Here is a 136792-nt window from a genome sequence, read left to right on the forward strand (position 1 = left end):
GCCTTAGTCACGCTAGGAAAAACAGCTCAGGATCCTGGGTCACCTTGAAAGCCAACAAGTCTTAAAAAGCACTGTGCTTTTTGTGCCTTGTTGCTCCGTAGAGGAGTGCAAATGTGTAAATTGCTTTTCCTGGCGAAAGATTTAACGCCGCGTACGTTGGAAGTGTCCGAGAGTGGTTAAAACCTTTCCAGATTTCTTTCTGAAATTGGAGAGGTTTCTATCCCAGATCTTGTGGGAGTGATGAGGCTTAGTTAGGACAAAACCTGCTGAGATTTGACTGGAACAAAATGACCTTTTTTTGTCAGAGTTGCAGATAGCCAGGAGGAAAGAGCTGAATGATTTTTTAAAATCCACAAACCAGACTGTCAATCAGGTCTCCCATCATCAGTTGGCAGTTAGAAGCCAAGAACATTATCTTAATGTTCTTGAATGGCATCGCTTTATTCCTTAACATCTAGATCCAAAATTCTGGCCAAGACAGGTAAGACAAACAGCCAAAAAGGCCAGGAAGCCACATCATGCCTTCTGTCAAAGCAGTGACAATGACACCTAAATTAATAACACAACTGGGCTTGGCACCTGCCTTGTGGTTTGCAGGTTTATTTTGAGATCCTGTTGGCAAACAAGCCGGGCCCTGAATCACTTCTGCATTTTGTCCTGCATCTGGCATGTCACACCGCCAATTTACACTTGCCCCCATCACGTGAGTTTCTAAAACGGCAGGAGGCAACCAACCGCAACCAGCTTTCTTCTCAACTTGGCAAGAAATGAAATCGCTTTTGGTCCCAAGGTTGGATGTTGTCAGGAGTTGTGAATCCCCTTCTGTCTTGGTTGGGAATTTCTTCTCAGCCTTTTATTTTCCGGGAGAAAAATATGAGAAATACAGATTTCTGCAAGCGAAACTGAACAGAACTCTTTTGTCCTTCCGCTTCTCGGAACTTGAGATGGTTAGATTAATCTGATTCGAAATCTGGGCAATGGAGGGCGGGAGGGGGGGGGGAATTCCAGCCATTTCTGGGTTTTCCTAAATAAAAACCTGCATTCCAAACAAGAGAAAGTTTTGGTGTTTATTTAGTGCCCTGAAGAAGGTGATTGATTGAGATTGGCGCATGGGCTGGAAGGGGAAAGGGTATTTTCAGATCGGCCTTGAAGCATTTTGCAGAGCATGCAAACGTACGTTCAAAAGCACAGCAAAGCTTTAGGAGAGAAATGAAAGTAAACTTCCAATTTGGGCAAGAATTGGCTCGCTTTCTCCGCTCCCCCTTCCTTACTCCAGGCTAACTCAGAAATTGTTCCTAAAATCAGGATTTGTTCGCTTGGGCTGGGCGCATAAAGCAGCTGAGCCACAGAAGCTGTGAGTGAGACCTGATTTCAAAAATCCTGCCCCTTTGCCAGATGATCTTGCAAACTTGGGGAAAGGATTTTTTTTAATGCCTTCATTCTTTTGTTTGAATCTTCTTTCCATGTTTTTTGTAACGGCCACGGGCTCCCACAACCTGTTTTGTAACGGGGAAGAAGCCTCCGGCCAACTCTCCAAGGAGAAGGGAGGTTAGCTGGTTCCTCTCTGCACATCAAAATCCCCTGGTGTGATTTTTAGCCAGGGGATCATGTGAGGCAGCTGAGCCCTCCTCCCCAAAAAACCCTCTCCCCCCCCCCCTGCCCCTTCCCGGTTTCTGCACAGGATGTCTGCCTCACTCACCGCCTTGCTCACCCGGCCGATTGGAGCATAAGATCAGTGCTGCAGATTTTCCATTGTTGGCTAGACTCTTCCTCACCCCCCTCCCCAGCTGTATCACCATAAAAACAAATCGGGGAACTGAGATTCTTCCTATTCCGAGTGGCTGCCCCAGGGAGATCCTCTCTGTTCCAGAGCTGGCCTTTGACTCTCATTTCTGCTGAGGAAACAGCGATTTCTGGGACAGTAAGCCGAAAAGAGCATGGATTCCAGGTATGGGGGTTTTCTGGAGGGTGGGGGAGTGAGCCCTTCCAATGCAAGCAAGATCCTCCACAAGGGAGCTGGGAAGAGGGATCCAGTGTTCTCGCTCTCAGCCTGATGGGGATCCTTGCTGGATCCTCTGGGGACACATGGGTTCAGGCACAAAGTCATCTGCTTTTCCTCCAAGCCAGCCTTCGGTGTGGCTGTCCAGCTGCCAAAGTTGCAAAACTTTTAAACGATCGGAAAATGAGGCGTAGAGTCCAAAGAGTTCAATCCTTTGTGGGATGCCCCTGAACAAGAGTTTCTCCATTCTTAATTTATCTCTTTTGAGCTCCGTTCTGTTTTGCCAATGTTTTCATGCTTTTAGGGGGAAGGGGGAAAAAAACTTTCACGTGACACTGGAAAACAATTTTCCAACTTCAAAGGAAGGGTGAGGCGGGAGGAGCTATTTAATTCTTAAGTCAGGAAACAAGTCGCCTTGTCCTCTGTTTGTCCACCAGATAAATTAGGAGGAAACGGCTTCATTTTTACTTCTAATTTGAGGTTCTAAGTTTCTCTTTGGCTGCCTAGGCAGACGGACGTCTGTTTTGCTGAAAATGGCGCAGTGTCTCCCTAACAGGGACCGGCTGTGGCTTTCCTTTTGGAAGAAAGGAGGGGGAGAGACGATTGGGGAGAGATTTCAAATGGGAACCGTATCCTTGGGGCTTCTCCATTAAACCCTCTTTGGCACAATCTTTGAACTTTCCCATGGTGTGTGTGTGTGTGTCTCCTGTTTGATCCTCCCAGAATGCGGCCACTCGTCCTTCTGTTAGCCACCCTGCTGCCCCTGGCAAACGTGGTGGCCATGGAGTCTTCTCTGGACACGATGCTGGACTCTCAGTGGGAGCTTTGGAAGAAAATTCACCGGAAAGATTATAATGGCAAGGTAAGGGCCCGGAAGCTGCCAGGCTCTCGGCTGGGCATGAAATCCCATTGCTGTGCCAACGGCTTCTTTGTGCCACCTAAAAGAGCCAGCTGAGGGCAGCCTTCAGAGACGAGCTTAAACAGCCCAGTAGGCAGGCTTAAATTTATAATCCGGGTCTAATGTCTTTTAATTCAAGATGATGAGGACTAGACTCTTAATTCCCTTTTAGTCCAAAGGCTATAATGCAGCGGTGTACCTGCACTGCGGGCCAAAACATCCAGGCAAAACTTTTCACGTCCTCTTGCTGGGCTGGGGAAGATCCTGTTTGAAATCTCAGGGGATCCCATGTGAGTAAGATATCTGATTTATTTACCTGTCAGGTGAAGGAAGACAGAACTCTTCGGCAAAGCCTTGCCCAATTCTCCCTCCAGGGGTACCCATAGATCAAACCTGTTCCCGGGCTTGTATTTCTGCCTCCAAAAAGCGTTGCACGCATTCTGGAGCAAGAGAAATAAAATATAGGGATTTCATCATCCTCATTTGTAAACAAGTGACCAGCACTTTGGGGCATAGAAATGCTCCCAGTCTTAACATTTAGGAATCCAGATTTTTTTAAAAAAACCATTTTGCCATGTGGATGTTGGCTGCGCCTTTGAATCTAACTTTTGCCTGGGCATCTTAACAGACGGAAGAAGTTCCCCGAAGGGCCATCTGGGAGAAAAACCTGAAATACATCAACACCCATAATTTGGAATTCTCCCTGGGAAGACACACGTTTGAGCTGGCCATGAACCACCTGGGGGACATGGTAAGTTTAATAATTGAAAAATGGGATGATTGCTGAATGATAATGATGCTGTGGATTTAAAATTGCGCCCTTGTGTTAGCTGAAAAAAAAACTAATTTTCATTGCAGTTTTCTCTCCGCGCTAAAGAAACCAGGTTGACAGATGTACCAAAATGTCTCTGGGCAAATTACCTCTCGGCTCAAACCCGAAGTGAGAATGGCTGTGTAAATTCAGTACAATTCGTTGATGTGAAAAATCCACAGAATTTCCCTATTTACTGGTTGCGATTTTAATTTTAAAGCAAATGCCTTACCTTTTTTTTTCAACATGCACTTGTTCTAATTTGGCATGGATTGCTCAAGCTGTGACTCAACATAACACATTAAAACTATATTTTCCATTCGGCCTTGGAGCATGTAATTATACTCACTTATAGGTTTTGGCCTCTTCATTTGCATGTTCTCTTTCTCTCTCAGAAAATGTGCTCCTTGGTACATCCCCCTAATCTTTCAACCATAGAAAACGCATCAAGATTGTTGAAAGGGATCTTGGAGGTCTTCTAGTCCAACCCCTAGTCCATTAAAGGGACGACCACAATTCTAGACCTTTGCATCGTTTTAGGAATTCAGATGTGGGTGCTCTTCTCTGGTGGCCTTCCAGTGGGCTGGGGATGATGGGATCTATGGAGGCTTAGGGAACAATTTGGAGAAGGTCGTTTTGTGGTCTCGGTGTAAACGCCATCATGAACTGGACTCCAACTTTTTCAGGAGAGATCAGCATCCCATATTCTGCTTAGCCATCTTCCCCTTACTCTCCCTTTCTCTTTTTCCTGTCTGCAGACCAGCGAGGAAGTCGTTCAGAAGATGATGGGGCTTAAAGTCCCTCCGTCCTCTACCCAAAATAACGAGACTCTTTACATTCCTGACTGGGAGAAAAAAGTCCCAGATTCTGTCGATTACCGGAAAAAGGGCTACGTAACCCCAGTCAAAAACCAGGTAAAGCCCCACTGGTCCTTTTCATGGGCTGATGCTTGTTTGATGGAGCTCCAGTTGCATCTCTTGTCGGGCTGTTCCCTTTTGTGTCTCATCCTTTTGGGTTGGACCATTGATACAGCTCCCATCTCTGCTCTCGCCAAAGTTGGCTTTCTAAGGAGTTAAAATCGGAATCTGATTCTCTTTTGGCGACCAAGAGATCTATTAGACTTTCCCCTGTTCCTCACAGGCGATGAGGAATGATGGGGAGGAAAAGGATCCAATGGCAGACAGAATCTCAGCATGAAATATGCCGAGTAGAACTGAAGTTAAATAAAAATAAACTTCTAAATAGAGTGAGCAGCTTAGACAGGGAAAGTGAAAGGGGGGCCAGGGGTTCGATGAGGGATGGAGAGCCAATTCTGAGATATTTAAAATTATTTATTCCTAGAGGTTGAAAGAATAATATTTCACCGGCTTCTCAAAGAGGTTCTGTGCTTTTTGCTTGACTGCAGACCAGTAATCCAGGGGTGCTGGTGGAAAAAAATAAATAAACCTGATACACACAGACACAGCTGTGTAAAGATGCAGGGTTTGGCAGCTGTTCTTCTCCCTTGGCAGGGCCAGTGTGGGTCTTGCTGGGCATTCAGCTCAGTGGGCGCTTTGGAGGGGCAGCTGAAGAAGAAGACGGGCAAAGTGCTTAATCTGAGCCCCCAAAATCTCGTGGACTGCGTCACCAGCAACAGCGGCTGTGGTGGGGGCTACATGACCAACGCCTTTGAGTACGTGAAGGAGAACCGGGGAATCGATTCGGACGTCTCTTATCCCTACATCGGCCAGGTAGGGGCCTGCCTCCCGTTTCAACCAGCATTGCCTTTCGGATGGCCTCTGGATAGGGGAGACTCCCCAAGATGTCTCGCAACCACAGATAAAATATCCTAAATAATTTTGTGCCACCAGAATGGAGAAAATACAGAGCCATTAAAATGCCGGTGGCAACTTGGTTTCCATCGTGGCAAATTGGAAAAACAATGGGGGGCCGTCCACATGCCAACGGTCATCTCAATTTAATTAAATGGTGGGGGATTTGAGGAACTGGACAGAGTTTGGAGGGTGAGGAGAGGGTTTTGCTGGGAGAGGGAACCTGCCGATGGCAGGAGGCCTGAAGCAATGGACTCAGCCTTGAAAGGATTTGACTGTGAAGGAAAGAAGATCTGACATGGAAATCTGCCCTTTTCCCTTCTCCGTAGGATGAAAATTGCATGTATAATCCCACTGGTAAGGCTGCCAAGTGCCGTGGTTTCAGAGAGATCCCGGAAGGCAACGAGCGGGCTCTGAAAAGGGCTGTAGCCCGGATCGGCCCAGTTTCGGTGGGCATCGATGCCAGCTTGTCTTCCTTCCAGTTCTACAGCCGAGGTGAGTCAAGAAAGAAGTCGGTTGTCGGTGACACAGGGAAGCCATCCTGCCCACCTGGAACACGGGAAGTCACCTTGGGGTCTCCTCTTGCATCAGCGGAGTTATTTCCATAGATTGCACCCCAAAACTTTCCCCATCCTTCTGTGGACTTTAATTCATTGCTGTTTAATTCATTACTTTAATTCATTTTCACTCATCCTGAGACATAAAGAGAATACGCTCAGGATCTGGCTGTAAAAAGGAGGTTGGTTTTCCCAGAATTGAAGGCTTCTCTTTCTAATTTTCTCAGGGGTGTATTACGATGAAAACTGCAATGCCGGTAACATCAATCACGCCGTCCTGGCTGTGGGTTATGGGAGCCAAAAGGGCACCAAGCACTGGATTGTGAAAAACAGGTATTGCTCAATTCACCTCCCATTTTATCTGATGAATATCTTCTGGGGCACCAAACCCTGAATTTTGGTGTAGGTAACCACAGAAAAAAACATAATGAAACTTATGCCATATGTTTAAAAAATAATAACAATAATAGTAATAATAATAATAATAATAACAACAACGACAACAACAATAACAACCTCCCTCAAATTAAGGAAGAAAAACTAGCTCTGGTCACAAATAAACACTTTGTAATCCAAATGTTACCTACCACCACGAAGCTGGATGAGCAAACGGAGGAGCTGTTGGAGATGTTGAATTCTTACCTTTATTTTCCTTTCCATCCACAGTTGGGGGGAAGAGTGGGGTGACAAAGGCTACGTCCTCATGGCCAGGAATATGGACAACGCCTGCGGAATTGCCAACTTAGCCAGCTTCCCAAAGATGTGAGCAACGGTGGCCAAACCTGGTGGGAGATCCTGGTCCTTCCTTGGCCGACGGCTGGATTCCAGAGCCGATGAGAGGGACGCTGATACATAAGGGACCCATTTGGCTTCATAAGCAGCGCTGAGAGTGTATTAAAAAGATTTAACCTTCCGGGTTTTTTTTTTAAAAAAATTGTTGCTGCATTTTTTTTTCTTTGCAAAAGCTGGAGAGCTGTCTTCCTCGGAAGGCATAACTTTTCAAATAGAAAAACCCAGATGGAAAACCTTGGTCTTGGAAGTGTTTTCTTGGCTTCTGAAGTAAGAACTGCTTTAAAAAAAATAAAAAGTAAAAATAAGCAATCATTTTTGTAAGCCACCCAGAGTCACTGAGAGTGAGTGAGGCCTATGAATTTTCTAAATAAATAAATACATAAAGAAATAAAACCCGAGAGGCTGATGTGAGAGGGAGGGAGACCTTTCAGTGTATTGCTGACTCTTTTCGTCAAGAATTTGAAGAGGGATTGACAGGAGAATCCTTAGGGCTGTTCCAGTCTTGGCAACTTTAAGACTTGTGGACTTCAACTCCAGCCAGATGGGGAATTCTGGGAGTTGGAGTCTACAAGTTTTAAAAGTCGATACGGTTGGACAGCCCTGCCTTAAGCCAAGGTTATGTTCTTTCAGTTCACCATTGGGCGGAAATTTACTGCTGCAAGTTGGATTGACTGTGCAGAGATAGCCTCTTAGCACAACTGGAATGTGTGTGTGTGTGTGCGTGCTTTGGAAGTTGTGACACGGAGAAAGAAAAGTTGGTGCCTAAGAAACAAGGGCTTTTACACCCCCGCTTCCAATTGTGCAAACCAGGAAGCTTTTCTCTGACTAAGTGCATTGTTCTTGCAAGCATCCAAATGAGGAAATGGATAAACGAATTCCTCCTCCCCCCCCCCACCAAACCAGTAAAAATGAAAAACTACCCAGGTGTTTTAAAAAAAAAGAGCATTTGTGTGTGTGATAGGTCACTAAAATAAGATATTTTTGGTTAAGCTTTCTTTCCCCCCTACACGACTAATAAAAACTCCTGGTCCAAGGAGGATATTCTTAAATGGAGCATTTGTGCATCCTGACAAGCTGTTCTCTGGAGGAAAGCATGGTCCCCCCCCCTTGGTTTGGGGTTTTGCAGCTGGAGGGAAGGTCTGGTTGCAAATTCTCTTCCTCCTTTCTGTTCCTTTTGGTAGTTACCAGCTGCATCTCTGTGAGAAAAGGGAAGTTTGTGCATTTTCACTGACACACACACACACCCTTGTGCACAAAGGCCTGGAGTAAATTGTGCTCTAGGGGCCTGGGGTGTCCTTGCCTGAGTTAGCCATGAGTTTCTTTGACCCAAGAGCACGCCGGAGGTTGTAGCTTTGTAGCTCCTGCTTCAATTGTGCTGAAAGCAAGGTGTACTCGACAAACTGTTCTCCTGACCTCACAACAGCAGTTGGCTTCAAGCCTCTGGGGTCGAAGTGGGCTGCACTGCCACACGCCGGCAACTAAGGCTCAATTGCACATGGGCTCAGGTTGTGCATGAACTCTTCAGGGGACTGGACCCAATAAATTGTGAATGGTTAGGTTCACCACCACACACACACACGCACACAGAGGTAAGCTATGACTTAGAAACATGGGATCCGAGTCCTTCCTGTCCTCTACCGTCCTCTGGAGTCCATTTAAGCTCAGTCCGGCTGCTTCGGTGACTCCATCCAGCCACCTCCTTCTCTGCCGTCCCCTCCTTCTTCTTTCACCCTCCATCGTCCCCAGCATGAGGCTCTTCTCCAGGGAGTCCTTCCTTCTCCTTAGGTGGGCAAAGTATTTGAGTTTCCTCTTCAGGATCCGGCCTTCTAAAGAGCAGCCAGGGTGGATCTCCTCTAGGACTGACCAGTTGGATGGCCTTGCAGTCCAAGGGACTCAATGCAGGAGTCTTCTTCTCCAGCACCAGAGGTCAAAGGCCTCCATTCCTTGGCGCTCAGCCTTCCTTAGGGTCCAACCTTCACAACCATCCATTGCAACGGGGAAAGCTGTCGCCTTGGAAGCAAGCTAGAAGTGATCAATTATTCTCACTGCCAGGAAAATTCTCCTTAGTTCTAAGTTGTTTCTCTCCTTGATAAATTTCCATCTGTTGCTTCTTTTTCTGCCTTCAGATGCTTTGGAGAATAGATTGACTCCCTCTTCTTTGGGGCAGCCCCTCAGATGTTGGATCAGTGATATCATGTCACCTTTAGTCCTTCCTTCCATTGAACTAGACATACCCAATTCCTGCAACCGTTCTTCCTGCATTTTAACCTCCAGTCCCCTAGCTTTGGGGCTAGCTGGGATGGGTGTCTTCTAAGTTAAAGTCCACACATCATACCAAAGTCACACTCCGCACGCAATGAGGAGACCCAAAGAAGGGAACATTTGTGTGTGTTCATGTTCACCCACGGGCAGCCAGACTTTTCAACAAGTGCAAGCTGATCATCCTGGTCTTTGTGGGCAAAATCTCAAGCTCACCTGGCGTTCTTCCAAACTTCATCCCCTTAAAGGATGAGCAAAAAACCTGGTAAAACCCAGCAAGCAAAAACAGGGAAGACTGAAAGTGAAAATCACAGTCCATTTCCTTGTTTGGGGCAGGCAGGCTCATGTGACAAGGGTAATAAATTGATCGTCTCCTGTTGGCACTGGCATTGGGCGTCTGCTGCTTGGGAGAGTGGCTGTGTTCGGCTACGGAGTTAGCAAAAATATATATAAATAAATCTGAGGTGGGGTGGTGGTCAGACATTGGATGAGTACGATTTGGAAAAGTCTGCCAGCTGAAAGATGTTCAGGTAGGTAGAAGACCATCATCTTCCTTGCAAACACTTTATTTGAGCAGGGCGAGAAAGTTTGTTTTCCCGTCAAAGGAGATCGGCAAGAATGTTGACTTTTAGGTTTTAATCTCTGGATAACGCTGGGTGTATTTTCATCGGGGTTCATATCTAGCAAGGAAGGAAACAAGGAATTTGCTACAAGACCTGGATCTGACAGGAACTTACAGCCAAGATTGATTTAATTACTTCCTTCCTGATTTGAGTGTATTTGTTTTAGCAAAAATTAAATATGAGCTGGGTCTTAATTCTCAAAGGTGTGTCAGGTTTAAGAAACTGGAGAGGCAAAGGTGATCTATCTCCTTGATTCTTTTCATGTTTTCCAAGCAGCCTAAATCAAAGTCAATATCCTCCAATTTCACATCAGACTTGATAGAAATGTGGTGGATAAGAAACTTTTCGCATCATTAAAATATTTGTTTAATGTCTCCAACTTCCAGTGAGCGTTCAACTTATTGCTTGCTTTAATTTTGGAAGCTGCCTGGAGTCACCATGAGTTGGAATTGGGAGGCCGTACAAATTTTCTTAACAAATAAATAAAATAGTGCTTTATCTTCCTTGTGAGCAAACTCAGTGGTGTGATTAAAAGTGTGGCAATATTTTGCCTGCTGGATTTCAGTATTTCTTTGTAAGAAGTAAAGCGGATTCCTTTGAGGGTACCCTGCGTTTGTTAAAGTGTATTTAGGAGTAGATTTATCCAAGTGGTGTTGGGAGATTGCACTCCCAACGGACATTAGGTGTTGTGGCTTCAAGATTGTACAGACTTTTGACTGAACGCCACTGTCGCATTGTGCAAAGAAATGATCTTACAAGCATAAATAATCAGCACTTCAACTTCAGCTTCCTTCTTGACTTGCTGGTAATTGAGCAAAGAGAGTTAAACAATACTTTATCTGCCATGCTCTGACTTAAAAAAATCAGAATGATCACAGATAGTTTGAATGGTTCTCTTAGTTTATAATCCTACATCTCAACAGGATGGAGATACACGTTTGGCTGATGGCCTTTTGTGTCATTGTGGCGTCTGCACCCCAGTGGCGCAGGGACCCCAAGCTGAACAAATACTGGGAATTATGGAAGAAGAAATATGGCAAAGAATACCAAAATACGGTAAGAGTGCTCAGCAGTAGCTCCTGCAGTTAAAAATAAAAGAAGTACACAAATCTTTTTATAAGCAAGGTCTTCTTGTCAGCTAATTGTGACTTCTGCTTTAATTCTCAGAATCAGGAAGAGCTGCGCCGAATGACATGGGAAAAGAACATACAATTTATCACACTGCACAATCTCGAATATTCACTGGGCCTGCATTCTTATGAACTTGGCATGAATAACTTAGGAGATATGGTTAGCTCTGTTGATTTATTTAAGGGATATTTAAATGGGCTTGGTAACTACACATATAAGATACCGGGCAAGACTAAATGCCCCGCTTTGGGAAAAAAAATTGGTGAAAATTAAAGAGTATAGCGGGTTGATTTTTTTTTAGGGAGCAAGGGGTTGGACTAGGAGACCTCCAAGCTTCCTTCCAACACTTTTAGTCTGCTTTTCTACTATTCTGCCATTCTCTTATTCTGCTATTCTGTTATTCCTTCTTTTGGCTAAATGTATTTCTGATCTTTCCACAGACCAGCGAGGAAGTGACATTGCTCCTGACCGGCTTGAAAATCCCATCCTGGTGGAACCGAAATTCCACGTTGCACAAATCCATCGCAGGCATCTACGTTCCTAAGTCCATAGACTGGAGGGACAAAGGATATGTCACGAATGTTAAAGACCAGGTGAGAAGGACTTTTAAACATCCATCGGTCTGTTCGGGACGTTTTGGTGCAACTGATTCTGACCATCTCTGTCTTTCAGTATTCGTGTGGTGCTTGCTGGGCCTTCAGTGCGGTTGGTGCCCTGGAAGCTCAATTAAAACGCAAGACTGGGAAACTGGTGTCGCTTAGCTCGCAGAATCTTGTCGATTGCTCCAATTTCTACGGGAATCATGGCTGTAACGGAGGTTACATGCCTGCTGCTTTCCAGTATATCATAGATAATAAAGGAATCAACTCCGAGGCTTCCTATCCATATAAGGCCAAGGTTTGTATGGCTATTGTTGCAGAAAATTGCTCGCAAACATGCTCTAAATTGAGGTGTCCAATCTTGGCCAATTTTAAGATCTGTGGACTTCAATTCCTAGAATTCCCCAGCCAGCCATGCTGGGAATTCAGGGAGTTGAAGTCCACAGATCTTAAAGTTACCAAGGTTGGACAATTCTGGTCTAAACTCTGTCTCTCTTTGGTCCTCTTCCTTGATGGTTTGCAAATCCTGGCAGATGTTGTAATTAAAGCTGGCACATTTAATCATTTCCCTGACTTCCTCGGCGGAGGTTGCAATCCCACGCACAGCAACATAAATAAGCCCTTGGTACTTGCTCCAAACTTAATTTATAGGCTTGTGCCCTAAGATCCATTTGGGCTTCTGTGTAACCATCCAACTTTAAGAAAAAGAAAAGGAATAATTCACAGTGGCTGCTCCATTTTAAAAGAGATTTTTTTTTGTCTCTTTCACATCATATTTTCTCAATCCTGATCACCGCTATAAAAATAGCATGCTTTTCAAAAACTGTTTATCCCTCACCAGGCTTTTGCTGACCAAACTGAGGTGGAGAAATGCTTATCGCGATTGCAGACCCATTTATTTTACTTTAATTAAAATCTTGTTTTTTGCAAGACACCCAATGCAATCTGCATTTATGTTTTACAGTCACTGAGGTTGGGTTTGGTCCCAAGCTATAAATTTTAGCACCTCCCAAAAGGTGTTGGCCTCACCTACAACCTGAAGGAGGCTGGGGTTTTAAAAGCCAACAAAGTGATAGTTATTTAAGAAATAAGCCAGAGGGAAACACACTGGGGTTGAGCAGGTACAAATACGTGGGTTTACTCATGAGGAAAACAAGTTTGAACTTTTACCTGCTTCCTGCAGGATGGGCTATGTCGCTATAACCCCGCTGCACGGGCTGCTACCTGTTCTAAATACATCTTGCTTCCATCTGGAAATGAGACTTCCCTGCAGGATGCTGTAGCCAACATTGGACCAGTGTCGGTGGCCATCAATGCAAACCAGCCAACGTTCTTTCTCTATAAGCAAGGTGAGGTCTTAACATTCACACACAGACAAACACGGAGAGGAAATGTGTCCACATTTACGTTGATCTGTTAAATGAATAAGATTTGGGAGTTTAGGATCATGGGTTGCCAATAAACATTTACAAGTGAGTCCAACTTTTTTTTTCCAAATAGGAGTTTATAATGATGCCAAATGCACCAATCAGCATTTGAATCATGCCGTCCTCGTGGTTGGATATGGAAAGGAGAACGGCATGGATTACTGGCTTGTGAAGAACAGGTATGCCAGCCCTTGGCCAGTTTCAGGGGCTAAACCAGGATTAAGGACCGTGCATAGTTATTTTAAGATGTTTTGGTCTTAAATACAAATGCAGCATTCTTTTCTACAAACAAGCATCCCGCCTAGGACTTAATTTAGGAACAGTTGAAGATTTAGTAGTTTCTGTCGTTTTGCAAAGGAGGAGGAGGGAGATTATGCATGATGTCTGATCCATTTTTGTACAAGGAAAAATGGATTGTAAATGGACTGAAGTGGTGGATAATTTTGCAAATATCTTGATTTATAAGCCATATTAAGAGCTTCTCAAGCAGAAAAAGAGACCCAAATTATTAAATATAATCCTCTCTTAGTATGCTGTGAGGATGCAGCTTGCAAGCGGCCACCACACCTTTGTAGATTGCACTTGCATCTTGATTATTTTAGCCCCTTGTCAATCAAAGCATCTAACTTTTCAGACACCAAATAAATCCTATATAATTTAAAGAATATCAGTGGCATTCCCAACCCACCACACTGCATCCTCATTTAGACTCCTTACTTAAGAGAGCTCATTCTTAAAGCATATGTTCATTGTTTTCCTCTTCTTTTTCCAACAGTTGGGGAATCAATTTTGGCAATGAAGGCTATATTAAAATTGCCAGAAATCAAGGGAATCGCTGCGGCATCGCCAGTTACTGCTCGTATCCAATCATTTAGATGGCATCTAAATTTTGCAGTGGATATTTTCTTCACTTGAGAAGCCCTCTTAGGCAGCTAATCTTAGCCTTTATATATATAACTGTTGCATTTGGAAAAGAACGATTGATTGCCAAAGCCCAGATCTTCCATTTGGCTCCACCTGGTAGATCTAAGACAAGCAGCCCAAATGAGGGTTTATCTGGGTTTAGTTTGGAATTTTCTAACGATCCCTGGGGCGCTGCCAAGCTTAATCAGTTAATCAGGTAATGTCTACCAATCTGCTTTGAACAAGCAAAGAGCGCAGGGTAATTGACAGGGATTTCCATTTCGGGCCACCTGAAAATGGGATGGAGTAAAAACAGCGTCCAGAATCTGCATTCAGGAATGTAAAGCAAAATCTTCTTTAAAAGTTCGGCCATTTGCAAGACGGTTTCTCATCTGGAAAGAGTCAAATGCATACAAGTTGAACTTGGGACTCACTTAACACAAGGAAGAAAAGAACATTTTCACTGCTTGGAGCCACTGCAAGGAATACAACAGTAGGAACATGGAATCTTAGGATTGGAAGGGACCTTGGAGATCATTTAGTCTAACCCTCTGCCCAAGGCAGGAGACCTTATATTATCCCGGACCAATCTTTTTTTTGAAAACCTCCAGCAACCGAGTTTTTCTTCTCGTTCTTGCAATGTATGCTGGATCATTTCTGAACCTGGCTGAAATATAACTCGAAATGTATTTAACCTTGGCCTCTATTAAAGATTATTAAAGGCAATGCATGTTCAAGAAATCGTGGCTTAGTGTGATGTGATAACCCAGTTGTTGTGCTTTTTCAATTGCATGGTGGTTTAATGTTGGTGTGTTGTCCCAAAGAAAAGAAGAAAAACAGATAAGAGAATACAGGGGCAGAAAAAAACATCATTCTACCCTAGCCCTGAAAAATGATGGCGCATTAACTATTATCCACCATCATGAATAATGGGTATTGTAGTCGCAGCATTATTCTCCCCCCCCTCCCTCCCTTGACCTGGGAAAAGGGTTCAACAACCCATCCTTCTCTGTCCATTGAACATGCTGATTTGGGATGGAGATGGGCTTTGCAGTCCCAACCCATCCAGGAGGGAACAGCTGGCCAAAGTTGCCTTCTGGTTTTTAAGGAGGCTTTTAAAATCGCCCTTAAACAATTATATTAAAAAGTCACGTATATGACCCAGGAAACTATATGAGTTTAACTAATAAAGACAGACATGTATTAAATATAAATGCTGGCAATGGGTGGCCAAAAAAACCCCAATCTTTAAATAATAAAGTCACCACCAGATTCTCTATTTCTGTCTCTATCTCTAATCTGTATATAATATTTATATAAAAGTGAGGAGATTCCAACTTAGAAGAAAATCCTCAGTGGGGATACATGATATCACAGACACGTGATGTCATTCTGCGTGACGTCATTGGGCAGGGATCCAATCAGCAGCCAAGCCTGCTTTGAAAAAAGGCGGGAAAAGCCAGGGGGAGGGGGAGGGGGCAACCGTTGGGCTGCCTGAGGGAAAAAAGGCGGGAAAGGTGAAAAGGCGCCTCATGTTTGAGGGAGGGAGCAGCCCCAGGCGGCCATTTTCCCCCCTCATGGTGGGCCTTCTCTCCCCTTTCCCAATGTCCTTTTTTTAAAAAGAAAACACACAATAATAGGTGTTAATGTATTGCTCCTCACAGCAGTGTTTCTAGATTGTGCCATGGGGGCTCCAGATTCCTCCAACCAGGCAATCCAATTTCTTCTCTCCTGCACTGGCCATGGTTGCTGGCTGTGAGGAGAATGGCTGGTTCTGGCCCCTTTTGCATCCACTGGCTCTTGATTGCCATCTTGAACCTTTGTGGTGAACAAGATGGCGAAGGCTAACCTTGGTTCCCCCTCAGGGGCCAAGCTTTCTCTTTCTCTTAGGAATGGAAGGGCAGCAAAAATGGAGGATAGCCAGGAGGGTCTGGGAGATGCACTCAGCATCACCCTCCAGCTGGCTTTTCCCAATATGGCAGCTACTTTGAGGTCCTGAGGGGTGGGGGAAGATGGAGGACTGTGCAATTCTCCATACTTTGGGAAACTGTGGCATCTTCACAACAATAAATCCTGAAACTTCTATTCCAGGAAGACATAATTGCTCCCTTCAAAACTGGTTCTTCTTGAAGGTCACCTTCCTCAACCTGTTTAGCCATCCTGGTTTGGCAACTAGAATGATGGCTTAGGGTAGATGGCAATTTTCAGACCTGGGGACTTCAAGTCCCAGAATTCCCATGCTGGCTGGGGAATTCTGGGAGCTGAAGTCCACAAGCCTTAAAGTTACCAAGATTGGACTTCCCTGGCTTAGGGCATTGTGGGAAGGCAGCCATTTCCCCTTATTCTTCCCCTTAACAGCCCAGGACTAACCAATCCTTTCATTTATTTTTATTAACAGAGGATTGCAATATCCCGTTAGAAAAGGACATGGCAACTTTGCAGAAACAAAGGAATCCTCTGGTATGCTTGAGGCGCCTGAAGACAGATCCCACCCAGGATTGAAATCTAGGATCCTTTAGCCCGGAAAATCAAGGATTTCTTTTTTTTTTCTAGACTGCGGCCATATTCCCCACCAAAATTGCCACCGAACAGCAATCCCTCATGTTGGTGAAGCGGCTGCTGGCCATCTCTGTCTCCTGTATCACCTATCTCAGGGGCATTTTGCCCGAATCTGCCTATGGGACGAGATATTTAGATGGTAATGCCCTTTCCATGGATTTGGGGCAAAAAGAAGGGGAAATTATGCTGGAAAACGGTTTTGGAAGGATGTGGAGAAGCTTAGAGGCTCCAAGAGAGAAGATGGACCTTTGAGAAGAAGTCTGTCTACACCATCGATGATCCCACCTGCTCCTTGGAGAGTCCTTTCTCAGAAAAAAAAAAAGCATTTAAATGCAATAAAGAAAATATATAAAGTATTCCAAGCTTGGAAACCTTAAGACCTGGGGACTTCAATTCCCAGAATTCTCCAGCCAGCCATGCATGTGGACTTCAACTCCCAGAATCCCCTAACCCTGGCATGGCTGGCTAGGGAATTCTGGGAGTCAACAGGTCTTAAAGTTGCCAAACCTGGACACACCCCTGATATACGTAAATGGATAGGTTGGTTTGCAAAGGAATCAGTCATGCTCAAGTAATGACACTGAGTTGTTTAAATATATATATATATATATATATTGTATATGAAAGGGAAAAAGTTACTTTAAAATTCCCTAAACCAATGTGAACTTTTAGCTAGGCTGGCGAGCAGCAGGAAGTTAAAATAACCGAAACTTTTCTGGGGGGAAGGAAGGGAGGTTTCATTTCTTATAGAGCAGCTTTTTTAAAAAAATAGTTCCATTTTCAAGACTATGGGGTGTAGGGCTACTACTGGCATATTTTGCATGGAAAGTTTTGGATCTTTGAATCTCCTAATCAGGGAGATTTTGCAGATGCATGATGATGTCCTATGGATTGTGTAATTTCCCTGCATGATGGCATCATGAGGGCGATGTCAATGGCCTCCACCCTGGCAGCCATCAAACAAGGCAAGAGGGTCTACAAGTCAGATTTCAGAGAAGCAAAGTATTTTAGATCAGTCAGTCAAAAGTTTAATTGTAATTAATGCTGGTGGTTTGTTTGTGTCTTTCAAGATCTCTGCGTGAAGATCCTAAAAGAGGATAAAAAATGCCCCGGGTCCAGCCAGCTCGTGAAATGGTACATCTTCTATCATTTGCAGGTTCCAGCAGCTTTGTGTCCTTTGGCAGGGGTGGCCAGCGGAAAACAAATGACACTTTTGCAAATTTACATGTTTCCCATGTATATAATGGGGGCATATAATAAGTCTTGGGAATGAGGTATTACAAAAGAAACATGTTTTCAATTAGATTAATGTTATGCTTCATGCAAAATTATATAAATTGGCTTTCTTAACCAAACCTACTGGTAAACGGTCACGAATACTATATGGAAAAAGTTGCATAGTCTGGCACCACTGCGTATTTTTTGTTTCAATTAGTATACTTCAAGTGTATTTTCAGTTCATGCATGAAAAAGCTAAGCTTAAAGCCTCAATCTTATTTAACTTTTTTGCAGGATGCTAGGATGTTACGATGCCCTGCAGAAAAAATATGTAAGTTGGCCTTTTGTCTTTAATGGGCCACAGTTTTACAAATATGAAAACCCTTCTAATAACAATTTCTTTCTTGCTTGTCTTTTAAACAGCTCAGATTAATCGTCTTAGCAGTAAGTTTGGCAAACATATATTCCACATATGGAAATAAAGCTTCCCTTTCTCTTTGCTTGATTTTCATTTTGTTGTTTATCACTGAATACAGGTCTATACCAACCAGGAGGATCCCCAGGTATGTCTTCCATGTCATTTCTTATAAACTTTGTGATTGGGCGCTTTGATTTGCATCAAAACATCTATTAAAATTTTTATAAAGAGATTTATTACAAGGAACAATTTGATAAAAGTGGATACTTAAAGCTTTTCATGTACTCTAACATCAAGGTAATATGAACCATCATCCCTGGAGCTAGAAAGAGATGAGTTATCTCTTTTGTTCTTGGGGAACAATTTTCTTTTTCCTTATAAAAAATACTTTCCTTGACACAGAAAATAACAAAGCCACAAACCACTAGGTGTCACTCTACCTCTGTATTATATTATTGTAAGCATACTGAAGACTCGTACCCCCCCCCCCCACTTTATAGTTTTAGTTGGACCATTAAGAAACCACCTACTGTTTGAGTTTTTGTGTGTGCAAAATGATGTTCCCCGAATCTATCTTATGCACAAGGCTTTGAAATTTGTTTCTTGGCGTTGCAAAATAGATTTGATCCTGCCATTTCGCTCACAGTTCTCCCTGAGTGCTAGATAAATAACTGCTGCATTTTGTATTAGACGGTTACAGAATGTTACCAGTTTAAGTTCAAATACACAGACAAAGGACCTTCAATGGATTTCAGAAGGTATGCTTTTATTTTTCCCTCTTCATCAAAGAACTAAAGTAAAATATTTTTCTAGCTGTTTGTCCCAGTAAAATGTGGAGAAATATATGCTTTGATTTTGGAACCTGAACCACTAACCTGGGTGTGTTTGTTGACAAGGAAAATGTACATTTGTTTCATAACAATTCCTCACTAAGAATGGGCTTGTTACAAAGTCTAAATAGGGTCGTTGCAACAAATATTATCAAAAACATCTTTGACCACCTCCGAAATACCGCAGAAATACAAAAATTGCAAACATAGGCTTGCCTTCTAGAATTAAGAAGACCCCTAACTCACCATGCAAGCCCAGGATTTTATTTCCAGAAGCTGTCGGAAAGGCAGCCTCGCCCCCTCATCCTACTCCCCACAATTGGTATTCATGCTCAAATGCCCTTTGACCTGTCCCATCCAGCCTTCCTGGTTTGTCCTCCCTGATAGATTTATCTTCCGTGATGAATCTGACTAATTCCCTTCTAAAACTACTTAAGTGAGTGGAAAGAACAACACCACATCCTATGGAGTAATAGTCATAAATTAGATCGTGGCATTCTGTGAAAACATCCTGCCTTTCGTGTCCACTGCTGAATCAGGTTGTGTTGCAGTTGCACCACACCACATTCAAGAGAGGCACACAATTTTATGTACCGTCTCCACACCTTGCACACTTTGTACTCCTGTTTGTGTCTAATTTCCCTAACCCTCCTCGTCAAGAACTGTTTTGCTGCTCTTGCTCTGCTCTCTTTGGGATAAGACCTGTCTGCAAACACAGCTAGGTGCGAGGGAACGCCTTGGATAGAGCTGTGTTTACAGAAGCTAAAACTTCTTGATCCTCCTTTTTAGGGGAGGTGATGAGCCTATTTGGCCTCGTAACACAACTCCGGCTACTTTGTGCTTTTAGTCAGCAGAGTCAATCGAGCATCACATGCGCTGATACTAAGAAAGCAAGTATCCTGCTCATCCGGAAGATTTATATCCTGATGCAAAACCTGGGCCCGCTGCCTGATAATGTCTGCCTGACAATGAAGCTGTTCTATTATGATGAAGGTATCTTTAAACTCTTAATATCATCTAATAAGGGAGATAGGTCAAACTAATCAACATATCTCATGGCAGAGCATGGATTATTTTCTTTCCAGTTACGCCGCCTGACTACCAGCCCCCTGGATTCAAAGAGGGCGACTGCGAAGGGATGGCCTTTGAGGGGGAGCCGATGTACCTCAATGTTGGGGAGGTTCCCACCCCATTTCATATGCTGAAAGTGAAAGTGACCACCGAGAAGGACCGCATGGAGCGTGTGGACAAAGCCATCCTAAAGGAGGACGCCAGCCTTGCTTCCGTGCAGGGCTGGCACCTTCAGGAAGACCAGCATCAAAAAATGGATGTAAGAGTGTTGGGGTTTACTTGTATGCTTGAAGAAATACGTTTTATGTTATGCTGTGGGTCACAATAATGCCACTTGCATTGCCCGTCTTCAAAATCATCAAAACACTTCCGCTGGAAGACATTCCTTGTTTTGTGTACTTTACACAGGAAGATTTTGTGCCAGAAAATAAAACAGGAGGACAGAAGAATGCAAGCAGGAAGCTGCACCCAGAAGGTACACATGGCATAGGATTTTCTTCTGTATCAAAAAAATTGGGCATTCATCTCAGTTGCCTTGCTTTTTCTGGGCATCAGATGAAGTTGTGAACTCAATGCTTTTAATGTGAATCGTGTATGTTTGAAAAATAAGCACGAGATTTAAAAAGAAGACAGCAAAACAAATACTCAAATGCCTATTTTCACCTCCAGAAAGATGATGCAAATGTAGAGGGTTAAATTCTGCCCCCATGAAAAGTCCTTCTGACTGGAAAGCATATTTCATTCTCATTTGTTTGTTTTGTTGAATTTAAATAGTTGTCTTTCTCATGCACGTAAACCCTGGGTGATGCAAATTGAGTTGGGACAGGTTTTTTGGAACTAAACATGCGGACAGAGAAATATTTAGCTACCCCAGGTACTTTGCTAACCTTGGGAAATGGAGGGAGGGGAACAACTGTCCTGCACCACAATCTCTCAGCTCTGCTTCCTGCACAGAGACCAGTGTGACTCCTTTGGCCTGATTTTGAAAATGTATTAAGGCAATTCAAAAGTCTAATTATCGTTCATTCTGAAGAATTGCATAATCCTTTACAGAACCAGACCTAATTTGCACAGAGGAAGAGAAAATCACAGAAGAATACCCGAGCTGCCCCATCAGTAATTCTAAGGTACAAAAGCTCAGTTTTCTTTCCCAACATCCCTGCTCTCCCCACGGGATAAAAGAAGAAAACTGGTTCAGCTACTTGAGTGCAGGAACGTGCTGCTTACCCCAGTAGTTCCAGCCTGTGCCATTATGAATTTATTTCTCTAGCCATGCTGTGCTGGGATAGCTTCTCAACTCCCAATTAATTTAATTTTGTTTTATTTGCTGCGTGGCAAATGATTCTTAAAGCACAAAACATCAGACGGCCCAACTGAAGCTTCTGAACAAAACTGTATTTAGCATTCAAGGCTCACTTTGAAGCTAGCCTTTGTATGGACAAAAACCTCTGTCATACCAGTTCCCCAATAGCTTGTGGTCCACAACTCTTCAGTCTGAAAAAAGCAGAAATGTGGTCTGTTAAAGTTTAGCCAGTAACCATTTGGTTGTTTAACTCTCTTTAGGTGGATCATTTAATAAGCAAGACCTCAGAACTTGAAGTCACCGAGAGTAGGACCCGAAGCGGGAAAAAATTTATGCGAAACGTAGTAAGTGTTTTATTCTTAAACACACATTATTTTAAAAGATCAGACTGATAGTCATGCAGGCCTGACAGCATCAATTGTTAGTTCTTAATTTACGGTATTCTCCTAACTTTGAATTAATTCCCTGGTATCTCCATTTTGTTACTGTTCCCATAACTGGGTTGACTTTGTTATGTTTGTTGTTAATGAAATATTAATTCCTACAACAAATTTTCTCACAACCCGTGATCTTATTTTATCCTCACACTGATCTTTTCTTGTGAACGTCTTAAGACCGCATGCTAAGTCGCATAGACTTTTAGACTGACTTTAAATCTGGACAGCTAGGATCCGAGATGGGAAATCTGAGCATAGCTAAGTGGAAGCCCTCAGTGTCTCTTCTGGTCTTCACACCAGCTTTTTAATGAAAAAGCGTGAAGTCAAATCAGACCCAGGAAGGCTTCCAGCCCTCATTCTTGATTGTCTGCAAGGTGAAGAGAAAACGGTACTGATTAAGAGATTAAATGCCTGGAGTGAAAGCCAGTTTTGGGGTGGGGGGGGGGTGCGGGCTTTATAAAAACTCCCACCCCGAATTCCCAGTTTCCAGCAGAAAGTGTTCCAGAAAGAACCTTTAGGTCAGTCTGAATCTTTGCAGATCTTCCCATCCATCATACAAAGTGCTACTAAAAAAAAACCACACACACACACCCTCTTTGCACCAGCCAAATGCCTGATTGATATAAAATTGTCCACCTATAAGCATTGTGGGAAAGATTCTGCCAGAATCAGCAACTTAAGAAGTGCCCTTTAGCATGTACAGCAGGGGAAGTAAATCACATGTCATCAGGACCAAGCTACGGCTTGCCCTTACTGTCGCCACTTTTAGAGAGCCCTTCATTAATTTTTTAGCACAAGCTGAGGAAGAGTAACAGCCTGCAGATGCCTCACGAGCGTCTTAATAGCCGTCTGCAGGCTTTGCTTCTGGAGTAACAGTTCCTCTGTCTCTGTCAAGGGTGCCGCCGTGGAAAACACAAAGCAGAGACCATCCAAGGGGGCCGAAGCCCAGAAGAGAAGGAGCTCAGAACTGGAGAAGCCTGTAAGTGCTTCTGTGCTGCACTTAGACCCCCCCCCCCTCCTTTCTCCAGGCAGGATTTTGGCAGAGTAAATAGAAAGTCTGACCTCTTGAAAGATCCGTTTTGTAAAGGGAGGTGGCTGGTGGGACCATAGAGGTTCATTGCTGCCCATCCGTTTAATGACTCTGCACATTTGCCTTGCAGTTCTTTACTCACACTTGCTCCCGGGTAAACTATGCCTTGGACCATAGCCGCAGTCAGAAACGCACTCTACAAAATAAGTGAGCAAAGTCGGAGCTGCTGCAATATACCCAGCCAGGGATGTGATAAAACACAAAGCCATGCAACCGAGCACAGCTCTAGTTCTGCTCGAAGCTCTGGAGCCATCGCAAAATGTTGTTCTGGGGTGAACAGCCACACATTTGTGCATGTAAGAGGTGTGACACCAAAGGTAGCCAGGCCTTCTTAGGAGCCTCCTGGTGTCTCTTTTCCGGCCATGTAAAGTTTGGGACTGATACCCTGACAATTCCCTGTCCTACAACCATTTCTTTTTGTAATAGAATAATCTGTGTTTTTGCGTAATAATAAATTTCCCCACCTCTCACAGTCCCTCACTGGTGGAGGATCAACCTATTTTGGATAGCGGTATCCACCTTATTACTTATATTCCAAGGCACTTCCCGCAACATTAGTGAGGCTTAATTCTCAATCAAATCCGCATCCATTCACTGAAACGATACCCTAAATCTTAAAACAGGTTTGCCGGAGACGGCCAATCTTGCATTTTTCTGCCGAACCCTCCATTTAATCTCCATCGATGTTTTTATTGGCGTTGTGCCACATTCTTCATGTTTACCGAAGAATAAAGTCCCCTAAAGTTCAGCCGTGCTTGCATGATGTGAAACGCCGGCCGGATTGGAGCCAAAGACACCTTTTCCTCTCTCCCCTTTTTTGGCGGCAATGGCTGAGAATTTACAGGCCTTTTCTCATCACCTGCAGCCTAAGTAAAGAATTACATGTTCCGGCACTTCCCTTGTATAAACGAGTGGCTGCTAATGCTCGTGGCGCTTTCAGGTCTAATGGCAAATTGAGCACACACACCAAAAGAAGTGATAGAACACATTGGCTGGAATATATTAGCTCCAAAGGGAAGTGGAGTTGTGACTGCGGTTGTGATTGTGTATTAAACGGGCAAACATTTCCCCGGCTGTTCTTTGGGTGCCCCGTCCTCTGCAAGGGGGAAGCAGGGTTTGACAATTCCTATTTGATCTCATTAAGCCTCGGAGGGAAAGATCTGCCTGCCAGGAGCATCAAGACTTTCCCTTAAAATGAGGGAGCAGTATTAGGTGTGCCTGGAGTTATTTATCACGATAATAAAGGCGGGGTATCAATAAATGAATAAAAATAAATTTAAAAAAAACCTCCACGGGGGTTACCATTCCTGGACCTGCCCCGCTCAGCCATTCAGCCAAGGCAGAACCGTTTATTTGCAATCAATGAAAACGAGAACAATAAAAGGGAGGAGGAGGAGGAGGAGGAAGAGGGAATTCTCATAAAACAATTTGTATTCTGCAGCAGATGCATCTGTTTTTGGCTCCCCTCCTCTCTCTCTCTTTCCAGGTTTATCCTCTGGATTTCTCATCTAGCCAAGACCTCAGTCCCAAACGGAAGAAAATTAGCCAGCCCAAGGAGGAGTTCTAGGTGGCCGCTTTTCCTTTCTCTCTTCCCCCTCCGTCTTCTTTTTTCCTGCTGGCTGCTTTGCATCTTTGGATGTTTTCAAGAATGCGTTTTCAAAAAGATTAAAGCCACTGAAACTTATGCGGCTCCTGTTTTTGTTTCATTTAAAAGACTTGAGGCTTTCATGGGGAGAGACCCGGGGGAGCATCCCACCCACCAGCCTGGGGGAGGGGGGAGAGGGGGATTGCTGGTGGTCCTCGACTTATGACTACATTTGAGCCCAACATTTTTGCCGTTAAGCGAGACCGTTGTGATAGTATAAGCCAGTTGCCAAGCAGCTGAATGTTGATCACGTGATCACGGGGGTTGCCTGTGGAATGGCCATTAAGTGTGAAAAGTCCCTTTTTTCTCAGTGTGGTTGTATCTTCGGACGGACGCTAAGGGAACCGTTGCAAGTCGAGGCCTTAGCTGCCTGGGATTTGGGGCCCCCTCTGTGCCACGAGGGCCCGTCACAAAGCCTTGCCTGGGGTGGGGCGCAGGAAGAAAAAATACCTGGGCCCCCAAGAAGCCAGGCGGGGTGAGGGGACCAGAGTTAAGGGGGTCTTTGGGGGGGGGGCTCCTCTTCGCCTAAAGCAGGGGTGTCCAACCTTGGGAACTTCAACTCCCAGAATCCCCCAGCCAGAATTCTGGGAGTTGAAGTCCACAAGTCTTAAAGTTGCCCTGCCCCTTCTTCCGGAAGCCCCTCCCCCGCCCAAGCCTTTCCCGCCTTTTTCTCCTCAGCTGCCAGGCGCTGAGTGGAGCCCCCCTCCCCCCTCCCCCCTGGAATCAGCGCCTGTCAGGCACCTCCGGAGAGAGAGAGAGACCCAGCAGGCCAAGGCAGAGTTTAATCAGGGTGTGTTGAATGCGAGGACCCCCCCTCCCCTCTCCCCACAACATGCCAGGCCCCGGTCTCCTTATCCGGCTGGGATCCTGATAGGAAGGGAGACTGGCCCTGCAGCTGGAGGCTCTACTCCCAGCCCTCAGGCCTGCCCTCTCCTGGGCCGGGGTCTCTCAGGCGGGCCTCAGTGTGTGTGTATGTGTGTGTGCTGTGTGTGTAAACAAGGGGGTCTCCTTCATGGGCCCACAGGAAGGAAAAAAGCCGCTTGAGAAACAGATTTATTTATTTGTTTATTTTATTTGTTTATTTATTTATTGTGTTTATTCATGTTTCAAACTCCCACACCTCACCGGGGGAGGGGCACTCATTCTCCCTCAGGCGCGTCGGCCAGGCCAGAAGCCAGTCTCCGCGCCCCTATTGGCCGCCGCGCCCGTCAATCAGGCCCCCTGGTCCCACCTCCCTCCCGGACCATCCATCCTTCCCCCTTGGCAAGTTTGCGAGTAGCCAGCGGGGGGTGGGGGGAGAGGGGAGGGTGAGGGAATCCCCGCCTCCCCCGGCATCCGATTGGCGCTTTGCGCGGCTGCCTCCTCTCCCATTGGCCCACGGCGACTACCGGGATACGTTTCCCGGGGACACCAGGAAGCGATGGGGGAGCCTTTGGGACTTTTCTTCTCGCCTCCTTCCTTCCCGTAGGTGACCCAGGAAGTCAGGGCACGCTCGGCTACCGGGGCTGCCGGCTGCCCCAGGAAGGCGGAGAAGGGCGAGGAAGGGAGCCTGAGCAGCGGCTGGGAAGGCACAGCCAGGCGTGCGGGTAAGGGTTGGTGCAAGGGATGTGGGGGAGGGGGGGGGAAGTAAAGCAGCCATAGATGGGGAGCGGGGAAGGTTTCTTTCATTGGCAGGTGGAAGTGAGGGGTGGGCTTCTCTTCTGCCTCCCCCACCCCAAATGGGGAACCAGCCCTGCCTATAACGGAGGAGCAGCTTGCAAACGAGGAGGGTCTTGTGCAAAAGGGGCTGGCGGCTGACCCTGCAGCCCCCTCGGCGTTTGTGGTGTAGGTCTCTATTTGGAGAGCGTAAGAAAGAGGGAACACGTGTATTCAAGCCCTTTTCCCCTGGAGGGTTTGGTCCTTGTGAAACCAGAGTTGGGATGGCTTGTTTCTCCTTCCTGCCCCAAACTCCTGAAGGGGTAACCTTTTAAACTGACATTTGCCATGATCTATTTCCACCCGAGAGGCTCAGGAATACAGCCTTTCTTTTCTGCCCCTTGGCTGCCACATATACACAGTTCCTCTTTCATCACCCGCAAGGGGTGTCCTCACCTGATGCTGCCAGGTTCCTGTTTGCTCAAGATTGGGCCCTCTTCCATGGACTAAGTGCTCCCTGAACGAGCCTTGGAGGCTGCTGCCTATTTTGCCTATCTTACGGATTTACAATATCTTAAAAAACCATTTTTTAAAAAAAACGTTCGCGCTCATAATCTGGCTGGGAAAATAAGGGAGGCTCTCAGCATCAGGTTCTTTGGCAAAGTGGTTCCTCAATAAGGACTGTGATCCTGTATAGTCCTTTCCAGCTTTAACCTGCTGCCTCTACCAAGGTAGTTGAAATATTATCCTTTCTGTGGTCAGCATTTAGAAAAAAGAGAAGGGGGAATAAATAGTCTTTGGATTGTATTGGTACTACAGCTCCCAGAATTCTCACTGGCGTAGGAATTCTGGGAACTCTGGTCCCAACACATCTGGATCCCATGGAAACCAAGTCTAGAACTTGCTTATTGACCACCCTTGGTAAGCTAATGAGCAAAGCTTGTATGTTGCTTTATCAAACGATTAGTCTGATGTTTTCAAATCCCCGTGGGGGTTATTTGATACTTCAGTTACCTTGTGGTTGATTTATTAAAACATGATTGAGCAAACGATGGTTTAGCATAATAGATGAGCTGGGGTTTTCTTTGAGTTCACGCAGGAGGAATCATGTTGTCTTGAGCGTAGGATCTGTCCCTCGCTTCCCCACAGAGAATGTGATCTAGGTTCTGGGGATTGAGTCAAGTGTGTGGGGCAGGGCCCATCGTCTATTAGGGGGGTGGCTATGGGGAACTTGCCTGGGATTTGGGTGGTTTCTTCACACCGGTCGTTGAGAGAGGCCTGGCAGGTGAGCACAGATGGCACAGTCAGCCGCTGTTTACACAATTGCATTTCTGTTAGGCTTACACACCCAGCAGAGAAGCCATGACAACGTTGATCCACCGAGGGAAACGCGTGGAAGTCGGGAGGCATGCAGACAAGCGGCTGGAGGCCGAAGAACATGCTGTGGTCAACCAGACTTTGGGCGAAGAGGATCCCGGAGACTCCAAGGACATCCGTCTTACTCTCATGGAAGAGATCTTGCTTTTGGGTCTGAAGGACAAAGAGGTAGGCTCAGACTGGATCTCTCACATTGGGGGGGCGGGGGATTCTTTCCTATTTACAGTTCTTGATCTGTGCCATCTTTTTTCTCCAGTAAGGCTCCTGACAATGTATAGGAATTTAGATTTGGCTCGTAAGCAACAAAAGGTACTCAGAAATAAGCCCAAGAGTGATACAATTTGGTAACAACTCTGCACAACTAAAACCAAGTTTCCTAAACAAGCGTTAAGAAAAACATCACAGCAGCTTTGCAACATGATGCGAAAGGGACAAAGAAAAATCAGCCAAGTCAGAAAATTGAAATCCAGCATCGGATTCCCCTTTGGCTGAGGTCATCGAAGATTCAGTTGGGGTTTTAGCAGTGCTCATTTGAAGGAGTGGAGTTCATTATGATGGTTTGCATTTTAAACCAGCGGTAAACTGATCCCTCTGGTATTTGTTTTAACCAGCAAACCAGTCTGCCAAGTTTTTTTTTTTGCCAACACCAAGGCTCATAACTCTCTCCTAATTAGAAAAGTTTGACGGGACTTAAGGAGGGGTGCGGGAGAGTCCAAACTTCCCAAGAGCCTCCTTGGGCATTGCCAATCCAGCTATCCTTACTAATGTATTCATGGCCTGGTCAGCCAAGGATGCCACGTTAAGTCCTGAAATGCTAATTTAATGCCATTGGCAGGAGAAGAGACACTTTCTTTTGATTCAGTTCTCAACAAACAGAACCCGATTTAATGAAAAACCAGGAAACAGCAGCCCGTGCCAGCTTGGCTCTCTTCCTCCAGGCGGAACAATAGGAAACTTGGTGCCTGTGTTTTTTGCCAGCCAAGTACGTCTGCGGAAACTCCCTTTGGGCATCGCAGATAAGAGGGGGGGGAAATGATTCTCCCGGAAGGTGCATTTGGAGGCTGTAACATAACAAACCAGCATTTAGCCTTGGTGTGCTGTGTACATAACTCCTTGCCCTTTAAATTGTAGCGTCCTAATTCCAGCCACACCTGTTCTGTGACTTTTCAGGAGCTTCATTTCCTGCTCTTCCACGGGGATGCCGGACACACGAGGCAGGTTCACTCAGGGAGAAACTAGTGCTGGTTTTCCTGATTGTCCCTACTAATAGTGTCCAGATGTATCTCCCATCCTGGATTTCCTAATTTTGCAGACCTGGAAGCTGATCGTAATGAGACTGAATAGAAAAAAGACATCGCTGTGGGATCGTAGAAGAATGCCCAACTTTTTTTTTTAACAGTAGAGGACACCAAATTGAATCACTAAGTAAAAGAATTGCTAGGATAAATACCTTTTTACTGTACTTTAAGGATTCCCAAGATACGTAGCCGGGACTGGCTTCTCTTGCTTGTAAAAAGGTGTTGCAACATCCTCTATTTGCGTCATTTTGACTGACAGAAATCATAGAGGATAAATGGACCATAAAATTGTGTTTGGCTTGAAATGCAGCCAAAAGGAATTAAATTCCAATGTACTTCAATGACAAGTTAGAATCGCTTCCAATCAGAATAGAGCTGGAAGGGACCTTGGAGGTCTTCTAATCCAACCCCCTGCTCAAGCAGGAGACCGCCATTGTTGCAATGGTGAGAGAAATGTCCCATTTCCTTTTCTTCTTCTTATGATTTGCTATCAACCATTTAGGAGAAAGAAGAGATGCAAAATGAGGGAAAGAAAAAATAAGTACAACTAAACTGCCAAGAGATTTATAAGCATCATAAGACAATGAATTGAGTGCAGATTTTCAAAAGAGCACCAAGTTCTACATATTTAAATGCATCATTTAAAAACTACAGATGGTTTTTAAAATTCCATTTCCCCCCCCCCATTACTTTCAGGAACAGTGTAACGATTTAATTGGATGTTGAGAAGGAAAGGAAAGTTGGTGTTTTATGACTATTTGCATATTTGACAGATTTGAGGTTGATAGTAATTTGTGTGTGTGTTCTAGACATACAGGAACTGTAAAACCTGCTTGTTTTTCTGTTTGTGTCCACATTTCAGCTGTTCACTCAATGTTCTCTTCTACTGTTATTTCCGGCATAACCTCCCTATCTCCGCTGTCAAAGTTGGAAATATAATCTAAGGAAATATATTATTAACTTAGCTGGGCCTTTTTCAAAAAAGCAATTAATCACAGTTAGCGTGCTTGGTTATTAGGCATGGTGCAAAGTTTGTAGCCATTATCCTAATTGACTTATAATTATATAATCTTAGAATCAACAGGCAAAAGAAAAAAACTTGAACAAATTAGATACAATATGACTGATTCTCCCCCCCCCCCCCACTTGCCTGATGCAAGAATGCAGGTTGTAAAATATGACACTGAACTTCAACGTATCTAAGTGACAAGGTTTAATATCTTGAATTTAAACTCTGCACTTATGGATACTGTCTTCCTACTCAATTTAATAATAGTTTTTGCTGCTCTCTATTTTCATACCCTTTTGCCAAGAACTGCTGTGGGGCCTTTTCCTCCCGTTATTAAATTGACAACTAAGGGAGGACCTCCGGCTGACCTTTGTGTGTCAGGATGTATAACAATTGTGCAAAATGTGCTGGGGAATTAACCTGTGGGTAAAGGGTTGCGGTGGCTCAGTGGCTAAGACACTGAGCTTGTCGATCAGAAAGGTTGGCAGTTCGGAGGTTTGAATCCCCAACGCCGCGTAACGGAGTGAGCTCCCGTTACTTGTCCCGGCTTCTAACCCAGCAGTTCGAAACCACGTAAAAAATGCAAGTGAAGGGAAAATAGGGACCACCTTTGGTGGGAAGGGAACAGCGTTCCGTGCTCCTTCGGTGTTGAGTCATGCCGGCCACGTGACCACGGAGACGTCTTCGGACAGCGCTGGCTCTTTGGCTTTGAAACGGAGATGAGCACCGCCCCCTAGAGTCGGGAACAAGTGGCACAAATGTGCAAGGGGAACCTTTACATAAAGCCTGGCAGGACCTGTGTGTGCCCTTTAGGAACTGTTGAGCTCCCTCCGCTGACGTCTGCTTTCCTCATCCTCTAAGGGCTACACATCTTTCTGGAATGACTGCATTTCTTCGGGGCTGCGAGGGGGCATCCTTATTGAGCTGGCCATGCGAGGGAGGGTACAGCTGGAGCCCCAGTCCATGAGGAAAAAACGCCTGCTGGATCGAAAGGTAGGCGTCAACCCTGAATCTGCCTTAACTCTGGCCATTTTCTTTTCTGTAGCTTTCCTCTAAGGGAGGTTTCTTTTCACCTTGCTTCAGGGCTGACACAGCCTGGAGCGAAGGGGCCAAGCAGAAATAGCTGGGGGCGTTGTAGGCAAAACAAGATTCTTTCCCCTGGGAATCAAGGAGGTTGGTGCAGGCGTTCAAAAGGTGGAGACTGAGGTCACCTGGCAACTGGACTATATGCTGATTGGACCATGTGACTGGAGACTCTGTGGGAGACAAAGTTTGACTTTTAATTGGGTGTAAAACCGGGAACTTAGAGCCGGTTTTCCACCAAGCCTGTGCCGATTCGATATGTCCCAATAAAACGTTTGAGGAATGTGCCTGCCCTGGAGCTCTCATTGTTGGGGGTGTATTACTTGGAACCTTGACTGTAGGATTTGCCTTCCCTGCTCGCCTGCGCTGTTAAGGGCCGCGGTGCCTTCGCCTCTTCAGCGCACAGACCCCCCGCTTCCTTCTCCCGCTCAGGTCCTCATCAAGTCGGATGCCCCAACTGGAGATGTGCTGCTTGATGAGACCCTCCGCCATCTCAAGGCCACTGAGCCGGCCGAGACGGTGCAGACTTGGATTGAGTTGCTCACTGGTAAGTGAGATTGGACGACTGTGTTGCGGGGCTGCTGTCCCCACTTCTCGGATCACAACCGTTGCCGCCCCTTCAAAATGCTTGCCTTGCACCTGCAGTGTGGGTGACATCCTTCCCGGAGCCTGCCAGTTTCTGTGGATGGAGTCACGCGTTGCTGTGAGCCTGGCTTTTGTAGCACCGGTTGAAATTGGCCAAAGCTGGCTCAATTGTGACTCATGTTTTCAAGCCACCACAATCCAAATTAAAACAAACAAACAAACAGAAAATGTTGTACTTTATGTCTCAGTGCAATGCGTGGATTTGGATGGAAAAGAAATTAGTGAGTTGTTAAATTGTGAAGAAGCATTAGCTTGGTTTAGAGACACAATCAACTATAAACCATTGTCCAGAAATTGCAACGATCGTCAACCCCAAAGGAAGAAATCAAATTAGTTTCTCCCAAGAGTTGGGAATTCTGGCCATTGTCTCATTTTCACGAGCTTCGAGTCAGCTTTTAACTTTATCCAAAATTTTGGGTGTAACTTTACCCCAGAGGTAAATAGAGAATTGGTTTGTGGCGGATATAAATCCATATGTTTTGGAGATCATCTTCAAAATCTAGGATGGAAGAGAGGAGAGGGGGAGGGAAACATTTCAGGCGGGGGGAAATTCAGCAGGTTCTGACCGGAGAACCGACAAATGCCATCTCTGCCTGGCCCCAGAGTGGGGAGGGAGTGGGGATTTTGCAGAATCCTTCCCCCGCCACGCCCACACAGCCGGCAGTGAAAACATTTGAATTCCACCACTGGTTTCAGGCTGTCCTGTCCTGGGGGCTTCCGTCATAATTTGCCCACAGAGTGAACTTTTGGGTCCTCTGGACAGACAGTCTTGACTCCAAACGGTCCTTTCCTTTGCAGGTGAAACCTGGAACCCCTTCAAGCTGCAGTACCAGCTCCGCAACGTCCGCGAGCGGATTGCCAAGAACCTGGTGGAGAAGGGCATCTTGACCACCGAGAAGCAGAACTTCCTCCTCTTCGACATGACCACCCACCCGGTCACCAACACCACGGAGAAGCAGCGGCTGGTGAAACGCTTGCAGGAGAGCCTCCTCGACAGGTGGGTCAACGACCCCCACCGCATGGACAGGAGGACTTTGGCGCTGCTGGTCCTGGCCCACGCCTCGGACGTCCTGGAGAACGTCTTTGCCAGCCTGGTGGATGAGAAGTACGATGTGGCGATGAATAGGTCCAAGGACCTCATGGATAGGGACCCCGAGGGGGAGGCCGCCAAGGCAGCGGGCACCGAGATGATCTGGGCCGTGTTGGCGGCCTTCAATAAATCCTAAACCCTCCCTGGCGCGCCTGAAGTTGGTTCCAAGCGGCTTCGGCCCTTTTTGTCCTCCGGGAAGGAAGCCCGTTGCTCGGTGCTACCTTCCCACCTCACCCTGAGCTTTTTGGTGACTGCGGCTTGCCAGGCCCACCGTCGGCCTTTGAAGCTGGGCCTGAAGAGCTCAATTCTGTTACAGCCCTACCTTAGCACACACACACACACACACTCACACACACTCTCTCCACGCTGTCACACCTTCGTCGGGATCAGCCGAGAAGTTCGTGCGTTGCTGTTCCTCTGGATCCCTGGTCGACCCCCCCCTCCCCGAGACCCCCAAGTTAAAATGAAGGGGAAAAAGGACAGTTATTTCTCTCTGCCCCCCCCCTTTGCTCTCTCTTCAAATCCTCCTCTTCCCCCCCCCCGTATGGGGGAGGGGGGAATTCATTTCAGTGGGTGTGTTTCCCCCCCCCCTTTTTAAATCTCTTTTTTTTTTTTGTCCTGCCAGGTTTTTTCCTCCCCCCCCCCTTATAGGAGTTCCTTTGCTTTTTTTTTCTTTTTCTTTTGCCCCTTCTGCTCGTGCTGTTCTTCTGTTTGCTGAATTACAGCCCACGTCTCCTATGCAATCCCGCCCGTGTTTGGTTTCTGCTTTTTTTTGGACGCAAAGGTCTTGGCAACTTATGAGTGACGCCCCAGGTCGTTTCCTCCTGGTTCAGCCGTTCGGATGCCGTGCCAGTTAGATGAAAGGGCATCGGATCTTAAAGAGTTCAACCACCAGAGTTACATTATACAAACTGGTTATAGGTTGTTGTGTTTTTTTTTTTTCCTGAAAAGGGGCTGGGGTTAAAACCATTCTATTTTATGCGACTGATCTTGTGAGACTTGTAAGAGGTCCGTTGGCCTCGAAGGGCGTGCTTTACAGCCTGTTTCCAGAACCATGAGGTCTAGAAACCTGGAGCTGGATTCGAACGGGAGCTGAATTCCAGGCCCGCTACGTAAAATTGTACCTTAATGCTTGTGGTTCTGCTCACAATTCCGTGTACTTTAGTTTAGTGCCTTACCATGCGTTCCCAGGGGGGGGGGGTGTTGAGGCTCCCTGAGCCACAAGTTAGAACCTACCCTTGGAAGCTACTACAACACACCGGCGAGGCTTCCCGGCTCATCCAGGGTTGAGCCTGCAAGGGTTTCAGGGTCTTGAGGAAGCATGGTTTCTGTGGGTTTGTAGTCTCTAGAGGCTGTTGCCTCGTTATTAAACTCTTTCCTTTCCTTTGAAAGTTGTGATTGTGTCCCCTGTAATTTAAAAAAAAAAAAGAAATGGTTGTGTGTGTGTGTTGTTAAAGTTAGACAATCGCGGGAGGTTTCTAACGTACGAAACGGATGGATTTAAGACCCTTGTAAGTAGATTATTTTAAAAGCCCCGCTCAACATTTCCTCCAATGTCGTAGATGGAGGAAGAAATTTGGATTGGAAAATTGAAGAAGAAACCTTCGGGCTGGATGGGAAGAGTAAAAGGTTGCAGCGAGCGAGGTAAGTCGGTGAGCCATCCCCCTACTAACGTGCAGAATTTGGGTTACTAATTTGGTGCAGCTGGACACGCTTACCTCCAGGCGCTTCCCTAGATCTCGAAATCTCCCCCTTTTAAAAAAAATATATATGTTAAGTTTACCCCCCTTTCCCATAATCCCCCCCCCTCTCGCCCCTGTGCATAAAACGGCTCCGTTGTGCTTCAGTTTAAGGACGTTTACTTTCTCTGAATAACATTTCACCACAAACAGCTACAGGATGAGGTATTCAAGAAGAGAAAACTTTGGTATAAAATGTACAGCTTTCGTTCCAACTTTTTGGTCTTTTCGTTTTCTTGTTTACAGGCAAAGGGGAAGGGGAAAAAAAGACTTTGGTTTTTCTTTTCTTTTTAGAGTTAGCACGGTTGACAAAACGAAGGAGAAACATTCAATTCATTAATAGATAGTAATGCACTGCTTTGATTTAAAAAAACAAACAAAAACAGGGGGGAACCACACTGCTCAGCTTACACTGGCCAGGGAGTGAAGAGGAAGGGGAGTAAATCTACTTTTGAATGGCAGGGTAGTCTTTTTTTTTTAAAAGATCTTTTATTCCAGTGGTTCTCAACCTTTTCTTCGCCCCCCCCCTTAAATACCCATTGTAGCCACGGAGCCCCCCCCCAAATACTTAAGATTTAAATCATAACATTTCTTCCAGCCTTCTGACGACACCATAGCCCCCTCCCCCCCTCCCCAGGGTCCACAGACCACAGGTTGAGAACCACTGATTTATGCTATAGAAAAGTTTGCCTGTTTATCTCTGCCTGTAAAGCACAGGAATAATTATTAGTTTTTAAAGTTATCAGCCTGATCTTAACAGGAAGAGGGGGGGGGGGAGTCATGGAACATATTTTTGAGCTGCTGTTACTACTGAGGGTCTGAATTTGGTAACATAAACAAGGCCGGATTCTTGTTAATTGCTCCTCCCAAGCTGGACAGGTTTCCAGTTTTAAACTATTTCAGAGGTTAAACAAGGTGATATTTTAGAAGTCAACTGCTTTTAAAATATAATTTAAATACAATATTCTGGTTTTATCGTAATTTCGCGGGTGGCGCCGATATTGGGAGTTGCGAGGAAATAGATGATTAAAATATGAGAGGGCAACACTTCTGCGGTAATCTTCTCCTAACAACTTTGAAAAGCTCCAATCAAATATAAGTACTAACCTTAGCTACTCATTTAGAAAACGCGTTAATTAGAAGCGGAACAATTCGTCCTGGTACGGACTTCTTACAGCTCTATTTTTTATTTTGGCCTGGTTACTTTACCTTTGAGCAGTATTTTCTCAGGGTGAGTCACCTTCTTTGGTAAAACTGTAATAATAATAATAATAATAATAATAATAATAATAATAATAATAATAATAATAATAATAATAATAACTAAAAAGGTAATAATGCTGATTGCTGGTCAGAACTCGGTCTGCCGGTTGTCAGAAGCGAGTGGGGGAAAAAAACAAATCTCGGAAATTTTTGAGACCTGGGCAGATATTTTTTTAAAAAAAGGAAACCAGAATATTTTAGGAAACGGTGTCAGCCGTGAAAAAGGGACCCAAGGAAGGAAACCTATCAGCCTCATAAGAAGGAGCATAATTGTAATCCCCCCCCCCCCCCCCGTTCCATAAATTTCCATTTGGAATTGGCAAACAAATTTAGTTCCTCTCTTTTTTAAAATCCTGTTTGTTCATTTGGGGTATGTTGAGAAAGGAACTCCTGTCCCAGCAGCTGAGTCCCTTAAAGTGCATTATCTTAGCTTCCACTGGGAACCCGATGGCCAGAGACCGGGGTGGGGGTGAGTGGGGGAAGCAGTTTGGGGGAAAAAACAGGGGTTCAGGGTCTTTCCCCCTCCCTCCCCCAGTGCCCTCTCTGTCCAGGGCAAGCTGAGCGTCCGGATGCAAACCAAGTACTTAAGAGAAGCCATGCAGGGAATTAAAAAATAGAACTATCTATTACAACGCACGCACCCGTCCACACCGACGCACTCTTTCCCCGACACCCACCCACACATACACACCCACACACAAGAGTTTGTTTGCAAAAGGGAAACAAAAACCATCTTTGGTATCTTTTGGTGCAAGAGACAAAGTGAGGTAGAGTTTCTTCTTCTTTTTTCCCGGTAATTTTGAGAACCTTTGGGACAAGGGGGACACCCAAGAGGCAGGGAAGGGAAGGAGGAGGAGGAGGAGGAGGAGGAGGAGGAGGAGGAGGAGGAGGAGGAGGAGGAGGAGGAGGAGGAGGAGGAGGAAGAGGAGGAAGCAGCAGCCAGTGGGGGGGGGGGGAGAAGGGCCCAAAGAGGGGGAGCCAAGGTGGGTCTGGTGCCTTCTGCATAGATGGTGGCAACTGACCATAGGTAAGATAAAACAAAGGCAAGCCCCCAAGAGATGCCTTATAACATTAAAAAGATTATGCCAGGGGTCCCCAAACTGGCAACTTTGAGTCTTGTGGACTTCAGCTCCCAGAATTCTCCAGCCAGGGAGTTGAAGTCCACAAGTCTCAAAGTTGCCAAGTTTGAAGACTTCTGCTTTATGCTCAAGAATGACCAACCTCTCTTTAAATAACAAAATAACCTACAGAAGGGAGTTTTACAAGCCCATCCCGTGAGGTTTGGCTGGTTTGATTAGAATGAAGGGGGTCCTGCTACTTTCTTTTGGAAAAATTCGGGGGAGAGACCCTCGACACACACCCTTCACCCCCCCCCCCATCATACCTGTCGCAAGGCAGCCCCTCCCGTCGCTAACAAAAACAAGCTGGAACAAGGAGCAAAATAGGGGGGTGGGGTGGGAGAAATGGTTTGGGAACCGGACTACCCTAACATAGAAGCGAGAAGCGAGTTGCCATTTGCAAAAGTTGATAGATGGGTCGATCTTTGGTCAAGGGGCCGGATTTTGGGTGGTGGGCCAGTTCCCCACACAAGGGGTCTAATTTCTCCCCAGGCGTTGGGCCCTTCTGCCCCAAAGTTTGGAAAGGAGCAAGTGGAGAAAATCAAACTGGAGGTGGATCCATCCAGAAATGCTCTGAGCAGCTTCCTTTTGTTAAATTGTGTTTTTCCTTCCTTCCTTCCTTCCTTCCTTCCTTCCTTCCTTTCTCATACTCCAACCCAAAAGGGCCGCTTTGCTTCCTGACCCCTTTCAAACCAGGCCCAGGAGGGGAGCTGTGAGATAAGTGCCCTCTCCCTGAAGATGCTGGAGAAGGGGGGGGGGAGGTCAAGGAGGGGCAGCAGGGGGACATTCCGGATGCAAAATTAGACGGGGGGGGGGGGAGGTTGGGGGGGTGACCTTTGTGCTCATCTCGGATTGCTGTCTGTCCTGCAGTGGCTTAGAAAACAGATGGAGGAGGAGGAGGAGGAGGAAGAGGAGGAATCCTGGTTTAAGACTGGTTCTGCTTTCTCTCATGAAACCATGAGAGAGTGAAAGGGGGGGGGTCTCCATCATTAACGCTTCATGCATTGAATTACCGGGGGGGGGGAGATTGGCCCACCTGCATCGGGTGCTGCCGAGGGCTTTAGAAGGAAACGACTTGCTTTGGGATGTTTCCCCCGTACTCCAAAGAGTAAGGGGGCTTCTCCTTCCTCCGCGGTGGAAGGTAACCTGGTCCTTTGTCGTGTGTCCCCCCCCTCCCTCCCCACGTCCCCCTGCTTTGGGCCACTAGATGGCGATGCCTCTTCATTGTGGACCCAGGCGGGACAGTTTGTAGAAGGAGACCAAAGCAGCAGCCTTGACCGTCCTCCTCAAGGTCCTCCAGGGAGGGGGCTCGCCTTCGCCTAGACCTCCCCCACATCCCCGGGGCTCAAATTACAGGAGGGGTGTGTGTGACCCCAGTGCAGGATTCAGAAACGCCGCTGTCCCTCCGCCTCCTCCGGCCGTTGGAACGCCTGCCCGGCTGAAGCGCTCGCCTTCCATCTTTGGTGCAAGGAAGGGGGAACGTCCGGCGTCCTCTCGGGGGGTGGGTGGGTGGGGGGGGTCACGCTTTGGTGCAAGTGACCGCTGAGGATGGGGTGGAGGCGGCAGAAGGAGACCTCCCTTCCTCCATCCACTTGTCCAAGCTTCTCCGCCGGGCATTCATGAAGAAGTTGCTCACGGTGGAGAGCTCCAGGCCCAGCTGCTGGGCGATGGTGATCTGAAGGTCCTTGGATGGCCTTTGGTTCTCGTGGAAGATGGCGTGGAGGGTGCGGCGCTGGATGTCCGTGAAGACCAGCCGGTGGCGCTTGGGGATGTGGTTGCGGTCAACTTTGCTTTGGTCTTGCTCTTTTCTTTTGCAGGCTGCAGTGGGGGGGGGCAGGGGGGGAGAGGAGGGAATGGGCAGGTTGGAAGGACAAGAAGCCGTTAGTTACACACAAGGGATAAAAGGAAGCAAGTAAATCTCAGCCGCATTAATCTCTGGATGGCGGTTCCCCTCGGCAGAGGATCAGCTCACCTCTCCGCCCCCTGCTCTGCCGCTGTTATTATTATCCTTTGCTCTTATCACCCCCGGCATTCTGGTAGACTGCGCCTCTCGAGGGAGGCTTTGTGGGATGAAAGAGGCATCCAGAGGTCATCTTCCCTCCTGGCCTTGCCTCCCTTTGCTATCTAAGCCAGTTCAAGGTCGTAGGGCAGGGATGCCACCGGGGTTAAGGCACAGGCCTAGAAATTGCAACCTCGTTGCAAGAGGGAAGGCTGTCGCCTCTCTTCCGAACCCTCGGATTTAGGCTCGGAAAACCATTTATTTATGATTTTATAGCCTGGGATGGGGTGAGAATAACCCTGGAACCAGTCTCAGCTTAGTGCGGGGGTTAACCAGGCCCTGTGCCCAAGCTCTCTCTGCCCCCTCTCTCTGTATCTCTCTGTCTGTCTGTCAGTCTCTCTCTGTCTCTCTGTCTCTGTCTCTCTCTGTCTCTCTCTGTCTCTCTCTCTCTCTCTGTCTCTCTCTGTTTTGCTTCCCTTCCCTTGGAATCAAAAACAAAAGTTTGCTCTTTAGCCGGAGGATGACCTGAAAGCTCACCACTGCACCCGCTCCCTGCTTTTTATGCCTTCATTTAATGGCAGGGATGGAGGAGGAGGAGGAGGAGGAGGAGGAAGAGTGGAGCTCGAAATTTATTGCTAAATCAATAGCTCTGGTGACTGAAATCTTCTTCTGTCTCCTTTTCTTGCCTCTCTGGCCCTCTGGCTCCTCGCAGTCCTTTTCCCTAGCAAAGAGCCCATGTGGGCATCTGGAGGAAAAGCCTTCTCAGGACAACCCCAAATTTGGCTTCAGGGAGAAAAGGTGCTTTCCTCCTGCAGCAAATTCAGACGCTCGCACGTAATGATCCGGGATCAATCGTCAGACCCTTCCGATATGCCAGCCCGCCCTGAAGTTGGTCTTGCCATCTTACCCAGGGCGCCATTTTTAACCCAGTTTGATCAGCTGGCACACAGCCTTTCCCGTGTAATGGGGGTGCCTTTTAGAAACCAGTTTCACCAGTTGGTTGCAAATAAATAAATCAGAAGAGCAGCTTTCCGGACGAAACATTTTATTAGGTGTCTAGTGACTACTAGGGAGAGACAGGGAGGCTCAGTGGCTAAGATGCTGAGCTTGTCGATCAGAAAGGCCGGCAGTTGGGCGGTTCGAATCCCCAGCGCCGCATAATGGAGTGAGCTCCCGTGACTTGTCTCAGCTTCTGTCAACCTAGCAGTTCGAAAGCACGTAAAGAATGCGAGTAGAAAAATAGGAACCACCTTTGGTGGGAAGGGAACAGCGTTCCGTGCGCCTTTGGCGTTGATTCATGCGGGTCACATGACCACGGAGACGTCTTCGGACAGCGCTGGCTCTTTGGCTTTGAAACGGAGATGAGCACCGCCCCCTAGAGTCGGGAACGACTGGCACATCTGTGCGAGGGGAACCTTTACCTAGCGACTTCTATTTCAACTTTTCCAGAACTTACTCAGGAGGGAAATGAGATTTTCCCTCCTGAAAAGCAGCATTAAATGCAGCATTAATTGGATCTGTGGAAGACTTGTCTGTGGAGATTCTCCGTCATCCAGGTCGTGGTTATCCCAAAGGCGCTTTAAACGACTTTGCGTGGTGTATTATCCCACACGCTGATGGTTTGCTTAACCGTGGTTTGTAGAAAGGCCGTCATCGCTTGAGTTCGCACAACAGGAGCGACTCAATTCCAAGCTTTGGATGGTGTGTGTGAATCCGTCTCGGTGCCTGGAGCATAATCATAGGGCTTTCTAAAGCTTCAACCTGCCAAATTCTTAGACGAGGCCCCTGAACAAATCTATCGTTCTTTTTCTCATCCGTTGCCAAGCCTCGCAGGTCGACAGACGGGCGGACATCAAAATCACACAGATCTGGACAATCCGTAGCTACAGAAACACCTTTGTGCATTGCAGCATTCAAACGAGGCGATTGTTGTCAGGTTGTTGCTTTTTAAACAGTCTGGGTGTTTCAATCTTCCGTTCATCACCCTTAGTTAAAACTTGGCTCTTTACTAAAACGAACCCTTTGTTTGAATGAAGAAGGATGTTGGCTCCGAAAGGACAGCTTTTATAACGGGCAGCCCTGGGAAATAAGGAATCCCTCCCGTTTGGACATTTTTAAACTTTCCGCTACCAAAGAACGAAGGATGTTGAAGTAAATCTGGAAATTTGCATCAAAAGTCCAGGACGCTGAGGTTCCGATGGTGAAATTGTGTATTTCACAATCCCAAACATCTGCTTATGGTTTGGACGTTTGCATTTGCTGAGGGCCCTTTGCTCCCAAGGCTGGCTTTGGAGTGCAGGGATAAGAGAGGGGACCTTTTGTTGGTTGGCCCCTAGATTTTGGGAAATTCTTCCAGTAAGACTCCTTCTTTTCCTACCTTTTAAACCCCAGGGGCTAATTTTGCACACGGGATCTGTCTCAAGGTAGTTATTGTCTTGTGGTTTTTTTTAAAAGCATCCTGATTGCTAGTGATTATTTGTCATATGCAAAGCGACACGCCCGTGGCTCCGTATAAATAGATAAACGGCTTTTTTCTGTTTCCCTTCAAGGGACTTCGGGCGCTTCCCGTTGCAAAATGTGGCAACCAAAGAGACATTAATTAACGGGTTGTTTTAATTGCCTTAAACCGTGGGCAGGAAACCTGCCTGAGGATAGCCTAACCCTAGAAGGAAGCACGTGCCCATGGTCCCACAGCAGGAAAGGAACAGAAAATGCAGATTTTTTTTTTACAAGAGCCACAATCGCTCTGCAATGGGATTTCCCCCCCACCCCCACCCCGTCCCAAAATTGTGATTTCTGTCACTGTCTTGTGGCTGTAAACGTGACAAGCTTGTTTTGCTCTTCAGCTCTTCCCCAACACACACACACACACACACACACACACACTTTGCTACGCTGCTCTGGCTGCACGCTGATAGAAAATATTGATCAGATCCCAACTATATGGCTGCAAAGAACAGCTAGTTTCATGTTAACCCTTGCAGGGTGGGATTGATGGCAGGCTGAGGCGCAGGCGAAGAGAGGGGAGGGCAGAGTCTTTTCAGGGGAGGGGGAAAGACACCCTTCAGCTGCAGAAATTGGGGTTCGACTCCCCCCCCTCCCAAATCTCTGGGCTTGGCTCTCTTCCGACCGAATAGACGATGGCGGAAAAGAGAGAAATCTTAGCTAGGGATCCACTAACTCGAAACAGAAAGCCCCACATCATCAGGTTTTTTTTTTCCTCCTGTACTTCAGAGCTTACCTAAAATCTGGTAAATTATGCATTAGGATTTTTTTTCTCGCAGCGTTAAGCCAAATTTTCTCGGCTAGGAAATTTCTCCCCCTTGAATTGAGCGATGGCTTGGACCAGTCATTGGCCTTGCGTCTCTTGGAACTGCGGAAGATGCATTTGAGTCTGCAGTCCTAAAAACCAGGGCATCTTCTATTTATTATCGGTTTAGATTCCTCTCGGGCTCCTGGCTTAGCTTGAACCATGCCTGGCCCAGGTTTGGCTCCTCTAATTCGGTAGATACTTTGCTCTTATTTGTGGAATGGAAATAGAGCTGGATTCTGAATTAAAGAATATTTTTTTTAACAAAAAATCACCTGCAAATCAGAGATCTTCACTCACCAGCTCGGTTGTTCAATTTAAAAATAATAGTAATAGTCCAGGAACCTCCTTCCTCTCTTCCCCAGTTCATTTTATTCCTTTGTTTTAAAATAACTTTTTTTCCAGAGGAATGAAGTCTCCTAGATAATCTTCCCTTTAGGCAGATTCTCCTCCACTTTTGGCCACATCCTGGTGGCAGCCACCGAGGGGATGAAATAGAAAAACGACTTGCTCGTTCCAGGTGTTTTTTTAAAAAAAAATTCTTTCTTTTTTACGAATTTTAAGAATTGGGGTCAGGTGGGGTGCTGTAATTTGGGGATTTAATTTAACCCTCCCCCTTTGTGGGTAAAATGATTGGGGGCGGCGGCAGGGTTAGAACCAAGAAGGGGCACTGTGGGGCCAATTGAAACCTCATATTGCCCCCCCCCTTCACCCACCAAAAAAATCAATGTTCTGCTTGAAACAGAAAAGCCCAAGGGAAGAGCGGGAGAGGAATTCGGAGGAGTTGACCGTTTGGTAGCTGGTGGCTGGTTGAAAAATCAATGATGCTCTTACGCGAAGATCCTCCGTAGGTTGAGAGTCTGGAAGAGAAAGGGGGGGGGTATTCTTCCCTTCCTTCCTCTCACCCCCCCCCCTCTTTCACGTTGCCAGGGAGAGGGGAACAAAAGAAGTCATCTTGAACCAGGCCATTTTCCATCCTTCGCTTCCAAGTTGGGTGACCCGTGGCCGTGGGGCTGGGGGGGCACCTTGGACTTCGTGGCCTTGGCCCATTTGCAGCCTGGTTGAGAAGGTCACCCTTGGGCCAGGATGAGACCCCCCCCCACACCAGTGGCTCTGAAGCAAGAGTATCCCACCCCCCCCACCAATTAATTTCATTAATGATGCTCTTTAGCCTTCCTGCCCTTTCGGTTATGACCCCACCTTTCCAGAAATTTTAAAACCCTCCTCCGTAGAATTGGACGGCATAAATTAAACTCCGCTCGTCCCCCATTCATCAGACCAAACGCAAGTCCTTTTCCTCCGAAGGAGAGAGCCTCATCGAAATCACCTTCGCAAAGCGCCCGTAGCCGTCCGTCGCTGGTTTCAAATTCCAAGAGGCGGTTTTGACCATTTTAACCCGCGCAAGGGTGACCTTCCCTATCTCTGCTTTTCACCCCCCAAGGGGCAATCTTTGGGGTGTAAGGGCTTAGCGATAATTAAACATGGAAGCAAGCCCCAACTCTGGAGGCTTTTTTTGTAGAGGGAACCGTTAAAATTGGCATTTTACGTTCAGTCCGGTGGGCCGGTTTTGGAAGCTAAAAAGGTTGCAGGTTTTATTGCAATGTTTCTGTGGCTGCGGAACAAGCATGAGGTTGTGTTTTGGTTTTCCCCCCCTCCAAGATTCAGGGTTTTTGGAGCAGAAAACCAGTCCAGCGTCTCCTAAATCTTCTCCTTAGTTTAACGCTCTCCATTTCTAGAGTTAATTGAGCCTTAAAATGCTATTCTTCCCCCTCTTTTCATATCGGGAGCCTGAAGTCAAAAATAGACAACTGGAGGACGCTTCTATTTGGAAGGGAGACAATTTAACGTAACTGGCCCAGCTCCCTGGATCGCAGTTTGAGCCGGGACCTAAGTTAAAAGCATCATTTTTCTGCCTTCTCATTCGACCTGCACCAGATTGCCCTCCTTTAGGGATCATTTCAAAGCTTGAAATGAATTGCTCGCCGTCGTTCCCCAGCGTTGGAGGAGGCAAAAGAGGGGCGGGGAAAGGGGGGAATGGACATTTTATATAAAAATGCAACTTGCGTGGACTTGTCGGGGGGGGGTGGGGGGGAAGAAGAGGCTCGGATATATCTCCAAGCGTTTTAAAAACCCCAACAGAAGTTTTGCAGAATGAGCGATGTGCAGTTTTTGAAGCGATTTGTTTTGCTTAAAACCAGGAGAAAAAAAAAAAGGTTTGCTCACAGTTAGCCAAAGGATGCTATCACCTTAAGGTGAATTTGGAAATTGATGCTGCAGAAGGGAATTTTTTTGGGGGGGGGGGAAGCGGTGTGTTATTCAGGAAATAAACCAATATTTTGAATATTGGCATCTTAGGCCGTTACTTTTTCGGGAAAGTCTAAGATGAAAGCGTTCCTCATCAGAAGGCGGCTCACTGGATCCAGTGGGTCTTCTCCCAACTCAGCCTGTTAGGAGATCCCCCTTCCACCCGAGATCGACTACCGTCAGATCACACAACTGCACCTCTTGAATTACGGTGGAGCGATTTTTACTGCTTTTTCTAGCCAGTTTTGGTGGGATACGTTGAAAGGAAATCTCCAAAGGAAACCTTGGAACTCCCCGCTGCCTGAAAGCAGGCGGAATCGTGATCTAGTGGATCTACCAGCCCAAATAGATCAGGGTGCAGGCAGATCCTCTATTTTTTTCTCTGGAGAGACCACCCGGCGTGGCCTAGGGAAACTAACAGGGAAGCTCATGGAGGAGAAGACGAACAAGGAGGGGTTGGTCTAGAAGACCTCCAGGGTCCCTTCCAACTCTGTTATTCTGCTATCTTTCAGGAGAGTTTTCTCCACTGTGGCCACTTTTAAGATGGGTGGACTACAGTTCCCAGAACTCCCTAGCGCTGACTTCAACTCCCAGAATTCTCTATTCAGCATGGAATTCTGGGAGTTCAAGCTCAAATGCGATAACAGTAACTTGGCTCCTTCTGCTGGCTGTAAAACAATATTCCATTCCCCCCCACCGAAAAAAAGGTTTCCCCCTCTACATTTCATTTCCCCCTTTTGCAGGAATGTAATCAGACAATCTCTCTTTTTGCAATTCCTCATTAGAGCAGAGTTGGTGAGTCAAAGCGAAATCTCTTTCCCTGATTTAGAAAGTTAAAGCGCCTGAGCCACATGGCAGGCTGAATTTTGCCAAGGAGCATCCGAATAATATTTCACAGCCTCAACTTTTCCCTTCTTACATCCCAGTTAAATATTATCCGTTAGAAAACCCGCGAGAAGCTTAAAACCCAGCAGCCTCCATCATTAGCAACACAAAAAGGAGGGGAAAAAAATATCTTCATTCCAAATATTGCTATTGAACCAAGTATCTTTGCAACATGGACAGGCTGGTTTTTTTAAAACAACAAAAGAAATGCCAAAGAAACATTCAGGTGGGCTGGAAAAGAATGAGTTTAAGGGAGGATATTTTGGTCGACGCGAAGGAAAATAGATTGTGGAACAAGACGAGCAGACTCTTCTCTATTTCAAAACGCCTAAACAATCGAGATTCATACAACTTGAGCATAACGCACCCCCCCCCAAAAAAAAGAGATTCCACAAGATTTAACCATGTCAAGAAATTAACTTAAAGCCTCCTTCCCTTTAGGTTTTTAAAATTCAGTTTTCAAACATAAAATAACCTAATCACAAATCTTCCCTCCTCCCTCTGTTTTCCCACGAAGGACCCCCCCCCTGTTTGTTAGTGAAGAAACGGGGGGGGGGGGAACTTTTCACATAGGACCAGCAGAGATTCTGGAATGGGGCCAGGATGGGAGGGGCACAATTTTTATTTTGTCCAGCTTGCAAAAAAGAGAAAAAGGAAATGAAAGAAAAGAAAGGAAGGAAAGAGAGACAGACGGAGAAGGAGGGAGGAAAGGAAGGAAGAGAGGGAGGAAAGAGACAGAGAAGGAGGGAGAAAGGGAAGAAAGAAAGAAAAGAAAAAGTGACAGAGACACGGAGAGAAGGAAGGAAGGAAAGAAAGGAAATAAATAAAAAGAGACAGAGAAAGAAGGAAGAGAAAGAAAGAAAAGGAGGGAAGGAAAGAAAAAAGAAGAGACAGACGGAGATGAGGGAGGGAAGGATGGAAGAAAAGAGAGAAAAGAAAGAGACAGAGACAGAAGGAAGGAAGGAAGGAAGAGAAAGAAAAAAGGAAAGAAGGCCTTGCATGCACCCATGAAGAGTTGGGTGAAGCCCTTCTCTGGGTCTCAAGTGGGTCTCCTGGACATGCTAAGGAAGCAGGGGAGGAGAGTTCTCCAAAGACACGGAGACGCTGCATGTGTGAACGCCAAAGCGTGGGAAGGGAGGCCAGCAGCAGCTTCTACACTCCCAGCTGAAAAGCATCCTTGGAGACGCCCCTCCCCATCCCCAGAAGGGACCATCCTTGGTGCTCCACAAGGAGAGCCTGGCATGGTCTCTACCTGAGAAGGGCCCAAGAACGTGGCCGCAGCTTAGGATGGCGAGGCAACGCGTGTTGTGTCGTGTTGTGTTTCTGGCTTTGCAGGACCTCCCCTCCCTAACCTTCACAGATGGGGGAGGCCTTGTCGGAGGTTGCCCTGGGCCGGCCGTGCGCAGGAGGGACTCACGGGAGGGGAGGGGAGGGAGGGTTATTGACGCCTTCGGGGCGCTTGTCCCGTGAGCCAAAGGTTGTGGAGAGGACAAAAGGGGGTCAGGGCTCGGAGGGGGACGTTGGCCTAGATTTTAGCCCCGGTGCACTAATGCAAGTAGACGAAGGTTGAGGATCGATCGGAGGCTGGAGGGAAACCAGACGTGGGTTTGGGTGAGCCCCCTGACCCATTCCACTGGGAGGGGGAGTCAGAAATTCTCTCCTGGGCCCTGAATCCTTCGTGCGACCTTCAGCGGTTCACTGAGTGACCGCTCGGCGTCACAACAGCACTGAAAAAGGACCGATGTTCACCCTTAACGACCATTGCAGCATCCCCATGATCAACATTCGGAAGCCTCGCAACTGACTCCTATTTATGACGGTCGCAGCGTCCCGTGTGTGTGTGTGTGTCACGCAAGCTCCTTTTGCGACCTTCTGACAATGGGGCAGCGAGACCCACTTAACAACCTCTGTACTGATTTAACGACGGCAGCGATTCACTTAACCACTGTCGTGAGAAAGGTCGTAAGATGGGGCAACACTCCCTATACGGATGTCTCGTTTAGCAACGGAAATGTTGGGCTCCGTCGTGGCCATACCGCGAGGACTGCAAGTTTCACGCCTTCCCTTCGATTCTGGTGGCACCGTCGGCCCAAGGTCAACTCAACAGGATGCCCAGATCGTCTGCTGGGTCTTGGTGCCTGCAGTGGGCCTCATGTCTAGGGAAGCAGGTCCTCAACATCTGAAGGTCATCAGATGCCCTCCTTCTCGGCATCTGACGCTCCTCGTCTCGCTCCTACGTCCGCCCCCTGGATCCCAGCTATGAAATATATTATCTTACCTTCTAACCTTAAAGCTGCCATTCTCTGAAATTCGGGCTCTTGCAGCCATCTCCACATCCTCTTGAAGGTCTCCCGCCCGGACTTGAGTTTGCTCCAGGGCTTGGGGTTCCTCAGGAGGTCGGACAGGGTCCCCTGGGACCGGCAGAGAACCCGCTCCGCGAAGATGGCTTGGGGGATGCTGTAGCGCTTGAGCTCGGCGATGATGCGCTGGGCCACTTCTCGGGTGTTGATCTCCTCCAGCTGGCTGGAGAGGACAGTGGTCTGGCTGGCGATGGGCGGGTTGGGCCGGGAGTTCATCTCCGGCCGCGGGTGGCTGTAGCCGCTTTGGCCCATGGGGTTGGGAGACGCCATGGTGGAGTTCTGGGTGGGGGACATCTCTCTCTGGAAGTGCTGGTCCATCCGGCCAAACATGGCAGCCGAGTGGCCTTCAAAGCCGTTGCCCAGCACCATCTTCTCATTGGCCAGAGGGGCCACCGAGTGCCCCCCGTAATTGTGCATGGGGACCAGCTGCGGGCTGGAGAGCGAAGACAGACCCTGGCCCATGCCCAGGTCTTTGTGGTGGTACGGGCTGTAAAAATGCCCGCCGGCGCCCAGCCCGCGGTCTTCCCTCATGAGGGTGAAGCTCCCGATGACGTTGCCCATGGGGAGACACTGGTGGTGGTGGTGGTGGTGGTGGTTTTGGTGGTGGAACTTCTCGTGGAGGGGCTGCAAAGGAGTCAGCGTGGTGTAGCTGTTCCCCGTGCCGGAGGTGGGCGAGTCCCCCCCGAAGCCAAGCCCGGGGTGCAGGGCGGTGGCCAAGCTGTGCTCTGCCCGGTGGCAATCGCCGCCGTCCAGCACCGAGGCCACCAGAGAGGACCTCTGCAGTGCCGAGTGAAGGGGACGCGCGTCGGCCGGCATGAAATCCTGCTCCGGAACGGCCATCTCCCCTCCATTCTCCAAGCTCAACTGGACGTTCATGGTTCCCCCTCCTAGGCTGCCATCCTCTCGGTGGGGGCAGTCCAGCCTTAACCACGGTTAGATGTTGGATTGTTGGAGGAAGACGAGATGGAGAAGATGCAGAGTCTGGTTGGGAAGCTAATCCGCCTTGAGTTCCTTGAGGAGACTTTGGGGACAAAGGGAGAGAGATAAGAAAGAGAAAAAGACACCCAATCTTCTTCTTCTTCCTCCTCCTTCCTCCTCCTCCTCCTCCTCCTCCTCCTCCTCCTCCTCCTTTCATGCATTGAAATTTCATCCGGCTAAATTAAACATGCATTTGTGCCAAACTTCCCTGGATGCAAACGCCCTCATCAAACAGGGAAACCTGTAAAATCCTTCCCCAAGACAGGTGGGCTCCTAAGACTCTTCAACCCCCACAAGGGGGGGGGGAGAAATTCCCTCTCCCTTGCATTCGAAAGACCCCCCTCCCCAGGTTAGGCGAGGAAACCTTAAAGAAAAAGGCGAGGAATGTTACCCTTTTCCCCTGCCAAAGTCCAAACAATTTCCCCATTGCTCACAGACCACTAATTCCCCACCCACCCAGAAAAAAGAAGAAAGAAAGGCAGCTTACCTATTGTTGCATGTTATCCTTTGAGAGGCAAGTCGGATGAAAGAGAGAGAAAGAAAGAAAGAAAGAAAGGAAAGGAAAAAGAGAGAAGAAAGATTATTTTGACTCTCCGGCACAGCCGTAGCCACCGTCCTCTTCCACCTGCCTCCCCGACTCCAAGGGGTGGCTTTCGAGAAAGGGACTGAAGGAAGGGGGACCAACCCAAACTCCTTCCCTGCCCTGGGGGGGGGGGTATCAGAGCGAAGCAGAAAGCGGCTTCTGCCCCCTCCCTCCCAGCCCCCAAAACAGTCCCACTTTTGAGATCTTCCCACCAGGAATAGTAGCTGCGCCTGGACAGGCAAGCCTCAATTCACTGCCTCTTCCTCCCTCCTGCTGCTGCTGATGATGTCCATTTGATTTTGATTTCTGGAAGTCCGTCCAGCTTGAACTAACCTCCTCTTTGTGTGTGTGTGTGTGTGTGTGTGAGTGTGTCAGTCTCGCCCCTCTCCTTCCCCCCCCCCCACTTCCAATGGGTCTCCTCTCCAGTCCAGCCTTCCCCGCCCCTCCTTCCCAGCCTGGCTTCTCCCAAGCCCTAAAGCCACTGCTATCGATTCTACCAGTCTAAACCTTTTGCTCGCCTGCCTCTTTTTTCCCCCACGTCACCAGCCTAAAAAATACGCCGGATTGCAATCAGGAGCCAGTTGGATTTAACCCAGTCGGTCCTGGAGCCGGTGGGTGGGTGGGTAAGACACAAGGGGTCTGGTAGCACCAAGCAGGTTGCGGTGTGCGCTAGGGAAGGGATCCTTTTTTAGATCTGTCATGAGGGATCTATCCTCTCTCTGGACTTGCCTTAGGAAGCATTCGAAACAGGACACGGGGGTTAAAAAGCCTCGAAAACATTTTTAACTGAGTTGGGAGCAGAGAAGGCTGAGCTCAATCATGGATTTTGATTCGTTATTTCGATCCATCCATCCATCCTGACTTTTAAGCCATTGTCGTCTTTTAAGCTACACCTGTGGGATCACCTTGTGGTCTCCCATCCAGGACGTCACCAGATTTAGCTTCGGGTTTCTGGCCTGGTTGCGGGGGAAGGGGCTGTTGCCTGTCTAATTTCGATGTTGTCCTGCTCTATCATTGCTTTGGGGATTCGCTACCCGTCCTTCCGCTAGTTATATCCGACTAACCGTTGCGCTTTTTTCTAATTCTGAATTTCTTTTATTCTGAGACTTGCACCGGCAGAGAAGGCGAAACACATTTCTCCATAAGTCTCCTTATAGAAGGGAACAATGGGCGCTGAATGAGGTTTGGGGGGGGGGAGGGAGATAAAAAAATAAAAAAGGAAAAATCAAAGGCTAAAAACAACAAAAACAAGCCGCCAATATTGATTTTATTTCTCAAGATTCTGTAGTCATTTATTTTCCTTCCCCGGTTTTTTATTTATTCATTTCCAGCCTGGATCCCGGCCTGGATTTGGTTTGTATGTAAATGAGGGGCAAAATATATTTCAATGTTGTCCGTGTGGAACAAATTTCGCCTTGTTTGGTTTGGGTGAAGATGATCTGTGGGAAATGAGGCATCAAGAGACAAAGAATTCAAGTTTTCCCCAACAGAAAAGATGCCAGTGAGAGAAATGGAAGAAAAAAAGGGGAAAAACTGACATCTTATTACTTCAATTTCTATTTAAAACCACTACTTCGTAATTTAATGATGATGTTTGCAAGGGATTAAAAAAAAAGACCTTTTCTTTGCTGTGACACTCCACAAAACCTTCTCAAATACCTTCACAAGGAATATATTGCCCACCAGCATTGCCAGCTTTGTTGGACCCAGAAAATTTTCCCATAAGAAGCGTGGCACCTACAGCCCACAAGCTCTCCCCTCCCCATAAAGCAAATCCAATTTTTTTTCTGGCCAAATAATCATCTCGGCAACCAAAGCTTATTTGGGAAACTCCCTTCTTGGTGAATTGCTAAATTTCTAGATTTCCCCCCCCCCAAGTCCCCAAGACCCCAAAGATTGAGTAAGAAGTGGAGAAATGGGCACCATTTTCCCTGTTGATAATATGGATAATTTTTAAGATCTGATGAGCAGAAGCGCAGATTCTTCCTTCCAATTTTGGCTAGCGACAAATCTGGCAGAAGGGGGATTTCAAATCTGGAATTATTATTATTATTTTTGCAAAAGAGATCCTTCTCTCCAACTGCTGGAGGATTTGGTCAGGATTGAGGCCTCCATGGACATTGAGAGAAGTCCAAGGCAGTCTTCTAAGATGCCCTGCTATACAAACTCTTAGTTTTTGGATACAGTTCAAGAGCCTGGATATTCACAATTAAGAGAACGGCAACGCCTAAAGTGTCATCCCTACACTTCCTCCTGGCCTGCAGCTGCCCATGCTCACACAGGTGAGTTCCTTTGCAGGTCTTTTTCTGCTTTCTTAATCGCACAAAACTGGAAAATGGGGCACCAGGACGGAGGAAAGCGCAACAAGACAGTCTTTGTGAAACAAGGACAAGGACAAGGAGTTGGTGAGGACCCCAATTGTGGAAAAGAAAGCCATCAGGAGGTCCTAATTGAGATTGCAGTCTTCGGGGTTACACAAAACAACGAGTCGGAACGAATTCACCACCTCTTTTGCAAAGCTGTGGCTAACTTGTATGAACTTCAAAATCTTTTTCATCAAGGGAGGCATTGAACAATCACGGTTTTTATCCGCTTTCCTCTTTAAGAACACACACCCCAGCCAAACAATGCGAAATTGGCAACTTTCTGGTAACACAAATCTCTTGGTTAAAAAAAACCCCAAAAAACCCTCTGCTCTAGCTTTGGGCAAAGACGAACTCCAAAAATGTTTGCGCATAAGCACCTCTTTAAGGAGAGCTGGTTGAAATGTTGTTGGGCAGTCAACATCTTGTGTGATTTCATGAGGGTATCAAAAAAATGTCCTTTTTTTTTGTGGCCCGTTGAGGCAAGCATCACAGCCGCTATGTCTGCCTTGAAAAAGAGCAGGGGGCTGAGAAGGTTGGTTAAACTCTGCTCATTTTACGTATTTTAAGTATTTATCTACTGCCCTCTTAAGGTGGCTCCCGCCGCAGGAATGGAGTGAGTTCATGGCAGCAGAAAAATACAGAAAACCACAGAAACATAATAGCTAAATCAAAGTGGAAAAACAAGCACAAACTCTTTAAATATTCATCATGTGAATTTCTGAGCCATTAAACCCTAAAAGCAGACGTTGCTTTTGGATGAGGTGGCCAAATAAAAATAATCCACAGATACCTTCTCAATTAAACTCAAATGCATTATCAAGAGAGAAATGAGGGTTCAGGGCGGGCATTCGGAATCGCTCCAGGATGGGGTAGCGTCAGCATTTTTTGATGGTTAAAACTGAGGACTAGCTGCTTGAGATATATATATATATATATATCAAATTGTGACTTAGAGGCAATAATGTTAAGAGTCCTTAGCTTTGAGTCTCGTTTAGGCCCAAATCACAAAGACGCTGTAAACTCTACATGAAAATATTGGCCAACATTCAAAGCTTGATGTTCAAGGGTTTGTTTTTTTTAATTAATATACCGCCACCTCACTGCCCACTTAATTACTGTTAGGTCGGCTTACCAAGATGCTATTTGTTGTGTCAAAAGACACTGCATATCTAAAAAATAAATTATTTCCTTCTAAGCTCATTCCTTAGATGGTGTGGGGTGTTATTTCTGTGTACGGACATATACATACCTGGCATTTAAAAATAAAAAGAATCTTAACAGAACATTTTATATAAGTAACCCAAATATTTGAGCCTGATTCAGAGGAAAGGGATATCCCCTTGTTTTTCCTCCATTGCCTTCTGCATCTTTGAATTAATTTGTAAGCATCTTGGCAATATTCTTGATATACTACCCTCTGCCTGCAAGGAAACTGCTGAGGTTTTCACAGCAGTCTGAATGACCCAGAAGCGGGGATTCCTTTTGTACAAATAATCATAATTAGATGGAGGATCAATCTGAAATGGGGATGAAGTTGGAGGTAGAAAGTCCATTCCATTCTAAATTAACTGAGAATTTACAAAGGACATTCAGGGGTGAGCAATCATTAAACACAAGTTGGTTTCCTTTTGGAGATCTTTTGACCACGAACGGCTCACAACAGCCTCCTCCGTGCCAATGAATCAATATTTCGCAGAAATCTGCTGGAAATTCAAGAAGAGGGAGAGGGGAATAAAGCGACTTCAAATCCTTTTCAAGTGCAGTAAAAAAAAAAAATCGGTTTTTTCCCTCCCCCGAAGACGCTGTCCGGGCGTTTAGGTGCTGAAGTGGCTCCGTTTGGTCCCCTTTTTAAAATATGTAGAATTTTAACAGGAAAGAAATAATAGAAATCATCTTTTTCTCTGCTCGGGATCTGTATTGCCAGAACCTGAAATAAAATTCTGCCAGTTGTGGCAGATTTAAAGCAAAGAACAACATATCAAGAGAATATTTTCGCACTTTCCTCCTAGGGCAAACAGACGGATTTTTCTGCTGGAATGGAAGAAAATGTTCACGTAGTTCTCCAGGGTTAAAACGTCATTCAGACAAACCTTGCTTCCCCCCAAAAATATTCTCCATTGTTATCTTCAACCCAAGTAGGGACTTTTCTTAAATATACTGCATTCTTCCAGACCAAAATAAGTTGTATTTTCTATCGCTGATCACTTGCAGGAAATTCACGCAGAAAACAACAACAACAACACACACACAAAAACCTCTTTTACTTCCTCTGCTTCCCCGAAGGAAGAACACATTTTTAAAAGAATGTAAAAAGCCTCCCCATCTAAAAATATTCAAGAGTTTTAAAAGACCTAGATTTTTTTTAAAAAAATGTTTTTGGCCAAGGATGCCACAACAAGGGTGCTTATTGTGAAAATCTGTGTTGCGTTTTAACTAGCAACCCGAAGGATCGTTTGCTTTTCCCATGGCTGCAAACTTTACACACAATACCTTCGAACAACTTGTGCATAATGTTGTTGTACTCTCTGGTTTAACAATTATGGGAGAGTCTGTGATTTGAAATTCTGTAGTGCCTTCATTTCTCCCCCCCCCCCCCTAAGTCTTTCAATACACTTGTCACATCAGCGGGCTGTTTTATCTGCATAGACTCACAACAAACAACACACACACACACACATTCTCTCCCCCCTCCTTTGGAAGGAGTTTAAAACACCATTTGGTTGATTAATTGTCTTTTATTGATCAATTTTCTATTTGGCAGAAACTGTGGAACTTTTGGCTGCATAGATTTCAATATGTTTCCTAACCTTAAAAGGCAAAAAAAAATACTCTTGATTTTTTAAACAACACAGGATTTATTTCTGTTCTAGAAAGCGGGCTAAGAAATATGGATTTTTTCCCCTCCCCGCCCATCTTTCATAGTGAGGAAATAAAGACACCTTTAATGCAATCCTAGAGGATGGTCCCTTTTTAACAACGTGGAAATTACATTATATAAATTTAATCTTTTTCCTCTTTAAGAGAAGAAAAGTGAAGGGAAGCTGCTAATGAAACCCCAGCCAGCCAGCCAGCCAACCTTCAAACTTACCTGATTTCATTTCTGCGGCTCCTTTGAGGGTGGAGTGGGGGGAAATATGATTTATCATTTATTAAAATTATTAAGATGGGGTAGTCAATCTCTCTTTTGCTCCCTTTCTCAGGGATGGAAGAGTTTTAAGCAAGATGAAAACGAACGGGTAAAGAAAAGGCGATTTAAACGTCTCGATTCCTGCAAGGATTTCTTGGGCTTAAGGTTAGGCGGCAGCTGGCGAAATTATATTTTTTTATGGCTTACTAATATTATTTTCCTGGTTAGGAGTCTTGCTACGTCTCACCTCACTCGCTTTCCCCCCCTACCCCCCAAAAACCCCTTCAGGACAACTTCAAACTTTTCCAAAGTATCCAGAGAAAAGGCTTTATAAATTAAACTCCCCCCCGCAAAATACGCCTCGTTGGAACTCCAAGGAGTTTCTTTCGCAATATTTTTATGAAGTTGTGCAAATTGTATGTCCCCCCCACCCTCCCTCCCCATTTCCCAGGAGGAGAGCTCTTTTTGAGAAGGAGACTTGAGTTGTAAAAATAATAATAATAATAATAATCGATATAAATAAATATGTAGAATAAATGCCGGAAGGGGGAAGGAATGCCCTGAGGGGGCTGAGTTCGGAAGCAGACGCCCGGATTGTCCCGGTTTGCTGGTTCTGCGCGGGTGGGGTGATTGAGGAGCAATGAAAAGGCGTGGGAAAAAGGCCAGGGGGGGGGGTGTTAAATCGGCCTCGAAAAAATCTCTCGTGTCTGCATATATTTTATTTTATTTATGCAGCCGTCTTTCTTGCGGAGTCTAAGTGGCATACAAATATTTTTGTCTCTGTATGCAAATTCTGAATTTTTCTTTGGGCTGGGGTGGGGGGACACGGGACTCTCGCTGGCACCTAAAGGCTCCTTCCATACCCCATAAAGAAATATATATATATGTATGTGTGTGTGTATGTATGTATGTATGTATGTATGTATGTATGTATGTATTTTGCGTGTTTGAAGGTGTGTGCGGGGGAGGGCCTTGATAGCATTCCCAGCAGGTCGGGGGTCTCGCAGGCGAAAAGGCGCCCTGCAGGGGAGAGCAGGCGAGACGGGGGGAGTGGCGCATGGGGCTCCTGCCCTGGGGGAGACCACCAGTTTGGGAGGGGGGAGGAGAGAGCCCCCCTTCCTTGAGGCAGGCAATCGCCCCAGCTCTTTGCTCGTCTGAATTCTTTGCTCGCTCGTATTTCCGTATTTTGCCCTCCTTTCCCCGCGGTCGAAATTCACGGGCCTAGTTTGGCTTGTAGTCAGGTCGGGCGGGGGGAGGCCGGGTTGGCGGAGAGAAGGGGATTCGGGGAGCACCCCGAGAAGGAAAAGGCCCGACGCCTGGCTCTAGCCCCAGAGAAAGGGACCTCGAGGGCAGAAGAAGAAGCCGGAGCGGGGGATGCTGGACATTTGGCCACCCTGGATGCGTGGGGGGGGGGGGAGTGGACGTGGGGAGGGGGGCAGCGGGCAGGGCCTGTTTCGGGAAATTTTTCAAACTTTTCCCCCTTGCGGGAAAGGCGAGAGTAGCTGCATCTGTTTTCCCTGCGCCTGGCAGGCAGGCAGGCAGGCAGGCAGGCAGGCAGGCAGGCAGGCAACCAACAGGTGGGCAGCTTCCTCTCGCCGCGAGGGTGAAGGGACTCGAGGAACGGATGCCTGCGGGAAGGGGTGGGTGAGTGGGTGAGTGGGCTCCGGGTTTATCTCCCGGCGGTGGGGAAGAGGCTTGAACCCTGGAGCGGTTGGTGCGCTTGGGAAAAAGCCACCCGCCTTGCAAGAGAGGGGAAGGGCCAGAGGAGGCGAATTGTGGGCGGGGGGGGGGGTCGTTTGAGTGGGGGAGGAAGAGGAGGGAGGGGGAGAGGAGCGTTGGAATTGATTTGGGCAGCGCTTGTTGGAGGAGAAGAGGAGGGGGGGGAGGAAGAGGAGAAGAAGGAGGGGGAGAGAAGGAGGAAGAGGAGAGGAAGAGGAGTAGGAAGAAGAGAAGGAGGGGGAGAGGAGAGGAAGAGGAGGAAGAAGAGAAGGAGGGGAGAGGAGGAAGAGAGGAGAAAAAGGAGGAGGAGGAAGAAGAAGAGAAGGAGGAGATGAGGCAGAGGAAAGAAAGAGGAGGAAGAAGAGAAAGATGAGAGGAGGAGAAAGGAAAGCGGACATATCTCTTCCCTCCTGAGAGCGTAACTGGAGGAAAAGGCGCAAGGGAGTGTTTTGCGCGCCAAGCCCCCTTTGGGATGTCCCGTCCTTTCCTCCAGTTGCCCCCTGGGCCGAGCGCCCCCTCCCCCTCCCCGGCTGGGCCCCGAGGGTCTCTCCCGCAGAGGAAACCCCCGCGCGCTTCCTCGGAACTCCCGCCCTCCTTTGCACCACAAGGAACCAGGCTTAAAAGTCCCGGCTGTCCTTGGGAAAAAAGCCCCTGGCATTACGGTGGGGGACACCAGAGGAAGGGGAGCCCAGGCTGAGTTGAGCAGCCCCCGCTGGGAGCCGATCTCGGAGATGCAAGGTTAACCCTAACCCTAACCCTCCCTTCCTCCTTTTCCTTCCTTCTTTCCTTCCTTCCTTCCTTCCTTCCTTCCTTCCTTCCTTCCTTCCTTCCTCCCTCCCTCCCTCCCTCCCTCCCTCCCTCCCTCTCCCCACTCCTTTTCCTTCCTTCCACCCTTCTTTCCCTTCCTCTCCCTTCCTTCCTTCTTTCCTCCCTCCTTCCCACACTCTCAAATGGGGGGGGGGGGGCTGATTCTGCCTTCTCCAAAGTTGTATCTTCCTTTTACTTTTCCTGAATTCCCTCCTGCCTCCCCATTGGCTCCATTGCATTAGGAAAATGAAAAGCAAAACCACGGGGCAGGAGGGATTTTTTCACGAGCCCCCCCCCCCTTAACCCTTGGGGGACTCTAAAGGGGGCCGTAAAACATGCGTGCCACACTCCCACTCCGCGGCAGCCGCAACCCGGGTGGGCGAAGGGGGGAGAGAGAGAGAGAGAGAGAGAAATTTTTTAACTTGATTAAGGTTATTTAAAGCATTCCCAGGAGGCTGCCCCCAATGAAGTTTACTTTACAGATAAAGGGAAGCGGAAGAGGGTGAAATTGAATTAAATTCCTGTATTTGCCACTGCTTGACAGGCGGGGAAGGGGGGGGCAGGGGGGGGATTGGGAAAGTAAGTGAGAAAAAGGGAAATCCTGACAATTATTTGAATGCTTTTGCATTTAAATATACCTGGGTGAATAATTTGTACTTCTGCATCTTTAGTCCTTTTTTTCTTTTGCACCACAAAAACACACACACACCACTTTTTTGTTGTTGTTCTGCAGCTTTGGCTGAAATTGAGATATTCAGTCTCAATCTCAGGGATTATTTTTCCCTTCTCCCCCCCCCCCACTTCCTATCTCCAGCGTCTCCCAAACACCCCAAGATTTCTGTGGTGCCATCGCCTTTTAGTGAAGCCATAAATTTCATGGATTTGTCACTCCAGACCTGTAAAAAATCCCATTCTTTTTTTTATTATTATTATTGTTATTTTTCTTCCTCTCTCAGCTGACATTGCGAGCAGGGCTTTATTACTGAAGGTAGCAAGAGGCGCGTATGTGCTTGTGCACGGAGACCAGGCCTTATAAAACCCCAAAGCCAAGTTGAATTTATTCTACTGCATTCGGGGTTTTAAAAACAACAACAACAACAACAACACACGCATGCCCACAAATATCTAGCAGAGGGCTCCATGCGCTCCATTTATTTTATTTTATTTGTAGAGATCAGGGCTCGGCAGGGGAAACCAAATTATAATCTTAAACCCGGAGAACGGAGGCTCCTTGAATTTGTACAATTTACTTCAGAGTAAGTATACGTATAATGCATGAACAGGCAGCGGTCGAAACAAGCGAGTATTATGATGAATAATTTTTCTAATTGTTGTGAGGGAAGGAGGGGGTCAGGTGGGCCTTTTGAATGCAACTTGCTTTAAAATTAAAAAAAAATACTTTGATTAACTGGCAAGCAAACCTTTCCACCTCCCTTCAACCCCCCCAATAGCTTCTCTTTTCCTTTATTGATCCATCTTTCTCTTTATTGATCGCTATATAAAAAGAAGCCTTATCCTTGTCTACAAAGATCCATATTGGGGGAATTTCTAAGCAAGTCTGGTGCCTTTTCCCTGTCCTTTCCCCATCATCACCCTGCATTTTTTCCCCTTGATTGGGCTCAGAAACATGGATATTATTGTGTGTGCAAGAAGCAGACTCTCTATTTATTTAACAAACCGTACGAGAAGCAATATATTAGCACTTGAGGTTTGGGTTTTTTTAAAAATAAATCACTCTGGGTTGCATTATTCTGTTATTTTAATTCTCCTTAGACTGGGAGTTTAAAAGGTGGCTGATATCTCTATCAAGGAACAAAGCATTAAAGAAACCTGACCTATTTCAAATATAAAAACACACTTCCAAAGCAAGCGAATAAAAAAAAAAACCACACAAGATTCCAGAATTCTCCATCTCCGCTCTGTTTTTCCCCCACTTGAAAACACCAAATTCAAATGTGGGTTATCAAAACTAAGAAACAGCAAATTTTTCTATTTGCAGTCTTGGAGATTCCTTTCCTGCGATCCTCCTACCTTCAATCATAATAATCTGCTTTTATCAAAACAAATGTCAACTATTCTGATTCCTTCCTGATTCCCCTCTGAACCATAGGCACAAACACTAAAAAATATTCCCCTAATCCTCGTTTTGAGAAAAAAAAATTGAGGGCGAAGAAGAAAGTTTAAAACAGATTGGGTGCGTAGAAAGAAATTACCTTTATTCCAATACTAAAATGAATTTATTATTATTTTTTGGTTCGTGTTTTGTTCTAGGCACAAGATTCCATGCTCCTAAGAAAAATTCTGGGGAAAAAAGGGGGCATTTTATCTCTTTGGAGATTACATTCTCCACCTTTTGAAAAATCAAAGCGGTAATTTTAAATACTGATTGGTCGCTACTTTTAGTGTTAGGAAGCTGGCTCTTCATTTTGGAAGTCTGCTTGGCGGAGAAGCTTCTGCAAAGGTTTTATTATTAGCTGCAGGGAATAAGGAGTCCTCTCTTTTTGCCTTTTGAAACAGATGAATTTGGGCCCCACTATATCGACGGCTGGATGCAGAAGGCAGCAATTGTTCTCTAATTTTAGATTTGAGCTGCCTGAGAGACAGAAGGCAGAAAGAAAATCTCCCCAAATCAAAATCGGTTCTCAAATCAGTCAAGATTTCCTTCTCCCCCCCCCCCCCCCGTCCCACCAATTAACTTCCAATCTTGAAGGGATTGCAAACGCCAGGAAATTGAGTGTAAAATATATATCTGGTGTCCGGCCTGACTTTGGTTAGGGAAGAGACTACCCGATACGCCCACCCACCCGGGCTGTCGAAATAAAACATCAAAGGAAATCAATGAGATGCATTTCCCATATTTTATGAGCCCGGGAGGGCCGCTTGGAGACTTCATTGTCTGAAGGCCTCTCAACCCTTCCTGGGCTTGGAAAGCCGGAGAGGTTAAAGCTGCCGGATTAAGCCGGGGATGAATCCCAGCTCAATATTTCCAAATGTATCGTGAAGAGTTAGGAATTGCATTTTGGAGTCAAGGGGGGGACGGGACGTGAATCCATTTTCGGGGGCTGCATCACCCATTGGTGGATGCATCTGCTGGCCCTGATCTACTCTTGACCTCTGGGTCGGATTTCCACAACCAGCCTCCAAGGATGGAGATGTTTTTTCCAGGCCAAGCCCCACCTGAGAATCTCCTTTCATGGAGGCCGGATACCAAAGTTGGTAAGTTGAAAGGAAGTTGGGTGAGGAAAGGATTATGGGGAAAGCAATGCAGAGGGCGAAATCTTGAGCCCTTCCTAGATAGACAAGCGGGCCCATTCATTTGTCTGGCTGTTCGCGGACGTATTTTTCCTATGTTCATATTGGTTGTTCTGTGGTTGATACAACAGAACCAGTGGGACCACTTGCCTCCAGAAGGTGTAGGCACTCCGTCACTGGAGGCTTTTAAGAGTAAAGTAGAACAGAACAGAACAGAACAGAACAGAATAGAGAGTAGAGTAGAGCAGAGTAGAACAGAGAATTGGAAGGGACCTTGGAGGTCTTCTAGTCCAACCCCCTCCTCTCGTAGGAAACCCTATATTATTCCAGACAAGTGACTCAGTGACTACAATGTCTATGGTTAAGCCGGACATTTGTTAAGTGAACCACCGCTGCCGTTAAAGCGAACCACGCGGTCCTTAAACAGCTTGCCTCTTTCAATTTGCTTCTTCTGGGAGAGGGGCGGTCTAGAAATTAAATAAAAGTTAAAGTTAAAGTTGCAGCTGGGAAGATGAAGCTGTAATTGCCAGAAACAGACGCTGATTGCAGAGCACCCGGATTTTAATCACGAGACCGCGACGGTCATCAGTGCGAGGACCTACAGTCACTTTTTCCAGTAGTGCCTTCGAACGGCCACTAAGTGAATACCTATAAGTTCAGTGTCATCTCTCTACAGAAATTCCCGAGAGTTTCGCCTAAAGCAGGGGTCCTCAAACGTGGCAACTCTTAAGACTTGTGGACTTCAAGTCCCAGAATTCCCCAGCCAGCATAACGTACTCTCTCGTAATCCTTCCTCTGCAATCTCTCCACATAGCTGGCTGGAGAATTCTGGGAGTTGAAGTCCACAAGTCTTAAAAGTTGCCAAGTTTGAAGGCCTCTGGTCTAAAGTGACACACACACACACAGGCAGATAGTTAAAACAAAGTGGTTCCTTCCTTCTAATTTCTCCCCGGGTTAGCTGACCCAGAGGTTCTCCATGCAGTCCTCCAGCCCACCCCCGCCCCCGGTCCAGGCCGTGTGTGAGGCTCGTAGCTGGCCTATTAATAGGAAACTTCCTAATTAATAGATTCGGTCAAGAGAGACGCATACTCGTCCCCCCGTCTCTCTTCCTCTTCTCCGGCCCTGGGAGAGGAGCTTCGCTTCCCTCCCTTCGCCCGGCTAATGAAAACAAATCCCCCTCATCAGTTCATTTGACAATGCAATTTAATTATTCCTTCAACCAGATATGAGCATTTCCAGAGTGGAAGCTCAGATTCATCGCCTCTCTCTCTCTCTCTCTCTCTCCTTTTTTTTTCTCCTTCTCCTGAAATTCAACCACCAGGAATGCAGTTAGATTTCAGCTTCCTTCCCCTTGAGTTTGCAGAGGCCACCGGGGGTCCTGTCCCCTTCACTATACCTTAACTTACCCCTCTCTCCTACTACTTCTATGACGTCACTGTTTTAGGTTTCCTTATTTCTTGTTTCTATTATTATTATTATTATTATTATTATTATTATTATTATTATTATTATTATTATTATTATTATTATTATTATTATTATTATTATTATTATTATTATTGGACTTCTAGACCGCCCCCTCTCCCCGAAGGGACTCGGGGCAGTGTACAGGTACAAATTAAAATCATACAGTCAAAATACATATAACTAAAATCGAATTAAATAAAGTAAAGTGGTTCTGCCCTCTAACCACTTGTGCCATTTTAGGTAATATCCTGATCCCTCCTTTCCTTGCATTTCTTTCTCTGCTTTTTCATGGTCTTCAAAGCTGCCCCTGCCTCTTGGGGGAGTGGGGAATCCTATTTCCCACCCCAGAAAAGGGCAAAGGAAGTGGGAAAGGAAAGCGGGTGGAAGGCTGAATTTGCAATTGGGGTACCCGTGCCCAGCTCCATCCGTGCCAGCTGCAGCATCCTAACAGCTGGGCTTTTTTTTTGCAAGCATCCTCATCCTTCCTCATCCTCTCCTTCCCTTTCCTCAACCTCTGGATCCCCTCGGCCAGATGTTAGCCCCCACATTGCCTCTTCTGACCCTTTGGCATTCTGCAGACTTTCCCCGGGCTGTTCACAGACCCCCCCCCCACTTTTCCACGCACCCACCGCTGCCTGGCCTGGCCCCTCTCTCTTCTCCCCCAAAATCCCCATTGGAGTGACCTCTCTTTCTCCCGCGTGCTGCCCAACCAGCTGGCCTGCGATGCTGCGGTAGCCAAGGCAACCGCATCTGACCCCGGCCGGCTCCGAGGACCGGCCCTATCGATTGCAAAGATAATAAATGGACAGCAGAAGCCACGGGCCCATTTCCATATCAGCCGTGTGTGAGTGTGTGTGTGTGTGTGTGTGTGTGAAGTCGGGGACAGCTGGGGAGGTTTTGCTGCAGAGGAGCACCAGAGGCCATCCAGACGGGCCAGTCACCAGGGTCTCCTCTGGGCCACAACGGCCTTGCGGAGTGAGCCTGTGGCCGCAGGCGTTTTGAAGAATGGCTGCCTTTGATTGGAGGGTTTGTGGGCCAATGGGGAAGGCGAGGTTTGAGCCACAGGAGTGAAATGTCGTTTAAAATCCTCTCTTGGGCCACGTAAAGAAGGCCAGCATTCGAACCCGGAGCCTCTGCAGACCCTTTCTGGTGTCTTCCTTTCCGCTCCGGGTCCGCTTTCGCTAAGTCTTCCCTCTCCACATCTTCTCCTTGTTGAGATTTCTCCCCCCTCCCTTGAGATCTTACTCATCCAGTGAAACACTCAAGGGGCTAGTCCCCTCTACTCGCTGGGCTGGGCCGCGTGGAGAATCTGCATTGCCAAGCTCAGCATGGGGGGGCTGGCTGAGCTTTGGCCGGGGGTCAAATGTGGTGTTTGGTGGTTTTTTTTGCCACTGCTGGGATTTTGTATCCCCATGTGGGCTTAATCCAAAGGATCGTAGTTTATTTGAGATTGTGGCTTAGCCTGTTGGTGGGAAGTCCTTCTTTGGGGGGGGGGGGCGCTGGGCGCAGGACGGCTGCGTCTGCTTCTGCGGATTTCTATTTGGAGTTTGAAGAGGGGAAGGAGAAAGTGAGTCGATCGGAGGCTGCGGCGCATTTCTTGGGTACCTTTTAAAAATGCAGCACCTCGAAGTCTGATCGATGCTTTTGCGAGTGATCTATGCGCCTCTCTCTCCGTCAGCTTTCCATCCTCCTCCTCCTCCTCTCTGGCGGCCGGGAAGACGGGGAGGGGGACACACACACACACACACGCGCAGGGCAGCCCCTTCCTGCAACCCCCCAACTGTCTTTCGTCCTCCATTTTCCAAGGGTCTCAGCTCCTCATCCCAGAGACTGGCTTGGCCGTTTCTCCTCCTGGTTATTGAGGAGGGGGATGTTTCCCCATGGCTGCCTCCCCCCCCCTCCCCTGATTTTTTTTCTTTTTTAAAAATATTTGCATGGCTGTTTCCTTCGGCTGGCTCTAAGTGACTGGGATGGACAGCCGTTTGGGGTTTTCTGGTGTTTGGGGAAGCCCGTCGGTGAATGGGTGTGTGGCAAGAAAGGCGGGAGGAATAGAACAGAATAACAGAGTCGGAAGGGACCTTGTAGGTCATCTAGTCCAACCCCCTGCCCAAACCTATACCATTTCTGAGAAATGGCGGTCCAGTTTCTTCTTGAAAGCTTCCAGGGCGATGGGAAGAGCTGGAAGAAGGAGGGAGGGAAAGAAAAGAAAAGAAAAGAAGGGAAAGCAGAGAAGAAAACGACTCTACTCTATTCTATTCTATTCTATTCTATTCTATTCTATTCTATTCTATTCTATTCTATTCTATTCTATTCTATTCTACTCTACTCTCTATTCCATTCTATTCTCTATTCTACTCCATTTTCCTCTATCCTACTCTACTCTCTATCCTATCCTATTCTCTTGTTTAAGAACGGAGTGCATTTTGATCTCCAGAGACTCTGGAATCTGTGACAAGTGTGCACCAAGTTCTCTAGCATTTGCACAAGCAACGGGCCACCAAATGATAACCATAAAAACCCAGAAGGCTGATTCTGCTTCCACTCTCGTTTTAATTTCCACTCTAAGGGAGAGAAACGAAGGGGAAACAGAGAAGAAAACTCCACATTTTTAAAAATTCTGACTTCCTCCAGGTTTTTTTCCATCATTCCAAGATTTACCGAGTGGGGGAACTTAAGGTTTTCAGGGGGCAAATAGGTTCTTTTCCTGATAATGCCAGCGTCCAGTTTTGGCCGTCAAGGAAATTGGGGCCTTCAAAAAATCTGTGTCTTCTTTGGGATATTTTGTTTCTGCAAAAAAAACCCTCCCCGGTAGTCGAGGAGGAAGTCCTGGGCCTTTAAGGCGCCCGATCGATCCGCAGAGTGACCTCCACGGCTGTCCGAGGGGTTAAAGATCAGCGGTTCCCGTCCAGGCCTCAGGGACTGGCCGAGGGGCTAATTACAGTCCGGCCAGAAGAGGGTCAGAGTGGCATGGCAGCCCATCTGTGCCCAGGGACGTTGGCGGAATCCCCCCCCCCTCCCCAGCCCTTCTTTCCTGCACAAAAATAATAATAATAATAATAATAATAAAGAATTCTCCCTTCTCCCGTTAGACTTTTTGCTCCAGGGGCCAAAGGCAATTACAGGTAGTCCTCGACTTAAAACCACCGCAACCGAGGCCAAAATTTATGGCGTTAAGCGAGGCATTCGCTAAAGGGGTTTTGCTCCATTTTACGACCTTCCTCGCCACGGGCGTTAAGCGGATCACTGCAGTTGATCAGTGAGTCACGTGGTGTTTGAACGAATTTGGCTTCCCCCCCTTTGAAGGTCTCCCTAGGGGATCACACGGGACACAGCGACGGTCGTAAGTATGAACCAGTTGCCGAGGGTCTGAATTTTGACCCCGTGAACACTATAACGGTCGTAAGAGTGAATAGTCAGACCCAAATCCCCCTTTTTTTCCAGTGCTGCTGTAACTACCGGTAAGGGGGGGGGGGAGGGAGACGAGATGGGGGGGTGATGGAAGGGGGAGGAAGCGGAGAAGAGAAGAAGGCCAAAGAATACTCATCCGGAATAAACAGAGTCTGCTATTGATTTCGGCCTATGGTTAGAGAGGAGGAATTGCAGCAGGGCGCTGCGTGGACGGCCGGCTTCGGCTGCGCTGATCAATAGCCCAATACATCAGCCGTCACCATGGAAACCTCGCCTTGCAGATGATGGGGTGTTGGCGGCGGAGGTGTGTGCGGGGCACGGGGGGGGGGAGAGGAAGAAGGCGGAGGGCTTGGGGACGAAGAGGCCTCGGATCTGGGGTGGGGGCGTTGCAGACCCCCCCCCTCTCCCATGGCAATAAAATAAAATAATAAAATAATAAAATAAATAAAATAAAATAAATAAAATAAAAAAAATAAAATAAAATAAAAAATAAAATAATAAAGTAATAAATAAATAAAATAAAAAATGAAATGAAATAATAAAATAAAATAAAAAAATAAAAAATAAAATAAAAAAATAAAAAATAAAATAAAATACAATAAATAATAAAATAAAATACAATAAATAAAATAAAAAATGAAATGAAATAATAAAATAAAATACAATAAAATAATAAAATAAAATACAATAAATAATAAAATAAAATAATAAAATAAAATAAAATAATAAAATAAAATAATAAAATAAAATAAAATAATAAAATAATAAAATAAAATAAATAAAATAAAAAAATAAAATAAATAAATAATAAAATAAAATAAAATAAAATAATAAAATAAAATAATAAAATAAAATAGTAAAATAAAATAATAAATAGAATAATAAATAAAATAAAATAAAATACTCGCATTTCTCTCCCCCCCCCCTCAGCTCAATTGCAAGTAGAAGACAAGAGAAGAAGCAAGTTTTTAGGATTTGGGTTTGCATTGGGGGGGGGGCGCCAAGATGCACCTTTCCGGGTAAACAGTAACAGAATTGGAAGGGACCTTGGAGGTCATCTAGTCCAACCCCCTGCTCAGGCAGGAGACTTATGCTAGGGATTTTAACTGCCAACTCTTCTGATCAACAAGCTCAGCGTCTTAGCCACCGAGCCACCCAGTCAGTCCGTTTCACGGCATGCTTTGCGACCGGCATTCTGTGAGTCAGGAAGTCTGGCGTCCTTTTGGGCCGGTTGGGTATTGGAGAAGATGAGCAGATTGCAATCAGCCGACGGAGAGTCCAAGGGAAATGGGTTGAGCTGGGGTCGCTCCAGATATTTGGGACTACAACACCCAGCGTCCCCTCTTGCAACCTGTTGGGGAGCGGGAGGGACCCCCCCCCAAGTGGCCCCTTTCGACACTCAAAAGGGGCCTAGAAGGATTTCTATCTACCTCTTACACCAACGCCAACACAAAACCAAATTTCCCTTTTGGCTCTGGATTAAACACATTTTTTTTTCTTATTTACTTGCAAAACCAGCAGCTTCTGGGCCAGACGCCGGCAGCGCCCAATGCCCCACCATGGGCAACAGACAGAAGCGAGAGGAGAGGACACAGAAGGACAAAGACCCCGCCTCCAGATGGTCTGTACCGGCAGTGCCCCGGACGCAAAGTTGTTCCAACTCTTGCCGACGGCATCTCTCACCTCCCCTGCGCAGGAAACCATCGGCCCTCGGATTTATTTTATTCATCTTTATTTTTAAAATCTCTTTTATTATATTTATTGAGGAGGAGATGGGCGTGCTGCCCACCCCATCTGCTTGGATCCTAAAACTGCCAGGTTGGCGAGACGGCTTAGCATCCCTTCTGCCTTGCACCAGGGAAGGGCGCCCTCTCCTGGCCATGCCCAGGATGGCCTGGACTACCAGGGGTCCCCAGACTCACCTCTGAAGAAGCCTCTGCGATGCCAGTCCTGGAAGGGGGGGGGCACCTCGGTGGCGGAGAGTCCAGTGTGACGCCGGCAGGCGGAGTGGTCTTCCCCCAGCGCCGATACGAGGCCAGCCTGTCCCTCGGTTTCAGAGAAGCCCCTCAAAGCCACAATCGAAGGTGGCACAGGCTCCTACGCGTGCGTTGCACACTCACTTTGTCCTCCTGGCAAATAAAAAAAAAAACGGCTCCAGCAACGTGGCCCAGCCACGCGAGCGAGTGCATCCCAGGGAGCAGAGAAACATATTGCCGTGTGGCTATTGATTTTCCTCTTCCCCCCCCCAAGCCCCTTCCAGCAGATCAATGCAGCCCCAATCAATACGCCGGGCGGGAGATTCGCCCATGTGGCACGCTCTGCAACATGGACTCCTTCCTCTCTCTCTCTCTCTCTCTCTCTCTTGCACACACAAACACGCCTTTTGCGCAAGGAAAGCAAGAGAACCGGTGTGTGAGAGGATGCCGGTCGGTTTTTTGGGGGGCTTTGAAACTTTTTATGTTAGCCCAGCTGCAGAATCCCCTAAGATGGGAGCTGGTGGGCAGGTGGGAAGCCGAAGGGGCCTCTAATGCCCTCACAACAGCCCTCCTAGGTAGGCTGGGGCAGATAGAATAAAATAACCTGTCACTCAGGCCTTTTTCCTCGCGTCTGTTTCGTTTAATTAGAATTTAACACCAACGTGTTTCATATGACAGGGAACCGGGTCCACAGCAAAAAGCTTCGGCCCCCATTTGTCCTCGTCTTTTATTTTCTCTTCCTTGCAAACCCTGATTCCTGGCTTGTTCTGGGCAAACTTCAAGATGGATGCCGCCGGGAAAGTGCAAAAGGAGGAGAGAGAGACGGGGAAAACGGCTTCGTAAAAGCCGCAGCTGCAACCCTACGAGGGATCCTGAGCCAGAATCCGCTGTGTCCCTGAGCCTCAGAGTTTTGGGGAGCATCTTGGCCACCGACTGGAGGGTCAGAAAGAGAGAAAGAGGCAGCTTCGGTTCTCGTCTTCCTTCCTTCCTTCCTTCTTTGCAGTCCTATTGATTTTTTCCAAAGCCATTTCGAGTAAATCTACCCACCGACTCGGCCCCAAGGACCTTAGAGGCTTTGACAGTTTTTATTCGGCCCCTCAATCTATTTTAAAACGTGTCGGTCTCCGGCCTTTGGCGGGCAGGAAAAGAAACGAGCGGAGTTCTTCCGAAGGGCTGCGGAAAGCCACAGATGGGAGATTTCGGTCCCGGAGATATTTCAAAAGTCATTTCTTTGGGGGGGGGGATGCAACTACCAAGCAGGCCTTCCCCCCCCCCTTTTATCTCCTTTCTGTGTAAAACTGCATCTTTCTTCCTGCAAGGAATATATGTGTGTGTGTGTGTGTGTGTGTGTGTGTGTGTGTGTGTGTATGTATTTTTCTCTGTTTCAGCCTTGCCAGAATCCAAGGGAGGCTTTTCTGAAGCTTTAAACCATGCCATTTTTGTTTTTTAATTGGTATTTGGGCATTGGGGTGATGGGGGTGAAATCTGCCTTTTGGAGGTGCAAAGCCACCCGGAGAATCTTCTCACTTCTGGCCCCTGAAGCCAGCAAGCCCCCAATGCAACATTAGCCCCCTCCCCAGATCATCCAATAACGAAGGGGTGACACTTAAGGGAAGACGCTACCCCCCCCCCAATAAATAAACAGGGGATCTTGCTTTCGGTCTGGCCTTCCCAGCAGGGACAGAGGGAGGGAGGGAGGGTAGATGGAACCCGGCTCTCCCCAACCCCCCAGCCCAGGACTTGGAAGCCCCCCCCCCAGCCCACCGCTCTCCTCCTCTTCCCGGTTGCCATAGCGGCCACGCAATTCCGGCGGTATTGATGTTCCCCATTGATCTGTGCGGTGGTGCGGTGTCTGGACATGAGGCCCAGCCATTGTGCCGGGAGAAGCTGACAGACAGCGATCAATGCACCCTGCCATTTTCCAACTCCGGCCCACCCCGTCTGCTCGGCCTTCCTTTCGGGGAGGGGGTGCACGGCTGATGCTCGCTGGATGTGGGGGGAAATGGGGGCGGGGGGGAGAAGGCCGAGGGGGGGCTCCTTTCTTAAAGCAGCAGTTACGGATTTGACTCCCCCCCCCCAAACTCCCGACCCAGATCCTTTGCCCCCCCACCCAAAATGCCATCCTAAATCTGGCCCAGGGAGGGAGGTGGCCAGCCCTCGCACCTTGGCCAGGTGGAAGAGCGGGAGGCGTGGCCATGCAGATGAAGGGGTGGGGCCATGCAGGTGGTTTTCCTGTTCTGTGGCTAGGCCAACCGAAGTCACGCCATGTCCCATCAGCCACAGCCACAAAGGTCTGGTTCGTGTACTTTGCAGAATGAATGGGTTTGTGGCCAGAGGGAAAATAAGTGAGATGTTTGTCTCCTGGATGTGGGGAGTGCCCTTTGCCCATGCTCTGGGGCACGCAAAAGCCAAAGGAAGTTTGGCCCCCTGGCGCCTTTGGGGCTGAAATGCCATCCTTGTGGCCTCGGCCATTACTCTTGGCGTTTGCCCCTTTGCAACCCCCAGAAGAGGGCAAGCTGACCACCATTCGTGGTTGGAGTGACAAGGCAACTAATAGAAATACTATATAGGTTTTCCTGCTTGAGCAGGGGGCTGGACTAGAAGACCTCCAAGGTCCCTTCCAGCTCATTCATTCTATTCTATTCTAACTGGCTAGTTGGCGGAGCTGGGGAGGGGCGGCCAAGGCTGATCTCTCCCCCCCCCCCGTGGGCCTCGTGCATCCTGTCCCTGCGGCCGTCCTTCGGGGTCCGGGCTTATCCGGGTTCCGCTCAGCAACCTCGGACTGCATCTCCGCAGCTTTCTCTGCGGCTGGACCTATCTGGAAGCGCGCGGGCGACCTCTGGTGGCCCATCCTGGGACTGCAGCCGGGCGCCGAGGTCTTCAAACCTGGCAACTTTAAGACTTGTGTGGAGTTCAACTGCTGGGGAATTCTGGGAGTTGAAGTCCACAAGTCTTAAAGTTTGAAGACCTCTGGCTTGGAGCTTCGGCAGCGCTCGCGGGGGAGTTGCGGGGGGGGGCTTCTTCTTAAAATCTGCATCTGATGGGGGCTAAAGTAGGAGAGAAGCCCTCTGCACGTGCATTGGGGATCGCAGAGGCAATCTGTTCATGCTCAGGGGATGCATTTTGGAGCAAGTAGATGCAGCACTCTGCCCATGCTCAGGGGTACCGCGCCGGGGCCCAAGCGGGGATGTTTTGATTGATTCTGGCTCAATGAGGCTGTTCGCCCCGCCTTCTACAATTCCTATTGGCCGAGGGCGGCGCCCGTCTAATTCGAATCTTTTCCCCGCCTTTCGCCGCCTGTCAATCACGGCGTTAGACACCCAGCTCCCGATTGGCCGGCCGAGATATAGCCCGCCTCCTCGTGCTAGCCCGGTGATTTGCCGCGAGGATAGCGGCTCCTCCCCGTGGGTGGGGAATAATGAAGAGAGGGGGCGGAGGCGGCGGAGGCCATTTTGGCTCTCCGCTGACAGGGGCAGGCGAGCGGGAAAGAGGGCGCCGGCCGTGCCTGGCCCCAGCGCTTCTACCCTCGCCTTCCTCGGGCCGCCGGGCTCGGCTCCTCGCGCCTCGCCATGTCGGACACGCGCGGCGGCAGTGACAGCCGTCCCGACGAGACCGGCGTCGAGAAACAGGTGAGGGCGGGGAGGGGCCGAGCAGCGCTGGTGGGGGGAAGTGTGCAGAACGGGCAACGCGGATTGGTCAGCCGCTCCGCCACTCGGCGCCGGGCTGATCCCCGATTGGCTGAACCCGAGGATTGCCCGGGGGCTCATTGGTCGGCGGGCTCTCGGCGTTCGGGCCCGTGGGGGGATCATAGAGAGGAGCGAGCGCGGCTACCCGGAGCCTGGACTTCCGGTTTGAAACTGCTCCCGCTCTTGCCCGCGCGTCTTTATGGTGAATACACTTGCTAAGGGAAAGTCGCGCGTGGGAATATCTGCGCGTTTGAATGAGATCCGTTGCGTGTCGAGCGAGACGGGCCGCTTCTGGAAAGCGCAGTGACGCCTCTGTCGTCTTGGGGAAGGACTGCAACTCCCCTCCCCTCCCCAGGCAGGGGATGATGGGCCCTGCCATGCATCCCTCCTGGGTGATTTGATTCCAGCAGAGTTTGGAAGGGACCTTGGAGGTCATCTAGTCGAACCCCCTGCTCAGAATACAGAATAACAAAGGCCCAGGACGCTTCAACATCTTCATCAATGATTTGGACGAGGGGATAAATGGGGAACTCATCCAATTGACCCCAAGATGGTAGGAAGAGCCAACACTCCAGAAGATAAAGACTCAAGATACAGAAGGACCTTGGCAGACTTGAACATTGGGCAATATCTAATAAAATGAAATTCAATGGTGAAAAGAGTAAGGTTCTACATTTAGGCAAGAAAAACGGAATGCACAGGAACAGCATAGGTGGTACCTTGCTCAGTAGTAGTAACTGTGAAAGGGATCTTGGAGTCCTAGTGGACAACCATTTAAATATGAGCCAGCCGTGTGCAACAGCTGCCAAAAAAGCCAACACAGTTCTAGACTGCATCAACAGAGAATCAAGATCCCGTGAAGGGTTAATACCACTTGATAAGGCCTTGCGATGGAAGGCCTTGCCTTCCAACTCTGTTATTCTAATCCTATTCTAAAGTTGGAAGGGACTTTGGAGGTCATCTAGTCCGACTGCCTGCTCAAGCAGGAGACCCAAGAGCATTTCAGACAAATGGTGTCCAGTCTCTTCTTGAAAAACCTCCCATGAAGGAGCGCCCACCACTTCTGGAGGCCAGCCGTTCCACCGGCTAATCGTTCTAAGGCTTCAGTGGCAGGAAACTGCTGGCGGCAGGTAACAGGCTGGCACCTGGTGCCCTGTGGGGGGGGGGAATGAGACCCTCTCTAGCCATCATCCTTGTCTGCTTCCCTCTGGTCGGCTGAACTCCCTGCCCCAAAGGCGCCTGGTTCAAGCGAAGAGACTTTGCACCTGATGTGCCCCATCAAGCCGCTCCAAATAAACCGTGTGGGGCTGCCATCCTTGCAAAGCTCAGCCTGGCAGGGACAGGCAGGGTTCGGTTTCAAGCAAGAATAACCTACAGGGCATCTGGCTTGGCGGCACAGCGGCAGCTAAGATGACAATTTAGGGAATGAGCATCTGAAAATAATACCAGGACGAGATCCCGCTATTGTCATGAGAAGAATCTTGATTCTTTTAAAAAATTAAAATTAAATTAAAAAATTAAATGTCCTATCGATATATAGGGGTGTCCTTATGCTGCCCTCCGACACGGAAGCTCCTTTGAGATCAGCCCAACCCCATCCCAAAACATTGCTCTGTCTTTTGTTTTCGAAGCTATTGCTTTAGTGCTTCTTTTTAATTTGCTGGTCTGTGACCGTCGTAAAAGATGGGATTGTTTGAGATCAGCACCATCTTTTCCAGTGTTTTCGTAAGAAAGGCAGGAGTTGGCACGGCTTGCAGATAAATTCTTCTCAGGGTGGAGGAAAGTTCACCAAGCTAGGATTGGCTCTCGGATAAAAGAGTTTGAAAAATGTGACGGCCTTTTCTTTCCTTTCTTTTTAAACCGTTATTTATTTATTCTCTTTTGGTTCCTGTTCATCAGCATTCTAGAAACACCTATCGCTGTCCCAGGGAGAGGAAGGTCTGGTGCACCCAGAAGATAGAAAGTGGGGTGGATTAGCGGGGGAAAGCCACAGACGTGCTATCAGGGTTCCAAATAACATCCAAAGTAAAGTAAGAATCCGAGGCAAGAGGTTCCTTAGAATTCCAATTTATGAGAAGAGCCACGTTGGCACACCTGGGAAAAGCTGAATCTGAAAGCTTTCAACCCAGTTCCAAGTTCAACACCCTGCCCTCAACACCCACAAGTCCATCTACATGGTCCCATCCTTCACTGCCACGAAGGAAGATTCCTCCCATCCACATCCAGCCAGGTGAAGAGACAAAGATGACCTTGAGTTTCTAAGAAGAATGTTGTTATGGCTACATATCATCCAACTCCGTGTAATCCCATTCTCCCACAGTAGAAAGTGTGGCAGGACTGAAACCCAACAGGCCAAAGTTAGCTTTCCAGGCCCGACACGTGCCTCGTATCGCTCAAAGCACAGAGGCAGATATTAGGAATTTTGCAAAAAGCTTTATTCTTTTAGCGTTGTGTTTCGAACTCCCTTCAAAGAACTCAGAATGGCTCTTTTGATACGCGAAGCCTTTTCTGTCCCCTGCAGGGCTTAACGGCTGTTCTTGGTGGTTATTGTTTTGGGGTGCCTTTCTTTCTTTCAGGACACGCAGGAGAAGGAACCGGGCATCCAAGAGAAAGAAGAGGAGGCCAAATTAAAAGCCAAATATCCCAACATAGGACTTCAGAAGCCGGGGGGATCTGACTTCTTAATGAAGAGGCTGCAGAAAGGGGTAAGGGAGCCCCCCGAGACCCTCTCCTGGGGAAGGAGGAGCCTTCTAGGGAAATCAGGGTGGCAGGAAGGGAAAAACTCAGCGGCTGCTGTCTAATGGCGATAAACCAAAGCCCGGCTGGGTGGCAGCTGATAGAGTGAATGGGTGCCTGCCCTGGCTTGTGGGGTGCCCGGGGAGACCCGGCTGGAAGCGTGCCTTGCAAAGACCCTCGGTGTCTGCTTGCAGGATTCCACCCGGTGGGAGAAGCTCCGTTCGAAAGGAATAGGCTGGAGAAGCTTCTCTGGCAAAGTCCTTCCCGTATTTTGCCCTGAATGTAACCAGAGCACTTCCCTCTGTGGCACAAGGGAGCAGCAGAGGGGAGTGGTCTGGTCGGTGGCTAGGTGGGCTAAGGCAGGGGTCTTCAACGTTGGACACTTTGAAGACTTGCGGACTTCAACTCCCAGAATTCCCCGGGCTAAAGGAAACAATAGGCCACCATTTGGAGGAATCGGTGGCCGCGGCTGCTTATTGGTGGCAGGGGCAGCAGGAGGGGACGAGAGGTCGGCATCTGGATGGGTCTTCCTTGTGCCAAGCGGCAGCCCCGAATCCCCCCTTCTGAACAGCTTCGGTTTTCCTTGGAGGACAGACCAGGGGCCTCTCCTTGGGGACGCCCTCCACTGCGGCTTCTCCATCCCTTGGGATGAACCAAATCTAATCCCTTGTTTTTCTTCTCCAGCAAAAGTACTTCGACTCTGGAGATTACAACATGGCCAAAGCCAAAATCAAGAACAAGCAGCTGCCAACGGCGGGTACTGACAAGAACCTGGTGACCGGCGACCACATCCCCACCCCCCAGGATCTACCCCAGAGGAAATCGTCCCTCGTCACCAGCAAGCTGGCAGGGTAAACCTGCTCTCCTGAAGGGATCTCTCTCTCTCTCTTCCCTCCCTCCCTCTCTCTCTCTCTCTCCTTCTTTTTTCTTTTTTCCATTTGGGGAATTGGGTTGGGTTTCCCCCCCCCCCTCCCGTTGTCAGACTGAACTGAACTCTGCTGTATCCTAGAGCCCACAGACCCTCCCGCTGTGCCGGTTCTCTCTGTAGTAATCAAAACCAGAAGCCGAGATATGGACTTGTGTACAGTTCTGGTGTGTGTTTTCTCGCCGCTGCGGATGTGCAGGCAGTGCAGCATGGATTCTCGGGGGGCGGGGCTGAAGCACGCTTTGCTTTAGATCGCCAGCACTCTGTCCTGTCCGTTCATCCTTCATCGCCAGCTCGAGGGGGCAGGAAGGCTGCAAAGAGGAACCGAAAGAAGCAGATACAGAGTTCAAACAGCCGTGCGTCACACCTCCAGAAACTGCTCCATACAGTTAGGACCCACGGGACCCATCAGCGACAACTGCGTAGCCTCCAGCGATCCGAAACGCCCGTAAGCTCCAGAGAAGAGGGCTTGACGGGCAGAATCCCGACAACTCTGTGTTGTGCTTTTGTTTCTAGAAAGCTGGTGGAAGGCAAGTAGAGTTTTCTGAAGGTTTTACACGGCTTGGGAGCTTACAGGCAAAAAGTCTTCCAAATTTAGTAGGTTTCCCCTGGAATCTTGCCCGAATGTGACTGCCAGGCCCAACCTCCGCTGTATCTGCAGAAGCTCTGAAACCCCCTCTCCCCTCCCAGCTGATAGGAACCAGGCAGTGAGTCCCATGCCTCAAGTCGGGCACCCACCCCTTCCCCTCTGCTGTGTGCCATGGCCCCCAGAGCAGATTGGCACGGATCTTTACACGTCATGTAAAGGTGCCTGCGTAGAGCCCTTTTGGAAAGCGATCCGGCATGTAAAATCCTCCAGAGATTTTATGGGATCGTCTTGGGAATGGGTCACGCAGCGGGTGGCGTTTGTCTGCCGTTGGCCCTGCTCGCGCGTCCCTGCCGACGGCCGAACCCAGTGTTTCGGTATTGGCCACGGTGGGCTGGTCTTTTAGGCCTGGCCCCAGCCCCCCTCAAAACCTCAGCCCTTGGGAGTCTTAGAGGCAGGGGATGGCCAGCGGATGAGGGGGTCGAGGCAGGGGGACGGGCTCACGCCGTGGGAAGCTAAGGAGTCTGATGGCCCCGAATTCTGAATTGGTGGTGCTGGGAAACGTCCCGCCTTGATTCACGACGAGGTGACCTCTGCCCGTGTTAGAAAGAAGGGTATTTAGAGTAAAGGGGTCCGATTTTAGCCGCTTGAAGGCCTGTGGACTTCCAGAATCCCCTAGTCAGCTATGGAATTCTGGGAGTTGAAGTCCACACGCCTTAAAAGCGGCCAAGGTTGGACGGCCCTAATTTTAAGGTTGATTCCAACAGTGTTCTTCCCTCAATCGGTAGAATAAGCAGAGCCACTTGCAACTTTGAATTGGGAGCTGTCCAGAGTTATTGATCGAGACAGAAAGCGGCTCCAGAAACCGAAGGGATGAAATCGATTGGTAAAACGTCAAGCAGGAGCCCCCTTGGCAGCCCAAGGAAAGCGGGGTCCCTCCTTCACAGTCCCACACCCTTTGACATTCTGTTGGTCCCACAAGAGCCCACGGCTATAGAAAGCCCACTTTGGCGGAGCCAGCCTGGCTGTTTGAGGGTTTCCCAGGTAGATTGCGAGAAAAGTATGGGGGGGGGGGGTTTCAGAGGTCCGGGCAAGGAACAAATAGAGTAGGGGTCCTCTGAGGTCTGTCAGCCGCCACTCCCACTCTCTCCTCCCTCTGTGTTCCTCGTTTGTCTCCGAAAGCGAACAATGCCCTGTATTTTGGAATTGGGTGCGTCCCCTCTGCAGCAGCGCTTGTGGGTCACAACATCTTAACACGGGATGGCGCCCTTCCCCAACCAGCACCCCCCTTCCCCCTCCTGCTGGGTGGTTCATGGGTGCATTGACCTGGCCACCGCCTGCTGGAACGTCCTCGATGATCCACCGCTAGATTACTAGACGGCTTGGTGTTGGCAGGGTCTCCGTTTCCCCCTATTTATCCCCACAGGCGCAGCTGCTTCCCCCGAACCCCTGTGGTGCTTCGAGACCCCTGAAGCCCACCGAGCCTGCGGTCTGTCCCAGCCATACTGTAAATAGACCCGTGTCATATATATATAATATATATATATATATATATATATATATATATATATATATATATATATATATATATATATATATATATATATATATATATATATATATATATATACACATATATATATACACATACATATATACATATATACATATATATATATATATAATTTTTTTACATTGTCTTCATCCTTATCTTCTGGTGCTTGCTTTTTTCTAAAAAAAAATTGCAAAAAATCCCCCACCCCTTCCCCAAAATATGAACGTGCACACATAATTCATTCTCTCTCTCTCTCTCTCTCTCTTTCTCTTTCTCTCTCTCCAAACCTCCAAATCACGGGTGCCCCCTCTTCTCTTCCGTTCGTCCTTCCCGCAAACCAGCTTGGTGCTTCAAAGCTGCTTCTTTAAAAAAACAAGGGGGAGGGGAAGGGAATTGTGTTCTCCGGCTTTTGGTGACCAGCCATTCCAGGGGGTAGCGCTGTGACAAAGGGAAAAGGGCCAGGTGTGGACATTGGAGTGACAAACCTTTTAACAATAAAATAACTCTTGTTTCAACCCAGCAATCGGATGTCTGGTGTTTGTGGCTTCTTTGGGGGGGTTGCCGATCCCGCTAACGTGGTTTAACTTGGTCAAACGTGGCTTGGAGGCTTACTGGGTTGTGCCAATCCTGGCTTGCTCTCTAACTAACTTGGCCCGTCCGAGTTACAGGGTGGCACAGCCTGGCGTGTGAACCAAGCGGTTGCGTTTTGGTGATTTCTGTCATTAAATAGCTGCTTCTATCTCGTTATCCGTGCGGCATCTCTCCAATTTAGCCACTTGGGAAACGTATGGACTTCAACTCCCAGAGTTCCCCAGGCTGAGGAATTCTGGGAGTTGAAGTCCGCTCAGCTTTTGTTGCCGTGGAAATATTCTGCGCAAGGCAGGAAGGTCAAGAATCGAGCGGCCCCTTGGGGAGGGGGGAAACACGCCAAGGTTGTATGTAACTCAGGGGTCTCCAAACTTAGCAGCTTTAAGACTTGTGGACTTCAAGCCGGCTGGGGAATTCTGGGAGATGGAGTCCACAAGTCTTAAAGCTGCTAAGTTTGGAGACCCCTGATGTAACTAAACCACGTCCCCAAATCTAGGAAGGAAGCGGGCCACGGGTTGTGCGAAGGGTGGCTGGCCCGCCGTGTCATTCCCTCCTCGGCCATGGGGGGGCGAGAGAGGCCTTCCCGTTCATCCGCTCCCAAATCAGGGGAGGGGCCCAGCCTGAACTGGAAGTTCCTTAGCATTTCCAAAGGCTGAAATCATGGCAAAGCGTGGGAAATGGCGATGGGGGGGGAGGAGCCCCAGGGCATTGTGGGAAGGGCCCAACGGTTGGGTTTGTTTGCCGTCGGGGTTGGGCCCGTCCCGTGGCTGAAGCCCCTTTCCCAACAGTTCAAAAGCAAACACGCCAATTCGGAGCTTGGTGCGTGTGTGTTGCTGGGGAGCCTGTCAAAGTGTCCCGTCAAGGGAGGGGCTCCCCCCTCCCCCCAGCTGCCGAAGGGCTCTGAGATCTCCCCCTCCCACGGGCGGTGCTTTCCTAGCAGGGCTCGGCCAGGCAGTCACCGCCAGTGTTTTCAGTGTAAACGTGGTTTGTTTGGTTTGGAAGGTTTAATTGCTGTTTTCCTTTTCCCCAGGTGCATTCTCGGGCTGGGGCTGTTTACCTGGGCTGGCTCACGTCGGCGGTTGTGGAGGGTCAGAGGTCAGAGGGAACGTTTGATGGAAGGGAGGGGGGGCACACAGTCTGGCCGGAAGAGTTCTGACACCCGATCCCTTCAAAGGGGAGGAAAAGGCTGCTGGGTTTAGGCCGATCGGCCTGCCTGCCTGCCTTCCTCTGGCCCTTTGGGGGGAGATCCACACAGGTAGAAGGCAGCCCTGAATTGATCCTGGTTGCATGACCCAGGGGTCCCCAAACTTTGCCACTTTTAAGACTTGTGGACTTCAGTTTGAAGACCTCTGCATAACCCTTCCTTCTATGGTGTGGAGCACTCCGATTCCCATTATGCACGGCTCTTCCATCTGGGTTTCTTGTAGATTTGATTTTAGTCCGAATCGATCCCCTGAGAATGTTTCATGTGTGTCAGCAGCTCGTTTGGGTAAGATCGTGAGAGGTCCGAGTATTTGCAAAGGTTTCCATCCCTCAATCGCCCCCCCACCCCCTAACTCCCTAGGACCCTTTAAATTGTGTGGACTTCAACTCCCAGAACTCCCCAACCAGCAACCCAGTTGAAAGTTGAAGATCCTGTCCCCACACCCACAAGTCCATCCCATGCTCCAATCTCCCACTGTCATGCTGACAATCCCACCCATCCAGTTCCGGTCAGGTGCAAAAAATGACCTTGGCTTTCTGGAAAGAATTTTGTTATGGCTACATATCATCTAACTAACTCCCATTTTCCTACAATAGAAAAGGCATAGTAGAATAATAGAAAGATCCAAAAGCAAGGAAGACTTGCAGGCCTGACAGACGTCTTAAAGCGGCTAAGATTCCTGGCTGGGAAATTCTGGGAGTTGAAGTCCCCACCTCTTAAGGTAGCCAGGCTTTGATCTCCCTGGCCTAAGCTCTGCTTCTGGATCCTGAACGGAAGGGATCCCTCCCCTCTTGACTCTCAAACCCTTTTTCACGCGAGGGCCAATGGGGGAAGTTCCCTTCCAGGGCTCTTTTGCTGAGAAATGTGGGGCAGGACCTCTTTCGGGAAGTCATCTGAGAGCCTTGCTGCTCTTCCACCCACCTACCCCTTTGATGAGGCACAAGAGGAGGAGGTGGGGACAGCCCGGCCAGGAAAACACACACACACACACACACACACACACACACGCCTTTTGAGTCCTGCCAAAAATCTCTCGCTGGAAAGCTGTAGAGCAAAGGAGGATGATTGACAGTAAATCTTTTTTGTTTGTTTGTTTGAATGCGGACAGGAGGAAATGCTCATGTTCCATTCAAAGAAGAGGACTAGAAACTTAGGATGCCCCTTTCTGACGAAATGCTGGATTTTCCGGTCAAGTTTCTTTCTTAAAAATATGTTTTGTTTCTGTTTTGGGCTGTGTCCTTAAAAAGGTTGTTGTGGCTTGTGTTTGGGTCAGCTGTGAGCTTCCCTCGGGGCGTGATGGACACCGCCTGGGCAGCGTGTCAACAATTTAGGGCCCGGTGCGACATCAGAAGACAAGATGTACTTTGCCAGGAGCCGTGTTTTCTTCCTCTTTCGTCAGCCCTCCTTTCACAATAGATTTATTACATAATCTCCGGGGATCAGGGTTACGTAATGGGGATGTTGGTCAGGGAACTAGGTTTGCTCCCTTGCTCTGGGTCCAATGGGGTGTTGAGTGGCTGGACTTTGAACAAAGACGTTACTTTTAAATTCCTTTTTCTCTCCCCAGTTTTTCTTCCCATCCGTGAAAACGGCTTTAATGCGGGAAGGGAATTTTCAGTTATTTACACGGCGCCACGTTCAAAGACTCTGGCTGGTTTACAAGAGCAACAGGGACACATCTGTAAAAATTAATCTCACATCTGCAGAATACAGCCCCTTCTTTCTTAGCCATTAAAGCAGAAGTCTTCAAGCTTGGCTTCCCAGAATTCCCCAGCCAGCATAACTTGCTCTCTTGTAGTCCCTTCCTCTGCAATCTCTCCCAGAGGTCTTCAAACTTGGCAACTTTTAAGACTTGTGGACTTCAACTCCCAGAATTCCCCAGCCAGCATAACTTACTCTCTTGTAGTCCCTTCCTCTGCAATCTCTCCCAGAGGTCTTCAAACTTGGCAACTTTTAAGACTTGTGGACTTCAACTCCCAGAATTCCCCAGCCAGCATAACTTGCTCTCTTGTAGTCCCTTCTTAAAGTTGCCAACTTTGGGGACCCCTGTGATAAAGGCTGGGGGGAGGTCTCCAGGAAAATAGGCAGGAGACCACCTCACATATATCAGGCGCACTACCAGGTTCCTGTCTTTTGGGGTGAAAATTTGTCGTCTTTTGCTCAACTGGAATGGTTTGGCTCAGGCCTTTTGAGTTCTGCTGACGTTTTCTTTCCAGGTTCGATGCAAAGATTTAAAAAGACATTTTTCCATAATCTCATGCTAAGAAGAAAGGGAAGGGAAAAAAAAAGCTTTTTCAAAAAAACCCCTCTGTTTACTGAGGTTTGAAATGTGCAAAAACCCGTCCTGGCTTTGGAAGGAGTGACTTCATTCCGTTATCCTTGGCTCGGGGCCCTCGGAGTCATCGGTGCCAAACCCAGGCCACCCCCTCGGCTGCGGGAAAACATTCTCGGTGGGGTTGGCCTAGAGTCTAGACAAACCCCAGACGGCTCAATCTGGGAAGAGTCACCTGGTGACGTCACACGGAAGACGCAATCCTGGTTTGCGGGCTGCGAAGAAGTCAGCTGAGTTGCTATTTGTTATTTTTTTTTATTTTTGCAGAAGAAGAAAAAAAGACGAAAATGTGCTGCGTGGGGATTGCACAAAGTTTTGAAATCTGTCATCGGCCCCGAAGGCTGGGTGACATCCTGTTGTGCTGCAGAAAGATGCTGAGCCAGCAAGCAGGCCCGATTCTGCTGAATTCGGCTCAAGCAGAGGCCGGCTGCCTTAAAAAGCACAGCCTGATTTTAATTTCTTTCTTTCCTGCCTTTTATTGTTTTTGTAAACAAGGCAGAGAAACGTATCCCAACACACTGTCTTCCTCCTGTTTTCCTTACCACAACAGCCCTGTAAGGTGGGCCGGACTGGGAGGGAGGGAATTGGCTCAAAGTCACCCAGCTGGCGTTCATGCCTAAAGTGGGACTACATTGGCCGATTTGAGGTTCGGCTTGACGGTCCATCACGCAAGAAAGGGTTGCCCCCAACTCAGGTGCTTTGTGGGGCATATTCGGGGCAGGGGGCTATTGCCAGTCAGCATTAGCCCAGAGCCCAAACTGGCCTGGGGGGGGGGGTTAGGGTGGACCAGGGGGGGACCCCAGGCCTCTGCCTTGCAGGGGGAGGAAATCCCAAAATCATCTAGTCTACTGTCCATGCTTGACTGCTTTTAAGACTGGTGGACTTCAACTCCCAGAATTCCTCATGTGTGGCCGGCTGGGGGAATCCTGGAACTCGAAGCCCACCAGTCTTCGATGGCTCAGTGGCTATGACACTTTAGGCAGTTCAGTGGTTCGAATCAAAATATAGTAACAGTAACGAGAGCTGTAAGGGACCTTGGAGGTCATCTAGTCCAATCCCATGCTCAGGCAGGCCTGTACTAGCCCTAGTACAGGTGGTCTGCATGAGCAAGGGGGTTGGACTAAATGACCTCCAAGGTCCCTTCCATCTCTCCTTACTGTATTTGGACACCCCTGGACTAATCCGTGGCTGGATGAATCTGACCCACCCCTCCCGAGACGGCTTGCAATGCACGCCCCCCGCCTTCCCTCTGGGAGAAGGGTCAACCCAGGACGCTACGGGCGCCCGTGGGCGCCGCTTTGCAACTCTGCACTCCAAATTTCCCCCTCCCGGAAATCTTTCCCCCCCTCCCCATCCGCAGGGCGCTTCCATTCTTCCCTCTTTCTTTCTCTCTCACCCCCTTTTCCCAAATGGTCTCGCCCAATCGGACCCGCCCCCTTCCCGTGCGTCGCCGGCGTCGGCCGCGACGTCACGCGGCGGGCGGCATTTATAACGGCCGCTCCGTGCGCGCGCCACTCCCCTTCTCTCGAGACGAAGGCATCGCGCGCGAGGGCAGGTCGGCCGCCATGTTCAATAAGAAGGCGATGGTCTTGTATTGCGGCGGCTCCCCCGGATTGGCACCGGCCGCCCCTCAGTCTCCCAGCGGCGGGGGCACAGGAGGAGGAAGCGGCGCCGGAGGCGAGGGCGGCCTGGCTCTCCTTCCCGGCGGCATCCGAAGAGGCCTGGTCTGTGGGGGGCTGGGCTGGCCTCCCGCCGGCTGCGCTGAGGGGCCTCGGGCGCTGATTGGCGGAGAGCTTCGCGCGGGGCCCCTCGCGCTTATTGGGCCCCCGGAGGCGGCGGCGCAAGCGCTGATTGGCCAGGCGGCGGCGCCCCCCGAAGAAGAGCTGAACGGCTGCGAGCCCCAGCCGGAGAGCCCAGCGGAGCCTCCCGCCGCCTCCTCCTCCTCCTCCTCCTCCGCCGCTTCCTCCCCCGCCTCGCCCGGGGACCCGCTGCGCCAGGTGACGCTGCAGCTGGTGGCCTCCTACTTGCGGGAGGCGGCCGACCAGGAGCCCCCCAAGCAAGACGGCGGTTGCGGCGGCGGGAAGTTCCTGCAGGGCCTGCTGGGCCGCTTCGGTCCTTCTGCCGGCGGCGAGGCGGAGACGGCGGCCCGGGCCCTGGAGACGCTGCGGAGGGTCTGCGACGACATCCGGGAGAAGCACCAGCTGGCCTTCCAAGGTGGGCCGCCAACCCCCCCTCCCCCCCTGCTGCACTGGTGCTCCTGATGGGCTTTGTAGTCCCAGAGGGGCCTCCTCTCCCCCCTCGCAGGGAAGGATGGGATTCGGGCTATGTGTGTGTGCAAATATTGAGAAAAAAACTGCAATGCAAACTGAATTACTAGTTGGTCTAGTAATCCCCCCCCCCCATTCCCCCCAAAAGGACAGCAAGCAGGAGATGGGATTTGGGGAGGGGGTGAAAATATTGAGAAAGTGCCATGCATCCAGAGAGTTGGCCTAGTCAGCCCCCATCCCGGTCTGGGACGACATCATGGAGAATCTCCAGCTGGCCTTCCCAGATGGGCTGCCAATCCTTTCCTCCCCCTGCTGCATTGGTGCTCCTGATGGGCTTTGTAGTCCCAGAGGGGCCTCTGGGGAGTGGATGGAATGTGGGCTGTGTCTGCGTGCAAATATTAAACTGCAATATAAACAGAAGGTTGGTCTAGTAATTCCTTCCCCTTCTCCCCCCACCGAAAAGGACAAGCAAGCAGGGAGGATTGGGGATGAGATTTGGGGTGGGGGTGGGGTGCAAATATTGAGAAAGTGCCATGTATGCAGAGGATTGGTCTAGTTAGCCCCACTCTGAAAAAGCATGGGATTGCAAAGGTGCAAATATTAAACTGCAATATAAACGGAAAGCTTGTCTAGTTAGTTCTCCCCCCAAAAGGGCAGCAAGCAGGGAGGCTTGGGGAGGGGGTGCAAATATTAAGAAATTGCAATGCATCCTGCTGAAAAGGCTGCAAGCAAGGGAGGATTGAGGTGATGCAAGATACGCAGGAAGGGATGTAAAATATACTTTTTTTCTTACATTCAGGGGTTCCCCTTTCCTCTCCATCTGCCCTCTGCTGGGGAGGGGTGAGTTGGAGAGGAAGGGGCTCTTGTCCCGGATTGGCTGGAAAGCAGCTGCAACTCTGGTGGAGCCCACCCTGGTAGCTGGGAGGCTGTGTGTGGCCTGGGCTGCTGCAGGCCAGCCTGGCTTCTCTCTTTCCTTCTCTCCCCTCCCCTCCTCCCCTTGTTTTTGCTGCAAGCAGTCATTGTGAAAGTATTAGCCCGTAGCAGAAAGGAAATTGCACTTTGTACTGTGGGGGAGGGAGGGCAACCTTGCAGACAGGCAGAGATGGAAAAAAAATTTCTCATTATAGATTAGCTTTATCAGTGGCTCGTATCCTGCTGGGCCCAGCAAGCGAGAAATAGGTCATTGTAAACAGGGTGGTGTTTAAAAAAAAACACAGCAGAAGCTTCTCTAGCTAGCCAGGGTTTTTAATTTCCTTTCAGTTGTGCGTTGCCTTTGGAGTGATTTTAGTAAAGTGTTTGAAGTTTGGCAGCTTTTGAGTTTTCTTGATCAATGGGATGGATGGTTGCCGATGAGTTTCCAGGGTGATGTACGAGTGGGCAGCATCCTGGGCCATGACAGGCAGCCACAGAACAGGCAGAGGGCTGGTCTCTACTCCTACAGCACAATAGTATTTGGCTGATTCGTTGAATACCCTGGTAACCAATTTCATCGGCACCTGCTTCCTGGGAGGCTTAAAGCCTTCTGAATAATCCACTATCCCGCAGGGACTCTCCTCACCTGAATTCAAACTTCCTGAAGCTTTGAGATATCGACTGGGGAATCCAGTTCTGCCTTAGCCTCTTACGTGGCACCATTTTGCAAGCTGAGCTACAAGTTGCATCCTCCTTTGCTTGGGAAATCACTGGGGCTGAGAATTAGACACAGTACACAAAATCACTGTTCCCTTTTAGTTCTAGTTGCTATATGGACTCTATCAGCGCTGACCATGTTTCTGGGGGGCTTTCCCCCCCCCTGGAAAAGACAAAACCAGAGGTTGCTTTCAATATGGTTTTTTTTCCCTCTTTGACCTTTTTGTGGCACTTTGCCTAAAGCCCTTCCTTCCTTCCTTCCTTCATTCAGGAATGCTGAGGAAAGTGCAGATCGACAAAGCCGACGACTTGAAGCTTATGTCGGAAGTTGCAACGCAGGTTTTCAACGATGGCATAACAAACTGGGGGCGGATTGTGACTCTCATTTCCTTTGGTGCCTTTGTTGCCAAACACTTGAAGAGCATAAATCAGGAAAGCGGCATCAACACTTTGGCGGAGATTATCACGGAGGTGCTGGTGACGGAGAAGAGAGAGTGGCTGCTGCATCACAACGGCTGGGTGAGTAAGATTCCTGGCCTTTGGGAGGTTCCCTTGCTTGTTACGATGGAGCTGGTGGTAGTGGTGGTGGTGGGGGGACTTCAGCTGTCCAGACACAGAAATACTGCTTAAAAACCTGGATTATGGGGTGGGCCTCATGTTAACTCAAGATCAAAACAGGAGCTGGTGTTCCTTGACAGTGATTGCATGACTAGCCTTCCTGTTCCCCCAAGAAGGTTTCTAGAGGGGTGGGCTTCTGGGGTTTGTGGAAGACTTAAGTTCTCCTCAGAAGGGGTTTGAAATAAGAGGTCACATTCGATAGGAATTCCAATTAATTCGCTTCTCTCTTCGCGCAAGGCCTGCTTTGCTTGCTTTCCGCGGGTTTTCTAAAGCTGCCAGGTGCTGCTGTTGCTGCCTGTGTCAAAGCCATTAACGGTACCGTTCTTTCTTTTAGGAGGGCTTTGTTAAATTCTTCCATGTAGAGGACCTGGAAGGCAGCATCAGAAACATTCTGGTGGCTTTTGCGAGCGTGGCTGGCCTAGGAGCGAGCTTGGCTTACTTGATCCGGTGAGCCAAAAAAAGGGGGGGCTCACCCGAGTGGAGCTTAGCTTGGGACTAACTGCTCTGTTCCTGCTGTGAGTAGAAAACTGAGCTGTTCTCCTCTTGCCGAGCGGGAAGCGGGACAGCTGGAATTTCCCAAGAAGGACTCCTATGAACTGTCCCGGGATCGAAGGCAGCCCAGGAAGGATGTCTTACAAATGGAAGCCGCTTTTGCCAAGGGAAGAAACGTGGGCACTCTGCTTCACTCTCGCGAAGCTAGAAGGACCGTGCAGGAGGAGGTGCGCTTGGACTGGCAGAGGAAAGACAGCTGGATGCACTCAGCAGTGAGTGATCTGTTTGCACAGGGCGACAATCGTGCCCTTCCGTCTTGGAGAATACCGCTGGGGCTGAAGTACAAGGGGCATTTGGGCCCAGTGTTGTCCTAAACACTTCCGGGTCATCTCTGGGAAATGCCTTTAACTGTTGGCAGGTGCCGGCAGTGTATTATTGCCCCATCGCTGAGAGAAAAGACCTGGTGTCCTTCAGCCGCCTATCAACACATCGTATTCTAAAGGGCTGACTGTATTTTTTCATTTTTTCATCTTTCTTTCCACTGCCCTCCTTTTGAAAGCGTTACACTGCCATTAAGCGTGCCCCCCACCCACCCCTTTGGATCACACTTAGCTGCTCCCTGCAGTGGAGCTCAGTCTGCAACCGTGATAAACTTCATTTGGGACCGATGAAGCCTTCAGAATGCGTGCACTCTTGAAGCAGCTTTATCTTTGAGAACGATTGCGAAGAGGTCTTGGTTTTTTTCTTAAAACATGATCGGTTTGGATTTGATTGGACTCTCGATTGGTTTCCACGCACCCCCATCTGCATATACTGGGCATTTCAGAAAACCTTCGCATCCAACAAGTCAACAAGTTTATCCATGTGACTGCACTGGCCAGCTCAAGACTCTTCTTTTCCTTCCCTCCCACCCTCTTGGGAAGAAAAAGGGGCCCTTGGGGGTTTTCCATCGCCCTGCTTTACTTTTTTTTTCTTTTGATTCCCGCGTTGAGCTTAAAGGATGCTTTTTTTTTTAAAAAAAAGCTAAACTTGCACATGAATGTCATTTGTCCTGTAAGAAAGCAAAATAACATGCGTGAATTAGCAGTGTGAGATCTTGTGGTACACAAACACACACACACACGCACGCAAATATACTAATCTGGGCAGCTTCCTGGGTGTCCTCCAGGTGTTTCTGGAGGATGCCTGATGGCCTTTTCTAAACCCTTGAGGATGAAACAGTTCATAAGCTGAGTTTTCTTTGGTTATTTTACCCCTTTTATTCAGGAGAATGGCTTCAGTTCACAGGAGCAGGAGTTTTAATTTACAGTCTAGAATTGCTTTTAGTTTTCCCTGTGCATCAGTCTAGACCAGGAGTATCCAACCATAGGCACTTCAATCACCGTGGATTTCAAATAGCTGGGGGATTCTGGGAGTTTTGAAGTCCACAAGTCTTAAAGTGGCCAGGGTTGGACACTCCTCTTGGCGAGGTGCTGGAAGATCTGCTTGTTTACATAAACCGTCTTAATAAAAACCCCTTCAGTGATTCTCACCAGGTGAGGAGGCCCTTCTGTTAATACAGAAACCCGGAGTGTTTGTTTTCGTTTTGTGGCTGAATGATTGCCCCTTGTTCTTCCTTTCCTCCCTCTTTAATGTTGCCAGGCGATTCGTTGGTAGACTAGGCTTAAAACCTTGGCCTGGCTTTCCTTCCGCGGAGACGGAGAGGCAGGGCTGGAGATACACTCTTAGAATAGAACTAGCCAGCTTCAGGGATGTGGGATGAAGCCTTGTTTCTTCATTCAGGCTGGTCTAAATTCTGGCTTGCTTGGGGTCTGATCTGTGACGTGCACCTCCTTGTTTCCAAAAGGCTGTTCTGTGAGCACTTGAGCTGATTCAAAAGGCGTGGCAGGGATGTGCAAGGAAATTAAAACATTCCATCCACACAAGTTAAACTGCCCCCTTTTGTTTGCCCCAGAAATGTGGTTGAGAGAGACAAACCAAGAGGAGGCTAGGGAAATATTTTACATAGGGACTAACAGAACTAGCCTATTGCAATGCCTTGTGGGGGAGTATGCAAAGTTTTTCCTTAGAAATATGCAAAATGGCACTTCTCCAAAACTCTGATTACAAATGCTGGTGCCCTGTGTGTGTGTGTGTGTGTGTGTCTCAGCTGGGGTTTTCTTGTCCAACCAAACAGGCAGTGCTGGAGTTTCCCCATTTTCACAGGATTGCAAGTGAGACCTGGTGGTCTTCCTTCCTGTCTGACCCCACTTTGACTCAAACCCCAGTAACTGTGAATGTCTCTCTCGTGAGAATCCAGAGGGAACCTTTTATATTTTAATAAGGACCCTGAGCCTGGGTTCCTTCTGACTTCCTGGCAGATCAGGAGAAGCAGTCCCAAACCATGGGGGTCCTCTTGTCATCTCCCTTGGCTGCTAGGCTACTGGCTTAACTTCTCTTTTTGTGATAGGGAAGTAGGGAAGAGTTGCATGTAGCGAAAGCCAGAGAGAGGTTTATTCTGAAATCCTTAACTTCAATAAACCCCAAGTTTGCCAGCAACATGGAGGCCTTACTGATTCCTACCCTGCCTGCCCACATCCCCCCCCCCCCCAGGCAGAATCACTGTTTTGCAACGTAGCAATGGAGTGTTTAATATATGTGCTTGAATGTTCCTCTGAATTAAATTAATTTAACCCTTCAAGTTGTTGGTAAAGTTTATCTATCTATCTATCTATCTATCATCTAATCTATATATATCGGGCAGGTTTCCCCTGTCTTCTTAGAAAGTCCTGCTTTGATGAAGCAGAGGAATGTGTTTGTCTGAATATCGCAAATGTTCTTTTGGGAATTGACCATAAAAAGTTCGTGTATTGGTAGATTCTTAATCCAATGAGGTTCTTTGAAGCATTCCACACACACAGCCCACTTCCCCTCCAGCTTGTACTGCTCCTTGGTGTAACTGACAGACTGGTGCCTTTACCTTTACTCTGATATTGATAAATTTGTCAGTTTTGCAATAAGTAGATGGGTGTTCTGGAAATGACTGTTGGGTGTGATGCGGTGACTTTTTTGAGCAAAGGTCATATCCTTCAAACAAAGCAAATGGCAGAATTTCCAGTCCCTTGAGAGGATGCAAGTTGGTTCAGCTTTTAGGCAAAAAATAAAGATTGTTTGCTCTGCAGCTCAGAAAGATTTACCTGAAGCGATCAAGGGCGGTATTCACCCTCATGAATAGGAGGAAACCAGATTAAGGAACTCCAGTAGCAATGACACGACAACCATTTCCCCTTTCTGCTTTTCATGGGCTCATACACCCAATTCACTGTGGAAGAGTCAGTTCTCAAGGTGTAAATGAAGAGGAAAGGAAGAAAAAACCACTTCAATGGCCGTTGGCAAAGGAAAGAACTGATGTGTTGTTTTAGGACTGGAGGGGAAAAATGTTAAACTTCAGGAAGAACAAATCATTCAGGACTAGCTGCACTAAAGTCAAACTGCTTTCGAATGAGGCTTAAATGATTTGGTGACACACTGCAAAGTGAGTCACTGAAGAAGACCCTGAGCGATTGGTTGTTGAAAACATTGTTAGGCCTCCAAAGAAGCTGAACAATATTTTCTCTTTCATAAACCGGTCCCTGAACGGAGCTTTGCTGCTAAAATACCCACCCTCCTTAATCTCTGAAAATGAAGTTAATTAAGTCTTGTTGTTGTTAACTTCACAGGTTCTGTTCTTTCCCCTCCCCACGATTTAATTAAAGCCGATGAAAATTGGGGCTTGGGCATTAATGAAACACCTGCTTAAAATCCCCACTTCTCTGGATTTCCTAGCGCAGATCCAAAGTAGAGATGGGGTGGAGCCAGTGTTGTTTATCCTGATGAATTCCCATTCCTTTTATTGGGGAAAACACATGGGGGGGGGGAGGCTGGCTCCTCTGTAGAAGCTCTCTGGGAACCCTGTGGGTGGCCTCTTCCATTTCCCGGGCTCTGGTCCCAAAACTTCCAGCAATACCCTTGTTAGAATTGCTCTAGAAAGCGAGGCGACAATGGACTTAGAAAACCGTATTGTTGTTTTGTAATGGAAAGCTGCGAAACTCCCACTTCCTGGCCCCTCTGGCTTTTAAGAGCTCCCGTGGGGGTGAGGGTCTAAAACCCCAGCAGATGGCTGAGCTCAGCCTTCTCTGCCCAAAGCCCAGGCTGTTTCTCCCCCCCCCCCCCGCCCCATTTCCCTTTCTTGCCCCCTTGATCCGGGGTTCAAGACAATTCATAAAGGATCCCCCTGTCTCTTTCATGGCGGCTTTAGCACAGCTGCTTTCTACTTTCTGTTCCTGAAAGGCGCGGAGGGGGGAAAAAACACACACACACCCCATAGCTGGGTAAATGTTTAAGGCCATTCTTGTCTGGTGAAGTCATTGCTGGTGGCTTTTCCTGTAATAAGAGGCCTTGCAAATAAATAAATGAAAGGGAAGCTTTTATCCCAGGGAAGGGAAGGGCAGGGAAAGGAAGAGGGGCCGGGGCGTCAGCCAGTCCTCCAGCACAGCTGCCTCCAGAGAGGGAAGCCTCCCCCTGCTGGAATTGGTTCCCCCCTTTAGCTTTAGTCTGGGTTAGTATTTCCCCGTGGGATTCATTACTCCTTAACACCCCCCCCCCAAAAAAAAACTTTAATTCACCATTTGATTTGTTTTCAGGATTGCTGATTGGCGTGTTTTTGTTTTAACAAGTCTCCCTGCTTTCTTTCTGATAGCAGAAGTCAAAAGCAGAAATGAGACCTGCGTTGGCCAGCTGTTCAGGGAAGTGGCCTTCCAGATCTAGCAGACTCCATTGTCAAATAGTGGAAGATTTCTGCTCGAAGTTCCTCTCCCAAGAGCCATTCAGAAGGAGCCGTGTTAATTCATCCCGGGGTTTGTGTGTGTTTCTTTGCCAGTTCTGCCTTTGCTCTTCTTCTCTGCAGTAGCCTTTTTTGCATCCCACAGCCCGCTTCCTCGGCTAGTCGCACAATACACAAATCCTCACTGACCAGCCACAAGGGCTGTTGCCTTCCCCTAATATGCCAAGTCGCAAACGGCACATGGGGTGAAGCAACAGGCCCCCAAAGTTATAACCTGTCATGATTTGGTAGTGTCCCCCCCCATCCCCCCCTTTCTTTCTTTCCTTCTTTCTTTTTCTTTTGAGACCTGGGATCTCCTTGTCGCCAGATCCTTCATCCAAGCGATCCCATGTGGGGGCAGGATCCCCAGGGAGATAATTCATAAACCGTATGAATTAAACCATATGTGAGCCATATCGGCTGGGTGTGTACACTGTACAGAAAGCCATAAAACCTGCCTTATCAGCCACTGTGGGCCATTCTTGTGGCCTTGCCCTGTGTTCTTTCCACATATCTCCAATATGTCATAAATTCATTAAAGTTTTCACAGTTGCCCAGGGTCAAAGTGCCCCCGGGTGAGCCCAGTCCAGTTGCCTTTATCACCAGAAGTGATATTTGACCATATCTCAACTTTGCTGGGAACCGAAACTCTCCTCTCTTGGTCCCTCCCAAACATAGCTTGAAAAAACGCCAAGTTTTGGATTCATTGTGAGAGAAATAAAACTTCTTTTATGGTGGTTATTTTAGTGTTTCTTCCCACGGAGAAAAAGTTTTTCTTCCTTAAGCAAACTCGATTCTTCCTAATCTGAGAACGGACGGAAGAATTTGCAATTATTTGGGGTTAAAGTCCTTGCTGAACAGACTGTCTTTTGTCTGGTTGTTTTCTTTCTATTTTGCTTTTGAAATTGGAGATGTGAAAAGGCAGGCCATGAAGTTCTGCTGATAGGGTTATCTATGCACCTTGTCCTTGAATTGCTGAAGCAAAGGCCCCGCAGTTTCCTTGTTGTGTATCTCCCTTTAGTGGGAAAAATCTGAAAACGACCGTGAAACTCTTACAAGGAGATAGGATTTTCTCCGCAAAGATGAGGGGGAAAAGCCATTTTAGAGCACATTTTTGCCACTGGGTCTGTTCGGAGGGGACATTAGTCTGAATTCTAAGAAATGGAGTCCCAACACATCTGGATTTCAAGAAGAAACATCTCCGTAGAATGGAACACCCAAGGATCAAATTGTTTTGTGTTGATGCGTTTCAAAAACAACACGTCATTCCACAATTGTGCATTAAATCCCTTTTAATTCATGGAAAGTTGTTTGGGTCAGACGGAGTCCGCTTTCAACCCCTGTAGAGAAAGCCTGAAAAACTTCAGGAGAATTTAGTTGGGCTACTTAAATACTAGGATCAACGGCTGGCAATTGTGATATTTTAATAGGCTCCAAGTTGATACCTAACCCAACAGAAAGGCAGGCAATTACGTCGGTTTCAAATTCTCGGCTTTTCCTTGAATTTACAGGAATTAGAAGGACTTCTTTTTCTTAGAAGTTTTCAGGCAACATGGGAAGACAACAACATGGCCTTCCATTTCGGGGAACCATCTCAAGGCAGCTTATCAGTCAGACTCAGGAGGCCCCTACTAGGAAGAGAGGAGGGGGGAGAGGACCCGGCCACATTGCGGGCACCGTGACACTGCAGGAAACTCACAAGCGGCTCAAGACGGCAACCGTTCGGTCTGCTCAAAAAGTGTGAACGGGCACAGTTGCCATCATCGTTCCTTTGCCATCGCCCGGCCCAAGGTCAGGAGGAGCCGAGCGCTCCAAAAGGGGCAGCTACCCAGAATGCAAAAGAGGGCACGCGGTGGCAGATACCATATGCTTTGCCCCACGCCCAGGATGGGCCCCGAGTCAGCAGGGGTGCGAAGGCTCTCTGCCTCCATTACATCCAGGGCAAAACTTGAGTTTTCACACTTATCCTCCCCCCCCCCCCACTTCTAGCCTTCCATTTCCTGTGATTCAGGAAATGCGACGTTTCAAAAGTTCCCAGCTTGGTTGCACTTCCTGCTCCCCCGAGTGGGTTTTTTTCTCAGTTTCATGCGAGTTTCTTCCCCGCTTTCACTCCTGAACCGCAAAGATGACGGGCGTTGGGAGAGAGGTGCCAAAAAAACCCGGGCAACTTTTTTCCGTGAACTGAGAGTGGAGTTTTTATGTCTTGGAAAGGCGAAGATGTTGGAACCAGGTGTCAGTTGTGGGTTCGAGGGAGTCGAGCCTGCTTTTGTGATTCCCTGCCATCTGTTCTCCAACAGGCCCTCCCTCTGCCCGCAGCTGGCTGCGTCTCAGGCAGCTGGTCCTTCTGTTTTGGCACACGGACAGGCTCCGTCTGTTGGGCACTTCCTCCTTGATGGGGGAAAAAAAATCCATCTTTTGAAAGATGATCACTGGCTTGGACTTGTCCATGCAGAGAGCAAGTGTGCTTGTGTGTGTGTGTGTTTGTGTTGCTAATTGGCCAATAATTCTGCATGATAGAAACCCTGGGTGCCTAGAATATAAACATAGCTGGCCCTTGACTTACAACCCTTCGAAGTTAACAACAGCACTGGAAGAAGTGAATTAGTTCTTCACACTTAACAACTGTTGCGGCATCTCCATGCTCAAAATTTGGATGCTTGATCACTGCTTCATATTTGTGACAGTTGCAGAGTGTCCCCTTTAAGCAGAACTCACTTAACGAATGTTTCCCTTAGCAGCAGCAATTCTGAGCTCCATTGAGGTCGTAAGTCGAGTAATATGCAAGTCAAAATATGAACCAAAATGGCGAGAAGACCCCTTGAAGGTGGATAATGTGCTTAAAACCTCCCTTTAATGAAATCTGGGGGTCCCCCTCCACACACTCGTGGGCTCCATCTCCCCATCTTGTCAAATACAGTTGCTCTCTTTCCAATCACCGCTAGGATCACACCAGTCGTGAGCTTGCAGAGTTGCGAGGGTGGTCTTAAAAGTTGCCAAGTCGGGAGGGGAAGGGGAACCGAGGGGTCTTGGTCCGGGACCTCTGCTTTTTTCCGTTGCAGCTCGAGAGAGAAATGCAGTAAGGTGGCCAGGCGTGACGCCAGCCAGTAAAAATTCAAGATGCCCTCGAATCGAACAATTGTGCCAGGCAGGAGAGAAGCAGCTTGCGCCGCCTTCGCCCGACTCCTGTTTTCAGTCCACAAGCTGTGAATGGAACTGAAAATACAGCTGTGGAGACCAATTAAACCCGGGGCTGCAATAAAAGCCGTGCCTGGCCGGACCGGTTGCAGCCAGCCAGGTTGACCTCTGTGTGTGTGTGTCTGCCCACTCGGCCTGTTCAGGCATAAAATGCTCAGCCCACCCTGGCACTTGATGCCCCCTTCCTCTGCACGTAGGCAGAAGGACCCCCTCCCACTTACGACCACGTGAGGCCTGGAATGCAACCTTTGGGTCTCCTCCCACGGCTGCCTACCTACGTGAGCCTGGAGATGAATTGGGAGTGGGGTGGGAGGGTCCTGCAAGAGTTGCTTTCCCTCCCCCTCCCAGCCAAGGACCCTCATTTCCCCCTGGGGAGGGGGGTTTATTTCCTCTCTGCAGGGACCCTCCTCTTAAAACGTGTTTGTTCTCCGCATGTTTTCCTCTTCTCTAAACTTTGCAAAGTTTACAGAGCAGTCGTGCCTCTAATGCCTCTGTGTGTGTGTGTGTACGTGTGTGTGTGTGTGTACTTTACATCCTGTTCTCCAGAAAAGGAGCTTTTAAAGTTAAGACAAACTTCCTCCACCAAGGAGGCCCGGCTGATTTGAGACCCACAACGTCTCAGATTGGCTTGTTTTGAAATCTGTTCTGTGTCGCTCCCACGCCTTCGCTTGGATTGCTGATCCTACGGGATTCTCATTGGCTGGTTTGTCTTTGTAAATACCACCCAAAATAACTTGGATTTCACCTGGTGCGTTGCCCAGACCTAGGCTGTCGTTAGTCGATTTTTTATTACGAGATGTTGGCAAAAGTGGGTTACTTCCGGTGCCATCACCTCCTCTCTCTTTGATCTGCTATCCTCCGTTTCCATAATCTGAAAAGTTGGGTGGAAATTGAAATGGCCATTCTCAGCCCAAACACCCCAATATTACCCTCTCTTATTTCCTAAACCTTTTCCAGCTTCTTCCTTAAATCTCGCCCTGTCTCCCCTTCCTTCCCTAATTCACAAGGCTGCTGGGGAAGTTAACGTCTCATGCTTCAGCTGGCACAAACGCCACCTGCCCTTTGGGCCAACGGGGAGTGATTCATCGGCCCGCAGAACAATCTGTTTCCTCCATGCACAAATATTTGGGCTTGCTCTTGGCAATGGGAGGGAAACTCCTGCCTTCCTTTTCAAAAACACCAGAGGATCTCGGGATTCCTGTTTGTTTCTGCGGCCTTCAAGCCAGCGGTGATAACCGAAATGTGGTTGTTGAGTAGGAAACCGAACAAAACAAAGCTGGATTTAGACCAGGGAGTCCCTGCCCCGGATAATCCTTCCCCACCCTGGGTACTGAATGAACCACAGCTTCATCTACCAATTCGTCACCCCAGAGGTTGGCAAAGCAGTCGGTTCAGCCAGGTGTGGAGAAGTGGACTCAAGCACACCTGGGTACACCTGCCATCCTCCCTCCCTTCCCTCCCTCTCTCTCTCTCGTTCTCTCTGTATCTCTGTCTTTCTCTGTCTCTCTGTTTCTATCTCTGTATCTGTCTCTCTCTCTTTGACTCTCTCTGTGTATCTGTCTCTGTGTCTCTCTTTCTCTCTCTCTCTCTCTCTCTCTCTCTCTCTCTCTCTCTGTATCTGTGTCTCTCTGTCTGCTCTCTGTATCTGTGTCTCTTCAACTCTCATCCCCAGCATGCTCAGCCAGGGTACAAGGGACCCAGCCCAGAACAAATTTAGGCAATAAATTGGGGATTGCAACTGAAGCCCATTTTTTAAAACCACCATGGGCCTTTCCTTGCTGCACCACTCAGTTCTTCATTGTACCCAGAGCTCTCTTGTGTTTTCTCTCTCTCTCAGTGGGGTGCAAGGAGCCCAGCCATTGGTGGCTTATTCTACCAACCTAGTTAAGCCAGGATTTGGTGGCCCAGCCAACAAACCAGATTCCTGCTTGGACGTGCGGCAGAGAGCCGCAAAGGAGCTCCTTGGAAGGGCTTGCTCAGGGCCTCCAGAATGAAAAGCTGGGAGGCAAAACCGGCCTCTTCCACAGTCGAATCGCCCTTAAAGAACCCATCTTGGGTCATTCCTATTTTTGAGGGGCCTCTCCTCTCCTGCTCCTGGTTTCAAGACCCTGCGTCCCTGTGCAGGGTCCGTCCGAGAGGAGACGCTGTTCCAAGGCTGCCTCTGATCCCATGTTGGATTCCAGTCTCCCCCACGCTGAACGCTCGCCGTGCAACGTCAGATGCTCCGTGACGAGGCTCAGGAAGTCTCGCTGTGGGCGAGATAACGGGTTTTCCGCGAAATGTTTTTGCTGCATCCGGCCCTGTTGCTGGGCAGAAAAAGCCAGGCAGCCGGCGGAGCGAAGCAGCCCGGCCCTCTCTCGGCCAAGGAGCTCCTTCCCCTTCGGATTTTTCCGCAGAAGGAGGGCTTTTTTGGAGGGGCTTGCTGTGACTCAGGAGCATGAGGACTAGGAAACTCAGCTGGCCTTGTAAACAGCATGCACCGTCTTCTCCCTTTTGTTTTGGCCTTGCCTTGAAACTGCCCCCCTGACTCCATTCCTACTTTTCTAACAGACTTTTCAATCTGCAGCAATGAAGCTTTTGATGGCAGGAAGCACAAGGGGCCCTTGTCCTGTGCTGAAGGAAGGTTTCCTTCCCTCCTCTCCCTCTTCCTTTCATCTCCCTCTTCTCTAATCCTTCCCTTCTTTCCTTCCTTCTCTTCCCTCTTCCCCTTTAATCCTTTCCCTTCCCTTCCTTCCCCCCTCTTCCCATCTAATCTTACCTTCCTTTCCTCCCCTCTAATCCATCCATCCATTCTTCCTTCCTACTTTCTCCTGGTGAATCTCACTCAATTCTGCTTAGCCTTCACCCTTATTTCAGTCGCAGGGCTTAGGAAAGGGTTACCACGTTGGTTCAGGTGGATTTTACCCCACTTTCCAAGCGAGAAGGGATGGACGGCCAAGACCAAGAAACGGGGAGGCCGTTTCCCTTGAATCCTGCTTGGGTTTTTCCCCTCTTGGGGGGGGGGCTGGGATTCCGGTTGAAGAGGATTCCGGACCTCACAGAGGATAAGGGCCCAATGTCCTCTGAGCCTGACTGCCACGGTGCCCTGTCTGTGGGGCTTTCCTTGATGGCTTGATTTCTGCTTGAGCAACGATAGGTCGGAGTTTATAACTTTCAGGCCGGAAGTGCTGCCTGGACAAATACATTAAATCGGTGTGTGTGTGTGTGTGTGTGTGTGTGTGTGTGGTGTGGTGTGTGTGTTTTTGCAATGGGCCGTCTTCATTCAAGAGTCAGCGTTTGTCCAAAACCCACTTCCTTTTGGCAAGGTTTGCTTCTGCCACAGCTGTCTGGACGTCTTTTGGGCGTGAAATGAGGAAACGGGCTCTGTCCTTGGGGGAAGTGGGAGGGCCCGGCTTCAGCCGGAGGGAACCCAATCCAAAATTGGATTGGAAGCAGGAAGCGTGGGGGGGGGGGGAGGCGCCCAGAAGCTCTTTCGGGCTCACCCTGGCACTCACCCTTCAAGGGAGGTCTTGACGTCTGCCACATGGGGGTTGCCCTTACTCTTCCTCAGGCCCAGACCGTGGGTGGGGGATGCCCCAGGGCTTTGGTGATGGGAACAACAACGGAATTTGGGATTTGCTTTCCTGGTTCCCCCCAGAAGGACTCTGGATTGGCTGATGTAAGGCAGAGATTGAGAGAGGGGATTGGAGTCTGTAGCCGATGATCTGATCATCTTTGGGAGAGTCTTCCCTTTCACCAATAAAGATCAGGTCTCTAGCTCCACTTGTCCATAGGATATCTTTGGTGCCACTCCCCATTTTTTTAATTTTTGTAATCACATCATGTTCTCTGGCACCGCCGTCTGGGCAACCTTGAGGCCCAAGGATCACGGAGTCATTCAGGGCTGGGGACCGTGTTGCTCTCGGGGGGGATCTGGATATTTGACACAATCTCCCGGGCACAGCGGATGATTTGGCTCCCTTTCGAAAGCACGGATCTGAGTTCATTCCCCTTTCAGTCTTGCACAATCACAGCTGGGGTGTGTGTATAGGTTTGCGACGCCTGGATTTAGCAGCCTGGAGTCGTAGCTCAGGGGTCTCCCTCGCCTTCCATTCCCCCCTCCTCCCGTGTCCCTTTTAAATCTCTGCTGAATGCACAATCACGAGGACTAGGATCTTGACGCTGAGCGGTTTGTGTGAAGGGGCTCCAGGGAGCAAGCTGTTCCATTTGGATGCTCTCCACTTTGAAGAGGATGGGATTGGAGCATTTTTTATAAAATAAGCGCCTTAATTGTTTCACGATCTCTGGACTCAGCGATCTGCAGGCCTCTTCCTTCCCACTTGGGCCTTGCTCTGCTCACCCTCCTCGGAATATCACAGTCTCCTTGGAGATCCCCTGGAGTCAGGAAGGAATCCACCTCTTCTGGCGGATCCGTGAGAGAGAGAGAACTTCGAGCCACCCCAAGCCGGCCTGGGGAAAACCTCACTCAAGCCCTCCCAATCCAGATCTTTGACTGACGCCCAAGTGGCATCTTTTCCCCTTAAAAATCCGTCTCCGAACTAGAAAACTATTCGTCAGCAATCCAGAAAAATAAGAGAGTTCAGATCCTTGAAAAAGACGGAGAAGCATCGTGGGTTTTGGAAATGACGTGGTTTCCTCTTTGGTGCCTTGCGAGCTGCACTAAGCGAACCTGTTCAGCACTTTGCTAAATCAGGTTTAGACCCCCCCCCTGATCCTGGTTAGCAGACTCCCCCCCCCACTCCCTCCCTCCCCACCCCCCCAGTATGTCTGGCGGCGCTCATTCCTAGCATTTTTCTCCGCTTGGTAGTTCACAAGGCGACTAAAAAAAGCCTCATTGTTCTTGCCAAGCCCTGGGTGATTCGCACACGTTGTCCTCCCTGTGGGTTAGTCAGGCCTCAGTCATCTTGTTAAGAGAACTCGTGGGGCTGAATGTGAGGGGGGGGGGGGAGAAGAGAAGATTGCTCTGCATTTCTTAATCCTTGTACCTACAGGAACACCCCCCCCCCCCCACAGGCAGACCACCTAAACCAGTTTTGGTTTCAGCAAACAAAATTTTGTCTGTCCCCCTTTTGAGTTTTGAAGCAGGGACGGGAATTTCTCACATTCCTGGCATAGCAGCCCTGAACCTTCGCTACCTAGAAGGCAATATCTACCTTTGGCAAATTGCTTTGGGCCCCAAGCTGAAATTCTGCCTAGCAAGAAGGGTTAAGAAGAGCAACTCAGATGAGACCTGGAGACCAAAACATATGAAGAACAGAATTTGCAGGCTTTGGGTTTGGCCCAAAGTCTAGAGAAAAGAAGGACAGGATAGCAGCCTTCCTAATACTTGTGGGGCTGCCCCAAAGAGAAGGGGGCCCACTTATTTTCCAAAGCACCTGAGGGCAGGACAAGGAACAACGGACGGAAACTGACCAAGGAGGGAAGCAACTTGGAATTAAAAAGGAACTTCCTGACAGGGAGGACAATTCACCAGTGGAACAGCTTGCCACCAGAAATTGTAGGTGCTTCATCACTGTAGGTTTTTAAGAAGGCGTTGGACTAGATAAGACGTGTTCAATCTCTAGTCTGATAGATGGAAAAAAAGTTCCCAAGCCGAGGTTTGTCTCTGCCCATCCCGGAGTGGGAGTGTGGGTTGGATCAGGAGCGGGGGAAAAAATCCAGTATCAACAGTCCTCCTTTGTCCCTTCCCGGTTGGTCCAAAGCGAAGTGAATTGTTTGAATTTCTTCTGTTTTGAATTGGTTTCCAAGGCGGAGCCTTTGCACAATGCCCCGAGATATAGCTGGCCTTGGCTTAAGGGCAGCTAAGGCAACAAAAGGGTTTTTTTTAAATTACATTTTATAACGAAAGAGAAGATAGATCTCTCGATTCGGAGAAACAGAAACAAGATAACGGTGGGGAAAATAACTTTCCCTTCGATCGGCATCCTTGTGCTTTGCAGTTGGAAAGTACAAGTCGGGAATGAGCTGAGCAGCTGCCAACGGGAAACGCCCGCACTGACTTATCCCTTAAGCAAGATAGACTGCTTAGGAAGCTGGAAGCTCTGTTAGTTATTGTAGGATCTTCTCTTCTTCCAGCCCTTTTCGCAATTGTTCTCAACACAATCCCAAGTTCTGCTCCTTGGGCACTTGCCATCGGTCTCTGACGCCCGATTTTTGCAAAAGTTGCAGGAATAATTTCCAACTCATTCATTCTTCCTGCCCAGCTGGGCCGTTCAAATCCCCCCTTTTCTACAAAATATCTGGGCAGGTCCAAGTGAGGGGGCCCCTGGCTTTGTGTCCTGCAAATGTCAAGGGTGGGTGGGCAACTCGAGGCTCTCAATGACCGATGGACTCCCAATTCTAGGAATGGAAGCTCACAGATCGCCTAAAGGGGCCAGAGTCACCCACTCTTGGTCCAGGTGGGACAAAACCCGGTTTTGATCAGCGACCCAGCTTTGCAGCCTCCGGGGGTGGGTGAGGAAAACAGCCAGCGTCTTTCTGAGCTTGCTTGGTTTCCAGAAGTGTCTTTTCTGCATGTCGGAACTTGCCTCCCCCCCCCCCCCCCCGTCCTCCGACTCCGGGTTCAGGTATCAGCCAAGCAGGAATCCAAGTCCAGAGGCTTGTTTGCCTTCAATCTGGCAGGCCAACCGGCCCTGACTCAGGAGTCTGGAATGCGTCTGCCCAGCACATAATGTCCCAAGCAGGCCTGGCTGGATCTGGATGACTTCAGCAGCCCTCTGGTCTTTTGTTCCGTTCTGTAATTCCCGGCAGCAGGAATGAAACAGACCAGGCGTTTTTCTTTATAACGTCCCAAGCAGGCCTGGCTGGAGTCCTCATCGGAGGCTTGGTGTGAGCCCTACCCAGTTTTCTTTTACAATCCATTGAGGATCAGAACTGAAGCAGCTTTTCGGATGGGAAGTGAAACATTTTCAAGGAGAAACACACACACACACACACCCCACAAAAAAAGTTGAGTTGCCTTTTGAAAAAAAAAAACCGCACTTTCTCCTGTTCCCTGGGCGTGTGCAGAGTTGCTTGGGGAAGACACCAGGCGAGGGCGGAGCCTCCTCAATCGAGAGAATTCAGTTCTGTTGAGTTTTGCTGAGGTTTTTTTTTTTTCCATATCCTGAACTCCCGCTGGTGGAAATGGCACGTCTCTTCTAGCCCCTGCCCGAGTGGTGTCAAAACGCAACACGATCACGTTTTTCTTTTGTCGCTTCGTCCTGGTTTTGTCCCATGGCTCAGTCCGAATTAGGAACGGCTGGATGGCCAACACCGTCCAAAGCGAAGGCTTAGAACTCACCTGCTGGTGTCGCAGCGACTCCTAGTGGTCAAAAAGAGGCAGTGCCTTTGCGACCGATGCAACGACACAACCCGAGTCTTTTAAGTCGTCTTGACTTGGTGGGCTAGTTTATGTAGCTTTCTTGGCAAGGGCACCAAAGGTCTTTCGTTTTGACTCCCTGGCTTTCCTTGTGGTCTCCCATCCTTGCACTAACCAGATCTTGCAAGTTCAGTCATGTCGGGCTGAAAGGTCAACAATGCCTAACTGGGCTGGTAAAGAATAAAAGCATATTTTCATCTCCTGGGCTCCTAACGCTTTCCCAGGTGAAAAAGTTCCCAAAAGCCAACTTTGTCTCTGGCTGAGGAGGATGGCAGGTGTAGTCCAAGGCTGAAATTGAGGGAAGCTGTTCCCTGATCAGGGACGGGAGGCAGGGAGATCCTGGCCTTTCTCAAACTTCCTAGGCCAAGCAAGAGCAGGGATTTTGTCCTAATTGACAAAAGAAACGGAGTCCTTTTTTAAAGAAAACAAAAACCCTCTGTATCACTTTATTCAGGATTTACAGACAGAGCAATAAATGGAGAAGAGAGGGTTAGAGGAAGGGACAAACGAGGCAAGCAAAGACTTCCAAACAAAATTGAGCGTGAAATGAGACGGCGGTGCCTGTTTTTTAAACTTCAGCTTGGAAGCGACGCAAAGCACGAGGAGAGCAAAATCTTTGGGATGTTGGCTGTGAAATGATTGTCTCTGAAACACAAAAGGCTGCTGGTGTCCACAGGATTTCCACACGAAATGCCACGGCCCCCTCCCCTCCCCCACTAGCCCCCTCCCAGGTGAAGCATAACCCCCAAGTGTCAAGATCCAAGAATGGAAACGTCTCTTCGTTCTGCCTCGAGCAACTCTGCTCTTTTCCTTCCCAATATCTTGACTCGGTCACTGCTGTTTCGCAGACCGGGGCCCCGTCTGAAAGCCCCCCCCCGCCCCCCCGTTTGCATTTCCCACCTTTGGGAAAGAGAAGCATCAATGTTCAAATGAGGTTGGGTGAAAGTGCCGTGCCGGCTCATGCTCTTCCGGATTTCCTTCCTGCACGCGTGTCGGGTTGGTCTTTGGGAGGACCGTGAAGGGAAGCATCAGGGGGAGGGGGATCATCGGGGGCCTGGTCTTGTGGCCTCCGAGCTGCCCGCGGCCTCCGTCGACTTTTCGCAGTTCATGCCAATCCGCTGCAAACATCCCGGTTGTGCCCACGAGCTCGAGGTTGTTGGATAGTCCCTGGACAGCGGCAGGCGAGATTTCATAGAAAGATCCGTGGGCTGCATGTCGGGTTCATAGCTGTACATCTCCGACTGGTCCAGTGGCGGGGACTCTCTGGGACCCCATGCGAAGGGCGGCGGGATGAAAGGACGGGGCTTCGTGGTTCGGATGACACTGAGGTGGTACGGCAAGATCTTCCTGGGAGGAACCACAATGGGATGCCTGGCCTCGGGTGGCCTTTCCTCTCTCGGCTGCTTGGGGGCCGGTGTCTTGACCTCCAATCCCGGGGGGGGCTCTGCTTGGGAACTCTCTTTTGGCAAGTCCTGGGGGGAAGAATTTGGAGCAGCCGGGGGTTCTTTGCTAGCTACCGGTACCACAACGGGGTCTGAATCCTCCTTGCTTTTAGACAGCTCTTTTCTCAGGATGGTGTTCTCCGCCACGGGAGGCTCATCCGGCTTCTTCCGTGGCCGGCCACGCTTCTTCTTCGTGGTTCCCTCCTTGGGTCGGTCCGCTGGCCGCTTGGTGGGGCTCTTGACTTTCTGCGGCTCACACTGGCTCCGCTCAGCTTCAGCACTGGACGTTCCGCCGGCCCCACTGGAGATACTTTTGGGCTTCGGCCGGTTCTCGGCTACGGGTGGGACCGCCACGTTTATAACTGGCACCATGTTGATGACTGGCACGGCGGCCGGCTGGCTGACCAAGCTGGTGGGTCCATTCACAGCCGAGGCTAGCAAAGCGGAGGGGGGTGCCCCCACGGAGAGCGCCATCTTGACCGTTCCCGCCACCTGGGTGGGGGTAAGCTTAGGAGCCAGGATGGGGTGAGGAGAGTGGACAGCCGTCCCAGGAGACACCACCAAGTGGTCCCTGGGCTGGACTTGCACACGGGGAAGCAGCAAAGGGAGACGGGCCACCAAGGCGTTGACCTGCGGGCTGCTGGCCTTCTTGGGAGGAACCTCTGCCAGCTTCTTGGCTTCGCTCCGTGGGGAGGGGGCCGAGGCCTTGGGCGCGCTGTCTGGTTTAGCCTGAAATGCAAAGATCAGAGAGGAAGGATGAAGGAGGCCCATGGCCCGTCCAGCTACTCTGTGGGGCTAGTCTTGAGGGCCACAGGGGCTTCTTGGACCCCTGTGTTGAGAAATAACAGAGCTGGGAAACGGCGGTGTTTGTTGGCATGCCATGTCCTTCGCGCCGGGGCTGTGGGTTTTCTAGAGGTTCCTGGTTTGATCTTTTAACCGCGAGAAGGTCTCCATTGCACACAGTTTGTTGGAGCTGATTTATACCAAGTGGTGTAGGGTTTCCTGCCTAAGCCGGGGGTTGGACTAGAAGACCTCCAAGGTCCCTTCCAACTCTGTTATTCTAGAGTGAGTTTTTTTTTTTCATACTAACATTTCAGAATTCCTCGGTCTGGTCCACTCGGCCTGTCTCCCCACCGGGTGTTTGCGTTTCTCCTGGGGTGGGTAATTCCCATCCCCCGCGCACATTCACATACATACAGATACACACCAGAGTCTCGTACCTGAGGTTGCGCTTTGGCAGCATTTTCCGCGGCTTCCGGCTCGCTTTTCTTTGGGGGAGGACGCTTGCCCCACGAACTCTCGGCCTGTTCTGTAGCCAAAGACATTGAACCAAAAGAATATAAGCAATTCAGGGTTGGGGGAATATCATTGGTGCCATGATGGGGGGAAGGGGACAGCCTCCGCCCCAAAGAGGACCCCAGAGTGAAGCCACGAAATCTCTCAAATTTGGCCCTGCTGTAGGAGGCATCTTCCAATCACCACCCCTGAAGGGGGTCAGGATCAGGACACCAGCAAAAGGAAGCCCTCCCTCCCGCCATTCTTCAGAGGGTCAGGCTCAATTCTGGCTAAAACGCGCAGCCGATCCCCGGTCCCGTCTTGAGCTCCCACCTGTGACCAGGGTGGCCGTGATCAGGTCGGCGTGGGCTGAGCGGGAGCTGATGAGGTGCTGCTGCAGGAGGTACTGGGCCACCTCCACGATGCTGTCGAAGGAGCGCTTGAGGATCTTCTGGGCCCAGTTGCAAGTCAGGGCGCAGGCCGCCTCCACCACCTTGTCGTTGTACGGGTGGGTGGCCTCTGTTCGCTCCAGCTGCAGGGACACAGAATTGGCCTCAACCGTGGATCGGCTGCCACCCACTCCCCCCCCCCCCAAGTCTCAGAGGTGGGCTGGCAAAGGCACACAGGTGTGCACCGCAGCTCATCTCACGCCAATGGCTGGCCGTCACGCACACGTATGCACCAGCCCACATCTTCCACACGCCAGTTTCCCTCTGCCCCCTCCCCTCCCCCTCCCCGCCGGGCCACCGAGCCATAAAAGTTGGGGACCGCTGCCCTAAGCCATTTGACCATGGTTGAAAACCACTCTACTCCAGCTGTATTATAGCCGGGAATCCTGAAAATGGTTACAAAAGGATCTGCTTGGAAGGGCCTCCATGGAGCTAAACGGATCCTCCGGCTGCAGGGATGAGGTCTGGCCGCCTTGTCCGTCTCGGTTTGATCTCCGTTCCCAGAGAGCTACAGGGGATTGGTGAGCGATCCCCACACAGCTTACGGTCTCGGTGTCTTTCAGGTCCAGGCTAGGCAGGGGAGGCATGTTGACCACCGTTTTGCGACGGATCCCACTATAGCAATATGTTGGAGGAGAGTTAAGGACCAAGGAGGCGGAGCAGCGTTGGACGTTTGGTTCCGAAGGGCCGGATGAAAAACCGGGGAGGGCGGAGCCTCTTGGGGAACCCCTCCAAGGTCATAAACAGGGGCTTCCCCCACCACTCCCGCATCATGGGAAAAAGGATATTTGGATTGCCCGCGTCCACCCAATCTTCTCGCTTTGATGTTGGGAAAGATCTCCCGGATGATCTTGCCAAAATTCGCCGCGCTCAGGGAGCGGCAGCACAGGTTGTCGCAGTAGCGCCTGCCGAGAGGGAGACGAACGGCAGCCGTGTTTTCTTCCAGGGCAGCAACCGCCGGCATGGCCTAAGCGGCCCAGGACTCTGAACCCGCCAGGCCATCTTTGGGGGATGCCAGAGGGGTCCTCGTGCCAGAACGGCCAGAGTCCCCCCTCCCCCGGGGAGAAAGGCCACAGATCTCTGCACTACTCACTTGTAAGCATCGTACACGTCTTGTTTTGGCAAGCAGGTGTCGAGATACTCCTCCAGGTGGTTCCGAATCCAGGTACAGGCATGCATCTGCTCTGCTGAATTGAGAGAAGTGAGGTCCAAGCTGGGGAAAGAAAGCAATTGGATCAGAAAGAGAACCAGTACCTTTCCTTCCATCTCTTCCTCCCAGCTTTCTCTCTCTCTCTCTTTGTCTGTCTGTCTATCTATCTTTAACTATCTATATCCATCCATCCATCCATCCATCCATCCATCCATCCATCCATCTATCTTCTTCATCATATATCTAATCTATATCCTCTCTCTCTCTCTCCCATCTCCCCCCTAGAGCGACTCCAATGTCTTCACCCCTTCACACACGCTCAGGGACCACAAAGTCTGCCAACCTTAATCCGTAGCATAACCAGAAGCTTAAGGGGGGTTCACCTTTTTTCTCCTGAGCTTGGCCCTGAAGGCAGCTGAAGGTACAGGTAAAGTTTGGCGTAGTCTGAAAACTTCTGGACATCTTGCTGTTATGGACAGAAGAAAAAGAGAAGGAGAGAACTGAGGATCGAAGGGAAGTGAAACCCAGAGATTGAATCTTCAATTTAGTGAGCACCCCAAATGTTTTACCTGCCATTTATATTATTGCAAGAAACGCCCTGAACGGAGTCCGGGGCAGATACCAGATTACTTACCAAGATGGAGTCGACTTTGGTCTGGACAGGCTTTCTATTGGAAAAACAAGAAAAAGATATTTACGTTGGCAAAAATATGCTTTAAACGGAGCTCAGTACCTAGAGAGTGTAGCCGTATGGAATGGTTTGGGATGGAGAGAAGGTCTCAGTCTACTCCTGGTGGCCTCCCATCCCGGGACTGATCAGGTCTGCCTGCCCTTAGCTAAGGATTCACTTGGACAGGGCAATTTATCCAGTGATCAATCAAGGGGACCTTTTGTGATCTGAATGACTCTCCTATATTTTATCCTACAAAGCTGCTCCTGGTCTCTAAAAATAGCCCTGCAATCATCATCATCATCATCATCATGATATAGCGACCCCATAATCCCTTTCAGGGTGGAGTCTGGGCAAAGGAATGGAGTTAGCAGAGTGTTTCAATGGCCGGATGCCCTTCCTGTCGCCAATGCAGAGTTTTGTTCACAGATATATTCTCGGTGTGCCCAGAGAGAGAAATATCTGCCTCTATCTAGGATCAAACTCACAGCCTCCTGATTGTGAGAACTCCACCTGTAGCCCACCACACCACTCCTAAAAACACCCCCTGCAATGCTGCCTCTAATCTCTGCCAGCCTCTCCGTTCCTCCTTTCCTTCTCATTTCTCCAGGCAGGGAGTTTCACAGATCGAGCAGAACATTTTGTGGGCAAGTGCTGACTACGCCGGCCCTGAATTTAACTGCCCCCCTTTTAAAAAACACAACTGCACTGTGCTGCCTGTGCCCTCCTCGCCTTCCGTAACTGGACCCGCTTGTCCTGAGTTTCTGAGACAAAAGAAAAAACCCGAAAATCACGGCGCGAGAGAGAAATAAAAGACCTCCCGCTTACGAGATGGTGCTTTTTAGCTTCTGCAGCAGGGTGCAGTCGCCCTGCACGTCGCCCTCCAAAATTTCGCTCCCGTTTTCCAAGATCTTTGCCAGCAGGCCGCTGTCGTCCGCCATGGCATCGGTGTCCTTAAACGGGAAGGAGAAAACGACGCTGACCTTATTAATATCCCAAGCAGGCGTTTTATTTAATCTTTATATGAAACCTCCGGCTTCCACCCCTGCATATATATATTGCGAATTATCCTAAAAATACGAGTTCCAGGTGTAGTTATAAAAGAGGAAACAGACATTGTGATTTCCGGAACTTTAAAATATATTGCTCACTTAGCTTTCGTTAGCCACTGCTAACATCGTCAGAGTGAATCGATTAATAGTGTATAAAGGCAGGTATCTCTTTAATGGTTTTTACACTCTGACGATGTTAGCAGTGGCTAACGAAAGCTAAGTGAGCAATATATTTTAAAGTTCCAGAAATCACAATGTCTGTTTCCTCTTTTTTATACACACACACGCGCACACACACACACACATATATATTTAAACCTCCTTACTTTACTTGCCAGCCTCGTAAATCTTGTGGCACGGAATAATAGTTTTCAATCAATGGAAGATTTGGAGGAGGGGGCAAAGACACTGATCGATACCCGGTATTGGGGGGGGGGGGGAACTCGGCAGAAATAGCTCAGAACTTCAGAAAAAGGGGTCTATTTTCAACTTTATTTTCTCCTTCATCTTTCCCAACGGTTTTTCTTCCTCCACTGAGTCTGGCAAAAGAGGGTCGCCTTTAGCCCTCCTGACCTGGATCAGTTTTCTTGGCTGTGCCAGGCAAACATCAGCTTTGCGTTTCCTTTGCAACTTTCTTGGGCCCTCTTGGGCATTTTCTGGGTGCAAGGCCCCCACCTGCACCCCTCGGGCAATTTTCCTGCGACGAGGAACCATGGGAGAGCCCCCCCCCTAAAGGAAAGACTGTGGATTACCGCAACTTGGGTGGCAATCAGGTTCCAGGAAGAGGGAAATTCAAATGCATTTTTAAAAAATTCTCTGGAGGAGAGAAAAGCTGCAGCTGCCTGGAAGAATAATAAAAGAATCCAGCTGCAGCTTTTGAAACTGGGAATTCCTCTTCCCTTCCGCAAAGGAGTTTTGCAATCCTGGTCTTTTTTTAAAGAAATACCCTTCTCTGGGTGCTGCTTTAAAAACCCCAACGCCGCCTTTTATTCTTTTTAGCTTCCTTTTCCTCCTCCTTTTGTGTCTCCCAGGAACAACTGCTGCGGTTTTATTTTTGTAGTTCGTTCCATGCAAAGCTTTGCAAATATATATATATTAAATGCAAAGCTTTGCAAAAAAAATACCCCCCCCTCCTTCCAGCAATTTCAGGTCGTTTTCCGGATGGAATCCACTTACCTATTTCCTCCTCCCCGGCTTGCAATTCTTCGGCCTGGAACGATTTGCTCTCCTTTTTAGACCGCGTGATTAAATTGCAAAAAGGAAAAGGGACGATTTTGCACGCCGGGAAAAAAAAACCCACATGAAATATAGAAGAAGACCCTCTGGAGGTGGCTGGGACCCTCCGAAGAGTTAGCAGATCCCCCCGTTTGCTCGAGAAGGATCCCGAGAGCAAAATCCCGGCCGCCTTTCCGCCCCGCCACGAATCTCCTCCACTTTCGGTCTCAAAATAAAAGAGAAAAAGAAAGTAGCTCTCGGGCGGGAGGCAGATTCGCCTTTTCTTTTTCCCTGATTGGCCAGCCCGTTTCAGTTCTGCCTGGATACTGGCCGGTGCTATAATGCAAATGGCTGCCTCTCGGTTTTCCACCCGGATACAAGCCGGCCGCGGCCGCCGATTGGTTGAAGGGGATGGGAAGTCTGCCTGGCAACATGTTGACGATTGGCCGGGACGCTGTCAGTTTAGAAACGAAGTAGGAAGAAGGACAAACCATTCAACATAACAACTGCCCAAGTCTATGCCCCAAACACTGGTGCAATAGAAGAGATATTGGAATGCGGAATAGGATTAGAATGGGATGGGATAGAATAGAACAGAATAGAATTCTTTATTGGCCAAGTGTGATTGGACACAGAAGGAATTTGTCTTTGGTGCAGATGCTCTCAGTGGACATAAAAAGACAAGATACATTCGTCAAGAATCCTAAGGTACAAAACGTAATGATAGTCACAGGGTACAAATAAGCGATCGGGAAACAATATCAATATAAATAGTAAGGATACAAGCCACAAAGTGACAGTCCTGCAGTCATAAGTGGGAGAAGATGGGGGATAGGAACAATTAGAAGACTAATAGTGATAATAATGCAGCCTTAGTGAATAGTTTGACAAGGTTGAGGGAATTATTTGTTTAGCAGAGTGATGGCGTTCAAGTAAAAACTCTTCTTGTGCCTAGTTGTCTTGGTGGAAGAGGGTGAAATTGACCTGCTCTATGAAGCCCTACAGCACCTTATAGAACTAACACCCCAAAATGATGTCCTTGTCATCATGGGGGATTGGAATGCTAAAGTAGGAAGCCAAAAGATAACCGGAATAACAGGCAAGTTAAGAAAAGCACTAGGCCACTCAGGTCTGAACTAAATCTCCGATGAATATTCATTAGAGGAATTAGATCTGATAGACAGAGTGCCTGAGGAACTATGGATGGAGGTTCACGATATTGTACAAGAGGTAGCAACTAAAACCATCCCAAAGAAAAAGAAATTGCAAGAAAGCAAGATGGCGGTCTGAGGAAGCTTTGCAAATAGCTAAAGAGAGAAGGGAAGCAAAAGGCAAGGGAGAAAGAGAAAGATGCATCTGCACGGTTTGAAGCCAAGGAGCTGTTTTCTTCTCTGCGTAGGTTGGGACTACACCCCCCATCATCCAGGGCTGTTGTGTGTTACAATCAAATGAAGGATTCCATGGGCTTTTAATTGCATCCCAGGGTGGGAAGATTTCCACTCCTTCTCCATCCACAGAGGACTTTCAGCAGCCAAGGAACTGGAAGGAGCAAAATTCTCACTGCCCAAAATTAAATCAAAATTTGGTATCTTTCTCTTCTTCTGAGAATTCATAGCTTCCCCCTTTAACAGGAGCAACACGGGCTCGTCTTCCAGTTATTACATATTCTTCGGGTTCTATTTTGTTATTCCTCTGCTTCTTCTGACCATTTTCTGGCAGATTTCCCCAAGATTTGGGGTCTCCTGCAACCCATTTTCAGGAAGCCCACAATGAGGTGTGGGATGGTGAGATCAAGAAGGTGAAGACTCTTAGAGCTGTGTGTGTGTGTGTGTGTGTGTGTGTGTGTGTTTGTGTGCCATGCTTTTATGAAAAACTTGTCTACGATTCTGCGTTGGTCCCCAAGAAAGTAGGATACAATCTGGTAATTCAGGTGCATCCTTTCCCCAAAAGGTTTGTGCTCAACGTAGCGGAAGTGTTTCCCCAAACTGTAGAATGAACAATTATTTGGTTTTGGGAAAATAGGAAGAAAAGATTTTGGCCACTCTTTGATTGATTTATTCAACTATTCTGCCTCCATCATGGTGATGGTTAATCTGAGACTAACATTAATTATGGCCTAATTTACAGATAGACAGCCAGTATAATGGTTAAAAGTGCTGGATTAGACACAGTGGGACCATGAATTTTAATCCTGTTTTGGGTGAGCAAATTTGAGCAGCCCTTCTCTCTCAGCCCAGGGAAAAAGGGTTTCGTCAAAATAAACTGCACGAGAGAGACAGAGACATTGGTCAACTGGTGATCTCACTTGAAATAAAGATTATCCTCAAGAATCTGTATTGCCAAGAAAGTGATTTATTATAATCTTTAATTTCTCTGGTTGCATTGGCCTGAAATGCGGAAATCTGCGCTACGTTACAAGTCAACAATCTTTCCGGAGTTGCTTCCTTGCCCCCTAAACGCTAGCATAGCAACTTCTCAGACCCAGATGTCCGATGTAGAGTCTCCTCCCGGGTAACGCATTTCGTATGCACGAGAGGGACCGCACGGCTCCTTCCCAAAATCCACCAGGAAGTCCGGATTCACACAGAGACCCCCGTTGTCCGTGTCCACGTCAATCTGGAGCATGACTGACCCTTCCCTGCAAAGGAAGAAGGATTTAGGGGTGGAAAGGAAGGCCTTTGGCTCGCTTACTTGGACCTCCACAAAGTAAGAAAAGCTGATTGGGGAACTCTAGAAATGAGAAAGATTTGTGAAAATTCTAATATAAAGGGAGAAACAACGACAAAGTAATGGAAAGTAAGGATTGCATGTAGTACAAAGAGGAGGAGGAGAGCACCTTCCCCCCCAAATTTTTCTTGCAAATTTGGTATGACTATTCAGACCAAAGACTTTGTACCTGACCAGTTGTGGATAATATTGCTTGTCCCATGGTGTGCAGAGACAGTTGGTGACATAAAGCCTTTTCCCATCCAAGCTCAGCTGAAGCCTTTGAGGTCCCCCAAATACTCTTCTTCCCTAAGGTGAAAAAAAATACTAAGTGGTCCAGAAATGTAGGAAGTCCATAGAGGGGAACATATGGCTCCTTGGTTTTAACCTGCCTCAGGAAAGTCATCTGCAGCATTTCAAGGTGTCCCGCCGAGAAGAAAGAATCCACGCTTCTCCATTGACATTTATGTTCCGCACATTTCCCATAAGTGTCTCAAACCCAGAATCCTTCTGAGGAGAGAGAGCCTCACCTGGAGCATGAAGGGATCCGGTTGGCAGTCCAGCTCTTCATCCTTAACCACAGTCACCACCCCACCTTTGTAGATGCTGCCTCCTACAAACACCTGTAGGAGCCGAAGGAAGGGTCAGTTCAGGCCGAAGGACAGTCTCCCCTTCCCCAAGCTACAGCCTTCCTCTGCCCAGGCTGTGGTATTTTGAAGTGGATCCCCTCTGAACATGGAGGTTCTCCCAGCACATGCCAGTAAATGAGGCCTAACTGGCATGCTTAACCCGAAGTCCTGGTTCTGATGGTGGAAGAAGGAACTTCTGGACGGACCCCAAGCCTTCTGCATGCTTGCAGGGCTTTTGGGTGGGTGGGAGCTCACCTGGCCCGTCAGCCGAGGACAGTGGGGGTCGGTGATGTCGTACTGTCGGATATCGCCATGAAACCAGTTGCTCAGGTACAGGAAACGGTCGTCCAGCGAAATGACGATGTCTGAGAGGAACGCTGGAGGACAGAAGGTGCCCAGAAGTAAAGTCAGGAAGAGGAAGGGAGGATTGCTTAATTCCACAGCATTTCCACAAATCGGTGTCTCCCCAAAATGTGCAGATCTCTCAGCCTTGAGGGCCCTCAACCTGTTCTCCTAAGATGCTAAGAATCTGAGGGTGCAAACTCCAGCACATACAAAGGCAGAGGATGGAAACATAAGTGTCTCCCCTAAATTTCATTTACTCACATGTCATTTCAGGTTCGAACCACCCAGTGACCAACTTCTTTGGAATCTGGACAACCTTCTCGGTGGCCCATGATCCATCCTGCAAGAGACACGCGAGGCTGGTTGGGACGTGGAAAGTTCTCCCATCTAAACAAATCTGCACCAGCCCTTCCGAATCCCTCCTACTCTGAAATCTTTCAAAGAAGTTTGAAATATCCCTGAAGTTTTTGAATTTTAATTCAAAATTCAGCTTCTATGGAGTCCTTGGTGCTCTCTAGATTCTGTTTCAGCCTCCTTTCTCCTCAGTAGAAATTAACATGGTTCCTCTGTCATAAAAAGAAAATCAACTAATGGGGCAGGGTGGCCGACTCCCTTAGGGTGATCCCCTCCCCCGGAAAATCTCCCAGGGTCGTGTTCTGATTTTGCAATTCTACATTCAGGTTCCTGTTCATAACGATTTCCATATCATGATAATAGTTTACGAATTACAGGTAGACCTTCGACCATTCATTAATCCACTGATGTTATGAAAACAGTGAATTATGACCTCTGTGACATTCCCTTGGTCACACGGTCAAAATTCGGCACTTGGCAACAGGCATGTATTGATGGTACTTGCGGTGTCCCAGGATCAAATGATGCATGACCTTCCCAGACTTCTTTTGAGAAACAAAGTCAATGGGAAGAAGCTAGATTTGCTTAACGACGAAGCGGTTCACTTAATAACCATGGCAAAAAACTTGTAAAAATCAGGTGTGACTTACTTAACAAGCATTATCACTTAGCAAATTCCGCTCCCAATTTTGGTCATAAGGCGAGGCCTACCTGTATTATATTGGGTTGTTTTAAAGCTGCATTTTATCCCATTTACTCTGCATTTTATTTTAAGCTGAAGGCTTGGATGCCCGTTCGTTCTCTGCAGAGGTGGGGAGAAAGAAATTCTACTGGTTTTTACCTCCTTCCTGAAAATATGATGCAAAGCCCCATCAAGGGCGCAGCCCACAAAGCCATGTGGGGCATCTGGGTTGTGTAGGAAGCGGACATTCAAGGGGGCAGAATCCTCCCCCAGGTCAATAGACTGGACAAGGCAGTGGGTGGTCCAGTCCCATAAGTTCAGGCGGCGGCCATAGCGGCCTACAGAGGAAAAGAGAAGATTCAGCTCCATTTCTTCTGGTGAGAAGGAATGCTTCCTGCTAGAAGGTACCTGGGAGGGTGTGGAGGGTTTTGCTAAGCTGTTCCTTAGAAGACTGGTGGCCTGCCTCATGTTGGAGGCCTCCAAGCAGAAGCTGAGTTGCCCCCTCTTGGGGAAGTGCTAGCTTTGGATGGACACGAGGATTGGCGAGATGGCCCCCAACACCCCCTCAGTGTCAAATTTCCGCAAAGAGTCTGGGGTCCCTCCCTAGGTTGGAGTGCAGGCCTCCTGGATTTTGAATTCCAATGTGCCATAAATTCATTTGGTTCTCTGGCATCTCACCTTTCTTTAGATCTTCAGGGTTGAACCCATTCATAAAGAACTTAGGGGCTCCGGCTTCAGTGCTGACTAAGATGTTATGCCTTGGTTTGAACGAGAAATCAAATCCAAATGGAGCTGCGTCCCCGGGGGGATTCCAGGTGCCTTTCACTTCCCATGATTCCACATCCACAACAACAAATCCACCTGTGATTTTGGGGTGTGCAGGGAGAATGCAAATTAATTCAAAAAGATGTAGATGACTCCCAGGAAGGGTTGGCTGAAGGGGAAAAAAAGCTGCCCAGGGATACCTTTTCCATTGCCGTACAGGTCCCCTAAGCAGGCGATCACGACATCTCCGGAGGGCAGAAAGTGTGCCGTGCGTAGTGAAGCCATGTTGGTTTTACAGAAGATCTCCTTAGGATCAATAACCTGTCAGGGTTGGGGAGGGGGAGAAAAAAAAACATTAAAAACTCTTGCATTGTAATTCTGTTTTCCTTCTTTCCACCTCTGCAAATGGGGACCCTTTCCAACCAGGGCTGGGTTGCGGCCAGCATTACTGCTGGTTTGGTGTGCGCGCGATTTGCAGGTGGAGTTGCCTATAAATAAGTCTACACATGCGCAGAACACTAAAAATGTAAAAAAAAAACCAAAAACCCGCAGCAACCAGGGAACCGGTTCAGGGGCGTGGCCAGCCTGCTGTCCCTACCGGTTCAGTGACCCAGTCGCAATCTCCACTACTGGTTTGCCCGAACTGGTGCAAACCAGTAGTAACCCACCCCCTTTTTCCAACCCAATTCCCGGGCTTGCACCCTCTTTGGTGGGTGGCCTACTTTAAACATGCAGGGCGCTTGGGGGTCAGTCCCAGTATCCACAATATAAACCCGTGAAGATTCGAAACTTGGGAGGACCAGCCGGTTGCGTTTCTTGGTGGGGTCTCCAAAGCAGCTGCTACCAGTATTCCAGGATGTGCAGTGAAGCTCATCATTAATGCAGGGCATTTGCAGACGGTGGATAACCTGGTGGGGAAAGATTGGGTTGGCAGAAATTAAAGAAGCATCATTTATCTCGTCAGCTGCAGTTGGGTTTCTCCGTGTGATCCCCAAAGGTTTGTGATTTGCGCATGTCTTTGGTTGTGGAAGATCACTTGTGGAATGGAATCTTGTTAAAAAAGTCCGTTCTGCTTGGCAGAAGGGCACTGTGGCTGTGGATTGTTGCTGGCACATTGCAGTGTTTCTCCCACTTACAAACAGCAAGCAGAACTTCACCCACAGGTGAGCGTCTTCTAAAAGATACAGAATTTTCCTCCCTTTCCCAATTTTTTATGCACCCTCAGCGCAACAGTGCTCTACCGCGCCAACCCTCGGCATCGGGAGCTGCAGACATGCTGAGGCAAGGAGCCAAAGTCATCGCCTCTGTAAATGCACGAGCCGGCGCCTGAGCATCACCTGCTTACTTTGTGGATTGTGAGCACGCCCAGTGCATTGTAGCACAGGAGTTGTGGTACTAGCTAATTATCCTTTTAGGCTTCCCACAGCTCTCATAGTTCCAGCCTCAGCTGCACCTAGTTAAGGTGTCTGTGCCTAGGCGTAACTGAGCATGACTCTGCTGACACAAAAATGTGAAGAAAGGCGGAGGATACTCATTAGACACTGAGGAACAGAACAACTGGAAACAATCCAGATGCTGGAAGCTGCTGAGCTTTGCTGGGCTTAGAACAAAGGATTCCCTTAATTTGATTCAATTTAATTATTCCCAGCTTGATTTTATTATTCTAGGCATTAGTAAAAAGTATCTTAGGAATTGAAAATATATCTGAACATGTTGTAAATAATGCAGATTGTCCTCCAATTGCAGCAACAATTGCGACTTCAAACTGAAGCGGTCATTAAGTGAACTAAGCAGCTATTTCCCTAAATTACTTCAATTCCAACACCTCCGGTTTCAGTCTTTCAGCGATTTCCTAGGTTGCTAAGGTGGAGTGAAAGCTGCCTTCCTGAGTTCAGCCCCTCTCCCTGCACTTCTGAAACACCCTTCAGGTTTTGTATCTGTTCGGAGCATGAAAGCAACGTTTTATCTTCCACCCCATCCACCGGCCCAGAGTTGGAACGCAAGGTATTAAACAGAGGAGGCCCAAGGAAAAGGAAACCGAACAAGCGTTCACATCTTCCCAAAGAACTAAGTAACCTCGTACTTGGCAAAAAGTGGGAGATTCAGGATCAACATCCACTGTGGCAAGGTAATCCGGCATTTGGGTCCCTGTGCCGTTTAAGATGCAAGTCACGTAGATCAGCCTCTCTCGGGGTCCTGGGGAAAAACAGTGTTCACATTTTAGGATCCTGGGCCTGAGCTGTAAAATGGTTTTGTCTGAGCTACAACTTGCTAGACTTACATTTGCCCACCCTCTTAAAGTTGATTCCTGGATTAACTTGTGCTATGGATTGAATCATTGGTCAAGGGTCTTGATACCAGGGTGGACGTACTACGTCAAATGGTTCAACTACTTTGTTAAACTTGTTCCACATGCCATGCTTCAAAGGAGGTGGCTTAATACTATGAAGCGTGAGCTCCCACCTCGTCTCTGCAGCTCTGCCGGGACTCAACATCCATTTCCCTGCTCTGCTCTCTAGGAAAGGAGAGGCTCACCACTTCTTACCTCTCATGGCGTCCAAGGGCGTTGGATATCCAGGGCCTGGGTAGCAACATTCTTCTACCGCTTTAAAAAAGAGAAAAAAAGATTTAGCTTCTTGGCGTCATCAAGGAGACATGGGCCTTTTAAGGAAGGTTGCGGACAGGTGGCATTGGGAAATAAGTCGGGTGTCTTTGAGGATGGATTGACTTCCAACCTTTGCTTGGCATCTTGGGAGGTTTCTTCTCCGCATCTTTTGTTCGTTGCTTGAGCATTTCGTTCTCTCTCTTTTGCTCTGCCTCGGCTTGTATACCTGAGATTCTCCAGCTTGCTTGCATCCAGTTTATATAACCCATGAAAGCTGACCAAATCCTGTTCTATCCCCGGAGGGTGCACGCCGAAGGAATTCATTAAGAGAAGGGCTGATCCCCAAAGCCCAGGGGTTCCCTCCCTTCATCTCATATCAGAGAAGCCCAGCCAGCTGATTCTACACCCTAATATCCCTCTTTCATCTCTTTCTCCTCACACGCTTTTGATTGCATCCTCAAAACGGTTTATCTGAACCCCCATCGCTGCTTCTGGTTTTGTAGTTTTGCTGACTCTAATAACCAGACTCACAGGGCAAAGGCAGTACAGCACACATTGAGAATAGCTATGGGGAATACTGCAAGAAACAGAAGCCACAAACCGCGGAGGTGGTTTTATGTTTGAAGGCTTTCCAAATGAAATGGAGGTCTGCTCACGTATTAGTGGTTCCACAGGGTAAAGCAATTGTATATGGAATTAACTAAAATGAAGCCTCCAAATTCCAATAAAGGTCTATGGTACAAACAATGGGTCCAAGCAAACATTACAGAGAGTGCCCTAGCTCAGGCAATTTTTATTTTCATCAGTAGTAACATTAATCTTACCACCGCGATCAGAATTCATCTGAATTATGCCTGCTAAGCTCTTCCTGATGCTGAGTGCCAGCCACTTAATGTTCTTTGATGACTCTTAGAGCTGGAGTCTCTTTCAGCTAGAGTTTTACAACTTTTTCAACTTTCTTGCCTCCTCCTGCTCTTTATAGAGGTTTTACCCTTCTGTCCTCCCGTCTATCACCTTAGTTGTTTTTTGATAGAAAATGGAGCTCTACCCACCGACATTCGTGAGACCTCGCACCTTCCCGAATAAGGGACCAAGGACTTCCAGTCTGATCCATCTGCATTCCCACCCCAGGCAAGGGAGTTAGTCTACTCTAGGTGGTCTCCAATGGACTTTCCAACACTCACATTCTATGGACTTGGACTGTTCAAAGTTTGATTCAGGTCCTCTAGAGGAAGCCCAACCGGGCAACGGTTGATGTATTTTTTAATACAAAAGGCAGTCTCACACATTTCAACGTTCCAACGCTTTGTCAGATAAAGGCTTGTTAAGCTACTGAAGGCGAAAAGAAATGAGCGTCATATTAAGGGTTCAAAGGGAAATTACTGCTTATTTTGCTTTCTTTTGTCTCAGTAGATTAGTGCTAGGGATTTCAGAGTTTAAAATGACAGTGTGTTTCTAGGAAGTCTAGAAACATTCAGGTTTCAGACCTGTCAAACTCACACATTGTATTAGAAACAGTCCTTTCTCCTCTTTTTCCGTTAGTGTTATGACTGAAGGTGTGATCACTGATGACTGACGCTGGGGGATATTTGGTTCGGATGCGGGGATTCTTAAAATCCTGAGTCAGGGCTGCCATGCAGCAAGATGATGACTGCTTAGGTGCTTCATGTGATCTTTTTTGGCCAAACAGGACATGCTCCATTTGGAGGGAACCACACACAAAGTCAAAAAAGAAGTCGCATCTCAAGGAAAAAGCGATTCTACACTTTTTGTTGTTTGCATGATAGACTTCTATCTGCAGAGTCAGACAGTGATTTTTAAAAACACATTATGATTATCACTATTAGTAAGTAAGCCTTCAGTAGGAGTTAAGATCAGGTGCCAAGACGTAGAAAGAATCAAAAGTTCAGTGTGGTTCAGGGCTTCTCTTGCATCAGGTTAAGTGGCTGGAATTCAAAGTTATATTTGCAATGCCCTGATGCGGTCAAAGTTGGGGAGTTTGTAGATCCAGATATTGGAGGTAGTACTGCTGCCGGGAGGGTTTTCAAATTTTCATTCTTTTAAGCTGCCTTTCTTGGTGTCCACATTGATTCATTACATTCTAGAGCCTTCTCTGAGAGGATGAAATAGAGTTCTTTTTACATTTTGTCTGTGACAATTAGTGTTACGAAACTTGAAGATCAACGGATTACAAGAATTATTCTTTCTAGGTGTTTGGAGCCTTCATTCCTTGGCAGTGTTCTTGGAATTCAGTTTTAATTGGCGTTATTTTTCTTGTGACTGTTTTTCATAGGTGTCATCCTATCTCACTACATTATAATTATATTGTAGCTCATTTAGTCAACGCCAGGTGAATATAAAGGCCCTACCACATTAAGTGTTGCTCTTTTGCTCAGTGAAATTATCTCATGAAAGAAGAAAAACCCCAGACAAATTGCAGCCTCATAAGTTTAATACAATTAGGCAGATTCACATCTTTCATCACAACATTAAGACAAGACGGGCAGCTTCTGTCCTATTTCGGTTACGTTCGCCTTCACAGACTTCTTCACAGTTCTCCACATCCACCTGGGAAGAATCAAACCCCACGTTCAGAATTTCCCCATCTGTGGAAGGGAGAAAAACTCAAGTGAGACATGTTGGATTCAGAAGACCTTTCCAAAATGACATTGGGTGATGATGTCACAGCCCTGAGAGGCTGAGACCTCCTCACGGGGATAGGAGTGATCCACCTTCCATCTTTTGAGGAGAATTTACCTCAGGAAAGAGGAGGAGGAGGGAGAGGAATTATGGAGGAGGAGGAGGGAAATAAAAAGAAAAGGGAGGAAGAGGAGGAAAGTGCAAAGGAGAAAATGATGGAGAAGGAAGAGAGGAAAAAGCAAAGACGATGGAAGTAGAGGAGGAGGAGGAGGCAACACTTTCCCGCCAAATCTCAGAACTCCCCGCTTCAGGCGCGAGCCAACCAGGCAACCACGCCCCCCGCCAATGAAGTCGCGCGCGCCGGCCAATCCCCGCGCCGCTCGGCGGACTTAGGCGCCGTATGGGCGGGGCGGACGCTCTGGCGGGCGAACTAGAGAAGGTGAGAGGGCTCTATAGAAAGTTGGACGGGCGCGAGAGCACATCTATTACGTCTGGGGAGGGAGGGCTCCGCTGTTGACGTAATTGCTCTCTGTAGTATGGAAATGTGTAGTAGGTAGACAGCCATGCCCCACAATGTGGTGGTGTTATTATTTTTCTTACGCCAACCAGGCAGCCATGCCCCCCGCCAGTGATGTCTAGTGTGCTGCTCGGCAGACGAAGGTGCCGTGTGGGCGGGGTGGGGACTCTGATGGGCGAATAGAGAATGTGAGAGGGCTCCATAGGAAGGGGGACGTGGGGGAGAGCACCTCTATTTTGTCTGGGGAGGGGGGAGTGCACGCTCGGGATTGTTGAGGTGATTGCTCTCTCTGTAGTATGGAAGTGTGTAGTAGGTAGACAGCCATGACCCACAATGTGGTGGTGGTATTATTTTTCTTACGCAGCACGGTCTCTTCATCAGTCTCCAGTGGGTAACTCTGAAGTGTGTCACGTTTCCTGTGTCTTCCACGCCCAGTTGACAAATCTTCTGACAGGAGTGGTGAGACATCACCACAAAGCTACATCTGAGGAACCTCAGCTTCTGGGTTGGACACTGGTGGATAACTGGACTTGACGGAAACTCCTTGCTTGGGACTGGTTCCTCGCCTCACTGGCTGAGCTTCTGTTGGAGCAAAGACCTTTCATGTTCTGCCTAAACCTCTGTGGTTGAGATGTGTATACTACCAGCCTCACCTGACTGCTGTGGAACTTACATCCAGGGGAGATGAATGTGTTTTTCTGAGAGCTGAGATCATTGGAACGTCAGTGCCTGTCAAACTAAGCCCTCTGCCGAAGTTGTGTCCTCCCAATTTTGATGGATTTCTTCCTCCCTTTGCTGATTCCCTCTTTTCCCTTGTCCAGAAGATGCATGAGTAGAAGAGCTTCTTCTCTGATTTGCTTGCTCTGATTACCTAGTAGTGCTTGAGGATAGTTAAGTGAAAATCCTTCTCCTGCAGCTGACTAGCATTAATTATGGCTTAAGTTATGGGTGGAGCGTGAGTGTGATGTAATACTTAAAGGTGCTGGATTAGATGCTAGAGACCATAAATTTTAATCCTGTTTTAGGCACGGAAGCCAAGCTGGGTGACTTTGAGCCATTCTAAACCCCAGGAAGAAGGTGTTGGTCCTTAAGGGGCTTTTAAAATGCATTGTGATAAAAACACATAGACATGGTCAACGGTTGCCGCTCTCATCTTCAAATAAAATTTACCCTCAAGAGTCTGTATTATCGAGAAAACATTTTATTACAATGACAATTTCTCTGTTCACATCCGCCACAAACATGGAAATCTGTGCGGCAGAAGTAAACTACAAACCAACACTCTGGTTTTGAGTTCCTCTGCTTCAGTTCCCTGCCCACTAAATGCTAGCTTAGCAAAAGGGTAGGCTCAGAGGAAGGTCTCAGGCCCAGATGTCAGAAGTACAGTCTCCTGGGTAACTCATTTCATGCGCATGAGAGGGACCCCACGGCTCCTTCCCGAAATCCACCAGAAAATCTGGATTCACACAGAGCCCCCCTTTTTGTGTGTCTATGTCGATCTGGAGCATGGCTGACCCTTTACTGCAAAGGAAGAAGAATTCAAGGTTAGGAAAAGGATCTTTGGCTTGCTCATTTGAGCCTCCGTAATGCTGGGAAAAGCTGATTAGGGAATTCTACAGATGGGAAAACTTTGTGCAATTCCAGTATCAATAGAGAGACAATAACAAAGTAGTAGAAAATAAGGACAAGATTGATTTGGCATGTAATGCCAGGAAGAAGAACATACCTGGATAGTTGTGGATAGAATTGCTCATCCCACTGTGTATAGAGAGCGTTGGTGACATAAAGCCTTTTCCCATCCAAGCTGACCTGGAGCATTTGGGGTCCACCATGTAGTCTCCTTCCCTAAGGCGAAAAAAAGCAAAGAGTGATCAAGAAATGTAGGCAGTCCAAGGAGGCTCCTTAGTCTAATCTGCGGCAGGAGATTATTTGTGGGCTTTCAAGAGGTCCCATAGAAAAGAATGAGAATGATTCTTTAACAGGTTTCCTGCAAGTCTCTCAAACCAGGACCGTCTTTCGGTGTAATGCATGACCTTGGGGAAGCAGGAGAAGAGATGCTGCCTAGGAAACAATGGACAAAAGGAAGGAGCCGCCGGTGGCTTAACAGTCAGAGAAAGAAACTTAGGAAGGACCATACCTAATGCATCAAACAGTTAAAAGTGGCAGCAGGAACGTTATATTCTCAAGACTTGCAAGATTCTCTTAATGTAGCCTTACAATGACGTAGAATAGGTTCATCTAGTTGTGTAACCTGGCTGGTTTTCCAGGGGGGGCTGATGCTCAGAACACGGAGGCTCACCTGGATCACGAGGGGATCTGGTTGGCAGTCCAGCTCTTCATCCTTAACCACAGTCACCACCCCACCTTTGTTGATGCTGCCTCCTACGAACACCTGCAGGACCCAAAGGGTGGGTTAGTACAGTCTCCCCTTCCCCAAGCTACAGTCTTTCCTGATTGCGGTATTTGGAAGTGGACCCCATCTGAACAGGGGAGTTCTTTGCAGGTAACTGGATTAGCTTTCTGCTTAACCCGACATCCTGGTTCTGATGGTGGAAGAATGGACTTCTGCAAGGACCCCAAGACTTCCTCGCGGTTGCAGGGCTTCTGGGTGGGTGGGAGCTCACCTGGCCCATCAGCCGTGGGCAGTGGGGGTCGGTGATGTCATACTGTCGGATATCGCCGTGAAACCAGTTGCTCAGGTACAGGAAACGGTCATCCAATGAAATAACGAAGTAAGTGGTGTACGCTGGAGAAGAGAAAGTGCCCAGGAATAAGTTCAGGAAGAAAGTGGGGTTGCTTAATTCCCTGGCATGCAACATTTGCAAGAATTTTTGTCTCTTTCAGCCATGATGAGATTCAGCCTTTTCTCAAAAGATACTAAAAATTCTTAAGTTGAAGATTGAAGGTGCAAACCACCCTTTCCATTCCCCTCCAACATAGCTATATTATATTTAATATTTTAAACTATTGTTTTATCATGTCATAAGCCCTCCTGAGTCTCATGAGAGCAAAATGGGCAGCATATAGATTCATACGCGCGAAGGCAGAGGGTTGAGAGGTAAGAGTGAGAACAAAAGCCCTCCTGTACTATATGCTCCTACCTGGCATTTCGGGTAAGTACCACCCGGTGACCGTCTTGTCAGGAATCTGAATTACCTTCTCTGTGCTCCACGTCCCATCCTGCAAGACACACAAGGTTGATTGGGACCTGCAGAGCTTTTAAAGTCAGGTGCCAATTCTTTTTGATGGAAAGGGCGACGGGAGGGGAAAGAAATTCTACTTGTTTTCACCTCTTCCTTGTAAATATGATGTATGGAGCCATCGAAGCAACAGCTCACAAAGCCATGTGAGGAATCTGGGTTGTGCACGAAGCGGACCGCTATGGGGAGAAAGTCCTCCCCCATATCAATGGACTCAACGAGGCAGTGGGACGTCAAGTCCCACACATTCAGGCGGCGTCCGAAGTAGCCTGCAGAGGAAAGGAGAAGAATCATCTCAACTTCTTCTGGTGAGTAGGAACACCTACTACTAAACGAGGGTATTCAGGGGGGTGCGAGATTACACTAAGCAGTTCCTTAGAAGGGTGGTGGGCTTTCTCATGTTAGAGATCTCAAAGCAGGAGCTGAGGTGCCATCTCTTGGGGAAGGTGCCCCTCTAGATAGACAAGAGGGTTGGACCAAATAGCCACCAACACCCCCCTCAGTGCCATCCTTCCACAAGGGGTCTTGGGTCCCACTTTAGGTAAGAGTCCAATCCCCCTGACTGATGGACCTTAAGCTCGGGCAATGTTGCGTCATCTCACCTTTCCTCAGAAACTCAGGGTTGAACCCGTCAACCAAAAATTTGGGGATCCCCACTTCAGTGCTGAATAAGACGTTATGCCTTGGTTTGTACCAGAAGTCGTATCCTAGTGGAGCCTCATCCCCAGGGCGGTTCCAGGTACCCTTCACTTCCCATGTTTCCGTATCCAGAAGAATAAATGCACCTGCGGTTTGGGGTTCAAATGAATTCAAACAGATGTAGGTAATTCCCAGGGAAGTTTGGCTGAAAGTAGTTTTGCACCACTCAGAATTGTCCAAGAGGTGGCAATTTCAGGTTTTATGGGTTTGTGGAGCAAGTTTCTCTCCCAACATCTTCTGAGCAACATCACAGCGCCTCAATTTGGACCCCTTTTTGGAAAACAAGTTCGCCCAGCAGTACCTTTTCCATTGCCAAACAGGTCCCCTATGGAGCTGATCATCACTTCTCCATTGCCCAGACAGCGTGGGGCGAATAGTGAAGCCACTTTGGTTTTACAGAAGACCTCTCTGGGCTCAATCACCTGCCAAGGTTGGGGAGAGGAAGGGAAAAAACAAAACCTCTTGCACTGCAGTTCTGTTTGTTTTTTTCTTTGTAACTCGTCAAATAGTTTTGATCTAAAATCTCCAGAGCCCATCTGAGGTCAGTGAAACACGGGGGATGTTGATAGGAATGTGACAGGGTGAAATAAAACTTTTGAATCATCTCTTGTATAATCGGGTCGTTTGTCAGGATTTCTTTCAATACTGCACCCTAAGAAGATGGGCGGCCCTACCTTGAGCAGGCAGGGGGCTTGGGGGTCAGTCCCGGTGTCCACCACATAAATCCGTGAGGAGTTGAAACCCGGAATGACCAGCCAATTGCTTTCCTTGGTGGTGTCTCCGAAGCTGCTGCTGGAAGCATTCGAACACATGAAGTGAAGCTCATCATTAATGTAGGGCATTTGCAGCCGGTGAATAACCTGGTTGGGAAAGATTGGAGAGGCAAAGATTAAACGTGGATTGTTAGGGTTAGATTTCTCCATCTGTTTCCCAAAGGTTCATGATTTCTGTATCTTTGCTTGAAGAACACCATTGGCAGGATAGAATTTTGTTAGTAGAAAGCTGTACTTCTGCTTGATATTTCTCTCTCTGGGCAACAGGAAGGGCATCCGGCCAGTAAACAGTCAGCTCCATCCAGTTGCCCAGACTCCACCCCACAAGGGATTATGGGGTGGTTAAAAGAAGATGATGAAAGGTCTACTTCTGCTTTGTGGAAGAGTGTGTTGGTTGTGGATTGTTACGGACAGAATACGGGTTTCTCTCCCAACCAGCAAGCAGGACAGAGACATGACGGGCATCCCTAAAACTCACAGCCCTTTTCTTCCCTTCCCAGTCTTTCATGCACCCTCTGAGCAAAAGTGCTCCACCATTCCAACCCTGGAGCTGAAGTCCTCGCATGTGTGAATGCAAGAGCCGGCATCGGAGCATCGCCTGCTACTTCATGGATTGTGAGCAGGTTCAGTGCATTACGGCATAGGATTCTGCGGTACCAGCTAATGATCCTTTAGCTCTCATAGTTCCAGCCTCAGCTGCACCTAGTTAAGCTGTCGGTGCATAGGTGTAACTGACCATGACTCTGCTGACACAAAAAATGTGAACATGGCAAATCTGCCTGAGGGTACCCGTTAGAGGGTACCGAGGAATAGAATGACTAGAAACACGCTGGGAGCAGCTGAGCTTTGTTGGGCTTAGAACAAAGGATTCCCGTAATTTGATTAAAGTTAATTGTTCCCAGGTTTCCAGGTTTTGGAAACTGAGAATGTGTCTGAACCTGTTGGTACAAATTTTTCTCGACTTACGACCGCAATGGGAATGGAAGATACTAAAAAGTGGTCCAAAGAATGGGAAACCAAACAAGCATTCGCAACATCACCCCAAAGAACCGAGTATCCTCGTACCTGGCAATAAGTGGGGGATTTGGGATCCACATCCACCGTGGCGAGATAATCAGGCATTTGGGTCCCAGTCCTGGTTAAGACGCAAAGCACGTACATCAGCTTCTCTGGAGGTCCTAGGGAAAATGTCCACATTTTAGGCTCCTGGGCCTGAACCTGAAAACAGTTCTGTCTTAAGTACAACTAGTGTTCACTCATTCTCTTAGAGTATCGGATTAAACCACGCTGTGGCCCAAGTCATTGGTCAAGGGATTCCGATACCAGATCAGTTGTCCCATGCCAAATGGCTCAACGTATTTGCTCCACACACCACAACGAGGCGGCTTAATATGAGGTGTGAGCCCACCCCTCATCTCTGAGGCTGGACTCAACATCTTCTTCCTTGGCCTGCTCTCCAGAACGCGAGGATATCACCCCTTCTTACCTTTCATGGCATCCAAGGGCGTTGGATAGCAATATTCTGGATAGCAATATTCTTTCCCCTCTTTAAAAAAGAAGAAGAAGAGAGATTTAGCTTCGGTGCATCGGGAGAAAGAAGGGAGACACGGGTGTTTTAAGGAAGGTTGCGGACAGGCAGCATTGGCGAAAAAGTCTTGTGCCTCCGACACAAGGGATGGATTGACTTCCTACCTTTGCTCAGCTTCTTCAGAAGCTGTTTCTCAGCATCTCTTGTTCGTTGTTTGAGCATTTCTGTCTCTTTCTTTTGCTCTGCCTCTGCTTGCATACCTGAGCTTCTCCTGCTTGCTTACAGACGTGTTATATACCCCATAGGAGCTGATCGAGTTTCGCTCCATGTCCTTTGGGGCTGTTAAATAACAGAGGCCCTAATATCTTTGTTTCATCTTTTTCTCATCACACTTTTGATAGTATCTTCAGAACAGTTTATCTAAACTCCCATCACATCTTCCAGCTATATATGTTTGCTGACTCATCAGAATAACCAGATTTACAGGGGAAAAAGCTGTTCAGTGTACATTGATAATAACCTGTTGGAGACAGAAGCCCGTAAGGAACAGAAGCTATAAAATTTGGGGATGGTATTATGATTTGAGAGCCACGGAGGCGCAGTGGTTGGAGTACAGTACTGCAAGCTAATTCTGCTGACTGCTGGCTGCCAGTAGTTCGGCAGTTTGAATCTTACCAGGCTCAAGGTTGACTCAGCCTTCCATCCTTCTGAGGTGGGTAAAATGAGGACCGAGATTATTGAGGGCAAGAGGCCGACTCTGTAAACCACTTAGAGAGGGCTGTACAGCACTGTGAAACAATATATAAATCTATTTCTATTGCTATTTGAGGGCTTTGTGAAAGGAATGAAGGCCTGCCTGCATGTCACCTGCCCCTCGGGGTAAGTCAAAGATTTTTGAGTTAGTTATCATCAAAGGTTCTTTTTCAGAAGACTAGTGTACTTTGTTTTGTTTTATTTTTTTGAAGGTGTTTCATTTCTCATCTAAGAAGCATCCTCGGTTCTCTTTTATTTCACGTTTATTTTCAGTAGTGGTAACTTCAACCTTATCCTTGCTTTTTGAAATTATCCCAGTTTTTGCATTGGGAAGATGGGAAGGAGAGAGAATTAAGAGTTCTACTTTTCTGGCAATCAAGCTGGAAAAGTACCATGTGGAGAACATTGGGGCTCTGCCCTATGTCTCGGCTGCATTTCAGGAGTTCAGCGTTTTTTTTTTATTTTTGTGGATCTTTGTTGTGGTTTATTAGCTTTATTCCGGTTAAGATTGGCATCCCTTCTCTGAATTATGCCTGCTAAGCGCTTCCTGTTGCTGAGTGGCAGCCATTCGTTGGAGCCTTTGATGACTCCGCTGTTGGAATTTCAGAAGTGATTAACGGAGTCTGAATTTCCCATCTTCCCTTTTTCAACCTCTTTTCTTTCAGCTCTGCCTTTTTAGCTGGAGTTAAATTTAAAAAAATAATAATTTTTTTTATCCCCTCCTCCTCTTCATAAAAGTTTTACCTTTCTACCCTCCTGTCTATGACCTTTGTTGGGTTTGATAGAAAGTTGAGCTCTGCCCAGCAATATTCATGGGACTTCGAGGTAGCACCGTCCCAAATGTGGGAGAAAGAACTCCAAGTCGGATCCCTTGGCATTCCCACGCCAAACAAGGGGGTTAATCTAAGTGATCTCCAAACCTCTTTTCCAACCCTCACATTCTACGGACTTGGACTGTTCAAAGTTTGATTCAAGTTCCATGGAGGATAGTTAATCTCACAAAACTTTATCTCGCACATTCCAAAGTTCTGTTGTCTTATGAAATAAAGGCTTGTCAAGCGACTGAAGGTGAAAGCAAACCAGTTTCATGTTAAGGGTTCTGGGGGAAAATGACTGCTTATTTGGCTTTAGTTTGTCTTGCTGATCAATTAAACCGCTTAAAATGAAAATGTGAACACAGAGAGGAGGAGCCTTAGAGTCGTTGGACTCATAGACTGCAAGAGAAACTGTCCTTCCTCCTCCTTTGCCCTTTGCCTTTAGTGTTGTGACTGAAGGTGTGACCTCTGATGGCTCAGGATGGCTGGTGGCTAATAGTTGGAGTTGCTTAAAAGTCCTGGATGGTCAACAACCAGCTGATGGCTGGGCTTGGGCACAGTGTGCGAGCGACCCCTTGTGGCAGAACAGGGCATTATTCCCCCATCTGGGCGGAGATGCACATGGGAGTAGACAAGAAAGAAGTAGGCTAGCATCTCAAGGAAAAACATTGTACTCTTTGCACGATAGCCTTCTTTTTGCAGAGAGAAAGGTTGTGACTTCTTCACAATTCTCTGCGATTCTCTGTCTCCACCGGGGAAGAGTCAAACACTACGTTGAGAATTTCCCTGTCTGTGGAAGGGAGAAAAACTCAGAAGACTTTTCCAAAATGAGGTAGGATGATGATGTCACAGTCCTGAGAGGCTGAGACCTCACGGGGATAGGAGTCATCCGCCTTCCATCTTCTGCTGAGGAGAATTTACCTCAGGAAAGAGCAGGGGGACGGAGAGGGATTATGGAGGAGCAGGAGGAAAATAAACAAGAGAAGATAGAGGAAGAGGAAAATAAAAAGAAAAGGGAGGAAGAGGAGGAAAGTGCAAAGGAGAAGATGATGGAGGAGGAAGAGGAGGAAAAGTAAAGACGATGGAAGTAGAGGAGGAAGAGGTGGCAACACTTTCCTGCCAAATCTCAGAACTCCCCACTTCAGGCGCGAGCCAACCAGGCAACCACGCCCCCCGCCAGTGAAGTTGCGCGCGCCGGCCAATTCCCGCGCCGCTCGGCGGACTTAGGCGCCGTATGGGCGGGGCGGACGCTCTGGCGGCCGAACTAGAGAAGGTGAGAGGGCTAAATAGAGAGTTGGACGAGCACGAGAGCACATCTATTACGTCTGGGGAGGGAGGGCTCCGCTGTTGACGTAATTGCTCTCTCTGTAGTATGGAAATGTGTAGTAGGTAGACAGCCATGCCCCACAATGTGGTGGTGTTATTTTTCTTACGCAGCACGGTCTCTTTATCAGTCTCCAGTGGGTAACTCTGAAGTGTGTCACGTTTCCTGTGTCTTCCACGCCCAGTTGACAAATCTTCTGACAGGAGTGGTGAGACCTCACCACAAAGCTACATCTGAGGAACCTCAGCTTCTGGGTTGGACACTGGTGGATAACTGGACTTGACGGAAACTCCTTGCTTGGGACTGGTTCCTCGCCTCACTGGCTGAGCTTCTGTTGGAGCAAAGACCTTTCATGTTCTGCCTAAACCTCTGTGGTTGAGATGTGTATCCTACCAGCCTCACCTGACTGCTGTGGAACTTACATCCAGGGAAGATGAATGTGTTTTACTGAGAGCTGACATCATTGGAACGTCAGTGCCTGTCAAACTAAGCACCCTGCCAAAGTTGTGTCCTCCCAATTTTGATGGATTTCTTCCTCCCTTTGCTGATTCCCTCTTTTCCCTTGTCCAGAAGATGCATGAGTAGAAGAGCTTCTTCTCTGATTTGTTTGCTCTGATTACCTAGTAGTGCTTGAGGATAGTTAAGTGAAAATCCTTCTCCTGCAGCTGACTAGCATTAATTATGGCTTAAGTTATGGGTGGAGCGTGAGTGTGGTGTAATACTTAAAGGTGCTGGATTAGATGATAGAGACCATACATTTTAATCCTGTTTTAGGCACGGAAGCCAAGCTGGGTGACATTGAGCCATTCTAAACCCCAGGAAGAAGGTGTTGGTCCTTAAGGGGCTTTTAAAATGCATCGTGATAAAAACACATAGACATGGTCAACGGTTGCCGCTCTCATCTTCAAATAAAATTTACCCTCAAGAGTCTGTATTATCGAGAAAACATTTTATTACAATGACAATTTCTCTGTTCACATCCGCCACAAACATGGAAATCTGTGCGGCAGAATTAAACTACAAACCAACACTCTGGTTTTGAGTTCCTCTGCTTCAGTTCCCTGCCCACTAAATGCTAGCTTAGCAAAAGGGTAGGCTCAGAGGAAGGTCTCAGGCCCAGATGTCCGAAGTACAGTCTCCTGGGTAACTCATGTCATGCGCATGAGAGGGACCCCACGGCTCCTTCCCGAAATCCACCAGAAAATCTGGATTCACACAGAGACCTCCGTTGTCCGTGTCCACGTCGATCTGGAGCATGACTGACCCTTCACTGCAAAGGAAGAAGAATTCAAGGTTAGAAAAATGATCTTTGGCTTGCTCATTTGAGCCTCCGTAATGCTGGGAAAAGCTGATTAGGGAATTCTACAGATGGGAAAAGTTTGTGCAATTCCAGCATCAATAAAGAGACAATAACAAAGTAGTAGAAAATAAGGACAAGATTGATTTGGCATGTAATGCAAGGAAGAAGAAGAAGATACCTGGATAGTTGTGGATAGAATTGCTCATCCCACTGTGTATAGAGAGCGTTGGTGACATAAAGCCTTTTCCCATCCAAGCTGAGCTGGAGCGTATGGGGTCCACCATGTACTCTCCTTCCCTAAGGCGAAAAAAAAGCAAAGAGTGATCAAGAAATGTAGGCAGTCCAAGGAGGCTCCTTAGTCTAATCTGCGGCAGGAGATTATTTGTGGGCTTTCAAGAGGTCCCATAGAAAAGAATGAGAATGATTCTTTAACAGGTTTCCTGCAAGTCTCTCAAACCAGGACCGTCTTTCGGTGTAATGCATGACCTTGGGGAAGCAGGAGAAGAGATGCTACCTAGGAAACAATGGACAAAAGGAAGGAGCCGCCGGTGGCTTAACAGTTAGAGGAAGAAACTTAGGAAGGACCATACCTAATGCATCAAGCAGTTAAAAGTGGCAGCAGGAACGTTATATTCTCAGACTTGCAAGATTCTCTTAATGTAGCCTTACAATGACGTAGAATAGGTTCATCTAGTTGTGTAACCTGGCTGGTTTTCCAGGGGGGGCTGATGCTCAGAACACGGAGGCTCACCTGGATCACGAGGGGATCTGGTTGGCAGTCCAGCTCTTCATCCTTAACCACAGTCACCACCCCACCTTTGTTGATGCTGCCTCCTACGAACACCTGCAGGACCCAAAGGGTGGGTTAGTACAGTCTCCCCTTCCCCAAGCTACAGTCTTTCCTGATTGCGGTATTTGGAAGTGGACCCCATCTGAACAGGGGAGTTCTTTGCAGGTAACTGGATTAGCTTTCTGCATCCTGGTTCTGATGGTGGAAGAATGGACTTCTGCAAGGACCCCAAGACTTCCTCGCGGTTGCAGGGCTTTTGGGTGGGTGGGAGCTCACCTGGCCCATCAGCCGGGGGCAGTGGGGGTCGGTGATGTCATACTGTCGGATATCGCCGTGAAACCAGCTGTTCAGGTACAGGAAACGGTCATCCAATGAAATAACGGAGTAAGTGGAGTACGCTGGAGAAGAGAAAGTGCCCAGGAATAAGATCAGGAAGAAAGTCGAGTTACTTAATTCCCTGGCATGCAACATTTGCAAGAATTTTTGTCTCTTTCAGCCATGATGAGATTCAGCCTTTTCTCAAAAGATGCCAAAAATCCTTAAGTTGAAGATTGAAGGTGCAAACTGCCTTTTCCATTCCCCTCCAACATAGCTAATTCTCAATGTTAAGGTTATATTTAATATTTTAAACTATTGTTTTATCATGTCATAAGCCCTCCTGAGTCTCATGAGAGCAACATGGGCAGCATATAGATTCATACGTGCGAAGGCAGAGGGTTGAGAGGTAAGAGTCAGAACAAAAGCCCTCCTGTACTATATGCGCCTACCTGGCATTTGGGGTAAGTACCACCCGGTGACCGTCTTGTCAGGAATCTGAATTACCTTCTCTGTGCTCCACGTCCCATCCTGCAAGACACACAAGGTTGATTGGGACCTGCAGAGCTTTTAAAGTCAGATGCCAATTCTTTATGATGGAAAGGGCTTGGGGTGAGGGGAAAGAAATTCTACTTGTTTTCACCTCCTCCTTGTAAATATGATGTATGGAGCCATCGAAGCTACAGCTCACAAAGCCATGTGGGGAGTCTGGGTTGTGCAGGAAGCGGACCGCCAGGGGGACAAAGTCCTCCCCCATATCAATGGACTCAACGAGGCAGTGGGAGGTCCAGTCCCACACATTCAGGCGGCGTCCGAAGTAGCCTGCAGAGGAAAGGAGAAGAATCATCTCAACTTCTTCTGGTGAGTAGGAACGCCTACTACTAGACGAGGGTATTCAAGGGGGTGTGAGATTACACTAAGCAGTTCCTTAGAAGGGTGGTGGGCTTTCTCATGTTAGAGATCTCAAAGCAGGAGCTAAGGTGCCATCTCTTGGGGAAGGTGCCCCTCTAGATAGACAAGAGGGTTGGACCAAATAGCCACCAACACCCCCCTTAGTGCCATCCTTCCACAAGGGGTCTTGGGTCCCACTTTAGGTAAGAGTCCAATCCCCCTGACTGATGGACCTTAAGCTCGGGCAACATTGCGTCATCTCACCTTTCCTCAGAAACTCAGGGTTGAACCCTTCTACAAAAAATTTGGGGACTCCAATTTCAGTGCTGAATAAGACGTTATGCCTTGGTTTGTACCAGAAGTCGAATCCTAGTGGAGCCTCATCCCCAGGGCGGTTCCAGGTACCCTTCACTTCCCATGTTTCCGTATCCAGAAGAATAAATGCACCTGCGGTTTGGGGTTCAAATGAATTCAAACAGATGTAGGTGATTCCCAGGGAAGTTTGGCTGAAAGTAGTTTTGCACCACTCAGAATTGTCCAAGAGGTGGCAATTTCAGGTTTTAGGAGTTTTTTGGAGAAAGTTTCTCTCCCAACATCTTCTGAGCAACATCACAGCCCCTCAATTTGGACCCCTTTTTGGAAAACAAGTTCGCCCAGCAGTACCTTTTCCATTGCCAAACAGGTCCCCTAAGGAGCTGATCATCACTTCTCCATTGCCCAGACAGCGTGGGGCGAGTAGTGAAGCCACTTTGGTTTTACAGAAGACCTCTCTGGGCTCAATCACCTGCCAAGGTTGGGGAGAGGAAGGGAAAAAACAAAACCTCTTGCACTGCAGTTCTGTTTGTTTTTTTCTTTGTAACTCGTCAAATAGTTTTGATCTAAAATCTCCAGAGCCCATCTGAGGTCAGTGAAACACGGGGGATGTTGATAGGAATGTGACAGGGTGAAATAAAACTTTTGAATCATCTCTTGTATAATCGGGTCGTTTGTCAGGATTTCTTTCAATACTGCACCCTAAGAAGATGGGCGGCCCTACCTTGAGCAGGCAGGGGGCTTGGGGGTCAGTCCCGGTGTCCACCACATAAATCCGTGAGGAGTTGAAACCCGGAATGACCAGCCAATTGCTTTCCTTGGTGGTGTCTCCGAAGCTGCTGCTGGAAGCATTCGAACACATGAAGTGAAGCTCATCATTAATGTAGGGCATTTGCAGCCGGTGAATAACCTGGTTGGGAAAGATTGGAGAGGCAAAGATTAAACGTGGATTGTTAGGGTTAGATTTCTCCATCTGTTTCCCAAAGGTTCATGATTTCTGTATCTTTGGTTGAAGTACACCATTGGCAGGATAGAATTGTGTTAGTAGAAAGCTGTACTTCTGCTTGATATTTCTCTCTCTGGGCAACAGGAAGGGCATCCGGCCAGTAAACAGTCAGCTCCATCCAGTTGCCCTGACTCCACTCCACAAGGGATTATGGGGTGGTTAAAAGAAGATGATGAAATGTCTACTTCTGCTTTGTGGAAGAGTGTGTTGGTTGTGGATTGTTACGGACAGAATACGGGTTTCTCTCCCAACCAGCAAGCAGGACAGAGACAGGACGGCGTCCCTAAAACTCACAGCCCTTTTCTTCCCTTCCCAGTCTTTCATGCACCCTCTGCGCAAAAGTGCTCCACCATTCCAACCCTGGAACTGAAGTCCTCGCATGTGTGAATGCAAGAGCCGGCATCGGAGCATCGCCTGCTACTTCATGGATTGTGAGCAGGTTCAGTGCATTACGGCATAGGATTCTGCGGTACCAGCTAATGATCCTTTAGCTCTCATAGTTCCAGCCTCAGCTGCACCTAGTTAAGCTGTCGGTGCATAGGTGTAACTGACCATGACTCTGCTGACACAAAAAATGTGAACATGGCAAATCTGCCTGAGGGTACCCGTTAGAGGGTACCGAGGAATAGAATGACTAGAAACACGCTGGGAGCTGCTGAGCTTTGTTGGGCTTAGAACAAAGGATTCCCGTAATTTGATTAAAGTTAATTGTTCCCAGGTTTCCAGGTTTTGGAAACTGAGAATGTGTCTGAACCTGTTGGTACAAATTTTTCTCGACTTACGACCGCAATGGGAATGGAAGATACTAAAAAGTGGTCCAAAGAATGGGAAACCAAACAAGCATTCGCAACATCGCCCCAAATAACCGAGTATCCTCGTACCTGGCAATAAGTGGGGGATTTGGGATCCACATCCACCGTGGCGAGATAATCAGGCATTTGGGTCCCAGTCCTGGTTAAGACGCAAAGCACGTACATCAGCTTCTCTGGAGGTCCTAGGGAAAATGTCCACATTTTAGGCTCCTGGGCCTGAACCTGAAAACAGTTCTGTCTTAACTACAACTAGTGTTCGCCCATTCTCTTAGGGTATCAGATTAAACCACGCTGTGGCCCAAGTCATTGGTCAAGGGATTCCGATACCAGATCAGTTGTCCCATGCCAAATGGCTCAACGTATTTGCTCCACACACCACAACGAGGCGGCTTAATATGAGGTGTGAGCCCACCCCTCATCTCTGCGGCTGGACTCAACATCTTCTTCCCTGGCCTGCTCTCCAGAACGGGAGGATATCACCCCTTCTTACCTTTCATGGCATCCAAAGGCGTTGGATAGCAATATTCTGGATAGCAATATTCTTTCCCCTCTTTAAAAAAGAAGAAGAAGAGAGATTTAGCTTCGGTGCATCGGGAGAAAGAAGGGAGACACGGGTGTTTTAAGGAAGGTTGCGGACAGGCAGCATTGGCGAAAAAGTCTTGTGCCTCCGACACAAGGGATGGATTGACTTCCTACCTTTGCTCAGCTTCTTCAGAAGCTGTTTCTCAGCATCTCTTGTTCGTTGTTTGAGCATTTCTGTCTCTTTCTTTTGCTCTGCCTCTGCTTGCATACCTGAGCTTCTCCTGCTTGCTTACAGACGTGTTATATACCCCATAGGAGCTGATCGAGTTTCGCTCCATGTCCTTTGGGGCTGTTAAATAACAGAGGCCCTAATATCTTTGTTTCATCTTTTTCTCATCACACTTTTGATAGTATCTTCAGAACAGTTTATCTAAACTCCCATCACATCTTCCAGCTATATATGTTTGCTGACTCATCAGAATAACCAGATTTACAGGGGAAAAAGCTGTTCAGTGTACATTGATAATAACCTGTTGGAGACAGAAGCGCGTAAGGAACAGAAGCTATAAAATTTGGGGGTGGTATTATAATTTGATTGCTACAGGGGCGCAGTGGTTGGAGTGCAGTACTGCAAGCTAATTCTGCTGACTGCTGGCTGCCAGTAGTTCGGCAGTTTGAATCTTACCAGGCTCAAGGTTGACTCAGCCTTCCATCCTTCCGAGGTGGGTAAAATGAGGACCGAGATTATTGAGGGGACAAGAGGCCGACTCTGTAAACCGCTTAGAGAGGGCTGTAAAGCACTGTGAAAGAGGTATATAAATCTATTTCTATTGCTATTTGAGGGCTTTGTGAAAGGAATGAAGGCCTGCCTGCATGTCACCTGCCCCTCGGGGTAAGTCAAAGATGTTTGAGTTAGTTATCATCAAAGGTTCTTTTTCAGAAAACTAGTATGGAGCTCTGCCACCAACATTCAAGGGAGTTCGAGCTATCCCCGTCCCGAATGAGGCAGCAAGGACTCAAAGTCTGATCCCTCGGCATTCCCATGCCAGACAAGGTGGTTAATCTAAGTGATCTCCAAAGCCCCTTTTCCAACCCTCACATTCTATGGAGTTGGACTGTTGAATTCAAGTTCCGTGGAAGAAGCCCAACCAAGCAATGGTTAACCTTGCAAAAGTTAACCTCGCACATTCCAAAATCTCATCGTTTTATCAAATAAGGGCTTGTCAAGTGACTGGAAAGCAAAGCAGTTTCATGTTAAGAATACAGGTGGAAATTACTGCTTATTTGGCTTTCGTTTGTCTTCCTCATTAATGAAACTGCTTTAAATGAAAATGTGAACACCGAGAGGAAGAGCCTTAGAGCCCTTGGCATTCCACTTTCAAACGGGACAGACTCACAGACTGCAAGAGGAACTGTTCTTCTTCCTCCTTTGCCACCTGGCCTTAGTATTGTGGCTGAAGGTGTCACCTCAGGTGGCTCCTGATGGCTGGTGGCTATTAGTTGGAGTTGCTTAAAAGTCCTAGCAACTAAAACCATCCCAAAGATAAAGAAATGCAAGAAAGCAAAAATGGCTGTCTGAGGAAGCTTTGCAAATAGCTGAGGAAAGAAGAGCAGCAAAAGGCAAGGGAGAAAGAGAAAGATACACCCGATTGAATGCAGAATTCCAGAGAATAGCTAGAAGAAATAAGAATGCCTTCTTAAATGAACAGTGCAAATGAGTAGAAGAAAACAATGGAATAGGGAGGACTAGAGATCTCTTCATGAAGATTGGATATATGAAGGGAACGTTTACTGCCAAGGTGGCCAAGAACCAAAATGGCAGGGACCTAACAGAGGCAGAAGAGATTAAGAAGATATGGCAAAATTACAGAGAAGAACTATACGAGAACGAGCTTAATGTCCCTGATAACCAAGATGGGTGGTCACTGGCCTCAAGCCAGGCATCCTAGAATGTGAAGTCAAATGGGTCTTGGAAAATCTGAGCAGCAACAAAGCTGTTGGAGGTGACAGAATTCCAGCTGAGCTACTCAAAATCTTAAAAGGCGATGCAGTAAAAGTGCTACA

At 48.1% G+C, this 136792-nt stretch overlaps 10 protein-coding genes across 10 annotated transcripts; 6 read left to right on the forward strand and 4 right to left on the reverse strand.

Moving 5' to 3' along the window:
• Window positions 1–1705: 1705 nt before the first annotated feature.
• CTSK (cathepsin K) lies at window positions 1706–7000 on the forward strand. The gene is made up of 8 exons (XM_081967963.1): window positions 1706–1948; window positions 2723–2861; window positions 3526–3648; window positions 4467–4622; window positions 5220–5438; window positions 5849–6014; window positions 6304–6409; window positions 6743–7000. The coding sequence occupies exons 1-8, from the start codon at window positions 1938–1940 to the stop codon at window positions 6840–6842; spliced, it is 1020 nt and encodes a 339-aa protein (XP_081824089.1). The 5' UTR covers window positions 1706–1937; the 3' UTR covers window positions 6843–7000.
• A 2489-nt stretch (window positions 7001–9489) lies between these two features.
• CTSS (cathepsin S) lies at window positions 9490–14551 on the forward strand. Its single transcript, XM_081968310.1, has 8 exons — window positions 9490–9657; window positions 10674–10806; window positions 10918–11040; window positions 11322–11474; window positions 11554–11778; window positions 12664–12829; window positions 12981–13086; window positions 13683–14551. Exons 1-8 carry the CDS (start codon window positions 9650–9652, stop codon window positions 13780–13782), a joined length of 1014 nt encoding a protein of 337 aa, XP_081824436.1. The 5' UTR covers window positions 9490–9649; the 3' UTR covers window positions 13783–14551.
• A 1686-nt stretch (window positions 14552–16237) lies between these two features.
• On the forward strand, window positions 16238–24352 carry HORMAD1 (HORMA domain containing 1; the record flags this gene model as incomplete). The annotated part of the gene is made up of 14 exons (XM_081968384.1): window positions 16238–16270; window positions 16364–16508; window positions 17440–17503; window positions 17882–17918; window positions 18011–18031; window positions 18124–18150; window positions 18696–18763; window positions 19683–19828; window positions 19921–20165; window positions 20315–20381; window positions 20960–21033; window positions 21470–21553; window positions 22542–22625; window positions 24223–24352. 14 exons carry the CDS (start codon window positions 16238–16240, stop codon window positions 24301–24303), a joined length of 1176 nt encoding a protein of 391 aa, XP_081824510.1. The 3' UTR covers window positions 24304–24352.
• A 1405-nt stretch (window positions 24353–25757) lies between these two features.
• Window positions 25758–33909, forward strand: GOLPH3L (golgi phosphoprotein 3 like). Its single transcript, XM_081968404.1, has 5 exons — window positions 25758–25967; window positions 27355–27561; window positions 30562–30693; window positions 31216–31330; window positions 32227–33909. The coding sequence occupies exons 2-5, from the start codon at window positions 27379–27381 to the stop codon at window positions 32652–32654; spliced, it is 858 nt and encodes a 285-aa protein (XP_081824530.1). The 5' UTR covers window positions 25758–25967; window positions 27355–27378; the 3' UTR covers window positions 32655–33909.
• Window positions 33910–38157: 4248 nt separating this feature from the next.
• LOC309400237 (hepatocyte nuclear factor 6-like) lies at window positions 38158–48372 on the reverse strand (the record flags this gene model as incomplete). The annotated part of the gene is made up of 2 exons (XM_081968652.1): window positions 38158–38456; window positions 47415–48372. 2 exons carry the CDS (start codon window positions 48370–48372, stop codon window positions 38158–38160), a joined length of 1257 nt encoding a protein of 418 aa, XP_081824778.1.
• Window positions 48373–70611: 22239 nt separating this feature from the next.
• Window positions 70612–76642, forward strand: ENSA (endosulfine alpha). The gene is made up of 4 exons (XM_081967938.1): window positions 70612–70808; window positions 73442–73570; window positions 74286–75765; window positions 75819–76642. The coding sequence occupies exons 1-3, from the start codon at window positions 70749–70751 to the stop codon at window positions 74454–74456; spliced, it is 360 nt and encodes a 119-aa protein (XP_081824064.1). The 5' UTR covers window positions 70612–70748; the 3' UTR covers window positions 74457–75765; window positions 75819–76642.
• Window positions 76643–82313: 5671 nt separating this feature from the next.
• MCL1 (MCL1 apoptosis regulator, BCL2 family member) lies at window positions 82314–88477 on the forward strand. Its single transcript, XM_081968054.1, has 3 exons — window positions 82314–83005; window positions 84959–85206; window positions 85640–88477. Exons 1-3 carry the CDS (start codon window positions 82357–82359, stop codon window positions 85754–85756), a joined length of 1014 nt encoding a protein of 337 aa, XP_081824180.1. The 5' UTR covers window positions 82314–82356; the 3' UTR covers window positions 85757–88477.
• Window positions 88478–99328: 10851 nt separating this feature from the next.
• Window positions 99329–108804, reverse strand: RFX5 (regulatory factor X5). Its single transcript, XM_081968405.1, has 10 exons — window positions 108407–108804; window positions 107007–107131; window positions 106143–106176; window positions 105892–105974; window positions 105452–105571; window positions 105143–105263; window positions 104904–104981; window positions 104243–104441; window positions 103855–103943; window positions 99329–103363 (listed from the first exon to the last, which is right to left on the reverse strand). The coding sequence occupies exons 2-10, from the start codon at window positions 107117–107119 to the stop codon at window positions 102236–102238; spliced, it is 1965 nt and encodes a 654-aa protein (XP_081824531.1). The 5' UTR covers window positions 107120–107131; window positions 108407–108804; the 3' UTR covers window positions 99329–102235.
• Window positions 108805–110793: 1989 nt separating this feature from the next.
• On the reverse strand, window positions 110794–126154 carry LOC309399779 (uncharacterized protein). Its single transcript, XM_081967885.1, has 26 exons — window positions 126053–126154; window positions 125847–125906; window positions 125426–125538; window positions 124262–124447; window positions 123889–124009; window positions 123491–123673; window positions 122979–123157; window positions 122790–122868; window positions 122313–122434; window positions 121988–122080; window positions 121415–121533; window positions 121056–121209; window positions 119772–119856; window positions 119060–119137; window positions 116662–116775; window positions 116472–116531; window positions 116010–116122; window positions 114649–114834; window positions 114127–114247; window positions 113840–114022; window positions 113321–113499; window positions 112387–112465; window positions 112036–112157; window positions 111682–111774; window positions 111342–111460; window positions 110794–111083 (listed from the first exon to the last, which is right to left on the reverse strand). The coding sequence occupies exons 1-26, from the start codon at window positions 126144–126146 to the stop codon at window positions 110921–110923; spliced, it is 3198 nt and encodes a 1065-aa protein (XP_081824011.1). The 5' UTR covers window positions 126147–126154; the 3' UTR covers window positions 110794–110920.
• Window positions 126155–129815: 3661 nt separating this feature from the next.
• Window positions 129816–135004, reverse strand: LOC309400091 (methanethiol oxidase-like). The gene is made up of 12 exons (XM_081968411.1): window positions 134903–135004; window positions 134697–134756; window positions 134276–134388; window positions 133113–133298; window positions 132740–132860; window positions 132341–132523; window positions 131829–132007; window positions 131638–131716; window positions 131147–131268; window positions 130832–130924; window positions 130259–130377; window positions 129816–130050 (listed from the first exon to the last, which is right to left on the reverse strand). The coding sequence occupies exons 1-12, from the start codon at window positions 134994–134996 to the stop codon at window positions 129891–129893; spliced, it is 1509 nt and encodes a 502-aa protein (XP_081824537.1). The 5' UTR covers window positions 134997–135004; the 3' UTR covers window positions 129816–129890.
• Window positions 135005–136792: the final 1788 nt, after the last annotated feature.

The sequence above is a fragment of the Natrix helvetica genome (assembly GCF_964273705.1).
Source record: "Natrix helvetica genome assembly, chromosome: 16".
NCBI lineage: Eukaryota > Metazoa > Chordata > Lepidosauria > Squamata > Natricidae > Natrix > Natrix helvetica.

Excerpts from the sequence above, each read along its gene's own strand:
- GOLPH3L (XM_081968404.1), top strand. The coding sequence starts at position 27,379 with ATGACAACGTTGATCCACCGAGGGAAACGCGTGGAAGTCGGGAGGCAT. Across the intron at positions 30,694-31,215 it reads AACGCCTGCTGGATCGAAAG|GTCCTCATCAAGTCGGATGC; the intron begins GTAGGCGTCAAC and ends TCTCCCGCTCAG. Across the intron at positions 31,331-32,226 it reads TTGGATTGAGTTGCTCACTG|GTGAAACCTGGAACCCCTTC; the intron begins GTAAGTGAGATT and ends TTTCCTTTGCAG.
- MCL1 (XM_081968054.1), top strand. The coding sequence starts at position 82,357 with ATGTTCAATAAGAAGGCGATGGTCTTGTATTGCGGCGGCTCCCCCGGA. Across the intron at positions 83,006-84,958 it reads GCACCAGCTGGCCTTCCAAG|GAATGCTGAGGAAAGTGCAG; the intron begins GTGGGCCGCCAA and ends TCCTTCATTCAG. Across the intron at positions 85,207-85,639 it reads TGCTGCATCACAACGGCTGG|GAGGGCTTTGTTAAATTCTT; the intron begins GTGAGTAAGATT and ends TCTTTCTTTTAG.
- CTSK (XM_081967963.1), top strand. Across the intron at positions 2,862-3,525 it reads GGAAAGATTATAATGGCAAG|ACGGAAGAAGTTCCCCGAAG; the intron begins GTAAGGGCCCGG and ends GCATCTTAACAG. Across the intron at positions 6,410-6,742 it reads CACTGGATTGTGAAAAACAG|TTGGGGGGAAGAGTGGGGTG; the intron begins GTATTGCTCAAT and ends TTCCATCCACAG.
- LOC309400091 (XM_081968411.1), bottom strand. The coding sequence starts at position 134,996 with ATGCAAGCAGAGGCAGAGCAAAAGAAAGAGACAGAAATGCTCAAACAA. Across the intron at positions 132,524-132,739 it reads CCTGTTTGGCAATGGAAAAG|GTGCATTTATTCTTCTGGAT; the intron begins GTACTGCTGGGC and ends CCCAAACCGCAG. Across the intron at positions 132,008-132,340 it reads CCCTGAGTTTCTGAGGAAAG|GCTACTTCGGACGCCGCCTG; the intron begins GTGAGATGACGC and ends TTTCCTCTGCAG.
- RFX5 (XM_081968405.1), bottom strand. The coding sequence starts at position 107,119 with ATGGCGGACGACAGCGGCCTGCTGGCAAAGATCTTGGAAAACGGGAGC. Across the intron at positions 106,177-107,006 it reads AAGCTAAAAAGCACCATCTC|AAAGCCTGTCCAGACCAAAG; the intron begins GTAAGCGGGAGG and ends TTTTTCCAATAG. Across the intron at positions 104,982-105,142 it reads GACGCGGGCAATCCAAATAT|TGCTATAGTGGGATCCGTCG; the intron begins CCTTTTTCCCAT and ends CCTCCAACATAT.
- LOC309399779 (XM_081967885.1), bottom strand. The coding sequence starts at position 126,146 with ATGCAAGCAGAGGCAGAGCAAAAGAAAGAGACAGAAATGCTCAAACAA. Across the intron at positions 125,539-125,846 it reads GCCCTTGGATGCCATGAAAG|GACCTCCAGAGAAGCTGATG; the intron begins GTAAGAAGGGGT and ends CATTTTCCCTAG. Across the intron at positions 116,532-116,661 it reads TCCCAAGATGCCAAGCAAAG|CGGTAGAAGAATGTTGCTAC; the intron begins GTTGGAAGTCAA and ends TCTTTTTTAAAG.
- ENSA (XM_081967938.1), top strand. The coding sequence starts at position 70,749 with ATGTCGGACACGCGCGGCGGCAGTGACAGCCGTCCCGACGAGACCGGC. Across the intron at positions 70,809-73,441 it reads AGACCGGCGTCGAGAAACAG|GACACGCAGGAGAAGGAACC; the intron begins GTGAGGGCGGGG and ends TCTTTCTTTCAG. Across the intron at positions 73,571-74,285 it reads TGAAGAGGCTGCAGAAAGGG|CAAAAGTACTTCGACTCTGG; the intron begins GTAAGGGAGCCC and ends TTTCTTCTCCAG.
- CTSS (XM_081968310.1), top strand. Across the intron at positions 11,041-11,321 it reads TGAATAACTTAGGAGATATG|ACCAGCGAGGAAGTGACATT; the intron begins GTTAGCTCTGTT and ends ATCTTTCCACAG. Across the intron at positions 13,087-13,682 it reads TACTGGCTTGTGAAGAACAG|TTGGGGAATCAATTTTGGCA; the intron begins GTATGCCAGCCC and ends TTTTTCCAACAG.